At 27.3% G+C, this 137,172-nt stretch overlaps 1 protein-coding gene across 1 annotated transcript; it reads right to left on the minus strand.

The window, feature by feature from the left end:
- Positions 1 to 40,693: 40,693 nt before the first annotated feature.
- LOC142330733 (H(+)/Cl(-) exchange transporter 7-like) lies at positions 40,694 to 120,564 on the minus strand. Its single transcript, XM_075376179.1, has 19 exons — positions 120,553 to 120,564; positions 119,342 to 119,437; positions 118,017 to 118,215; positions 115,015 to 115,124; positions 111,257 to 111,400; positions 107,230 to 107,407; positions 102,882 to 103,013; positions 99,799 to 99,964; positions 92,322 to 92,460; positions 87,873 to 87,966; positions 82,004 to 82,173; positions 64,256 to 64,435; positions 62,292 to 62,504; positions 57,215 to 57,382; positions 54,010 to 54,030; positions 51,068 to 51,151; positions 49,376 to 49,456; positions 46,318 to 46,417; positions 40,694 to 40,842 (listed from the first exon to the last, which is right to left on the minus strand). Exons 1-18 carry the CDS (start codon positions 120,562 to 120,564, stop codon positions 46,322 to 46,324), a joined length of 2,283 nt encoding a protein of 760 aa, XP_075232294.1. The 3' UTR covers positions 40,694 to 40,842; positions 46,318 to 46,321.
- Between the last annotated feature and the right edge of the window lie 16,608 nt (positions 120,565 to 137,172).

Raw genomic sequence — 137,172 nt, forward strand, 5'->3', positions numbered from 1 at the left:
CATTACTTGAAATACTAATAATTATGATACATGATTTGTAAAACTTAATAATAAAAAGTGACAGCAAACTTTTAACTGTAATGGTAATAAATAACAATAATAATTTAATATATTTTACATAATGCTGTCTATAATCTTATAATTCAATAATAAGAATAATAAATTATTAATAATACTATCAATCTATATTATTTGTCTGAAAATATCAAATCAGCAATTGACAATTATAATAAACATGATTAATTAATTATAAAAATAATATATATATATAAAATAAGAGTAAATCAATTATATAATCTGAGCATGGTCATTATCGCTCTCATTTTAACAATTAATAATTATTATGTTTTTATAAAATTACTATTATTTTCAAAAATTATTATTTTCTGTTATACATAAATTAAAAAAAATATATATATTATTTATTATGATTAGAATTAATTTATATATTTATTTATTGATAACATTCTGTTTTATTGTGCTGATTAATTATAACTCATAATTATTATATTATTGTTACACTAAACATGATTTATTATGATTGTTAATTTTTTTCATTAATACAAAAAATAAATTATTCAAAAATTCTACTTTGATTAACTTCGCAATTCTACAATGATTTTAATTAAATTTTAAGTTATATTATCACATGTAATGGTAATAAATAATCATATAATCTATTAATTTTTTTAAAGGTAATGAAAAAATAAAGTTATAATCTAATTTTATATAAACTTGTAAATAGTAATGATAAAATTATGTCTACAGATTTCAATCCTGTTGAACTTCCAGTGAAATAGAATTCAATTAAGTGGTACAAACTTTCTCCAAAAAAAAAGCCAAAAACCTATAAATATTATGTTTTTTTTAAACAAGTAAGAAACTTAAGCGGGAAGGAAAAAACTACAGTTGGTAGGAAAAAATAAAATTTTTATTATTCTCTATAAAAATGAACTTGTTGGACTTAAAAACACCTTTAAGCTGATTTCTTTCTATTAAAATAACATAAAGATTGCTACCAATCTCCATAGCGAAGTGATAGCAACTCTGCCTTTCATCCATAAGATTCTGGGATTAAATTTAGTGCAGGCGTTTTATTTTTCATATAGTAAAGTAACATAAAAACTCACCCATCATTATAAAACTATAACTGGGTATCAGTCTGTTGTTTCTATAGAAAATAAATAAACAATAATTGATCTCCATGAAGAAGATTCTTGAGTTCAAGTCACAGTCAAACTTGGAATTTTTACAAATGCTACAAACTTTGTTTTTATATTTAAAAGAAAAATAATAATAATATATAAATACAAAATAAGTAATATAGTTGTAGTTGGGCATAAGCCTATAATTACCACAGAAATAATAAGTTAAAAATAAATAATCAACACTTATGGAATGTTCTAGAATAGCATTTTAGCATGTCTATTTGAATGCACTATAACCTGTTCAAGAGTAATTTATATAATTTCATAAAACATGTTATTAAGTAACAATGGAAAATTTGCCATTAAATAAATCAGATATGGTGTACACTTATTAGTTTATTTGGAAAACAAATGAATTATTAAGTAATTTCATACTATAAAGTACCGTAGTTCAATAATTTAACTATTTCTCTTTGTCAAAAGGAATAGTTAAATTCTGTTAGGTAACATTTTAAAAAAAACAAATTTTTATAACTACGTAAAGAAGATTTGTTCCGAAGTGGACATGTACTTGCAAAAATGGAGTAAAGCTTTTATACTTACATATATTGGGAAAAATTATTATTTATTTTTAATAATGTCTGTTTATATTTAATAAATAAAAAAAATGAAATGACAACATTGAATGGCATAAAAAAGGTACAGTATGTAACATAAGTAGTAATTACATACTAGTAGTAGTATACGTAAGAAGTAAATGCTTAATAACATCTTTCAAAAGTCAACTAGACCACTGGCTCAAGTTAGCCTTCAAGTTGGTAGCTCTTAATTCTTCCATATTTTTAATGTTTAAACTTTTAATGTTATGTTTGAATTATCATGATGACTTTTTAAATTATGACAGTTGATAAAAAATTCCTGAAAAACATAAGCAATAATATACACTGATATAATCAGAAGGATATTACTGCTTTACAAGAAATATTTTTGATACTTATAAAATTTTCATCGTACCTCTACATAAATTTTAATGAATAATGCAAGTATTTTTTTTTAAAACATTTTATTTTTATTAACATGGAAACATCAAAAGATGTACTTCACTATGAAAATCCACATCCTAGTCAGAAACATAACCCAGGTCTTTCAGCCTAGAAGTCAATCAATGAAGCTACTGAAAAACGACCAATGTTGCTCTGACTCTTTTCTTTTTCCTGTTTAGCCTCCAGTAATTACCTTTCAGATAATACTTCAGAGGATGAATGAGAATGATATGAATGAGTAGGAGTGTAAATGAAGTGTGTGGAATGAGATGTGTGGTTAATTGAAACCCAACCACCATACACCAGTATCCACGATCTAGCATTCAAATCCCTGTAAGAATAACTGACTCTACTAGGACTTGAACACTGGAACTCGCGACTTCCAAATCAGCTGATTTGGGAAGACACGTTCACCACTAAACGAACCCGGTGAGTGTTGCACTGACTCTGTTACTTTATCAAATAACTCTTTTTCTCAAAAGTAATTTAAATAATTTATAACTTTCAAAAACAGGATTTTTTGAAAGAAAATTTTGACAATTTAATGTATATATTAAATGTTTTGGAGTTAGGACCTACCATCACTGTCTACTTGTTTACCTTATCTGAATCAGTTTTTTACCTACATAAAACTTAGTAGCATTAGAAATATCAATGGTAACACAGAAATGATAATGTAATATGTTTTAGGCGATATCTTTACTTGTATAAGATTGTACAATGTCTGGAGAATAATAAGAGTACCTATCTAAGAAAAATAAGACATATTGAGAATTTAATGTTTTTATAAAAACAACTGGCAATAACCCCCACTGCATATCAGTGATAAATTAATCTATATGTAGAATACGTTCTATATTATTTTTTAGTTATTAGAAAGTTTCTTTACTGACAATTGTTTCTCTCATAAGCCTTTTGCTAAATTACCAACAAAATATTTCTTAACATTATGAAAAAACCAAATTTAAGAACTCAGACAAGTGCAATCAGATCTATGGAAACAGTGAAACAAATAAGTTCATAGCAGTTTTTAGTATCTGGTCAATTTAGTTTTAAATCTAAAATCAAAATCATTTAATAATAAAGTCCGTTATATTTATATTCATATTTATTTTGCAATAAATATCTGTATTATATCCTAATACCTAATAAATTTTAAAAAGAAATAACTTGATTAGTTAACTCAATCGGAAAAGCAACTAATTTTAAATTGCTGGGTTCAATTTCTAACTTCATTAGCAATCATTATCCACTCATATCAGCATGTTTTTTTACATTATATATTACTAAAAGAAAGGTAAAATATTTATGTAGGAAAGAATAAATTTTAAAAAAAGAATACAGATAATTAATTAAACAATGTTTTATAATTGACAAAATAATTTTGAGTTACTTCAAAAGATCCATTCATAAATGTGAAACCTAAGATAATAATGCAAAACTTTTAAAGTATTAGAAGTCCTCTTATTATGAAATAAATGCATAGAATGTTCATAAAGAAAACTGTTCATAAACTGAAATGAATACTAGTTATTTATTGCACAAAGAACAAATTACATTGATGTCTTCATAAGTCAAAAGTTTGAGAATCAAGAATTTTGTAAAAATCATTTCAAAAGATTTACTATGAAATGATTAACTTCATAATGAAAACATACCTTTTAATAGACAAATGTAATAATACAACCACGATAAAAACAGAATTCATATAATTACATAAAAAATTCAAGTTGTTTCTTCTTTTTTCTTTATTCAATATCTTACATATTCTATTTTAAAACAGATTCTTAATGTAATTATAGTTCAGTCAGTAGCATTTTCCAGTCTTAAAATGACTTTTTCTGACAGTTCAGGAAGTTAAATTCAATAATTTAAGTACATACAGCTATACAGGTTGTTTATCTAACAAAATATTAATTACATCTTTAATATAGTCATAATTATGTAGATTTGTGGTGCAACAACTAATATAAGTGCTGCAACAATTAAAAAAAAAAAAAAAGCATATTAACTTATTTTTTTTTTACTTGCTGATTTAATGTATCACAGAAACTTCGAAGCTTGTAATGGGAATAAAGAAAAATAAAAATGCCATGCCTGACAGATTCAAATCTGGGAACCCCGGGATGAAAGGTGAGATGATACCACTTCACCACAGAGATCATCAATGTTATCAATTTAACGACTGATATTAAATATCTTCATTACTTATATAAAAAAATTAAAACACTATTAATAATTGGAGGAGCAATTACATACAATAAAAAAATTACAAATTTATACATAAAAATAACATAAATTTTATATTACCAATTTATTAACAAAAAAAACTATACTACAATTAACAGTTCAAAATGTTATCAATAAATTCTATAGTCTATTTATTGTTTTAAATTAACAGAATAATTTAATACATAAAGAATTAGGAAAAAAATCCTTTTATCATAAATTTAATATATACACTAACACAAACTCAATCCTACACAATGCTACCATAGCTAGAAGCTTATCTACCTAATTTTATTTATCAATTAATCAATAATTAAGTATATTAAATTAATTTTATTAATATACATAAATTGAATTATACTTTGGCACAAATATTTGTAGAATGGTATGATAGGTCATTTCCTTGTAATTTAGTTAAACATTAAACGTGTATTATTAATTTATGCACACTATGCGCAAAATTATTTATTATTTTATTTTTAAATAAAAAGAGTTTTCAAACATTATTGTAGAATTTAATATTTAATCAAAACTAAATATAATTTTTCTTTCTTTTTATTTATTTTTTAAAATAATTAACACAAGTTAATATTTACTGTAAAATTATTTGTATTTTCTTTGTTCCAGTTTGTTATAAATACAAAATATAAATAATTTAACTAATATTTCACTGAAAATATAAATACTTTTTTTTTTTAATTGCATAAATAGCACCAGATATTTTTTAAATAAAAATAAATTATTTATAAATTTCTTTTAAAGTGAAGTTGATAAGTAATTTAAATATAATCAATGTAATTAAAAACAAAAATACAACTTAACCAATCACAGTAAAATAAGTAAAAAAAAAGAAATTTATTTTTCAATAATCAAAAATGTGTATATTTCACACAAAAAGTCATAAAATCTTGATGAAACAAGATAATGAATGAAATTTTTAAAGAAATAATTTACTAATAATCAGTTTTTCTGCTTCAAAAGTATTTAAACATGAAAACACTTCTTTTTTCAAAAACCAATTCAAATCAATTTTTAAATACATTTTATTTCTCTAAAGATTGATGTAATTCAGGTTCGGAGATTTTATCTTTATCAAACTGAAAATTTCAAACCATAGTAACACTAAATGATACATAAAAAAAGTAAGAAACACTTCAATTATACTTCAAATGAACAATAAGTTATAAAAAATAATCAACATGCAATAGCGGCATTGTATTTTGTGTTTTATGAAGGATTATGAGGCCTGATTGTGTCCAACAGGCACTTCAATCATTAGGCTTATTGTGCAGCCACCAGATAGGAAGCAAATCCTCTAGACTGTCCACAGGTAATTTCCCTTCAACTAGATAATGATAAAAATATACTATTGCTAATGTTCCCTAGCACTGTCAGTAATGATCCAGTAGAGAGACCTACACCACCAAATCAAAACTAGGAACGAATGAATAAAAAATAAGGAAACAAAGTGGTTGGTGAGAAAGGGTAATCTACTCCTAAAGGAAGTATAACATATAACACCTCATCCAAAAGAAGGCTCAAAGCCCTTTCTGTACAGCAGAAACACATCCCCTGAGTAAAGTTCCCTTTAATTTTTTTCACAGATGTGCACACAAAAATCAACTGTAGCAAAAAAAATTATTCAAAAATCAATTTGTACAAAATTTTTTATCATCATTATATACATATATCAATTATACAATACATTTATATATGTATATATATTTAAATGAAAACAATTATGAACCTGTATTATTTTAAGATTATATTTTTCTTAACTTTTTGTCTTCTGTCTTTCATAAAAATCCATTCGTTGTAAATTTCATTTGTATTTAGTTCTCGACCATTGACTAAATGTAATTCAATTCTCATATGGTCCCAAGTGTTCATTTTCAAATCTGTTTTGGTATATTGTTTTTATGGAATTCATAAAAGAAAATCCATATTTGCAATCTTAAAAAGTTCCCATAATGTTACATAGAAAGAAAAGGTTAGATAATTTAGGGTTAGTTTTAGCAAAGGTTAATGTATCACTAAAAACCTTGAACAATCCTAGTTTAGTTTTCTCTAGAATTGTAAATTTAAATTCTGAATATTCTGTACAAATTTAATTTATATCAATGTTTTTAGTTCCCATAAATTCTGAATATTTGTTTGGAAGGCCTGCTTTCCAAAATCAAATTTTTTTCCTGAATTTATAATAATTTCATTATCAAATGCTTGCCAATCTTTTAATTCTTCATCTGGAAATCTGCTTCTAAGTGAAAATAAATGTTCACTAAATCTAATTATAGCTGAATATCATTTTGTCATTCCGATAACATTTCTCTTACAGTGTCACCAAAAAGTTTATGTCCGTTATTAAGTTTTTAGTTTAATTTTTACATACCAATGAGTATTAACAATTATTAAATCACTTTTTTGTAGATATTTGCAGAAGGATGTAAGCTTGTCTAATACTATCCCTTAAGAAAGTCACATTGTACGTTACTCCATAGTCTGAACTACGAATATCATTGAGTATACCTTGCATATTTACAATAACTGATTGTAGATACGCAGGAAATAGTTTCCTCCATGCAATTTATTGCGCAGCTTAGCAGGAACTATGACCCTGAGAGCGTGGGGTAATTTTAGTCAAATGAGGAGCAACACATTAATGATCAAACAAATTTGATTTAACAGACTTAAATATACGATGCAACAAAGATTGTTTTTCTTTAAGAATAAAAGCTATCCAAGAACAGGTAAGGGGTTCATAAAGGAATAATGTCATTTATCCTAACAGTTGTATTACATTCTAAGTCTAGTTCCATCCTCTAAAGACTTGTGTTTGTTACGAATGTATAATTGATTGATATAATAATGATATATATATATATATATATATATATATATATATATATATATGATTTACAAGTTCAAAGTATAATAAAAATAATTTAAACCTAACGAAGTCCCTTTAGGAACTCGTCCTTCATAGTGAGCACGCCCACGTCCTTAACAATATGGACCCTCCGGCCACCTCTTCCCATCAAGAGCCGTAGCGGTACCCTCTACCTTTCCGGCGATATCCTGGCTCAATTGTTCAGCCACACCACTATCAGCTCGCACCCAGAGATATAGTAGGTCCTCCCCCTATCCCTTTCATGTGGAGAATACCCCGGCCTCACTGCTCCCTTGACGGATCAAAGGAGGTCAGCATAGGTCTTACCTTCTGCCCTAACCACCACCGTAGTTGTTAGCGGACTCATGGGTGGTCTCTTGCTCTTTAATGATGACATAGATGGTACTCGTGAAAGACACACATAATGTTTCTACTCCACCCGCCTACACATGTACTCCATGGAACACCATAGAATCTACCCAAGCCGACCCGAGGACCCACAAAAGCAAACTAATCGATCCTGTCTATTTTGCATCATTTGCGGTACAGACCTACAAATGACCAAGGCCACCTTGCAGTTCCCAACTGCCAAATCAACCACTAAAGCATAGTCAGTCCGGCCCACATCAATTTTACATCCACTGTCCCCTCCAGATAGATCACGTGCAGTGGACTGCTTCACAAGGACGTGGCCCGTCTCCAATTTGCTCACTCGGGCCAATTGCCGAATACATGAAGCCTTACGGAACACCGGTTCATGTTACGGGTATTCACTCCAACACCATGTCTATAATCCAAGCAGATTCAACATCCTCTGGCAACTAAGCGGTGTCCTCCATTAGAGTTGAAGATAAGATCTCCTGAGACCAGCCTCTAAAAGCTAACCGCTCAATGTCTGCTTCGCAACTCTGCAATCAATCGCTCGCCGAAGCTCGTCAATCGACGACCAAGTTGCAAACCTGTTTGTAAAATTATTACTGTGATATTATAACTTCATAAAAAAAATTGTACACACCTACCTGAGAAGAAAATAAAGGTTAATCAAAAGCAAAAAAAAATAATTGTTTCATCATATTAGTATACATTTATCAGAGTTTAATCGTTCATTAAAAACAAAAAGGCAAAAACCTCCTAAAAATTTCTAGAATAGAGGATCTCAAATAAGAATGGATCTTAAATAAAAACTCACTAAATATTACTTGAGAATTATTGTGAATTTTTAGAAGCCAATTATGTTGCTCCTTCACTGGTGAAGTTACCAGAGGGTAATTAATCAGACCAATCCTAGAAGTTAAGAAACCATTTTACATAGACAAAATATTTTATTCGTGATGGGTCTGTTTTATCAATATGTTATTTTTAATACTAATATTGACAAAAACAATATTAAATGAACAAACACAACACAAATCAAATATAAGAGTCAATTACTTATAAAAACAAAGTATTTATTAATCACTTTAAAATTACTAATAACAAAGTGATGAAGAAGATGCATAATTTCCTCTGAAAAGGTCTTCTTGAACAATATCCATATAATATGAAATGAATTGCGAATAATTTTTATATTTTGAAAACGGTTTTCTCCATAATTCATAAATAAGTTTTGTCATACTGATCAATTAAGTTAGTTAAAAATATAGACTATATAAGTTGTTATAGATTTGAGTTTGTTTTTGTTGTAATGCTTGGAGTTTTATTTTTTCCTATATATAAATCGAATCTGAGGTTCCAAGAAAGCTCTTATTCCGTTATTTTTACTTAGATTGATAGAAACATATTAAAATCTATAGAAAAAAGTTCTACATGTGAATCTACTTACATAAATACCACAAACTGTTTGAAAACTCATATATATATTTTTTTAAATTATTCAATTATTAAACATTTATTTTACTTTTTATTAAGACCCAAAAATTTAAATAATTATTTATAAAGTAGTTTTTTTTACAAGTTTATAAACAAAAGACGATGAAATTAATTAATTAATCAGTTGTTATTAATAAAATTATTTAATTATACACATAAAGTTACATTAAATTTAATTATAAACACAGCAAATCCTGAGTAAGAAACTGCATCTTCTTACAACATAACTGTACCATGAAATAAATCTATAACCTCAGGATTTAGCTGCGAAATAAGGATAAAATAAAAATTGATGTATTTTGTTTACTACCAGTTCCTGTAGATAGTTAACACAGCTAATCACTCCATTTAAATGACAGTATATATAATTTCCCCACTTTCTGTTGGCATTTATTAAAATTTATTAAGAAGAACTGATGTCACACATTATGATCGGTAATGATAAAAAAGAAAAATTAAGATTACTGGTTTATTTCATGTAGCCTACGATATATAGTAATTACATTCTTTAACCGATTAACTTTTATAGTAAGATTTCATGTGATTGTTGAATCTGTGTATGCTTGATTCACTAAATATTGTCATAAAATGCAGAATGATTGTATGAAATTTTATCTGATTGTAAAATATTTGTATGAGATTTTACACAAAAGGAAGTGTTCATTAAAATCATTTTGCATATTTTTATTTCAGAACAGATTAAAGTAATTGTGATTATCTGTAAAAATAATCTGTAGAAGTAATGAAAATTCTTCCAAACATTTTTAAATGACAGCCCTTCTGTCACTGGCCTAAGTCAGAGAAAACTTTCCAGGCAGCAACAATAATATGATTTTGTTTGCTGTCAGAAAAACCACAATGAAAAGTATTTTTGTTAATAACAATAACATTTTTTATGAAAGTAATAAGCTTACACTTCAGTGTAAATCTGATTTCATACATATATCACATTATTCTCTGGAGAGGTACGTTTTCCCTAAGAAAGCTCGAACCTCACCTAAAACGGCTTTTTATCATCTATAGAAGTAATTTGTTGCAATATACATTAAATACAGTCTACACAAGATCACTGACCAGTAATATGCTGTTCCCAACCTGATTAAAGAAATACGATGTCTGGGGAAATTGTGAGGATGGATTACACAGGATCTAGAGAGATTCTGTTGGTGGTTATCTTATTTCTCTTCTTATCTTTCCATAATCTTAGATTTTCTGATAGATAATGTCTTTTATGAACAAGATAAATATCCTGTTCATAAATATAGCCTGTACAATATAGGGTAATGCCTTAAAATGTGAAAAAAAATGTAATACATTGAATTTCTTATTTTTTTTAACTTTATCCAAGTCATTTCTAAATGAACAGTTCTTTTTTTAACTTCATAAATAATGGTTCTGGTACATTTTAAAATTCTTGGTTTCTCTTTCTAATGATAATCTACTAGAGAATATGCAAGTAGCAAACAATTTAATTGACTTTTACTATTATATCTTATGTCACTTTTAAATTCATATTGGTAAGTGAAATAATAATATGCTACAACTGATGACTATAGATTGTGGACAAACTGTACAAAATGAAAATAAAACCCCATAAGTTATGCCTTTCAGTACCATTTTATGAATTAATACTACTGTAATTTCATAGCCAAAAATTTAATTATTTAAAAATAATCAATATAAAAAGTAGCTACACTGAAAATGTTATTTTTTTAAAAATTAACATTAAATATTTGTAACCACAAAGTATTAAAAAATCTGATTATTTAAATGTACCTTATTTAATACAAAGTTTGATTACAAAAATGTTAAAAATCACAACTAGTCAGATAATTTATTTAAATTTACGGGTCTTTAAAATGTTTAAATATATTTAATTTAGCATAATAAATACAATAATTATGCAATATAATATAATAATATATAAATTTTAATTGACAAAAATGAGTATGTAACTGTATTAAAAATAATATTAATATAAAATATTTAAAAAATAAGTATAGTTTAATACAATTATAGAAATAATGAATAGCTTAGAAGTATCAATATATAAGCATCAAAATGCACAAAAATTAATTTACAAAGAGTTTTCTTTTGTATATATAGCTTCAATACAAATATGTTAATTAACTTTTTATAGCTAATTTCTTAAAAATAATATTATTAATTCACTCGGAAAGAAGTTACACAAAAAAAATAAATAGTTCGCTTTTTGGTTATTATTTTTTTTAATAAGTTTCTGAAATAAAAATTTAAAAAAATAAATATAAATAATTAATTCTATACAATCATTAACAACAAAAATCACATCTTTATATCACAAATTTACAATAGAACACTAATCATGTAAAAATTAATTATTAAAAAATCTAAGTAATCAGAACATCTTTTTGGAGTTCACTTTTTCTAAGTAAGTTTTTTTTTGCATAATGTTAATAAAGAGAAGTACTATCAAAATTCAATACCATACTAAAGAAAGTTAATAAATATGATAATTATTAAACTGTAAATGTCACACCTCATCCTTTCAAATTACTAATAAGAATAATTTGCAGAAGTATAACAAGAGGTGTTAATTTTAAGTGCAGACCAATTCAGTTTCAGAAACTGGATACGAAAAGTGAAAGAAAATTTAAACTTATTAAATTTTTGAAGAAGGTTAATGAAAAATAAAGTTATGTACTTAGCATTTTTAAAGCTTGATGAAGTAGACTGTAATTGGAGCTGGCTCACTGGTTAAAGCAAATAGTGTAATTTGAAAATATGTTATCCGTTTCAGGAAGCAAGGGTACTTAACAGGTCAGTTAAAATAATACCAAAAAAAGAAATTTGTGATAAGGAACAGCTGGTAATAAAATAGGAAGGATGATGTTTTGTTACCTTTTATCTAGCATCACATGAGATTGGATTCTTTATATTTTTTTAGAAAAAAAATAATAAATTTAACGAAACATGAACATGACAAAGGAATTCTTAAAAACAGAATATTTTTTATTTCCAATGCTTACATCTTAATTTCCAGATATCATTTACAATAAAAAAATAAATAAAAAAATACATTAACACAATCAGAATTCTACTGAATCACATAATGTTTTATGTAGAGTGAATAAATTTAAAAAAACTTGATTACTATTTAAATGAAAAAATATGAAAGAATTTTAAATTTCACTATTAACATAATTATAGTCAGTAAAAGTCAATGAGGCCTCTACATTTCCCCCCTAAATGTAATGAATATTTTTTTTTTTACAAAATGTAGATTATATTCTTTTAAATAATAAAAGATAAAAAAATATTACATATTTGATTATTATAAATAAATTTTATAATTAAAAATAAATATGTATGCAGCAAATATTAAAATATATAATTTTATATTTGTAATAAAAAACCCAATTCAATATTACAAAATGATAAAGAGAAATTCCATATTACTATAACCTCCAAAATAATATTCAGTACAACAGAATTATTGTTTTCAGATTTCTTTTAACTGAATAAGCTAAAATTGAAACCATATGCATTAATAAGGTTTTATATAAAAAGAAATTTACTACAGGCTTACAATTTTAAAGATATTTGACAATAAAAACTTAAAAAATGACTAATTTAGTTGTATAATTGTTATGTAAAAGATAAAGCAGCTTAACCTCTTTTTTCTTTTTCCTGTTTAGCCTCCGGTAACTACCGTTTAGATAATACTTCAGAGGATGAATGAGGATGATATGTATGAGTGTAAATGAAGTGTAGTCTTGTACATTCTCAGTTCGACCATTCCTGAGATGTGTGGTTAATTGAAACCCAACCACCAAAGAACACCGGTATCCACGACCTAGTATTCAAATCCATATAAAAATATCTGGCTTTACTAGGACTTGAACGCTGTAACTCTCGACTTCCAAATCAGCTGATTTGGGAAGACGCATTAACCACTAGACCAACCCGGTGGGGGTTGGTCTAGTGGCTAACGATCAGCTTAACCTAACCTGATCTAACTGAACCTAACCTGATCTAACTGAACATAACTAACAAAATCAATCTTCATTACTTTACATAATATTTCTAATTCTCACTCATAAATTTTTAATTAAAATACATTATTATGAAGTAAAAAGATTTGTAAAATTTTGAATAATTTCAACTCTTTATTTAAATTAAAAAATATTATAATTTTATGTTAAAAGTGTATAGTTTGAATGAAAATTACCTAATTTTATGAAGTTTATAGTATTATGTTCATGATAAAGGATTTCTTATTTTTTGTTTTTATTGTATTTTACAGTAACATAAATATTAATTTAAAATATTTATACTATGGTGCATTATTATTTATTTTGTTATTTTTAATATACTTATGAACTTTGATCAGAACAAATGATTAATTTATTATCCAATGAATTTCATCTTACAATTAAAATTAATTATTTATTATTAATTGTGAGTAAACAATATGGCAAATTAAGGTATAAGGACAATAGAAATAACCAAGAAAAAATTTTGCAAAATAAAAAAAGTTTTAAAAACAAGTTTGGAGCATAAATTATACAATTTGGAAAGTTGAGTTGTATGTATAATATGTGGGTTCAGATGTTCCTATGGAATTCATCTCTTCATTTTTAGTAATCTTCACTAGCAGAATCAAGTAATGCAATAAAAAGTAGTTCAACAATTCCGCAAAAGGGATACTGGATCCAGTGAACATACAAACAAAAGGGGAGGAAATTTAATTTTCAATTTATCCTCACAACCTGATGGTATTGTTTATATCTTCACAAAGTTAGGATCAAAAATTGAGAATTAAATAAGATTTATCTTGGAGGGCTTAAAGATGCAGATTTTTCACCATCTACAATGCTGGGGGGTCACAGCTAACATACGTGAATTAGTAATTAAAAATAACAAATGAAATAAAATACAACTGGATTTCCAGTTTTAAGTATTAGGGACGACTTCTTAATGAGAATTAGAGCTTGAAACAGTGGAAACTTTATTGTAAAGGAGATAAAACTGAAAAACCTTCTATATTATGAAGTTAGGCAAAAAGAAAAGTTTTCAGAGGTCAGAAGTAAAAGAGGGTTCAATTAAGCAATAGCCATATTAGTCTATGAATAATATTTTATATGTCATGAAATTAGAAATGGTTAAAGCGCTAAGAAAAATATTTAGTATCATATAATAGCATGATATTACATAATGAGTGTAATTACATTACAAGTGTAATACAATACTGACTGAACCTAAATGTTTTAAATCAAATCTGTAATATTTATGTAAAAATGATTCTACTATTTTTCATTCCCACCACTAGAGATATGAAGCCTTAGTAGAGCTTTAAGTAGGAAACAGAAAAAATAGGTGGTAAAAATAACAGAGGAAGATAACATAATTAAAATTTTAGTTGATAAGTAAAAAAAAAAGATTGAAAGTGAGATATTTGGTACGTAATAAAACAGGAAAAAAATTTTAAAAAATGTTTTAAATCAATCAAATAATTGCTAAAAACGTAAAATTTATATAACTATAAAAATTAAACTGACCCATCAGTGTTTTATTTTATTATAAAACCACCTTTAAAGAAATGTTAGGTCTTAATAATATATTTAATTACTCTTAAAAACAATATGATTATACATCATTCTAATTAATATGATAATAAAATACACGTGTAAAATCGATTATACATAAAATAAATATTAGTATTTCATTTGAAATCATTATTTTTATTTCACACCTATTAATGATCAACAAATCCATCTATATTCTATAGAAAAAAAGATATAATGTACACATTCCTACAAATAATAAAAATAAAGTATAATTTAAATAATGATATATAAATTAACTTAAATATAAATACATATTTTAAAAATCAAGTAATAGTAGCATATGAATTAATAAAGATAATATTAATTACATAAAGGAAAAAAGAGATAAATAAACGTATTATAAAATATATTACTACGAGCAATAACAATACATAAATATTTACAAAATAATTACAGTAATAAGTAAAAATACAATGAACACTTTTTTTTTATTATTTATTGATTAATAATTTAATTAATAATTTTACAATAAAGGGCAACAGAGATATATTAAAAATAAACAATAATAATATTTGTGCAAATCTATACGGTCTATAATAAATGTACATACATATTGATAATATGAGATAATGAACATACAAAATAAAGAAAGAATTAACAAAACTGATAAATCTTAAGAATAATAATGTAGAATTTAATATATATATATACATACAAAATAAAGAAAGAATTAACAAAACTGATAAATCTTAAGAATAATAATGTAGAATTTAATATATATATATATATATATATATATATTGTATTTTTTTTACCTTTTTTAATTATTATTTTATTTACTCATCTATAAAAAAGCATACTATTTTGTGCATAGTGGTGCAGTCATTATAAAAAGAATTAATACACAATAATAAATTTAAAAAAAGTTAAAATCAAAAAAGGAATACTATATATTCATTATTAAAAAGTGAAATGAATATCACAAGTCAGTGCAACAATTATATAGGCCTTTTGTTTTATTATTTATTTATTTTCATATCATTTTATTAATTAAATTTGTGGTACATCAAAATTACACTATTTAATTATGAATATACTAAAATAATAACAATAATAATTATTAAAATATTTGTTTAATCCATTATTATTAGATATACTGGAAAAGAATCTGAAGGTCATACAAATCGATTGTGGTCTCTACCAGTCTGATAAGTAATGTTGGACCCCCTCCCTTACAAAAATAACAATAATTATCAATATTGATGTTTGAATCAATTGACTTGATTCTTTACTCAGTTTGAACAAACGACTTAAATACAGATCCTTTTCCTCAGTAATATTAGGTTATAGATTTTAGGATTATGTTTAGATTCAATATTAAGTTTAAATTACGTTAGGTCCCTATTCATTAAGAGGGGGGTCAGGTTAGGTTAGGTTTACTAAGGAGTGGTGTAAAAAAAAATAAAGAATATGAGTGACATTATTCAGTATAATTCACCATCTACGTAGACATCTAATTGACTTTATTAAATTCTTCAAAATCACGACTGAATCTTTTTTGCTGTTGAAAGCATATTAAAAATATCTGTATAACAACATAGTCTAAAGCTAAAATTAAAACAAAAGAGCACTGTATGCAGAACTAAGTATAGAAACTCATAATAGCAGGAAAAATTAGATAAGATCAGTTCTACATAATGTTTAATCAGTACAATTATTGTGAGAGATAAGAGTATCATGATCTCACTGACTCAAACATACCGTAACGAGTTTGTTAAAGATTCATAAATGATGAAAAAGACTGACTGTATCACAGGAAAATTAGTTAAACATTTATTTTTTACTTTTCCTGAATGTTATACTTTCTTTTAACGATTTTATATATTACAGATACCGCCAATCTGACAAGTAGTGACTACTCCACTAAAAAATAACTTTTTTTTTTTAACCTCCAGGACCACTGTTACTTCAGTGTTACCACCATTATTGATGGTAAATCATTCATCTCATCCTTCAGAGGATGAGATGAATGATTTGTAACATGTGTGAAAATGCCATGGCCAATTGGGATTCAAACTGGGACCTCTGGATGAAAGGCCAAGACGCTACCATTCACACCATGGAGGCCAGCAATATTGATTCTTGAATCAAATCATTTGACTTGATTTTTTACTCAGTTTGTCCAAATGGTTCAATATATTACTTCTTACTATTCTTATCTGTGAATTATTATTAATAAATAATTGTTCTTGTTATAACCTCTTATTTTTTGTGAATAGTTTATTTTTTCTTTTTATTTTATTATTATTTGTGAATTGAGTTAAGAAAAAAAATTCATTTGCCAATTGTGTTTTAATTAGCATCGTTACATTACAGATATACCAAGTTTATTATTTTTTTTAATTATGCAATCAATTTATTTGTAAATATGTTAAATGCAATAAACAAAATGGTTGTGGGCAACCTTATGAATCATAAATCGCTTTCAAACATGACATAGCTAGCCTTAAGAATAACAAATATCCCACACTAGTGAAAAATGAAGCAGTATACCTTTGCCTCCTTTAATGAGCCAAACACCAAACATATGGTCACATAATAGTGTGCCGAGCCCACTGAAACATAGGTGGTACCTACAAGTGACATGTTTATTCTGTTCACAGCAAGGATTGGCTACATATATACATTACCATTTTCAGAGAAAGTAAATTTGTTTGGTATATTTATTTCTCAGATGCTTTTAATGCATCTTAGCTTTAAAATCGTCTGAAAAAGATTTCTTTATGGGACAATACATGGAGTCATAAAACTTAGACTGGAACAGTAAAGCAACAAATTAATGTACCTCTTTTTGTAGTGAAACAATGTGTAATACTTCACTTCAACTAAGCAGAGAAAACTGTTTATCAACTTTCTTTATTCCTTTTCCAAAGGAAAAATAAGTAGGTAAATAAGTAACAGATTCCATGCTCAAACAGGAAGAACTATAATAATAATTCTTTTTGTATTACTTTTATAGTTTCATCTTATGCAATATCTTCTAGCAATAATTAATTGGTAACTTTCTATAATTCCTTTCTCTAATACATTCGCCTACATTCATTTGATATTTTAGTTTCTACCACACATTTTCCAAACTGTATAAAACCAAACGAGCAAATTCAGTTAATCTTGTAATCTTTGTTTAATGATAAGCTAAACTTTAGTTATCCCTATAATTTTCTAGTTATTGTTCTTTTATTATAAAGCTTCTTTCTAAAAAAAATGAAGAGCTAATGGGACAAGAGCAACACTTTTTTTTAATTCAAAAGAAATTCCTTAATCCCTAATTTACAGAATTGGATTAGATTTTCTTTTTTTTATCTTGACTTTTAATTAGCGAATCCTCACTTGAAAAATAACTCTATTACTATCAAGTCTATATATTAAATAGCTACTCATGTGAAGCTAATATTTAATCCAACTTATTTCTTAAAACAGTAACATAAAATATTTTTTTAACAAGTTTTATAAGTGTGTTATTTAAAATTTATTTTCAAGGAGAAAGTAGAAAAGTTTAATATATATATATAAATTAATATAATTAAAATCAATCTTTTTAAGACTCATTATTCTTCTCTATTGTTATATTTTAATAAAATCCACTAATATAAACCAATTAGTACAGACATCTGAGATTAGATATTTTGTACCTTAATTTTATCATGGTAGTATTTTCACAGAATCGCACATGTGCAATTTAATAAAATGGATTCAATCATGACTGAAAATGCACGATCCCACAAAAGTACTCAAATTTCTGTACTAGGTGGTTATGTTAGCAGAATTTAATATATATGAAGGGATATATTTTTAATATAGCATTGAAGATATTTTCCAATGGTTGTAGAATTGAACAGAGAACAGTATATTATGTTAAATGCTATTAACCTTCACAGTTTCATAACAAACATTGATCTTATAGAAATATTCCATTTATATAAAATATAATGACTGATATGTTTATAGCTCATTTATTTGTGATTCAAATGTAATTTAGTACTATGAGGAGATGATAAAACTGGTTCATTCATACAGAAACATGATCCACTTACCAATGTTAAGATGGCTCTTTTCCTATCCTATAACTGTCTTTTCCCATTCATCCGCTAGAGATAATATAATTTTCTAATTTACACCAGATTTTTACTTCATAAAATGCCTTTGTTAATTGCTTATAAACTGCAGTTACATTTTATTTTTTAGAATTAAAAAAACACTTCTAAAAAGAATGATTATTATGTAATTATAAAAAATATAAACTTATAATCAGTAGGGGGGAGGGGGTGTTCTAAATAAAACTATATTACTTTCTATCGTAACATAAATATTATCAGAAGCAAAAATAAAATTGATTATAATTTTATTTGCTAAAAAATCTCATCTAGAAAATTGAAGCTACTAAACTCAAACTTTTCTTAAAAATTAAATTAATTTTATTAGAAAATTGAAGGGAAATGTAATGACAACAGGGAAGAAATGGCAAAAGTCAGACTTACGGGGACTGCAAACCGTAAATTGAACAAGCGTAAACTGAAATTTAAAACAAAAATAAGTTACAAATGAAAAATGGCTTTTAAATGTAATAATAATGAACCACAAATTTTGAGATTCAGAGTATTATGTTTATACATATAAAAAGAAAATTACCATTAAAGTACAGATAAATATAATGAGTAAATAAAGAAATATCTTATGTGTAAATACATAATAATACATCTCTGCACATAACTCTAGATAATTAATAAATAAAATACAAAAATGTACATTTCACATACAAAAAAAAAAAAAGTTACATCAACATCATTTAAAATATCTCTATATACTTTATTCATGAATAATACAATAACAAATTTACCTTATCACAAATTAATAAGAACACATGAGTACTTTTTTTTACTGGGTAATCATGGGGAAAGGGAACTGACATTCCATTTCACACAATTATTATATCGTGCGCATTATATTATTTTAATTAGTATATTATGCTTTTATAAATATACATAATTATTTAATGTATATATATAACTGCATACATTAACTTTATATTCGTATCAAACAAAATATCAGTCACACACATACACAGCACCATATAATACTAAACACCCGCACTACACATACAGTCATTTATACAAAGATAAATTAAATAAAATTATTATAAATCAATAAAAATTTTAAAAAAAACATATATATTAAGGTAATATACAGCATGCATTTCATTTTCTTATACTTTTATTTTAATAAATCTAAAAAAAATTAATTAGCCGAGTGCTGAATTTTTTATTTGTATTAGACTACCTTTAACTTGTTTATAATTTTCTAACATTACACCAATGTATTTTTTTACAACATACAACACAAACAGAAAACTTTCATAAATAAATAATAATTATTATGTTTATTATTATTATTAAAATTATTATTCTTATTATTATCTATTTTAATTAATTATTTTCTTTCACATCAAACATAAAAAATCCCATTCTTCTCAAAAATAAAATAACATATCTTTCTATTTTATTACTTACACAAAACTAGTAAATTTTATTATTAAAAAACATAATATATTAATATAAAATAAAAAAAATTATTAATTTCTTTAATTAATATTTAAATTAATGGAAGGGAAAAAATTATTTAATTTTATAAATATAAATACTTTCAGAAAGTTTAAAACTATAACTGGAACTAATGACAAATGTAATAATTTATCTACGCCATAGTACATAATATATATATGCTCTATTTTTTTTGGGGGGATGTTTACTCACACACAGAAAAAAAATATCCATATTGCTAAATTTTAATTGGACACAGAATTAAGTTAGATCCAGTTCTAATTAAAACCACTCCAAAAAAGTTTATTTGATTAATGAAAAATAAAAGTCAATCTAAATAAGAATTATATTTATAAATTATATATCAGAATATTTCATTTAGATTTACTAATAAAAGAAAATGAAATTTAAAATTGTAGTTTATAAAATAATTATTTATTATACATGAATTTATTCCCAAACTGATTTTTTTTACCTGTAATACATTATAGATTTATGAAGTTCTGACAAATGGTGCAGGGTTGGGTTATAAAAAGGATGTTAAAAAATTCTACAAATAAACAATAGCTTAATACTCTACAAGCTACGGAGATGAAACTGTGATGGTTACGACAAAGAAGAATTGTAGGAATAAGCCTACATTCCTACAAGAGGAATGTAATCTTACAGAAATAGAGTGCGTTAGGGATAAAATAAAGAAATAAAATAATGTGTTCGGGATTACAGAAATAAAGGAAGCATAGGGAAAGCCAGAATTAAATGCTTTTAGGCATTTTAAAGATAAAATAGAAAAAGTACAGTATTGAACCTGCTGAATTGAGAGGTAAATGGGAAAAGGCTAAGGAAAAATGTGAGGAAAAGATGGATAAATACAGTTAAGGAGAGATAAAGAAGTTGAAAGGATTTTGGAGGAAAAGTGAAGAAAAATAACTGAAGATGACAGTCTGTGATCCATTGAATAATCCAGGATACCAGATAGGATAAAGAAGAAGACATACAAATCATGAAAACAAACAATATTAACACTAGCATCTTATTTTGTTCAATGAGTGAAAACCATTTATCTAATTATACTCTCCTTGCCCAATTTGTTTCTTATTTTTATGATGAGGTTGATACGAGTTCAACAATACACAATTGCCAGCCTTAGTGGGATTTGAACTCCAGCATGAATTTAACAGATTTATCATTAAATTTATTTGCATAACGTCAACTCAAAATATTAAAAAACAAGCTAATTACAAACGACAAAGAAAACAGAAAATTATTTTGTCCACTACTCTAACTGAACATACCAGACATTTATATATATATATATATATATATATATATATATATATGTACATAAAGTTTTAAAACCGCAACAGCAGCTGATAATCTGAAATGGAGATATGTAACTCTCCTATACGTATGATTTGAGCATTATAAAGTTTAACAAGCACACCATGTCAGACATACTAAGGAAAGCAAGGTGTGAAAACAGTTTTTCTTTGCCTTCTTCACTAAGTTGATTACACTGCTGCATATCAGGATGGTAAGCTCAGAAATTAGAATAAGTATTATAAAGCAAGAAATTAATATATTTCTTCCTATCAGAAACAATTCATTATGCACACTATTTTCATTGAGAACAGAAAATATATATTTTAGTTAATGGCAAGAACTGATAATGTTTAACAGGTTAAAAAAAATTCAAGTAATGGATAGGATGGTGAGTAACATATATGTCTATCTGTTTTTAAAATTTTTATTTCATTTGGGTAATTTTTAACATTTTAATAAATTTATTTTGTTAAATAACAAAATTAACTAAATTTTTAAGTACATGTAATATTAGCATTATTTATTCATTTTTAGTATCCATTTATTTATTTTCTTTTTGTGTAAGCAATTAACTTACTCAATAATTTAATGAATTAAGCATTTAAGTACAAAACACTGCCAAAGCATCCTTATGAATATGTAATAAATTACATTTAAATATGTAAACTATTTTTCGCAAAAATTACTATTTTAAGCACCTACTTAGTTACTTAAATTCATAATTTATAAGCTCAATTAATTTTACCATATAACAATACGTGGTTTCCCTTTTATTAATTAAAAAAAAAAATTCTACTATACTAAAATTAAATAATAAGAATAGTGGTAAGTACAGGAATAAAATGAATGTGATTTTCAGGATGTAAATAGAGTTATATTTATTATAATTTTATGTAAGTAAAATATGAACTGGATTATATCTATATATATTTTTTATAAAATTTAAAGGAAAGAAATTTAAGTTAAGTAAAAGTAGTGGTTATTATAAATCTTAATGATATTAATTTATTTTATTATAATTATTATTATTACAGTTAATGATTAATTATTAAAACTGATGCAATAAAAAGGTCACTTACGGGTTCAGTATGAAAAGTTTATAGTTTCAGTTAATAATTTAAAAATTTAAAAGTGGAATGATAATTTTTATTATAGAGTTTAATTTTTTAATTTATTTTATTTAAATATGTGTATTTTTTTTTTATTGGAAAATATGTAGAATTGATAAATGAATAAATATAAATCATATCATTTTATAACATAATTTTAAATTTGATTTTTTTTAAACAACTTATAGTTTGATAAAATAATTAACATATTTGTAATTATGTAATTCGTGCAATATTAATATATTTTATGATTTGTTTATTTATATATTTTTATTAATTTAATGTACAGCAAGGCAAACAAAATTTAAAAAAAAAAACAGTGTAAGATTTTAAATGTATTCTTATATTTATGTACATAACAAATTAAAAAGGATTCATAAAAATAATAGTAGTAGCTTTTATAAAGATTAATAATAAGAAAAAAATATTTTTATTTATAAGTATATTAATTACTTAACAAAACATTAAAAAAAAATTGAAACCAACTTAAAATAACATAACCTAAATCGATCAGACTGTAACCTCACTGTACTGTATATTAAATTTTTTAAATAAAGGAAATATATATATTATTTATTTACTTTGTACTACAGAACCTACTACTTTATTTATTAATGTATTTATTTATTTAGAGACAATTTTAACTCATTGGTATTGTAAAAATTCAACATCTAATAAGACAATATAAAAAAAAAATAAATAAAAATTAAAAAGTAATAATAAATAAATAACAGCCTACACATAATGAAAGTGAACACACAATAATTGCAGATCATTGATAATTTTTTATATATGTGTATGTGTGTGTGTGTGTGTGTGTGTGTGTGTGTGTGTGTGTGTGTGTGTATGTGTGTGTGTGTGTGTGTGTGTGTGTGTATGTGTGTGTGTGTGTGTGTGTATGTGTGTATACATACACGCGTATATATAATACGTGTATATATAATATATACTCATATATGGTTTTTTTTGTCAATTTATAATCCAGTATTAATATCAGTTCTGTCATAAATGAATCTGTAATTAATTATAATAAAGTTATATCTTAATCTAAGTTGTTTTTATATATATGTGTGAGTGAGTGTGTGTGTGTGTGTGTGTGTGTGTGTGTGTGTGTGTGTGTGTGTGTGTGTGTGTGTGTGTGTGTGTGTACGTATAATAAATTGTATTTAAATATATTAATAATTTTCTAATTACTAAAAAAATCTGAATAAATAGATCATCTATAAACAATTATTCCAAGTATTATTTTTTTTTTATACTCATTCACAAATTCATCTACTTATTTAATCACTCATTTATTCATTCATTTGTTCATAAACATACATTCATTTTATTTATACTTTAATTTAATTAATTAATTCTAAGTTTAAACATTACATAACATGTAACATGTTAATTATTTAACTATTGCTCATGTAATATCAGTAAAAATTCTTAATTAATTTAAGGTAAAAGTTTTAAATTAAAATAAATTATAATAATTTTTTTAAATAAGTAAATATATACATATACATTTAAAAATAATTAAACAGGTGAAGCTTAGCAAAGTAAATTTTGAACTTAACTATGAAAAAGAAATAATTTTGAATAATTTTTTTTAAAAATAAACTATAATACATGTAAAGTAAAATTATAGTTTTTAATTTTTTTCTAATCTCCTGTACATTATTGCAAACTGCAAGATTTATTGGATACCATCAAAAAAAGACAAAAATGGTGGTTTCAGCACGATAAAATAATTATTTATACTTTAATATATAATTACATAAAAGAATTATATGCTTATTTTTAAGTTAACTTAAATAACTATAATATTTTTTATTGGTGAATATTATAAATTTATTAAAAATAAATATATTTAAATTAATAAAATGTAATAACATTAATATTCTTCTTAAATATTATATTATAATTTGTTCAGAGGCATATAAATGCAGCAGGCAACATTTCAATACACAGCCTGAAAGTGATGATCTATTTAACACTCATCAGAACTAATTAGAGGTGCTGTATAATCCCTTGTTTCATGACAAAAGAAGTCATTCTATCTTTTCCTTTCAGTATTTGTCCCTTCTTTCTTATGGCTGAAATAGCTGTAAAACACTTGAGGTGTATGAAAAAATAGTCAGCGTTACTTTCTATAAGAATAAACATTTTCACTATACAACTGGTCCCTATGATGAACAGGCCAATGATGTGGCTTATTGGGGTTGAATATCACCTGCATTCCAATAAGCTTGGTATATATTAACTGAGTAGTAATATATAGTTGGTACTAAGTAGAGCAACTTAGTGAAGTCAGTGGGAAACCACTTTTGTCTGTAGGTAGATACAAGATGTTATTGTTCTTCTGAGAATGGCTATACCTGTTTTTTTTTAAATTATATGCTTACTTTTTTAAGTTAACTTAATTAACTTTAATATTGTTTAAGGTTAATGAAAAGGTTATATGAAACCTTTTGGAAATAAAACATTTAAAATAGTAAACATCAGCATCACACCTGATCTGCACAAGCACAACTAAAGAAGAGTGTTGGTTGTAAATCTCAGCTGATTAAAATCAAATTTACCATACCCATCTGTAGATTATAAACTGCTGAGCCATCCTGGATATTTTGAAAAATTAACAAAATGACGGACATTTAAAAGACTCGTGCAGTTTATAAGAGGTAATAAGAGGTAAGTCCTTTATTTTGTACTTACAAAAATTAAAAATAATAAATAAATCATAAAAAAAATTCTTATAAATGTTCTCTGGCTTGTCATGAACAAATGGAATTATGCTTTTCTTATGACATTATTTTGGATATTTGAATTTGTAAGCCATTTTAATTGTTCCTTTCATTCTGGTCTGACAACAATAATGTACATATTTATACATTTGAATTCTCCTTATTTATTGGTTACCGTCAGCACCTTTATCAAGAAAATTAGAATAGTTAATCCCAGAAACATGTACTTCTTAAATTTTGTTCAGATTAAAATGCAAAGCTGAAATAATTTGATTAAAAAAAAATTCAAAACAACACTAATCCTCCCATAATCTACTGAACTAAAATTGTTTAAACAGAGATCGTTTTCAATTGCTGAGCTCCAAGGTAGTGTCTTGAACTTTAATCTGGAAGGTCCCAGATTCAAATCCTCTTCAGGCACAACATTTTTCTATGGTACAAAATTTTTTTCTACATTCCCAAGTACAAGCTTTGAGCTTATTGGTGAATTAATAATAAAAAACACACAATAACATGTGCACAGGCCAATCTACGTTAAAACTTCTAAATGCATTTTAAAAATAAATTAACAAATGCCTCAATTCTTTTGGAAAGAAATTTGTGTTAATAGAGAATTTTCATTAAAAAAAATTAAATTAAACTTCAGTTTAGGCCTTTATCTGTATATTTTCATAAAATGAAAATTTCTTCTATGTAGTCCAGTTTTGTTACTGTAAAAAGAATTATTTTTTCAGTCATTTTATTGTATATTCTGACTAAATGCTTAAATAATAAATTATTAGACTCAATATCACCTACCTCATAATGGCACTTAATGACATTCTATTTTAAAAAATATTTTTTTTGGATAATGAATTAAAAAAATATTTTTACCAAAAAAACTGGTCATAAAATGAATTGAAAAAATTCATTAAATTAACTGAAAGAATAAAAAATAAATTCCAAAATGTCGTTTAATAACAAAATTATTTACTTTTCAGTACTATTTAAAAATATATTTTGCAAAAGTGTTAAAAGATATTTTTTGATCTTAAAACATCTACCAGCTATATGAATGTAAAGCTTGGGTAAAACTATGTTATCTGTACATACAAAATACAACTTTATACATTCATAATAAGATTCTGCAAATTTATCATTTTAAATAAACATGCAAAATTTCTTTTCTATTTTTTTAATAAGATTTTAGTTTTAGGATGCAAATAATATAAAAGAAGGTCCAATATAAGATAGCAAATCAAGTTTTAATAAAAACTACATTCTCCCTTGGATAATCAATTTATAAAACATACAGACTACATAATAATACTCATATATACGAGATCTGTAAATAAAGTAATTAGACTAGTTTGTTTTTTTTTTGGCAGCCTAAGTGGCAACACTAAAGATACTAATAAATGTATGGTTATATGAACAGCTGATTTATATGAAGTATTAATATTTTCAATCTATTGTTGCCACACGAGATGTAAACAAACTTTTCGTGAAATGAGTTTTTGTTGTGGATTACAAAAATGTGTGATAGTAATTATGAGCAACATTGTGCAATCAAGTTTTTGTGTTAAACTTTGTGGGAATGCTACTGAAACTTTTTCAAAATTGAAAAGGGCGTATGGAGATGACGCTCTGTCATGAGTCCAAGTTTTTAGGTGGTAAAGCATTTTCAGATGGCTGGGAATCAGTTGCGGATGATCCACGCTTTGGAAGACCATTAACATCAAAAAGTGACAACAATTTGAGCGAATCACAGACTTGATACGGTATGACCGACAATTAGCTGTCAGAATGATTACAAAACAATTGAATTTGAACTGTACCATAGTCCATCAAATTTTGACAAATGAATTGGACATGAAAAAAGTTTGGGCAAAATTGGTCCCAAAAAAACTTACCGTTGAACAGATAAACAACAGGGTGAAAATGTGTTTCTAGGGTGAATTGAAACTGATCCTGATTTTCTAAAAAATGTTATTACTGGTGCTGAATCTTGGATATTTGAGTACAACCCAGAAACAAAACGCTAGGGCAAGGAGTGGCACACTTCAAACTCACCATGTCCCAAAAAAGCAAAAATGAGCAAATCAAAACTATGCTAATTTTTTTCTTCAATAGTAATGGGATTGTCCATAAGTTGTTTTTGCCTACAGAACGGACTGTAAATCAATTTATTTACTGAGAAATTCTTGAAAGACTGCAGAAAAGAGTTGCTCGCATGAGACCAGCCATCAAAGACAACTGGATGCTGCATCATGACAATGCACCTTGTCACACTGCACTCTCAATTAATGAGTTTTTAGCAAAGAAAAACATTCCTGTTTTTCCTCAACTACCTTATTCACGTGACTTGAGGCCCTGCGACTTTTTCCTATTCCTGACAATACAGAAGCGACTTAAATATGGAAGTGAGCGACATGAAATATGAACTCAAATGACATAAAATGTAATCATTTCAACACTTATTTATATACAATATACAATTTCATCAAAATGCAGGTGACATTTACCTTGTGTGTGACTCATTCTGTTTGCATTGTAGAGATTGGCAGTAAAGTGAAAATTATTATACTTTAAGAAAGTAACTTTGAGTAGTGTTTATATTGTCATATGCATTAAAAGATGGTATATGCATTTATATAATCCAAAAACTCATATGTATACCTTTACTAAGAAGGGGATGAAATTAAAAATATATAATTAAAAACTTTTTTTTATCAATTCATGTAAATAAATTTTACTGATGGAATAAGTAGATAAAAAAATAAATAAATAAAATACATATCTAATAGACCTTGCAGGATTTTATAAATCATTAAAAATAAAGTAATACTTAACAATTTAAACTTAAACAAAACATAATACAATTTAAATAACAGATATATTACATCTTAACAGTCATATTTTTTTTTTAATTTTTGTGTTTTTTTTTTTTAATTATATTATTATTACATTTTAACATTGAATAAATCAACAAAAAGTAAATTTTTATTAAAACAATTCTGTAAATAGTAATAATAATAGTAAAAATAACAATTTAAAATGAATTCCTACATTTATATAAACTATAATATTACACAAACAAAACTTAAAATATGATAAACAATTTTCTATATATATATATATATAAATAAAACACCAAACCTAACCAAATAAATATATATATATATATATTTCTAAACATCAATAATAATACAATCTTAAATTTAATACTTCTATACCTTGACATAAATTGTTTGCTATCACAGACTAACTTTAATTAAAAAATCAACAGCTGGACAGAACTAGACTTATACTATCTGGTTAGGTAGTAAGGTAATAATTATTATAATAACGTGATAATTAATAAATGTAAATAATTAATAAAATTTAATAATAATAATTATAATATTTTTTCTATAAATTTATAATTATTTTTTTTATATAAAAGTAATATAGAAAAAAATATTAATATGTTAAAAATACTTTTTATTCATATAATATAATGGTTTATTTATAATTATAATAAAATAATAATAACCAATTAAGATACTTAATAAAATAGAATGGATTTAAAAAATATGTTAACATTTTACTTAAACCAATAACAATTATATTACCATATTAACAAAATTATATGAGTAAAAAGGAAAATAAATAAAGTTTTTATTTACGAAAACAAGTAATTTAATTATTTAAGCAATCATAAACTAAGGTGGTTAACACTTTATTATTATAATTTTTTTTTTTATTTAAAAATAAGACAGGATAAAATTTTTCAATATTATACCCTGATATATGGGCTTTACATTTTTCAATTTGATATACAACTTTTCTTATTTTTCATAAACATCTGCTATATCAAAATAAATATATTCTTGTTTTATTGAATAAAATTACTTAAGAAAATCTAGAAAATTAAATAAATAAACATAAAACCATTATTTTATTTGAATACTTTTAGTTACCCTAATGATACACTTTCAATAGCTTACTATTTTTTAAATATGTAATGCAATATAAACTATTCTCTCAGGTCCAGCCTTCAAAGAAAACTATCTATCACAAGTTAGTTTATTTGGGTCAAAAGAATAAAATATCAATCATTATTTTATTTATTTAATATTTCAATATATTAATTAATTAATTAATAAAATAAATCGATAGATTAAGTTTATTAAGTATAATTTCCTTTTTTAAATACAATTAACATTATTCAATAAGTAACATGAGAATCATCTAATAATAATCTAATAACAAACTACAAGATTAGAAAAAGGTAGCTTTAATCAGAAACATTTTTTTTATCTTATTAACACCACCCAAAGTAACTGGAATAAATGTAATAATTTTATGATTTAAAGAAGAAAAAAGTAAATAAATTATATTCTGTCTGCAGTTTAAGTTTTTAGTTCAGATTGTATAAATAGATGTTAAATGTTATAAAACTGCTTATGATAACATTGATAATCATAAATAAATAAACAATATATATTTTAAATAACAACCATGTGGTATATTTGTAAACATATCGTATGTTTACATATATATTATAACATGATCATTTTGATAAACATTCTATAATTTATTAAAATTTAACAAAACTTGTTATATTAAACTTGTTATTATATTAAACGATTTAGAATCAAATAACTTTATTACTTTCCTTTCAATATAAAAGCACATTCAATAGCATTTAATTTAAAGTAAATACATTTAAAATCATAGAGTATTTTATAATATTCAAAGATATGTTAGTTTCATGTCACCACAGCCACTAACATTTATTGTATTGCTTCATAAAAGTACAGGATATTTTTAATGTTTTCATTCATAATGGTCAATAATGGAAAATTATTTAAAACCATAAATGTTTTAATAAACAATAAACCAAACTAAATTTAATCAAAATAATATTTCTAATTGCTATGAATCACATTATGACGTGAGTTTGAAAACAGTATTATTTATTAAATTTGTTGGTGTGTCATTTAAAAAGTTTTGGGTTTTAATACTAATCCCGTTACAAAGTGGCAGTTGATCTTGCTTGGATTCAAAGTTATCACTTTCATTAATTAAGCCAAACCAGACAAAATATTCCGATTTTATGGACAGTCAACAACACTCGCATAACGGTTGATCATAAATGGTACAACCATTAATCATAAGTAGTTAATGTAATAACAATAAATGTACTCTATTTTATTCTTACCTGTCATTAGTATAGTTAATCAAATACCAACAGATTTAGAATAATGAATCATATTATTTTAAATTCCCACATCTTTTATCTATAAAAATTATTTGGGTCAACTAAGAAAATGGTAATTAAAGGATGATGTAATAACAAGATATATTAAACAAAATTTCTATCATTAAGCAAAACAACCAAACCCTTCCCCAACAGCTATTTATAAAGAAAAAAGAAAAAACATAATGGAAAATTTTATATATTATTCCATATTCACAAGAGTAAATATTCTAAAATTTTTTTTGTAAATATGCAGTTTTGTGTAATTAAAAATTACTAACTTTTGGATTATACGGAATATATGGTAACTATTCTTCTAGAGAAGCTTACACAGCTCCTCTTTAGTAGTTATCATTGGCACTATTATTAATGGCATCTGTCTTAAAAGGGTTAGGAAACTTCTTTAAAACACAGTTGAATAATATATTGTATATATAACATGTCAAATGTATGATATATTTTTTATTTAATAAATTATTTTTGTCTAAATAATACATGTTTAATAAGGTATTTTAAATGAAAATGAAAATAAAAACAACTTATTAAATTAACGCATAACACAGACAGAATATGTTATTTATTATGTATTAAAAGACTTTCCTGACCTTTTTAAACAAAAGTGATTAACTACAATGTTAACGGTAACTCCACTGAAGAGAAGCTGCACTACAAGCTGTAAATGATACTCCGATAACAATTGCAATGTAATTTTAGTGAGTCATTTATCTGTTTTAATAATTTTAAATTGTTACACAGCTTATTATGATATTCAGTGTATATAAATACATAAATCAGAACAGATATCAGTGGTAAATTTTGATTTACTTTTAATATCTTTAAAAAGAAAAAATAATAAAGGGAATAAAAAAATGTAAGAAAGGGAACTAATAAAAGAGCGTAAATATGTAAATTCTTTAGTAAACAACAAGTAAAAAATAATTATTAAAATTCTTATGACTTCAGCAGCTGAAATTGTAGAAAAAATTATTATAACACGTTACTAGGTTTTTAAGAACTTTTTTTAATGAAATAATGACAAAAACAAAGTTTTAAACTATTTAAGATATGTTTTAATAATGTGATGGAGACACAAAAGATTCAAAATCATATTTCTAGAAGACATCAAAACAGGAAAAAATTAGTTCACAAAGGACATCCACTTAAAACCAGTCAGAAGACATACCACATTTTGCCAAATGACAAAAACATAGAATTGGTATTTAATTTAATTAAATCATAGTAATTTGTAAAATAATAAAACAAAAACTTCAAATAATTATTTAAATAATACAATTCGTAATAAAATGGAACAAATCTACCTTTTGTATGTGTTGTAATAATGGAAAAAATAAATTTGCTTATGTTTAAAGCTACCTTCTAGAGAATTCTTATAACAATATTATTATTTTTTTAAATATATAATAACAAAACTTGTAATAATCATAATAAATAATATTATTTTAAATATTAATTACATATTCATTAATCTAACAAGAAATATAATTTTATATATATATTTTTTTTAAAACGAGTTATATTTAAAACTATAAATAACTATAAGTATTCATTAATAAGTTAATAGAATATACAATTTAGTAACAAAAATATAATAACAATAAAAAAAAATAATAAATTTTTTAAAAGTAATTTAATAAAGGAAAAAATAAGTATTCTTATTTTAGATAGAAAATAAATAATACATAGATTTTTTCAAAAATATATATATGTATCTAGGTAGATAATTATTATTATTATTAGCTTTTTTAATCAATTTTATACTAACAAAAATAATATGTAGATGTAAAATATATTATGTTATTATTTTAATAAATTATTACAATGTACACTACTTTTGAAATGATTATTATCAAATTTATTACACATTAATTAATTACAGTGTAATGATTTTATTATGACCCATCATTAAAAGATGAATTATTAGAAATTTTGTTATATTATTGTTATTTTATGTATTTAATTAATTAACTTTAACTTGGCTGATTTTCCACGAACAAGTTTAATTTCTTTGTAATAAAATGCACTTTGTAATACACAGTGATATCCAAAAGTTCACTACAAAGTAGTAGCTAGTATTGTTTTATGTTATGTAAAAGTAATTACTTTTACATAAAGTAATTACTTTTAGTATAAAATACATCAAGTAATTGTTTAGAAATTATGACCTTTTTTTAGAAAATTATTTAAAAATTAATTATTAGTAGGATACATAACATTATGTGTGTATCACATTAAAGTACTCATGTAACATGATGTTATAATTAGAATACTAATTAATATTGTTATTCTTTTTGCCTTCAAGAATTTATAGGCCCTCATCTCATCCTTGGCTTTCTAATTCTATTTTTTCCAATATTCAAATAATTTTGAATATAAGTTATCTCTATCCTTCATGGGCAATAAATCCAGTTGAATAAGCTTAAAGTTTCATTCCTATCTAACAACTTATTCAAACCATCTCTCTTTGAAATTTCTTTGATTCTCCTTAGGAAACTGATTTCTGCTGTTTGTGTAGATCAGTTATCAACCAGGACTCGCTTCCATACAACAATGTAGAAGCTACAATTTTAAAACGGTTCTAACCCTTGATTAAATAATTGTATATTCATCCAGCACATATACTAGAATCCCTATTTTTTATTATCTTTGTTAATACTATGTAAAAGCAGTCTAGATATTTGAATTTAACTGATAGTTCTTAGAAACTAGAATTAATTACAATTTTGATTTCACAGGCTCTCTCTTCATAAATTTTCATAATCTTTTTCTTAAGTATGTAAACTTATTAGAACTTATAACTGAATTCTTCAACCATTTTTTGAAATTTAAACAACAGCATCTACATTTTACCATAAATAAATTGTACCAACTAACAAAGGTACATTAATTCATATTAATTATTTATTAATAAACTAAACTTTTTAATTATAAATAAAAATGTTAGTAACATTTAAATAATTAACATTAATTTAAAATAAAAGATGGAACCATAGCAGTACAGTCCACCAAGAAAAAATTCCATAATAAAACCAAGATAAGTTGATATACACAGTTGTCATACTTACTTTGTTTCATAGAGCCATAATTTTAACTTTGGAAAGGGTCCAGTTTTTAATTATGCTTATTAGTGAATAAGCATAATTAAAAACTGGACTAATGAATAAATAAGAAAACAAAACAAAACATCAAATAAAACATTAGCATTAAAAATGTTATTTTAGCGTAAAATCTTTAATTACCAGAAGATATCAGTGGAAGAAAACCTAGTCTCTATAAAAATGTAGATTACTGTCGATGAAAATAAAATTCAAGAAAATTTATAAACAATACTATGAAGAGACCACTAGAAGGCTGTCTCTACCATGGAATTAAACTAAAAACTCACTTGACTTTAGATTAAAAAATCTGGCGGTATGCTGATCAGTATCTGCTTTTTATTCATTTTATTTTTTTTAAATTTCCAACTAATCTGATTTATGAAGAGTAATAAAATGACAAAAATAGTAAAAACTTAAGAGTAATGATCACAATATTATTTGCTGAACTTAAAATATATATTTCAACAATTTGTAAACTGGTTTTTATTTCTGAAATCTAATTTTGTTTTTTTGAAGAAGTGTCAAAATAATATATTTCATTTCAGACAGGCTTCTATGCTGACAAAATAAATATTTGATAATGACAATGATGGAAATAAAACATTGAACTTGATTAACAGATAAATGATAAATCATAAAATTCTGTTAGATATATTTTTTGACAGAAAAAAACATTTTTTGGTATATAAAAAAATATATTTCAAAAAATATTAACTTCTAGCAAATCAAATGTAGAAAAAAAATAGTCTTATAAAGTACTTTACAGTAAAACGGGATTCTCACAGTAACTTCAAAGAAATATATTTCTCTAAAGTTCTCAAAATATTGAATTTGAAATTGTCTAGGCTTTTCAAAGGAATTAAAATCTTTTAAATCTTTTTAAAATCTTTTCAGTCAAAAAAATGAATATTAAAAATATTTCTTCTGGAAATCTTGGTTCATCTTCTGTTGAGTGCATTATGTACATGAAGAAAGCAATTCATGAAAAACCAACCATTCATGAGATAGTTAGCATTAATAATTAATTTCCCACAATCTTCATTTCAGCCAACATGAAAAGTTATTACACATATACCATTTGAAAAATAAAAACAGCATGCTTACAACTTGCTGTTTAAAAATGTTTAATTAAAAAAAAAAAATACTCTCTTTCCATATCAATGCATAATTTATACTACAAAACTTAATAAACTATTATTTAATAAGAAAATAGAAGAGATTGTTTCTTTTTTACTGCCATCACGTCACTTGTTACAAGAGTAACAATGAAATTCATCATAGTCAAGTTGACAGTCTCAATGTATTTATTTTACACTCAATTTATTTATTAGTAACAGTAGAGAATAGATAATTAATAATTTATTAAACAAATTGGTTGTTATTTCTTTTTTTTATTATTATTATTTCACTTTTATACTAAACAAACAAACCAATGAAAAAACAAATACACTTAAAATTTCATATTAGTAATTATAATTATTATTATTATTACATCATATCATTTTTTCTTATAAAAATACTTAAGTCTCATTTATTTTGAGCATGTGCACAGTACAACTAAAACATTTTGATTAATGTTTATATATGTCCTAATATCAAAATACTTTTTTTTTGTTTAAAAATTCATTTTTTGTTAAAAAGAAATTCTTAACTTTATAATTTGTTACTCTCTTGCAAATTAAATGATTTATACTTTATTAATAAATTAGGAAATTAAAATTCCTTGTTTGTAAGATGTAAGTTGCAAAAATCCAGTGCCTTAACCGCCAGTGCTCATGGTGTTAGAAGTGTATTTAAAAAATCTTATTTGTTAACATGAAAACAAATGATATCAATAAAAAGTAACAATTTGTTAATTAATAGTAAGTATAGATCTGCATGTTAGGTGCCATAACCATAACGGTTGTAACAGCAAAAGCATTATCAAGAATAAGAAGTTCGAATACCAGGCTTACCGAGGAAAGTGAGGAGTAATATGTTCTATACTTAACTAAATATAACACTGCATATCAATACTTTAAGCCCATTGAGAACTGCAAGCAATTGTCAGCCCTTCAAGTCAAAACTTTACACTGCTCGGTGAGCAGTGTAAAGTTATATTATTATTATATATATATATATATATATATATATGATAAAAAATTGAAAAATACTTCAGGATTATAATTTGATAATGGTACAGGAAAAAACCTGAATAATTAACTGACTTTACTTTTCACAAAAATATAAACTAACTTTAATTAATAAATATTTGTTAAAGATTTATTATGTAAAAAAAATTCTAGATGTTAAATGTCAATATAAAGATAACATTGCAGTGTATTGTTTGATGGATCACATATTGTTTGATGATCATATTTTATTACCTACATACCAAAGTAATACATTTAAAATAAATTTAAAAAAAATTCCTAGACATCATGTAACTTTCTTTATATTCTACAGTTCTCTGTAATAAACCATTCATTTTACACTTTCAGAAAAAATTTCCATTAAAGAAGAACTTTTCTTAAGTGAGATTCATAAAAAATAAATTATTTACAATATAATTTAAATCATATACAAGAAGTTAAAAAATAGGATAAAAGTTTAGAATGAACTATAAAAATAAAAGGAAGAGTTCTCTTTATATTCCCAATTCAACAGCTCCATAAAAATTACATAATAAAAAATATCAATTACAATAATATACACAGGATTAAAAAAAATATATAGTACACTTTTTTATAAAAAGTAGAATGCAATCCTTGATTTAATACTTTCCATAAAAAACTGAGCGAGAATATTTAAAAATAAATAATAATGTTCAGCTTTCTGTCTTATAAGACCAAATACCTGCATACATAGGGTCAATAAATTTGGAACATTTTATTTTGGAATATTTTTTGTCAATAATTTGGAATTATGGAATGAGTGCCAGTGATATATTTGCCTCATACATTTAACAACATAAGAAATAATACTAATAATTCTGACAACACAGATATGTATTCACTGGTTCTTTTTTTTTTATAGAAAAATTGTTTCAAATGATTACATATTAATCGCATTAAGAAGCACTACTGTATAAAAAAGTACTCATTACAGTTTGGAAGTAACAATTGTCAGACTCAAGACAATCATTCTTTAGCAGTGCTGTTAATAAAATCCCTGCGATCGAAGTTATGTTACTAATACATGGGCATTCAAATTTAAATAAAAGTGACATGAATTTTTTTAATTTTATTCGAATCTGGCTTCTGGAGCATTATAGGATAGTTGTAATGACAGCTAATCAGCAATTACATAAACCATGAACCCAGCAATGGGTTAATTTCATATTGGAAAAATATACTCATCTTTAATAATATATCTTAAAGTAATTACATTGCTGATTAAAATTTTTGGACGCATTAAAATAAAATATATATTTTTTTTAATATCAATAAAAAATATTTTATTGGTAACTTTCTATACTACTAGGAAAATGTCTGGATATTGAAATAATTACCAGAAGTTCTTAAAAGAAAAAACATTACTTAGTGAAACTCCTGACTTTTTTTATAATATATCTGAAAACTAGTACTTCTAAAAATTTACTTTCACATTTTGACGTCTGAGCATTAAACGGTAAACAAACACTTAATAGCAATTTTTATATGGAATAAAAGATATTTATAAGATATATACTTACATCTAACTAGGATGACATCAAAACTGGTTTTATTCTATTTTACAAAAAGAATATGTTAATAAAATAAAAACTCAATGCCGCCCTATAGATAAATATGATTACCACATTGGGTTTCATTAAAATTTTAATATAAATTATTCTTTTTATAGTTGATGAACACTCAGGAGAAAAAAAAATGCATTTAATTAAAGAACTTAGCATTAATAATTCTGTTTGATTTTATTTACCATGATTTTAAAAAACATACGTTCTTTACTTCATGATCACTGAATGTTAAAACAGTACTTGAAATAAAAAAAATTCATCCTTAGGCAAAAAATAATACATTCTAAAATTCTTTAATACATTTAATTTTTTTTTTTAAATTATTGATGAAATAATTTAGCATGTTTTGCATTTTATTTCAGAACAATAAATGTATTATTAATAATCACTAATCAAAATGTTTTATTACACATATATTGCTAACAATGATGTTTTATTTTTGTATTTAATTATTAATTAAATATCTTTATTTTTACACCTGCTTTTATTTATTACATTTGAACAATGTCCATATATTTATGTTACCAGCCATGCAATATTTTTAAGGTAACCAAATTAATAATATTTTTAACATTCATCACTGTACAGGATATTTATTATAATATTATATTTTTTATGTAATTAATACAAAAAAAAAAAGGTTTTAATAATTAATACAATGTAATATATAATATAATAGCACTGGCAGTGACTGTAATGATAACTTAAGTATTCTTCAAGCTAAAAATTAATATTCATTTATTTATTTATTTACCAATAAAGATAGCAGATATACTAATTAAAATTGTTTTCAAATGAAGTTTTACCCCAAATAAACAATTTATATCAATAAAAATGTATGTATCTGTATGTAATTATAATTACAGAATCTGTAATTATTATAGATTGTGTTTTATGTAAGTGTAATAAAAACTACTTAATTTTTAATTTTATTACTATTTTTAATTAAATTTACAAGTAGTTCATAACTGATAAATCAAATTTTTATCGATAAAAGAAAAATGGTTAAAATATATAAGATATGTTTTCTCAGAAAATAATTTTTTTCCTTTTTATCTTTATATGTAGGTCCATTTCACATATAACTCAGAATAAAAAACCATTTACAGTACACATTCTTAAAAATAGTTGACTGTTATGATTTTAATAATACCCGATCATTAACAAATACTGCCTTCCCATAACCATTCACCGTCAATGTTTATGCAGAAGTGCAAGTTAATATGTGTTATTACTACATGCTATTCTCCAGTCCAAGAATTTACAATCTGACATACACTAAACCACTTCTTTGATCCATGGAGAAACAGTAATGATCAGCTTTCTATACATTACGATACCCACCGCTCAAAATCTGCCAGTTAAAAACTTGTAGTCCTGTATGTGTTGCAGAATCTTAGTACTGGTTTCATTCAGGTTGAAGATGAATAGATGAATGGCAAGCTAACATTGAACAAGATGTACAAAATATCTTCATAAGAGTTAAAGCAAATGGTGGGCCTGAATTAGTTTGGATAATTCAGACAGTATTAGGTAGAATAAGAACAATCTACAGTAGATGCAAAGATTCAATATTTAGGTGAAATAAATTTTTAATCAAAAAAGTGATTATGGTACTTAACACAATGCTATCCTCACAAGCTACAAATGAAAGTAATCTGAGATCCTACGGAAGAAATTGGAATGACCTATACTTTTTTGCTATCAATAAATGAAACAAATGAGCAGATAAACAATTAAGTTTTAAACCATAGATAAAAATCTGTAATCAAACTCTTCCTTTATCTCTATTCTATTCTTATCTCCATTGTATTCTATTTTTATCTCCACCTCTAAGACCAATTAACTTTTTCCTGCATACTGTATACGGAATCTTTCAAAATACTTCTTCAATTTTTCTTTTCTTTCTGGTAAACATCACCAACTTTCAAAAATATTTAATAAACTATCATGAAATAATAACAAAAATAACAGGCATAAAGAAAATGAAAAAATAGTAATTAATGATGACTTTGACACTAAAAGATGAAAATGCTTTAAAATACTTGTACACAATCTTAAAGAAGATAAAAAAGAACTGTTTTCACATGCCTCAGATGTTCATTAGACCTTCACAGATAAATTTAATAGAAAATTTGAAAGTGATTATCCAGAACTAATTACTGTTAAGCAGATTTGTAGATAATTCAGTAAACCTCATTCACTTGTTTCCATGTGTGCCTACCAATTTATGATATTACACTCACAAAAAATTCTACACATGGATCAATCATCTCGTTGTCTGAATATGCCATATATATTAATGGATGGCCACAAAGTCTTCATGTAAAATAGAATTTCAAATTTCTTCTTTCCTTAAAAGAATTTGAAATTTTCCCTGATTGAAAAACATCACACCATAGAGATACGACAGGTAAAGACAGCTATCTTATTTCATGGTCACTTATAAGAGGATGATGTGGTCAGTCCAACTCTGATGACTTGAATTTCCCCCAATAATTTAGTTGGGGTACCAATATTCAACAAACTGGTTACATATTTTAATTGCTGTGAGCCAGATTCATATCGCTAAGTCTTGGATTAGAAAGCCAGTACCTACTCTGCCACTCAGCTACCTTTATTCTTTTCTAGAAATTAAGTGAATTTAGTGAAATTAAGTGTTATAAATATGAAATATTTACATTAGTATTAAAATAACATTTTTATTAAAACAGTAAATAAACAAATATATATGCATTACAGATCAAAATATTTTTATAATCTATCTTTATTGGTAAATTATACATAGCAAGCTGCTACACAAAAAATAAAATAGGAATTATTTTGCGCTGCTAATACGGCAGCTGTAACATTTAAGATCTACATATAATCAATTGGTGATGGTGTGACGGTGATTTCTTTCTGGTGATACATAATGGTGATGTTAAAAACGTTGATTTTTTTTTTTAGGCAATAGTAATATCAGATAATAAATTAATGACATAATGATGATGGTGCTGATAAAATGATGAAAATTGCCATAAGTAATTTTAATTCTTGTGGCTGCTTTATAGTGATAAGTGATCGTCATAACTACACGTAGTTATAATATGTTCGATAGTTGTTAGTAACGGTTATATTATTTTTATAATACATTTATGGTGCTAGACTTCTCTTACCTGGGAGTTCAATCGGATCAGAGCTATGTCTGATCGGGGACTCCGCTGTCACATGGAATCTGACAGCTCCTCGGCAGTATCTGTAGCATCCCCACCCCGATCTTTAGGGTTCTGATCTGACGGAGCCCCTAGGTGAAGCCCTATTAAAAAAAACAATAAATATATTAAACATTATGAATTATACAAGTTAAAAATACTGTAATAAATTAACAATGAATGCAGGAGTAAATTAGGCGATTTGGCAACATAGGATATAATTTACGATTAATGAGTGGGAAGTAGCTATCTAGAGCTTGATTACCAATCAGGATCATGAAGAAATCATGTAATGGTGTACATTCTGCTTTTGCTATTAAAGCTTATTTCTAAAACAATGTCAGTTACATAACTGTACAGTGAGTGTTTCAAAATCATTTTAAGATTCCTCCTCATAATGATCCGATGTATTCTACCCACACAATAAAACTATGGAATTTGGTAAGTGCATAACAAAAGTAAACTTTTTAAATACAATTTTTAATAGGATAAGAACCTTAAATAGGTGGATTCCTTAATAAGTAAATGTGATGGTGGATGGATAATTAAGTAAGTAATTGCTTGTACAGACAGCAAAACTAGTTTATATACATTGCATTAATGGATCTCTTAAATAACTAAATTGTTTGTATGAATATTCTAAATAAGTAAATCGCTATGATAGCAAAACTTGTTTAAATACATTGTATAGATGGACCTCCTAAATAGGTTAATTATGTGTATGGATGCCCTAAATATGTAAATTGCTTTGTTTGAGTAGATATCTGCAATGGATCAAGCGAAACCAGATAAGGATCTACTATGTTAAAACAGATACCTTGAGTATATATATATATATATATACAGAGAGGGAGAGAAAGAGAGATACAGAGAGCATGAGAAAAATTATCAATGAGCATGTGTTCAATTCCTTATAATTGATAATAAACATAGTTTGTGTATTGGTCTACAAAGTACTCCAATTGGTGTTTTTACATCTGCAACACGTACAAAATTATCTAATCCTGAAAATATTTTCATTATTAAACAATGTTTTCATTGCAGAGGAGAAGAATTTTCATCTGATATTATTACTAAGTCTCTTTCACAGATATTCCTCTTAGGAGTTTGCCATTTGTTTCGTTGTTGTAACTGATTCGAGTAATCTTTCGACCACTTATTCCAAGAAGATTGTGTAAATTTTTGCATTAGTTACTAACTGCCTGAACAATTAATAGAAATTTCAGTGAAATCACGGTCAGGAATTGATGTGAGAGCACATACAATGAGAAAATGTCTTTCAATGTTGAGAGAGGCGTTATGGTTGTGGATCCCTTGAATCTTAAGATACAGCATATAATGTGCATGAATTAAAACAAGCTTCAATTTGTATTAGTATGGCGAATAGTTCTTCAAAGCTAAGAATAGTTTGTTCTACGTCACAGAAAAAACAAAATTTAACCCTCTTTATGCTGCTTTCCCACAACCCACTGAAATGCATTGATGAAGGGATAAATGACCAATCTATTCCTTGTGAAGTGGAAAAGGACTGAACAATGTGTTTGAAGTTCTTTGATTTAAATATTGGAAACAATCCATGTAGAATATTGTTACTAGCGTTAGAGTTTGTTCCATTACACTGGTTAACATGATTTTTGTCTCAATTTTGTCATGATTTTTGTCTATAGGTGTACTTAATGCAGTTTTTTATCCTGTTTTCAAAGATGTATTCGGAATTTCTCCGAATCACCCACAGTTTTTTCTTATTTTAATTTTTTTAAATATTTTAAAACATTTCTTCGTCCATTTGTCCATAGTCAAGTAAATACTCCTACAGCATTGTAAATACAATGGAACCAAATGAGCTACTATTGTGCAGGTTCACACGTGTATAAACATGTACAAACATGATCATGTATGGCATTCATCAGAACAATGTCAGTTGTGAGATAGTAGTGAATCAGTAAACACGTCATTGTGAGTGCTTTGTGTGTCTGAATTATTGTGTATTACATATTTACTCTTTTAATTAGTCGTTAGTTACAAAATGCCTAGAGTTTGTTTAAATCATCCTAACAATGTTAGTTATGTATGTAGTGAAGTGATGCTCAAGTATCAAAGGCAAAACCTTACTACATTAGTAAAAAAGGGTTATGAACTTTATTTTGGGTGAAAAGTCAGGGACCAAACAAGGGCCTGGGACCCACATATCTGTTGTTTATCATGTTCCAGGCATTTCACTGCATGGAAAAATTTGCTATCCCATGATTATCCCATTTGCTATCCCCATGATTTGGAGGGAACCCAAGATCACTCGTCTGATTATTAACTCTTTGTAATTTTGTTTGTAACTCTTTGTAAGTTGCTGTCCTTAGGTGTTACCAGAATTTGCCTATACATCTTCTTTATGTCAATAGTAAGAATATAATATATGGTCTAAATCTGATAATTATCGAGAAAATATCCTGCTGAATAGGAAAAACTCTATTAATGTTCACCGAGAGATAAATTATTTAAAAATTAAGCAGAATCATCAAAAACAATTTGCAATTTAGCTGTTAAACTTAACTCTTTACATACAAGATGATGTAATAAATAAAAGATGTTTGATTCAGAGATAACAGATCGTGTGAAATAAACTCAAGACATTTGATCTAATTTTAAATACTCATACATGAAATCAATATAACTCAGTTCAAGATTATAATGTACTATGATAATGAATGTTAGGAAACTATAAAAAAGAAACATTTAAAAGGACCATTGTGGTGATTTTCATAATTCTAAAAAACTATTCAATGATTAAAATAATAAAAAGTAACTTCAGTAAGCAATATTCAAGATACTGTTATTACCTAGGTGCTAATGAACTTCAAAGAGATTTTATGATTTAAGTTCTATTGAGAGTTTAAAGTCACTGTTGAGTCTTTTTTCTGATCATCCCATTAGTGACATTACTTTATATCCCTAACAAAGACATAAGTTTAATACACATTGTTAAAAAGGTTCATCATGACATTAGCCACAACTCATAAATCATAATGTAAATCATACGATAAATTAAAAACGTATTGCCTGATAAATCATAAAATTATGAAAATACACAAATATTCATGACCATATGAATATAGTTTTGAAATATGAATTGGACAAGGTTTATTAATTAATTTTTTTTAAAAACTATCAAAATTACAGGGATGTATCAAATATCAACAAGACTTTATTTTTTTTAAAGTTTTATTTTGTTGTAATCAAATAACCATGCATTCATAATTTTTTAACATAATCTCCTACTTTGGAAATGCATTTTTCTCAGCAAATGGGAAGGTTTTTGATCCTGGCATCGTAAAATGAAGAGGGTTGTGTCAGGAGTCAATTGTGCACAAAGGCCTCCACCACCGCAGTCTTGGAATTTCTGTCCTCCTAGTGTTTCTTTAAGCGACCCAAAGAGATGAAAATCATAGGGAGATAGGTAAGGGTGTTAGGGAGGATAGTCAAGTGGAGTCCGTCTCATTTCCTCAAATTTTCTGCAAGTTAGAGCTGCATCGTCATGGAAGAGAATAACGTCTCAAATCAGTTGGTCACATCTTTTGGAACGATAAGCAACCTTTACCTCATTCATAAGCTCACAGTAATATGCAGCATTTAATGACTGTCAGACGCTAATGCAAGAAATCAATGTGCAAAATGCCTTGCCAGTCAAAAAATACAGTTGCAAGCACTTTGCCAGCCAACAGTTGACTTTTGACTTTCACAGGGGTTGCCTCTCACTTCCTTTGCCACGCCATGCTGGCTTGTACAGATTCGAGTGTATAATGATGGATCCATGTTTCATCGTAGGTGATGATATTCAAAAATGCATTCCCTTCTACAAACCATGCTGAAAGCTCCTGACACGTAAACGTCCCAACTTGTGTTCTGCTGTCAAAAGGCAAGCGACCCACCTGACACACACTTTACAGAACCCTAGCTCTTTTGTAATCGATTAAAGTCAGTTACTTTTATAAGAATCTGAATACTAGATTGTGGATACCGGTGTTCTTTGGTGGTTGAGTTTCAATTAACCACACATCTCAGAAATGGTCAACCTGAGACTGTACAAGACTACACTTCATTTACATTCATACATAACATCCTCATTCATCCTCTTAAGTATTATCTAAATGGTAGTTACCGGAGGCTAAACAGAAAAATTTGAAGAAAACAGATTCTGTTTAGAATCTGTTTAGAAACAGATTTGACATCTGTTTCTAAACAGATGTCATGATTTTGAAGTTTTCATAACTTATTCCAACCTGTGATGCAATTTCAGAAACTGTCAGATGTTGATCACCTTCAATAAGGTCGCGAATCGTGTCCATGTTCTCCTCCATAATGTTGGTCCAAGGACGGCAATCATGTTCCTCATTTTCAACCCGTTGATTTCCTTCCTTGAACTCTTTATGGCAGGCAAACACGTGAGCTCTTGACAATGTTTGATCCCTGAAATGCACAGTCAATCTTTGCAGAATCTCCACTGGTTTTACGCCTTCATGAGCAAGAAATTTAATGATAATGTATTGTGCAGTGGAAGGATGTGCACCTGTTGCTCTTACATTGCGAGTGCTACTGCCAAACTAGTCTAAGCCAGACACTGCCTGGTCTCTCCACTCCTGACATCCCCACCAATGCGCTCTAGAAGCAGCTGTCTGCTCCCTTCAAACTTATGTGCTCAAAATATATTTGATTCACCCTCATATAACATTTATTTATCATAAAGTTTTTCAAATATCTTAACACATCCTCAGCTACTGACAGTGTTGTTTCAATTGAATAGTTAATATTTCAGTTGAATACTTCCACATGTCACACAATTCAGGGGGAATAAATAAGGCATTTCTTCAGGAATCCTAAAATTGTTTTCAGGTGATGCTTTAATTTCTGATGGAAAATGACAATTTATTGTAGCATAACTTCAGGCTGTTTAATAAAAAATCATTCATAAGTGTTGCTCCCATCTTGAGATAAGATACATAAATCTCCTGTAGGTTTATGGACAGCATAAGACATCCTGCCTGAAGGAATACTAATCTCAGAATGAGATTTTGTCTTATGCTGCAGTCCTCTTTTGGGTAGATTCTCTCCCTCATTAATCATCTTTTCCATGTTCATGATCCTTCATTCCTGATTTAAATTATGTTGAGTCTTGGCCAAGTTTCTGTTAGGGAGCATAAATGAATAAATCTTTTATTTTAATCACTGCATAATATTTCAATATATGTGCATGACCTGATCTAGTGTATTTAGCCTGTCTGAGTACTTTTTCCTGTCCGCTTGTAAACAGCAAGCTTAATTGGCTATAACACTTATTAAGGAAACCCTTCCTGAATATTACAATTCATATGTCAAGGGCGTGTAACGATAACATCAAATGAGTTCAATTGTTAATATAAAAAATTCATACTTGATTAATTCTAAAAAAAATAACAATTACTTTAATAATTGGAAAATACGTTAAGTAAAAACATTATAGCTGATATTAATTGCTGAATAATGCATTTTTGACTAGATTCTGATTTATAATTTTAATCTGAAGGTAAATCATTTTATAACTGTCTTACCTTGTCATACTCTTACTCTTAATTCTTTGAGGCCCATAGTACCAGCATGTCTCCACGTACGATATCTAGCAAGGTCCTTTCTTGTCACCAAACCAACTACCTGAATTAAAAAAAAAACCCAAAATAAAGATAATTAACTATCATAATTTTAGTTTTAAAATTGGGATTTTATTTTTACAGGATAAGCATTTAATAAAGTAAAATGGAATATTTAAAATTAAAAATATGAGGTTAAAATATAAAAACAGATGGATATTTATAATTTGTACATGAATTACTAGCTGTAACAAAATAAAGACCAAGAAAGACGAAGTGCAGGAGTCAGATAAAAATTCAGACTACCTTTCTTCACACTACTACTATAATTTACATATCAAAGAGCAATAAATGAATTAACAGAAAAAAAATACTTGGAATAATAGATTTATATTAAGCGAAGAACAATGTCATGTTCATAGTATTTTTTCTATCATTCTTTGCATCTCACCAATGCATAGCCTAACTTCACTAAAGATATAGTTAGACATAGTTACACTACCCTAACTTCACTAAACCCACAAAGTTGGTCTAGTGGTGAACGCATCTTCCCAAATCAGCTGATTTGGAAGCAGAGAGTTCCAGTGTTCAAGTCCTAGTAAAGCAAGTTATTTTTACACGAATTTGAATACTAGATCGTGGATACGGTGTTCTTTGGTGGTTGGGTTTCAATTAACCACACATCTCAGGAATGGTCGAACTGAGAATGTACAAGACTACACTTCATTTACACTCATACATATCATCCTCATTCATCCTCTGAGGAATTATCTAAACGGTAGTTACCGGTGGTTAAACAGGAAAAAAGAAAGGAAAGCCTAACTTCACTAAGACATTTAAAATAGACATGCCTTCTAATTAACTACTCAGTAAGGCACTCTGAATTCCATCTTATAAAGATCAATTCCATTCTGCCAGGGATAGCTTAATAACACAAGTCAAAAGTTCTTTTCCTAAGGATTGTAATTCTCCGACATTTACATTCACTCTCATACAAAGAATTATGCTTACAGGCCATGGTAGCTCAAATTATAAAAGAACTTTTGTTGAACTGCCTCAATTGATGTCATTGTAATTATAAATTGCTGGGCAATATTCCAAAATTAATCAAATAATGACCTGGTACAACTCCCATAATTGTGTTGGAAGATTGGAAATGATAATTGACCAAAGAAGAAGAGAAGTAGGACTAAAATTCCTTTTTACGTTCAATGTTCATATAAATATGATCAGTGAACAGAAATTTGGTATCAAAGTTAACATCCAAATCATAATATATATATATAAATTCAGATTCTTTATTCCATTAAAATTCACATGCAAGTTATTATACATTATTCTATAACAACTAGTTTCATAAATAGAAATATTCAATATAATACTAAAAATCTACAATTTAAATTCAATAAACTTTAGTCAAGCAGATTTGGTGAAAAAAAGTGGCTAGGTACTTCATGAATTCAGAAAATTATGTTGAAGCACCTTCAGAACAATTCAAAGAGAAAGGTAGATGACAGCTAAAAAAAAAATACCAAAATAAATAAAAGTGTATAAAAACACAAAAATAAAAATAATAGTGAGTAATACTCCATAATTTATTGCAAAATTCAGTTCATGACCACCACATAATGTACCTCCTGAATTCCTATATTCAACTCAAGCCTGCCACAAGAAATTTTCAGTATCTTGATTATCAAATTGAAAAAGTCAAACTTTAAGCTCCTTCACGAATTCCTTCAAATTAGATAAACTTGTAATGAACAGGAGCAGTTTATTGAAAATGTTCAATGTGGCATATGTAAACAAATTTTTATAAGCCTCAAAATTTGCTTGCGATACACAACTTCCATATTCCTTGATCGCAACCTGGCCAAATATACAAGGGAATTTGTAATTGTCTGTCTTCCCCTAATGAAGAAAATATGCATAACGTGGATAATGAAAAGATGCATAAGTAGAAATAAACCCAGGTCTTTAAACAGGGGAAAAGTATGTTCAGATCTCCTCACTCTACAGATCTGCCTAAATGTAATTTTGCTAAGCTATAACAATTGGTTTTATTGTTGAAAAATAGGTACCACCCCACACACTTACCCATATTGAATCTACTATTTACCAAAGCGCAATATCTCAAAACAGAAAAGGGCAAATAATTTTTTAAAAATACATTTTACGCAAAACCTAGTTTAACACATCTTAACTAACCAAATTTATATGCTCTTCCCAAGTATAGTTCTCATAAACATAAACACCAGATATTTAATAGAAACCCTTTCTATACTTACACACTGAATACAAATTTCATCAACCACTCTCTAGAGACAACTTTTACACTTAAAATAAATACTGCAACATGGTTCCTGTTTGTTTCTAAAATTAAAATGAATAAATTTAGTTTCTGTACTCAGTCCCATCCTATTAGCCGTAAACCATAGTTTTAGACAATTTAAATCATTCTGCTTTCTAAATTTAAGTTCATATATATATTTAACTGAATAACAAAATGCTGTATCATCAGCAAAACATGATAAAGGTCTGAAAAGATTTCTTGAACAAAGATCATTTATACATATAAATATAACTGGGCCAAGCACTCAACCCTATAGTTCATCACAGGGTTATCCACTCATGGTGTATATTTCTATCAGCAATATGAGAATAGTTATTTAATAATGATGAGACTAATAATGTTTATTAAGAGTAGATTACACCCACTGTCTTGCACAAGTTGTACAGCAAACAATTTAAAATTGATCAAACATAAATTACACTTATGCTATTTTGCAGCTCAACAAAATCTTCTCTAAATCTAGTCATTCATTTTAGCACAAAGTTTTAAATCATCAGCCAATAGTAACTTTAAAATGGCTTTTCCAATACTATTCATGAAAAAAATTTAAAATAGTAAAATAACAATGATTATTTAAGAAAGTATTTTTAAATCATTTGTATGTATAATGTGCATAAAATTTATAGATAAGCTAAAAGAAAATAATAATATAACAAAAATGTTAATAATTACCTCATTAATATCATTCAGGACTACAACATGGCGTAATCCAAGGCCACGGAACAAGCGGAATATCCGCGGTAATGAAGCATCCTAGAAAAAAGTTTATTAATTAATAAAATTTTAAGGAAGACAGCATTGAAATACAGATAAAGATGAATTACTTATAAGTTTTACATGAATTAGGTAGTTACCTATAGTTAATAAAAATTAGGAAATGATAAAATATAACAGCACTCAGGCCACATGGTTCAATAAAAAAAAAAAATTTCTATACTGAAAGCAAAAAAGCAAGTTTTTTTAAAAATGCTGTCGATATTAAAACTAGCAACACAAAAGTGTTTAAAAATCCTCAAAAAACAATTTCTTTTGTAAAAGTAACATTTTTACATAAGTTAAATACGAGGGTAATACAATTATTATCGGCAATTTAATTATATTTTTGTTTATGTTGGTAGTACAGTCGTGTAGCGTGGATGACGCATGCGTGGTTTAATCGTTGTTTTGTCTGTGCAGGTTTGATGCTGCTAGGTTAGTTTATTATCGGTGCCCTCCTGGTAATCGTGGCTGCTGCGCTTTCTGTTTCAACCAAAGAAGAGCAACATTCAGTGATCCGTTTTTTGTGGTCGGAAGGTGTATCAGGGGCCGAAACTTATCGAAGACTTTCAGTACAGTACGGGAACAGTGTGTTGCCGCAACGGAGTGTCTACGAATGCATTGAAAAATTCAAAAATGGTCGCACAAGTGTTACGCACGATCGTTTACCGCCACAAATGAGGAAAACATTGAGCGTGCACCTGTCATAGTTTTCTTAGACAGACAAATAAGTTACTCGTCTGTCTATTGATGAAGTGGCATATCGTCTGCAAATTAGTCAGGATTCTGCCTACGAAATCATCCACAACAGACTTTGGTTTCATAAAGTCTGTGGAAGATAGTTCCCAAACAACTCGCACAGTTGCATAAACAAACGCACTTGGACATCTGCCAAAAACATTTGGATCGATGTGGTAACGAACGGGATTCTGTCTTCTTAGACAGAATCATCACTGGTGACGAAACATGGATCCGTCATTACTAGCTGCAATTCGAAGCAAACGCCGAGGTCTGCTGTCGAAAGGTGTTTTGTGTTGTTGCACGACAATGCCTGTCCACAAGCTGCTGCCCTTTCTTTTTTCTGTTTAGCCTCCGGTAACTACCGTTTAGATAATTATTCAGAGAGATATGTATGAGTGTAAATGAAGTCTTGTACATTCTCAGTTCGACCATTCCTGAGATGTGTGGTTAATTGAAACCCAACCACCAAAGAACACCGGTATCCACGATCTAGTATTCAAATCCGTGTAAAAATAACTGGCTTTACTCGTACTTGAACGCTGTAACTCTCGACTTCCAAATCAGCACATGCTGCTGCCCACACTGCCGAAACGCTCCAGTAACAACTTTGAAGTACTGCAAAAAAATTTATAACTACATTGCGGATAATAATTGACTTACCCTTGTACAAAATTAGTATATTTTTCTTTTCCTAATGTACGATATTTACTAAAACAATTTTTCATTCTGTCTTCTATTGCGCATAATTTTTCCTACTATATTCATATGAAATTTTAATACTATTATTACAGTAATATGTTATCATTTTTTTAAATATTGTCATTTGTTTAAAGTTATTACAAAAGGATGATTAAAAGATAAACTTACATATTTGACAGTATAAGGTGAAGGATTCATATAAGGTTTTAAATCAAGTACTTGTTCATAATCTGCTTCTGTTATTTTTACATTCTGAAAAAAATTAAAATATAAATTAATAATTAAAAATCATAAGTACAAAAAGGATGAAATACAACTCTTAAACTAAAGAAACATATTTAGTGATTTGCTATTAGTCTTTAATAAAGCAATTTTTTTTATATAATCATATAATAAAAAAAAAATACATTTAAACTTTAAATTATGTTATTAAATGTAAATATTATTTCTTATATGATTTTTGACCAGTCTCTGTGTACATAACTAAAGTGCCTTAAATCAAGCCTAAATATTTGAATATTACCATTCAACCTGTTCCTCTATTGGTAAGAATTTGCTGGTGGATTTTTTTTTTCTATTGACATTTTTTTAAATCTTTTCATTTTGAACTTAGTCAACCCACTTCATTTTCAACATCCTTCTATAACCCCAAATTTATTTTTTTGGTTTTCTTGCATCTCTACTGTCTATGTGTACCAATCGATTTAGCACTACGTTCAAATATTAAAACAATTTTTTTACAGAGTAATAGTTTACTTGGCTAGAGCAAATCTATTTTTCTTATATAATCCATTGTTTGTAATTTTAATATATAAATTTTTTTAATTTTTTACTTTGTGGTATATTATGTTAACCAACATTAATATTTAATACACCTATTTTCTATATTTCACATTATAGTATCATATCATATTACATTTGTTTTATTAAATAGAGATTCTTAAAACATAATCTGAAGTTCAAAAACTCAAAATATATCTCATATGCGAAACATAAATATATCTACAAGGTATTTTTTAACAGTAATTCCAAGAAATATATTGCTAAAATGTTATCCTTAGAGGAATATACAGAGTGTAACAAAAAAAAAGCGTACTTGGCTATTCATTTCCAGATTGTATGTATCAATGTGAAAAAGATTAATGAAAAAAAAATGGTATTTTCCACTTCATTTTGCTTCATGTGTCATTTTGTTTTTTTAAATTAAGACTGATATCTCAAGATCAGATTGAGTAAACATTGTAATATTTGGTAAACTTTTATATACATTTTTTCTAATAAATAAAAAATTCAATGTAGATTCATAAATTTCAAAGTGTCTTATCCACTTTTTAATCTTTAAAGATTAAGTAATTGTTAGTTTTATTAACTAAAATAATAAGCCGTTCATTGTAAACAAAATACCTTATTTTTGAAAAATAGTTGATAAAAACTGAGTTATTGTAAAAAATTGATGATCTACAGTAATTTTCATCTGAATTTCATCTTCAATATTAACAAGAAATACTAAACTACTTTATTAAATGTTAATAATTAAACATTATTTATTAATGATGAAATTTATTTATAAATGATGTTTGCGTATCCCATTGTGATTAATTTTTTTATTTTATGTTTTTTAGTCAAGTAACTGGAGGCAGGTGCAGCCAGTCATAGATACAGTAACAGTGGCTGTGTTGGTTGAGCTGCCATGCTGTATGCCATCAAACCCCTTAAAAAATCAGAATTCAAACAACCCAAAAATTGTTTTTAGATATTTATCTGCGAAGTATTTGCAAACCCAAATCTACTGAATATCTCGTTTAGTTTAGTCAGGATTGGGAAAATTTGCATTCATTGTTCAAAATTGTTTTTACCTTTCTTCACCCCTTTCCAAGATCAAATTTTAGAAATCGGTTAATTCACATGTAGATTACACTCACCAAAATTCAAATTGATATCTTCATTTGTTACTAAGTAATTAAAATTAGACAGGTTTAAAAAATCCATTTAACCCTTTAAACTTGGAATTTAAAAAATCTAGAAATTGGTTTTTAGATATTCACATGAAGATTACACACACCAAAAAATCAAGCTAATATTTTCATTTGTTTCCAAGAAATCCAAAAAATAGTAAATTTTATTGTTATTCCATTTTAACGCTTTTGTTTTAATTTTTTTATTCTATTAGGTTTTGTTTTTATATTTCATGTTTTGTTTTCCAGGCGTTTTTATTTAATTTTTAATTGTGGATTTTTAAAATTTAGTTTTTTAAAATACATACATCATGTTCGGGTGATGATAACACCGAAGCATTTTTCGCCCAGAAAAAAAAATTAGCTTTAAAAGGTCTTCAAAAGAACAAATTTCATTAACTGGAAAGTAGTTCATAATATTTTATAATTTTGAAATTTTGTCATGTCATTTAAGAAATTTATTTAATTTAAAATTATTTTCTTAATAATAATTTTTTTTTTAAATTTAGTTTTCCACAACCTTGTTTAGCATACATGCAAATAATATGTACTTAATTTTCATTATCACCATCTAAATCCTTTTCTTTTACACTGATTTTATTTACCCGGTATCTTCACATATTTGCATGTACTATTATTTCATATAATTATTATGGATTTCAACAAATATTTTTTTTTTTTTTTTTTTTTTTACTAATTGTGGTAGATGTCCTAATCAAGATTAGGAATACAGTTTCCCTTTATCTGTCCACCAAAGGCAAACCTGTATTTTTATTTTTGCCTACAGAGTAGTATAACTAGTTATTCCAGAATTGATCTATACACTGTATAATTTATATGATAATATAAATAGGATAATTGTTTATTTATAAAAATAGCATGGAATTGAGAAGGACACCTAGACTTAATCCTCTAAACAAAGAGGAAGACCGAGAAAAAGGTGGAAAGAAACTGGTGAGGTGGAACTGGCAAACAATTGTAATCTGAGAAAACAATGGTGATGAGAGGTTCTCAACACAATAAGGAGGAGAGAACTGGTGGAAGATCAATCCCTGGGGAACTTGTAACAAAAAAATGATAACTTGCATTGCAAAATATTTTCCAGAATGAATCTTAGAATTAATTTAAAGAAAAAAAGAATACAATTAAAATTACCTCTATCCATCCATTACGCAGCTTTAAAAAAAAATAAATAAAATGAATAAAAATAATAGAAATACATTTCCTATGCTTGTAAAAATGATAATGCAATTGACACATTGACTGCTATGCGGAGTTTACAGTTTTTGTAAGACTGATCAAGTGTTGTTTTTATAAACATTGTTGGTCTTTATTAAGTATTAAAAAATAAAAATGACAGAAATTTTGGTTAATTTTTTTCTGCCACTATGTTCTGTTTATCATATTATTATGCAAATCATCTGTCAGTTACTAAGTTATTTTTAAAAATATATTACTCACATAAATTCAAATAGCTTAGAAACTTCATTAAATCAGAGCTCTTGTGAAAGTGATATTTAGTCCCAAGAATGAGGACTGTTACCTCCCGTATAAATAACTATACACCTTTTGCCTTTTTGTCTCTTATCTCTATTACACAACATTAGTAAAATACAAAATAAGCAATAGTAATAAGTTTTTTAACTGATGAAAGAATTGTTACTTTATAAAAATAAAAAAAAATCATGAATTACTACAATTAACAGAAATATATATTTATCCTAAAGAAATATTACAGTTGTTTAAATTTTCTCATTGTAAATATATTGAATAATATTCAATATTTAAAAAACTATTTAGGTAAAAGTTTGTCAATAAACTCTATTAATCTATTACAAAGCTGTTTAATTCAACAAAGCCCAGACAGAATAGAATAAAATAGAGGATAATATGAGATAGTGTGGTATCAGTCACAAGTAACCAGTGAGTACTGATGATGTATTGATATTAGTAACTAAGGACTGTTGCAATCAGTGGTTGTTAACAGGTTTGTTATTACCAACATAGCAGCAAACGTGATACTTTCTATCAAAATAATAAAGATCACTCAAATCTCAATCAATGTTAACTGAATTATCGATCTGTTGATAAAAAAGAAATATCTTCTATCGGTAAATAGTTAATTAAATAACTAATTGTTGAAATAAGTTTATCAATAAATCAGAGTTTAAAATTCATGTTATAAAACATCCCATTTTATATTAATAATAAACACAATTCAGTCAGCAGCACTTAATTAAAACTTTCACTAAAATATTAATTTTATCATACTTACCGACCGTTCACAATTAAAAAATGGTGGCTCTAACCCATTCTTTTTTAATATAATACTTCGGCAATATCTTCTTTCCTGTTCATTTTACAGTAAAAAATTGTTACTAGAAATAGTACAGAACTTTAAACAAAAATGGTCCTGAGCATTTTTTGTTATACACTACATTTTATTGTAAAAATTTAGTAAACCTAAATGTTTTTTAAAGATTCTATTAAAATTAATCATATAGTTCCCTTGGTGTTCTATAACAGTACTAAACTATGATTGTACACATTCAATGTTTACTAAGTTGCACTATTCATCATAATGTTTTAAATTAATACTGTATCTCAAATGATTAAAAGTATTATACTTTTCCATTTTTAATATTTTTTATGATTCCTCCTCATAATTCATAAAAAACACATTTCATTATGAATTTTGTGTTACAGTTGTCACCGTAATGATTGAAGACAATACATATAATCCATTATTCTCCACAAAAAGATGAATATTAATTTGTTACTTTACCCTCTTAACACATGTCTACAATGGATGTACAGTGAAAGTGGCACTAAGATCAAAGTTGCTTTCTCTAAAAGAAGTTATGTTTATTACACAGCCAGTCCCTGACGTGAAAAAATTGAAGGTGTTACTTGTAAGGCTGAATATTATCTAAATTTAAGTAGGCTTGGCATATTGATATGCAGTAGTATATTCAGCTTAATAAGTGAAGAAGGTAACGACAGAAAAAACCTTATTCAATCTTCTTAATAATAAACCAGTATGGACTGATGTTATTCTTAAGAATGGCTTCTCCATTTTTAGGAGTGACTTTGTCCTATGCCAGACCATTTTTAACCATTACGGTTATGGTGCCTAGCATACTCTTAATATAAATTAAGTATAGGTAAACTCGGTTCTTTTATAATAATTTTTTTAAATTTATAATTAGAAAAGAAAGGGGACTCAACATTATTATATTCACTATGGGTATAAACATATACTAATATAATTTTAATAATCACAAATAACAAATATACTTTGCAACATTTTAATTATAATTACACATAAATTTATATTGTATTTATCTACAAGTATTAAATACCCATAATCAACATTCAGAGAAATTCTGAAGACACACTCTTTTGAAAGAAATATGAGCTAGTAAGAAATCTTTATACAGCACAGTTTGTTATTTGTCATTAATAGTTTATAGCATTACATTAATTCTTGAGTATGAAAAAAAAAATCAGCTGTTGCCACTTTCTGAATTAGGAACAAAAAAATTATATATATAATTACTGAATAATTTTGTTAAATAATAATGGAATTATTTGTGTGTGCGTGTGTGTATATATATATATATATATATATATATATATATATATATATATATCATTTTTTTTGTTTAATTTAGAAAACAGATTCACTCGTGAGGTAGGGATTTAGGATTTATAACTATGAACCAAGTATTAATTATAAAAAGAAACGATAGCAGTTTTTGTCAAAAAAATTAAATTATTCATAAAAAGAATTTATAAATATAATTGTTATTAAAAACAAAATCATGATATCTGTTAAATCAATACACAAGACAATTTAAGTTTATTAAAATTTCAAGTAACCTCCAACATTTATTTACTCATTCCATGAATAAATATAAAACATGGAAAAATAAATCTCTTCTGATGAAAACATAATTAAAAAATAAAAAGTAAAACAGTTTATATACTTAACAATTTAAGTACTGAAGTCAACTCGTATTTTTTCAACTTGGTATACCATAGACATCAGAATTCAAACATTATAAAAAATTATTTTAAAAAGACTTCCAAGAACAAAAAATGGATGAATTTAGAAACATTTTTATAGAAATTAAGTGAAACAAATGATTAAACCCCCAATTTCAGAAAATAACTCCATAGACAAATTTCTGAAAATAAAACCAATTAAGTTGATTTATAAGAATTAATAAAAATTGATTAGTAATAATAAAATATTTCAATATTTTACTACAGGTCATTATTTTGAACAATAAATTTTTCTGAGCTAAGCTGCTGACTGAAAGAATAGTTATAATCTATACAAACTAAAAATAAATACCTCTAATGTTTGATTTTTAGCATAAGCATCTCGGAACATTCTTAATTTTCTTCTTAAATCCTCACTAGAAGTTGGTGGCATCTCGTTGAATGATTTATTCTTTAATAGAACAATAAGTTGTGACCTTAATATTAGGCCACGTAAACGACCAACAGATTTTAATACTCCCTAAAAAAAATTATTTGTAGTACAATATTAATTACATACATGTTATATTCATACTTTCCTACTTTTTAACTAATAATTATAATATTGAGGAAAAAACACTTGCGTCTTATTTACCTTCTTAAATCATATGGTATAAGCAGCATTTATTTGGACACACACACAGCCTCACAGGCAAAGAGACATGCGTTAACTGATGCCAAATAAGTTTGTGTGGCATTTTCACCATTCCAGCATCTATCTCTATCCATTTTTATTTTTGAATAACGATACTTTAATTAATATGATATATATTGCCATATTGGCTTATCAAGGCAGTTCGTAGTCATTTGTGTTGTTTGACTATAATGGATTTCTCCATTAAAACTTTGGGTAAGGATCTTTTTATATTTTATTTCAATTATCCATATTAAAGAAAAATACTATAACAAATAATTATTCTTAAAAGAGGTAATTTAAAAGCACTTTATCAAATATGTGTTTGAGAAGAAGTGTTGATCCCTTCTTAAATGTATTAGATCTTTTTTCCCTTTTTCTTTCCTCATCCAGGGTTTATGGGTAGTAAAATCATCCTCCAAGCATTTCCTCTTCCAAGCTGGCTGTTGGCTTTTCCTCAGGATTTCTTCATTTGTTACCTTATTAGTCCAGGGTATTTCTAGGGCTCACTGCCAACATATTTCAAATCCTTTTCCAGTTTCACCATTGTCCAGATGTCTGAGCTATATGTTGAAACTCTCAAAACAAAGCTTTATATAAAGTGCTTTTTTGGTGAAAACACAGACTTGCATATTAATAGTTTTTTCTTAGGCTTTCCATTAGATAAAAACAAAGCTTATTACCTAAAATGCCTTATTTGGATCAAAATTTCTCTAGCAGCCAATATCAGGATTGGGAATGCATTTCCCAAATTGTTTTAATTTTATTTATCTTTGTATTATAACTTTTCCTCACAGGTTTGTGCCTCTTCTTTATAGTCTCAGATTTTTCTCACTTTTTCTTTATATATTTTTTTTTATTTTGCTTTTTAAGCAATTCAGTTAGAACAAGATAGACTGTATAATGTTTGATGACCTGATAATCTTTAAGAAATCTAATATTGTTACTGATAAGGTAACTGAAATTTTGAGAAAGAGTTTAAATTCGATCTAAAAAAAATCAGAGATGAAATTTTGTTCTATGGTGAATGTGAGAAGAATTCAAAATAGAACATGTTTTGATATTGATATCAGATTTTTTTTTGAAATGATAAAATGGAAGGGTCTAGTGTTTTGATATCTTAAGAACAGAATAAGATATCACATAACCTTTTGACACATTTACCCTGGCTTTTCAGGCAGTGCAAGATTTACAAATTCTCCTCTTGATTTTTGATATTATTTCATTGACACTGGACATTACTGTTAAATATAAAAAACCATTTTAAAAAACTTAGAAAATTATCTAATAAAATGGATGATAAAGTCCCTACATGAACTAAACAAGAATGTTATTTATATGTTATTTCATACTGTGCTCAACAAAAGCTGTACATGTAAAATTTTTAAGTCTTTTATATGTAATCAAAGTGTAATCTGTAATCTCCCTCTACAAATCATCAGACCTTGCTGATGGTGAGGGGGCTTGAGTGCTCAGTGATACAGAGTAGCTGAACCAAAGGTGCAACCATATCACTGTTGAGAGCCAGACTAAGGAATGATTCCTGAAAGAGGGCAGCAGTTCTTTCAGAAGTTGTTAAGGGCGTAGGTCAGAAGGACTTAAACGGCCATATTAATATCACTCAATCTTCTGAGTACTGCGCAGCTGAAAGCAATGGAAAACTACAGCTGCTTGTTTTGCCAAGAAATTGCAACTCTCAACCTTTATTCCAGACTACCGTTCGGACTCCGGGTGTGGACTACTAAGGAAGGGGTCACCAGAATATTAAAAATAACATTCTACAAGTTGCAGCATGGAATGTTAGAAGTCTAGAAAAGGTTGGTAGGTTAGAAAATTTGAAGAGAGAAATGGATAGGTTAAATGTAGATGTAGGAATTAGTGAATTTGGAGGGAAGAGGAAAACAACTTTTGGTCAGGTAATTTTAGAATAATTAGCTCAGCTTCAAATAAAGGATAGGCAAGAGTAGGTTTTGTAATGAACAAGAAGATAGGGAAAAGAGTAGAGTATTTCAAAATGCATTGTAATAGAATCACTGCAATAAGGGTAAAATCAAAACGTAAGCCAACAATTGTTAACATCTATATGCCTACAAGTGCCCATGATGACGATGAGGTAGTGTGTATACAAAGAAATTGACAAAGCAATTAAACTCATATAAGAGGTTGAAAATTTAATAATAGTTGAGATTGGAAAAGGCAAGGAAGGAAATATTATGGGTGAATATGGGCTGGGCAAAAGGAATGAAAGAGGGGACCAACTTATAGAGTTTTGCACAAAGTATAATTTAGTAATTGCCAACACCCAATTTAAAAATCATAATAGAAGAACATGCGCATGGAAAAAGCCAGGTGATGCTGCAAGGTATCAGATAGATTATATCATGGTTAAGCAAAGATTTAGAAATCAACTCGTCGACTGCAAAGCTTATCCTGGAGCTGAGATTGATATTGACCATAATTTAATGATAATGAAATGTGGATTGGGATTGAAAAACTCGAAGAAAGGTGTCTGATGAATCAGTAGAATTTAGAGAAGCTTGAGGAAGAGGAGATAAAGAAGCTTTTTGAGGAGGACATCACAAGAGATCTGAGGAAAAAAGATAGGGTATAAAATGTAGAAGAAGAATGGGGGAATATTAAAAAGGAAATTCTTAAATCAGCAGAAATGAACTTAAGCAGAACAAAGAGAACTGGTAGAAAACCTTGGATATCAGAGGATATATTGCAGCTAGTGGATGAACGTAGAAAATATAAGAATGCTAGTGATGAAGAAAGTAAAAGGAACTGTTGACAATTAAGAAATACTATAATCAGAAAGTGCAAACTAGTGAAAGAAAAGTGTTCAGAAGTGGAAAGAGAAATGATCATTGGTAAAATAGACGGAACATATAGGAAAATTTTGTGATACATAAATTAAAATCTAATAATGTATTAAACAAAGATGATACACCAATTTATAATATGAAAGGAAAGGTCAATAGGTGGGTAGAATATATTGCAGAGTATGGAGAAAATTAACTAGAAACTGGTGTTATAGAGGAAGAAAAGGAAGTCGAAGAGGATGAAAGGGGAGAAACAATACTGAGATCTGAATTTAAGAGAGCATTAAAAGATTTGAATGGCAGAAAGGCTCCTGGAATAGACCTGCAGAATTACTGTGCAGTGCAGGTGGGGAAGCAATAGATAGATTATACAAACTGGTGTGTAATATCTACAAAAAAAGGGAAAGTTCCATCAGACTTCAAAAAGAGTGTTATAGTTATGATACCAAAGAAAGCAAATAAATGTGAAGAATAGAGAACAATTAGCTTAACTACTCATGCATCAAAAATCTTAACTAGAAATTCCATACAGAACAATTGAGGAGAAATGGAAGAAGTGTTAGAAGAAGTTTGGTTTCAGGAAAAGTACAAGGACAAGGGAAGCAATTTCAGCGCTCAGATTAATAGTAGGCGAAAGATTAAAGAAAAACAAACCAACATACATGGCATTTATAGAACATATACATTCAATAATGTAGACTGAAATGAAATATTCAGAATTAAAAAAAAAAAATTAGGGTTAAGTACAGAGATAAAAGAACAATTGCTAACATTTACAGGAACGAAACAGCAACAGTAATAATCGAAGAGCATAAGAAAGAAGTCGTAATAAAAAAGGGAGTCCGACAAGGATGTTCGTTCCTTATCCCTGTTTATTTACATAAAACCAACTAGCAATTAATGATGTTAAAGAACAATTTAGATCTGGAGTAACAGTACAAGGTGAAAAGATAAAGATGTCACAATTTGCTGATGAAATAATAATTCTAGCTGAGAGTAAAAAATATTTAGAAGAAACAATGAACGACATGGATAAAGTCCTACACAAGAACTACCGCATGAAAATAAACAAGAACAAAACGAAAGTAATTAAATTGTAGTAGAAATGTAGATGGGCCACTGAATATAAAAGTAGGAAGAGAAAAGATTATGGAGGTAGAAGAATTTTGTTATTTGGGAAGTAGAATTACTAAAGAGGGATGAAGCAAGAGTGATATAAAATGCTGAATAGCACAGGTGAAATGTTCCTTCAGTCAGAAATATAATTTGTTTACATCAAAAATTAATTTAAATGTCTGGAAAACATTTTTTAAAGTATGTTTGGAGCGTAGCTTATATGGAAGTGAAATTTGGATGATGGTAGTACCTGAGAAGAAAAGATTAGAAGCTTTAGAAATGTGGTGCTACAGGAGAATGTTAAAAATCAGATGAGTGGATAATGTGACAAATGAAGAGGTGTTGCGGCAAATTGATGAAAAAAGAAGCATTAGGAAAAATATAGTAAAAGAAGAGACAGACTTATAGGCCAGATATAAAGGCATCCTGGAATAGTTGCTTTAATGACTGAAGACAAAAAAAAAATCCTTAATCATAGTTTAATATATTAAATAAAAATAAACAGATTCTATCATCATAAAACCTTTCAAAAATGTAAATATATATAATTTTTTACAAAAAAAGAGTTTGATAAATTTCTCTTTACTCGACAATTTTTTGTAAATAAAATTTAGAAAAAATTTTCTTAAGCCTTTGGTCTTTCTTGCTACTCACTTTACTGTAAACTACTAATTAGAAATAGGTTAAGATGTCTGTTATATAACATTTTTTAAATTAAATTTCCATTTATTCAATACTAGAAGCTAAATTTTGGTAATAAAATAATGCAACAGAAGTTTTTACTTTCATAACTGCATAAAATATAAAATGAACAGTACCTGAGTTGATGTGAACGATGTATCCACTATGGGAAATCCATTATGTGGCACATTTTCTAATGTATCAATAATACGGCCGACTCTTACTTTAGAAGGGAAGACAACAGCTGGTGAACTCATTAGATCTGTTGCTTTAATATTAGCAGATAAAGGTGGTGGTGCTGAAGGTAAAAGTGGAACACCTAAGAGGTAAATCTGCATCTCATATATTCCCTAAACAAAAAAAAAAACAAAAAATTAAGTAAATTATACATATCTCTTTTTGGGCGTGAATTAGCATTAAACAATAGTTCTCAAGACCTGCAAGAAAATAAATTATGTACCTTAAATTTCTATAAAATTTTCAGACATTTACTCAAAATAATCAATACTATTGCAACAAAGTCAAAAATAGACAAACTGTATTTATTTTCTAGACTTTCAACAGTTTGGGACACATTATTATAGTCTATCAGTACAGATTCTCCAGTTTTAGAATCACGTCTTAGAACTATAACTTAACTAGAATCAAACATGCTGCAATATTTGTTATATTCACTCGTTTAACCACAATACATACTTACTTTTTAAAATAATGAATAAAACCTTAAAGGACAGCTGTTACATTTTAATACAAATACCTATCTGAAAAGTAAAGAACATAGATATGAGCATAGCAATCACAAGACTTCCCATACAAAATCAGTTTCCTGTTTTATAAGTTCAGTTTGAGCCAGATTTCATGTCTTTTTATATTACATTTTATTTTCTTGAGCACTAGAATTAAAAAATAAAGTATAAACTAAGAAATTTAAAGAATAATCCATCTTTAATTTCAAGTAAAACAGGCAAGTAAGGAAAGTGTGCGTTAAGTTTATGAATAAATTAAGTGTGTCATTTTCAGTGTTCTATGAAAAAAGACTGAAGGTTTATAATGAGGATCATTTTGTTCTGGACGACCCATTCTTAAAATCTGAATGACTGAAAGAAAAAATCAACAATAAACTTAGAGATGTTTTACTAAAGATGCATCAAACAGCTCATTTTCAAACATTTCAATAAGATATATTTTTACAGTCTGAATTTCTTCGGACAGTAAAAAAATGCAAAAGAAATAAGAAAAGGAGAATGATGTTATGCTTTTCTTGGCTTGGTATTTCTCATTTGATATTCATGAGAAATTGATGAATTTTGCATCACATTGTTACATAGTTCTGTCATAAAACTATTGCAAGTAAACAACAATCAATTTTATAGCATCATTCAGGAACTCCTTTAAAAACTGAAGAGTTTGAAGAAACTAAAGCAAATTTTGACTGTACAGAAAGTAATAATAATTACTAGAACTGGAAAGACCTCTTATTGAATAATTTTACACACAGCCAACTACAATAAATTCATAAACAACTAATGGCAAATGCCAAATATATTTCTGGTTCATTTTTGCTACAAAAAACTCGTGTACTGTTTCAAAGATTTGTTTATGAAGTGTTTTAGCACCCATCATACAGTCCTGATCTGATTATTCCAGGAATTTTCATTTGTCTCCTAAACTACAAGAATTTTTAGGCAGTAATCATTTTACAAGTTACGGTGAGGTCAAAAAAGATGTCATTAAATGGCTTATAAAATTAGCGATTATTAAGAGAATGTAAAAATTAATATACTTCCAGGCAGTTACGAATTAGCAGAAGAGAGCATTAATAAAAATAACCTTCAGAAAGACCTATATTGAAAATCTGGGGTAAATATATCTAACGCAATGTTATCATAAACATCCCTTTCTATCATAAAGAAGTTCAAGATTTTTAGTTTGTAGATAACAAATTCAAAAAAGATTTTACCTCCTTCAACACTTCTCCAGAAGGTGTTCTCTAAATCAAAACTGCACCATAATTTCTTTGCTAGTAGTGTATTTTATGACACAGGTTTTTTTTAATCTTTAAATTACTTAATAAGACTATCTGTATTTAAATAACATTCACCTCAGTAAAAAGATCTCCAATCCATTTAGTAGTAATGAGTGTTAACATAAGAGGCAGGCCAAATGTAATATTGCCAGTAGCTTCTATCATCATAACAGTTAAACTGATAGAAATTCTACATATTCCACCCAAATGAGCTGCTGCACCAATTACAGCATATTTTGCAGGTTCTGCCCATTCCTGAAAATATATTAAAGTGTATTAGATTCTATTTAATTAAATACTAATAATGATACTTAACATAAAACTTAAAAACTTGAAAGTGATAGCTTTTTCTTACACACATAAAGTTAATTTTATAGTTAGAATAATACCTGCAACAAATATATTGAAGTTAATTATATAACTCCTACATGTATGAAAATAATTAAATTAATAATAATCTATTATTCATAAATAAAAATGTATATTTTACTTTATATATTTCAGGTTTTGAATTATATTTGTAAATGTTTTTTTTAAATCTGTGTAATATAAAAAATACTTATATTAAATTAACTGAAATAATAAAATGTGTTTTATCAGCATTTTTATATAATTGTAATTAAGTGGAGCTAACGTCTCAGCCTTTCCTCCGCAAGTCCCGGGTTCAAACCTTGTTCAGGCATGGCATTTTTCAAAAACTACAAAATTTACATTTCATATTCTGAAGGTATAAGCTTTAAGCTTAAGTGATGAATTAATCATCCAAAAAAGAAAAGAAAGTGAATTAATAAAATTAAACTACATAAACCCTCAACTGTGTGTGTGAGTGAGTGTTTGTGTAGGTGTGTGTGTGTATGTATGTGTATATGTTTTGTTACTTGATTATAAATGATAGTGTAATAAAAATTTTTTTAATCCAATTTTTATTAATATGATTTCATATCATATACTATGATCTAATCATTTTTATCTGTAAAATAATATAAATAGAACTAAATTAACTTTAATGTTCCTATCCATACGATAGAAAATATATTGTTTTGCATAGATATTAAGAAAAAATATCTATCGCAATAGAATAAATGCACATAATGAATGCATTATATCTTTTCATGCTTATAAAATCCATGCAATCATAAATGAATGAACTTTTTATTTATTTTCATTCATTTAACATTTGCAGTAGTAAATTAATTAATTTAAAAACTATCATTCAATTTTATAGGCACACAATTCCTATTCTATTAAAAGGTTTCACATTTTTTAAGGGCACTAAAGGTATATTTGAAAAGTGTAAGACTGTTAACACTGTACATCTATAGATTTATAACTGATTAAACTTTAAATTAATAACTAAATTTATGATAATGTAAAGTCATTACTGAATAACAATTAATAAACAAATTATATACAGATAATTTGTAATGTATGGATTACTAACCCAAGGACAAAATAACCTACTTTGGTTCTGAGTATGATGATAACTATGCTCTTTACAATTTCATAATCCACAAAACCTAAAATTTTTCAGTAAGTAGCATCCAGGAAATTAAGCCATTTAAAATAAGTGTTAAATACCAGCAACCAAAGTTATTTCACATAGATACTAAAAAGATATATGAAATATATAACTAAATTATTAATAACGATATAATAATATTCAGCAATTTTTGTAATGTACAAACAGAAGCAGCAACCTAACAAAATAAAACAACCAATTTTTAACAATTACAAAAAAATCATCTGATTTTATTGTTACGTCAATTTGTAACTCAAGCTCTGTCTTAATAGTTAGCAGAATTGTTAAATCTGCATTATCCCACATAGTAGTTTAAAACGAAAAATGTTGTTATTTTCAACAAGTTTAGCTAATAATACAACAATTGCAATAAAATTATGAGCAGCCTGATTATTGGACTGGACAGAATAAAGAACCTTTCAACTTTCCATCAGATTTAACTAATTTAAACTTCTTTTTTTTATAATGAACTTTTTGAAGAAATGTAAGTACTCTCATAATGTAAATACAGAAAGTGAGTTAAAGAGAATAATTGGAAAAAATATTTTCCAAATACTAAGGAATTTTTTCTCAGGATGGATGCAGCAAGTAATTTGCAAACTGTCATATTGATATATAGTTGTGGATGAACTTTTTGTTTCATGAAACATTAAAGTTTAAACACACTTAATGGAAGTCTGAAATCTTCTTTTTTCTAGAATTTTTTTTATATCTTTAGTAATACATACTTTATCACTATTTCTTTTTAAATAAACTTTCTGTTATTATGATTGCTTTAATGAAACATACAGAAATAAAAGAAAGGTCTTTAATGCTTTCTTCTACACACAAGAAGTAATTGTACGGCATATTAGAATGATAGTAAAACCTTCACAAATTTCCTATTTTAAAAATGAAACACCTAATGAATTGGAATTTCTCAGTTAAGTACTCATTTCAATATATAAGTTAAAGAGCTAATCAGAAGCTGAGCTGAGAAACTTTATTTAGCAGTGGATGTTATTGACAAGATACAGATTTGATCTCTAGTTTATAATTAAATTTTACAAATGAACAAAATACACAATTACATTGTTACTTTATTTGTCATTTAACGATTGCTTACCTCAGGCTCAATATATAAATATATATATAAAAACAGAGGACTTATAAAATTACAATATACATATAAGGAAATGAAAAGACCTAATGAACAAAGTCGTTAGCCCAGATTAAATGAAAATTGCTAATCCTCAGATCAGAAAATCTAGACATAACTTGATTTATATATAACAATATATCAATATAAATGAGGTAGGTGAATTGTACTGGTCACTAGAATCTAATGGGAGAAAAAAATGTCACACAAAACAACAGATGTTTCTGTCTTGTAGTATCATTCCCCTACTTTTAACATTTCCACACCCACTCATGCCCATCCATTGACCCAAGCCCAACCATTTTCTGTCAGTTGCTATTGTTACAGAATCAAAAAATCTGATGTGGACATCACATGACTTCCTTGTATGCCTATTAAATTACATGTACACATTGTTTTTAAAATGAAAAGTACATAAACATTTATTTCATTAATAACTTCTGATATTTTTTTTGTATTATTGAATTATTTATCATAATTTTTTTTACAATCAGAGGTAAATAATTAATAAATCAATATATTCAAATTAAAAAAAAAAGTTAAAAAAAGAGATGAAGTCTGATTCAAACCGATATAATATCAAAATATTTCATTAATTAAAATTTTATTTGACTATAACTCTAGAACCAATGAAAATAAGTACCACTTATGTTATATCATTGAAAATCTCTCAATGAGGGCTTATTACTACAGTTAAGAAAAAGTCCAAAATCTAATTTTTTTTTGGATTTTGGGCACTTTTGGTTCAGTCAACTGCAGTCAAAAGGGGAGGTGCACAAATAGATGTTACAATAGTGCTAAATCCAAAATTTCAACATTCTATAGCTAATCGTTTTTGATTTATGCAAGATATGTACATACAGACGTCACGCCGAAACTAGTCAAATGCATTCAGAGATGGTCAAAATGAATATTTCCATTGAAATCTGAAAACTGAAATTTTTCGTGATCACAATAACTCCTTTACTTCGTAAAAAGTAACCTGCTTTGTTAGTGCATCTAAAACAGCATGTAATGTTTGAATTTTTAAAAGCAAATCAACTGAATAGTAATGATATTCATCGTCAACTGAAAGCCATTTATGGTGATGAAACTGTTGACTTAAGTTCTGTAAGTACGCAGGCAATAAAATTTTATGCATCAGAAGCTAGTAAAGTGAATATTGAGGATGAACCTTGAATTAGAGTTCTAGGACTCCAAACAATTGTACATGCCTGACTAGCTGGAAGCTGAGTCGACTGAAATTTTTTTGTTGCACATAGGTACATTAGAACACCTTAAAAAACATGTGTGTCATGTTTCACATTTCAAAGAACCAATTATTCTGTAATACTATAAAGCTCAGCTTACACATTGTATTCAGCCACCAAGGCACTTGTGAAGTTGAAATTTGAATCTATTGCACACCCTCCATACTCACCAGATTTAGCACCCAGCGATTATTTCTTTCCCCAATTAAAAGAGGGATAATAATAGTACTCATTTCACCAAAGAAGATGAACTGAAGGACACAATGAGGTTATGGATCAAGAAAAGACCATTAACATTCTGTTTTGACAGAATGAGAAAATTGGTTCATTGTTGAGAGAAATGTTAATGGTAACTATGTTGAAAGATAAATGTAATTTTTTGTAGCAAATAATGTGTACTTTCATGCTATATTTGTTTCATTGAACTTTCTCTTTTCTTTTGCAAGTTATAAGCAACTGTTCATTACATTTCATTCACATAGTTTAATTTAAAAGTTATTTAAAATTTTAAAAGTTAATTTAAAATTTTACCCTCTGTAAGTTTATAAAATTTCATTTAGAATGAAATGATTAATGATGAACTTTGAAAACATTTTAAAAATTCTATAGACACAGTGCTACCAATCTTAAAACTTTAAAAATATTTATATATTTACAATTGAACTAAATAATATTTTACCTAAAGACCTAGTTGATATAAAAAGGGAAATCTATGATAAATTTCTACTCTCTATAAACTATAATACATAACACAGATAAATTCTTGCTATTCCTAAATATTATTTATGGAATTAATATGTCACAAAATAGATTAATGTTTCACTTTTTTATAGGACAAATACATATTCTATATAACATAAGAGGGATTTAAAAATTTTGTTTAACTTCTAATAGTCACCAAAAAAATTTTTCTATCAATTAGCACATAACAAAATAAAATTGTTTAACAAAAAGAAACAGAAATAAATATGATCAATATCGTTTGCAATTTCCTGCAAACTGAATGATGTTATTACTTTTATAGTGGTCGTTGATGTTTAAAAATCATAAATCATAATCAATTCATTAAAACTAATATCCGGCAATACTTTGTTTGTTGAATCATTATTATTCAGTACTTATTTTATAAAACAGAATATAAAAATGAGTATGTGTGTGTGTGTTTCAGAAATTGTGTATATAAATAATATATTTTAAATTATCCTAGATACGTAAAACATATATATATTTAAATATACAGTATCTATATTTATACATACATAAATCTTTAACCAACCTATTGTTAAATATATTATAGTCTGTAGTAAACAAAGTACTTTACTGTGTATTTTCTTTTAAAATCCTTTAAGTAAAAATAAACTTTTTAAATGAATAAAAAAGGAAAATTATTAATTTGAGGACTTTATTATAAATGCTGTTAAAGTTAACATCTATAATTATGTAATTGATTTGACAAAACTAATCAATTTTCACTCCTACTTACCCCAATACAAATAGACCTAAATTTCTTTATAAATATTGTTACCTAAACTATTTCATATATTTTGTATTCATTCTTTAAAATAATGGACAAGATATATTTTTTGAAGCCACTATAATACAGCTTTAATATGACTAATTTAATAGCTAGGATACATCCATCTTTTTCTAGTTCAATTTTTTAAGCATTTGAATTAATATCTAATGGTAATTTGATTCATTAGGTAAGCAATATATCATAGATTGATTAGGATAATAAAATATAATTAATAACTTTTAAAAATATTAAAAATTAACAACTCGCTTTCAAATTACATGAAAGTTCTTCCATAAATTTTTTTTTGCTTTAAAAAGCAGCTGCACAGTCAACTACTGAAAAGTCTTTTTAGAATTAATATCATGAAATTTGAAAATAAGTTATGAATAGTTTTTCTATTTAAAGTAAATAATATACATCAATTAAATGTATATTATTATTGTTTGATTATTAAATAAATAAGTAAAGAAAAAAATAGTTCATAGCATCTGATGTATAGTTAGAGGAATACTGTAATTTTGCATTGTTAAGAGTATTCCAAGACTAGAGGAAGACAACAATTTTCAAGATTTTCTTTAAACAATATAAGGGATAGGAATGGTGAAATAATTTATTTTCAAAATGCTAATTATGTGTTGAGCACCAATACAACTTAGCACGTTGAGTAGAACTATTTTAGCCGAGCCCAGGTCGGGTTGTTCCAGTGATCCAAAGGGGGCCCCGATGGGATGTCCAGGTGGACTGGAGCAAAGGTTAGCAGTCTATGCTGCTAACGGGTGCGACTGAGGCTACGTCTTCTAGGTAGTTATCAGTCACCCCTTGTTGTGTTTAAAAAAGGATAAAAAAAAAGTTTAGCCAAGCTCAATCTTAGCAATTTTAGAGCATACATTTATTATACTGAGCTTAGCATAAGAGTTATCATGTAGTAAACAAATTATTACTGTACAACAAAGTTTATTATAAATACTAGGGTTCTTTATCTAATGAATTTTTATAGTAAGCATCTTTATTTATCATGTAATTTAATCAATATAATAACATTCACATCAGACCCTGCTGTACCACAATAATTTATTTGAAATAGTTAGCTCTTAGACTGCTCACAATGTAGTAAAATGCGCATGACAATAGTATTTATTAATTTTTAAGATATATAAGTCTCGCAATTTTTTCATTAAAAAAAAATACTACTGCACACAACTATTTATTTATATAGATTCCTACGCCAAGAAATCTAATACTGAAAAATATATATAACACTATATGCCTCACCTGGCCAGACTTCTAATGAAATGTATACTAATTACAAATTAACATATAGGATATGTTATATTATTAATATACCATATTATATAATATGTTATTATATTAATTACGGATTGATATGCATATAGAACTAAGTAAAAGTAAGAAAAAAATTCATTATATAAAATCAATAATTTATACAGAAATCATTTGACCATAGATCAGTCACTTTTCTAAGTGACACACAGGCCTATAGGCCACGAAAGTATAAATAAACTAATATTTGTTTTTAAGGAAGTGTACATCAAAATGTGGGTTGATTACCTATGAAGAGTATTGTATAAGCAGTCTAAATGATAAACAGTGTTAAAATAATTCCAGACAGTAGATTTAATAAAAATTATGCAGAAAATTTTAAATCTTGCTATCAACTTATATATCCTACTTTTAAAAAAGGTATGTATGTATATATACTGTCTAGTCTGTTCCTAAATCTGTAACCACAGAACCATATCAATTGACAATGGCAAAGGATGATTTTTACCATCCTTAGTACATAAAAAAAAAACAGTCCAAAAATATTATCAGATGTAACAGTACAGAATCTTTGTATATAAAGAACTGTACGAAATAAATCCCAAAAATATAAAAATGGGTACTAAGAAAAACTCCATCACACTAAATTGCCTAGGATTTGCAGATGACATCGCTCTTTTAGCAAATAATATTCAAGAAGCGAAAACACAAATCATGAGCCTTCAAAACCTAGCACAAAAGATAGGGCTTCATATCTCTTTCGAAAAAACTGAACTAATGGCCATAGATCCTCTGGTAATAGAGCACATTACGGTAAACAATCAGAAAATTAAAATAGTAAAACAATTTAAATATCTAGGGGAAATAATAACTTATAATTTAAATGAAAAAGTGACATGGCAAAACAGGACAAATAAAATGATTAAATCCCAAAAATTAACTTGGTCAACATATAACAAAAAATGCCTTTCTGCTAAAACAAAACTTAAACATTATAAAACTGTAGTACAGCCAGAAGTCACCTACGGAAGCGAGACCCTTTTCAAAATCACTCAGAAAAACCGAATTGAAAAAATTCTGAAAATAGAGAGGAGAATTGTCAGAACATGTATCAATAAAAAACACCAAAAAGAAGGCCAATGGTGGATTGTGCCAAATGAGGTGGTGTATCGAGAAATAGAGCCTGTTACTGATACTATGCGGAAAAAAAGAATCTCTTTCTTCGGTCATCTCATAAGGACACCAGAAACAAGACTGTCAAGAAATATCATTGAAAAGCTCTGGTTCCAAAAGCTAGAAGTAGGATGGATCAAAGAAATTAGAGAAGATATGAAAGAATTGGGAATTTCCCTGACTGACCTACAGAATAAAACTGGAAAAATTACAAAGCTAAAAGATAAAAGCATTAGATTTAAACAAAAGACAGACAAACGACAAAATACAACGAAGAGGGTGTTTACGGATGAAGAAAAGAAAGCAAGATCTGAACGGATGAAGAAATACTGGGCAGCTCGAAAGAGTAAAATAACACGCTTTTCTCAGAAAAGATCCAACTAAAATTGACTTAGGTGGTCCCATGTTGGCCGTAAAAGCATAATAATAATAATAATAAAGAACTGTACAGAAAGATTAGAGTTGGATCTAAAGTGATTAAGATTTTGTTTTACTAGTTTAACAGTTTATATCTATCGTTAATTTAAAATGTTGCTACACAATTTTTTCTACTTTTTTTTTCAAGATATATCATTTACAATTAACAGAACGAATATGTTGGTTATGAACACAAAAGAAATGAACCCAGTTTGTCTACAACTAATATACCACAGCATAATACTTCTTTTCATCATCTAAAATAAGGAATTCTCAAGAAGAAAACAAATTTTAATAGTATTCAGAATAATTTCAGTTAAAATATTTTTTTCAAAAATATAATTAAGTATAGACAAATACATAGGATATCACTAGCCTACTTTGAAGCAATTTTTATTTCAGAACAATCGGTACAAGAATCAGAACTAATAGATTTCTTCTCAATCTCTGAAACCCTAGGATTGTAAAGCTTTTTTATATTTATATATAGACAACCCGCTGGGTTGTGGTTAACAACCCACAGTCATCACAAAATCACCTGATTTTTGGAGTCAAGAGTCCAAAGGTTCGAGTCCTTGTAAAGGCAGTTGCTTTTATATGGATTTGAATACTAAACTGTGAATACCAGTATTCTTTGGTGGTTGGGTTTCAATTAACCACATATCTCAGGAGTGGTTGACCTGTGTCTGTTCAGGACTATATGTTTATTGGTACATTTACACTTACATTTGCAGCTGCAGACCTGACAAGCCGGTAGCAGTAATTGCATTTTGCCTATATACATGCACCCAGATCTGGCAACAAGCTGGAAAAGCTGGTTGAGATACATATATTTGGTTGTGTTTATTTATATATACACAAAGAGGATTGCATAGAATATTTTTAGTAAACTTTCATACATCAAATTTTGATCTGTTCATTAATGAAAAATTTTCAACTGATTAAAGTCATTGGAAAAACAGATTCAGATAGATCATTTTTAAAAAACGTACATTACCAACTGAAAGTTAGAAGTATCATCCTGCTTTTCAAAATAATAGGGTCTCCACATGAGGGTCATAAACTCTCAAATTTCTGTTCTAAAAAACTGTTCCTGGTATGTAAGGTCATCCAAAATTCTTGGTCTGTCTATGTACTACATTTGGAGGAAAATACAATTTTTCACTTATAATACAGATTATGTTATCTGATTATGTTTTGCATACAGATTATGTTATCTGCAAGAAATATTATGGGAGGAAATTATTTAACATATTATTGTTCAAATCAATGATTAACAATGAATTTTACACTGAACAGAGTTAGGCTGATTATTATTTTTAGCTTATACTACTACTGACATTAATTTTTTAATAAAATATTAAATTAAAAATAAATTGAGTTAAAGTCTATCTCACACAAAATTACACATTGGAATGTAACTGAACAGTAGTCTCTTTATTCAACGTAGCTTTTTAGTCAGATAAGAGTAATTGCTTAATAAAAATATACAAATATTTTAACTATATATTTACTTTGCAAATAAAAATAAATAACTCAGACAATATATGAGATGAATAAATAATTTTTTTTTATGTTAATTAATTTTTTATACAAAATAACAGTTTGCATGTACAGTAATGTTCACTTTTTATGATGACAGTTGATAAAACCGACTCATATGCCATATGTATTTATTATGATTTGAAGTTGCTTCTTGACTTGACAATAAAGTTATCAATTGTAATAGAAAGGTTAGGCAAAAGATTAAATTTATGATAATAATCATTACTTGGGATCATGATTTTACAGTAATTAAGTTATTTATGAAAAACAAATAAATAAGCTTTCTACAGCTTTTTTCAATTCACATAGATCAGCGATTCTCATTCCGCTTTACTTGTAAAGTTCTTTTAAGAACCAATTTCTATGGCAGAATTCCTTAGCCCTACCCTATGTCTTTCCAAGTTAATGGTCTTTAGAAGTAGTATTATGGGGAGGGGATAGCTAGTAAAAGAGTGTAAAGTAAAGAGACATCTAAACAACTGCACAATGTTTATGCAATGTAATCATATTTCAGCACACGACTAAAAACTCACAAAAAGGTCAAATCCACAGAAAACTCATGGAAGAATAGGTATGAAATCACAATATTATTCCTATGAAAATTAACTGTGAAGTCTCTCCAAATCAATTAGCCAACTTCTATTTATATAGGGATAAGTTTCAAGAAGCTTTAAGCAGATTCCAGTTATTCTTGAAAGGTCCAAAAATGAGCGAGAAACTTTGGAAAAATTTTGAGAAAATGTGCAATTTCCAAGAAATCATTCTGGCATTCAGTTTCAAGAAGGGCCACTGAAACACAGTGCACACCAGTGTGTGTGACAAGTCAGCAACCCACTCAGCCTTCATTGTTTTGTCCGTCTTGTGCTAGGATAATTTTTGTAGCTAATAATGGTAGAATAACCAAGTGTCATCTGCTAGAGAAGGCGCAAAATTTTAAATTAACAAATTTCAGTTCAGAGTGGAATTTCTTGTTTTCTTATTTTGATTATTCTTTTTGTTTCTTATTCTTTAATTTAGTTCATTTTTTATTTATTTTATTTTCCTAGAGCCTTAGAGACATTAGGACTTTACAGGGTACAGATTGGGAAACACTGTCATGGATAATGATTAATGTATTGACCATTTATAAAAATTATAAAGATTTATTGATTTAAAGTGGAATATCAATTTTGACATTTCTAGTTCATTTTTTAACAAGGTACTTATATTTAATTATCTTACTTGTATTCGTATTATATATCCGTACCATATCATTATTGTTTATGATGATCCTTTACATACAATGATACATTCCATATCATTAATGGAAAAATGAATAAGAATGATGAAGAAAAAATGTTAAGTTTTATGCAACAGAAACATGATAAATAATGCGATACAAATAAATGAGTGGGCCTGTATTTTACGTAATGAAAATGTTAATTTCAGTAAATTGGATAGTATGTGGTCTTTTAACAGTACATACATAGTCTGTTAAAAGACCACATACCACAATTTATATATGTGTGTTTTTTAAGATTAAAAATGTGATATAAGCGTGTTGTGAAAGCCATTTTTATATATTTTAATAATAAATGTGCAAATTATTCAACTAATAAATGTGTTTTGTTATAAATTGTGAAAATAAAAATTTCAATATCATCTTAAAAAGAATTCTTTTAATTGAAAAAAATAATCAATACAAAACTAAAAATAATGTCAAACTGATATAATCACAATACCAATCCCACATTGTACAAGTTTTATAAGCACACAGCAGAGATTACTGTGCCTGATGGATGGCTCAATTAGCAAGTTTTAAACTTATAATTAATCAAATAAATACAATAATAATTTAATACAAATTTATAAATTTATGTAAAATTACTTCCATTCAGGTAATTTTTTCTTATACGTTTTTGTTCATTTTCTTTAATAAAATAAATGTTAAAAAACAATGTGACAATTTCTTCTTTCAAAAAAAAAGAAAACAACTAGCAGTAGTTTTAACATCTCTATCTATAAATAAATCTAAACATTTTTAATATGTACAGAAGAATAAAAAATTAAAAAATATTAAACAAAATACAATGTTACAAATGTACATTGATGATAAAAAAATACTCTATATAACAGTTAACAACTAGACTACAATATACAAACAACATATATTATAATCTCAATCTATATTAAAAAATAAAAAAACAAAAGAACACTTTATAAAATAAAACATTCATCCATGGAATGGATTCATGTATTTTATTTAGACAATAACATGAATTTCTATGTTTTATTTGAATCCTTAAAGCAATCATTTTACTACATATTTAAAGAAACTGCAACCAAAGTAATCAGGTTTCAAGCCAAACTTCAGAATTGGTTTTTAGAAAAATATATGGTGTGGAGTGAATGCAAGTATGATGCATACTGTAAGACTACTAAGGAAAAATACTTTCTCTTAACTTCCTCACTATTAAATTTAAACATTTAAACTCGAATACTCTTTATATTGAGACAGTTATAGTGGTGTGGTCATGTATGCTGATTGGATGGAGATAAAAGCTTGTAAGACTAAAATCATGGTCAGAACAAATCGTTTGAACTCTGAAGAGAGGATTGACATGAAAAGAGAAATGATTTTTTTAAGAAATATAGAAAAACAAATAAAAATGACTGAAAAATGTTTGCTGAAGAACCAATGCCATCAGCAAAAAGGGAAAAGAGAAAAAGAAATATATATGCTCACTGATTCAAAAGTGATAACTATAATCATAAAATATTAGACAATACATTTTCAAATTCATAGGCTTTTCTACTAAAATAGCTTCCCTTTCCAACATTTCAACTTAAAAATTCCAATACTACACATGATATATTTGTATAACAGGAATTTCTAATAAGAAAACACTTTTTAAAAGGAAGAAAGATAAATCAGAAAAATCTTTGATGTTTGACAGAAATAACTATTCAGATCCTCCAACTAATGTATAATGTATCTTTCAAGAGGGTATTTAATAGTTAATCAATGAATTTTTTTTAATTTATCACCACAATTATTAAAAAAAAAGAAGGAAAAATGGAAATGTTCTGTTAAATATCAACTATGATTTGCAGCAATTGTAGGACAAGCTGACACTAGATTTATATTACTCCAAAAAATTAGATAGCTGTTCTCAAGAATGAAAGGCTTACTATGAAAAGCAATAAATGAATTCTTCCATCATCTTCAGTCTAATCTTGATGAAGTGACTTCTTTACTCTCTTCACCTACACCTTAGGAGATATAATGAATAACAACAAACTTTTTTGTAGGTTTGTTTGAAGTAATAGGAAAAGAAGACTTTACCCAATAAGCAACTCAGCACCTGGTTAGGTGTTTTTAACAACTATCAAATAGAAAACGTAAATCCTTTCTAGATAGATCCAAATTTGTCCTCATTAAACACAAACACCAACAAGACAGTACTAAAATGAACCCCCACAAATAATAGACATCTGTCTAAAACCTTTCAGAACAGCCTGTGGATGGAAGGATCAAGAAAAGAAGTGAACGAACATACACACTAAAACTTTGCTTCAGGCTCCTCTAGGCAGCAAAAAATTCCAACCTATAATTCCTTGAAAGGTTAGGGTCTAATCAGGATGGACAGCAAATTACTAGTAGTTTAAAATACTATAATCACTGACTCAAATATATATATATATATATATATATATATAAAATAACAAACTGCTTTTTTCTTTCAGACACAAAAGAATCATCTCAGAACAACAAACTTCATTTACAAACGTCTCACCCATCCTCAGAACCATAAGGAAAATGAAATAAAAATAGTTCAGACAGATCCCTTTTCTTTACAGGAGAATTGCTATAGCCTTAAGAACAGGATGAATAATGAAAAAATACAGATTAATTTAGACCTTTCTTTTGTGAACCAATGAGATAATTACTTCAACCGAAATAGAAGAAAAAATGTTTAAAAGGAGTAATAGTGACTGGCCAATAATACCTTTCATAGTGTGATTTTTCCTTCTATCTGAATTTCTAATTTCTCCCATCCAAAAAAAATGGAAAGTATGATAGTAACAAAATTTTGCTTATCCACCACGTTATGGCTGCTGAAAATAATATGGTTGATGTATCATGTGAGAAACGGTAATCACTTAAAAAAATAATTGTAATTCTAAAACTGACCTTAACAGAACATTAAAACTTAAAAGCTTAGAACTTAAAAGAACATTTCCAGTACAAAAAATTCCTTAACATAAAATTTATTTTAAATATTTCAGATACTCAAGTATTAGAAGTTTTTTTATTATGAATGCGCCGTAACTTCCTGTAGGAACTTACAAATAAGCAAATAAGTAACTCTTATCAGAAAAAATGGGAACATGGGAAAACAGAAACTTAAAAGTTAAGTATTTCTTTAAAATTAAGCCTATTTGAAGATTCAAATAATTAAAATTTATAAATTAATAGATCATTAATTAGGTAATAAATGTTTAGAAAACAAGGTCAAAAAAAGAATATAAATGAAATTAAGTTTTAATGAATTTATATGTACTTAAATCAAAGTACGAATGGTAAAAAAATAATAAAATTCCACATAATTTAAATAATTTAAAATGTTTTAATATTTACTTCAATTAAACTAAAAACTACAATATGAAAATTTAATTTATCACTAAAAGAACGGGGAAAATATGAAAAATAATTATTAATTATAAAATTTAACAAAAGTATCATGCTTTTCAAATAAAAAAGGAAAAAATTATCATGATTTGACATTTTTATAGGTTTAGATGTAAAATGAAAATAAGCATTGTTAATTATAAAAAAAATACTAACTAATAGCCAATGAGAGAAAATACTAAGTAAAAGAATTTAGAAAAACGAAAGAACATTACTTCAGTTAAAGTATGAAAATGAAGAAATAGCAAAGCAAAAAATACTACTACCGCCAAAATTCTACACAAAAAAAAGAAAAAACAAGAATATATGGTATGATGTATCTATAACAAACTACACAAATGTCACCATTTCTTCTCAATGTTAATAATATAAAAAATTACAAAAAAAAAATAAATATATATATATATATTCTCATTCCAAAAAAAATCAAATCTAAATTTTCATTAATAAAATTTTAAAAAAGAAGTTAAGAAAAACATTAGAAGTTAAGAAATTATCACATTGCATGATTATTTTTTTTTCTTTTAATTTTATGTATACATAAAACTTGCAATACACATTGCAAAAGCTGCAAGAAATAATAATGTATCACTACTTATTCTATATAGCAAAAGAAGCGTGTTATAACTTTTTTTCTTTGTAATGTACAAAATTATAATTTACTGCAATTATAAATATGATAATAATAATATTTAACAGAATAATAGATATATCAATACAAAAATAAATAATAATTTATAGCAAGCTATTACAAAATTTCAACAAATTAATTCAACAAACAAAGTTCCTGCACGGAGCACTAGAATATTATATTAAAACAATATATTAATAATAATAATAATACAGAACAGTTAATTAGGTAATTAAAATACAACAGTATAGTGAAAAGAAGGAAGCCCAACATCTGTGCTGTACAATAGAAAGTGCCTACAGGAGATTCATTTTTTTAAATAAAAATATATCACACCTTCCCTTTAGTGTTACATCCAAAAGTTTCATCGCTTCATAAATCTTCACCTGTGAACATCATAGTCTACAAGAAACAATATTTTAAAAAATAATGAAATAATTACCAATTCTATTCAACCTTTAAAAAAATTACATACAATTAAATTAATATTAGCACTTTTCTTTTTTCTAACACACCATCTAATTCTAGTTTATTTTTTTTTACTTCTTTTGCTTGAATTTTTCCATCACAGTCAGCAATGAAAATACTTAAAATTGTAAATTCTCTAAACAAACCAAAACAAAGTAAATAACAACATTTTCAAAACTCCCATCATAATGTTTTTGACCACTCTTGAACCAATCTTCAGTGACCGGTCACTGGCTGCAAAAATGGCTGATAAAACTAAGATGACTGAGTTCTGAAAATGTTATATTTATTCAATCTGGTTTAGCTGGCCATTTAAAATGTTTATAATTTTAATTTTTTTAATATGTAGATAATTATTTTTTAATATTGTGTCTGATAATCATTTTTTAAACACTGTGCAAATTATTTTAAAATTGTACAATTATAATTTTATTTCAGATTTCTTCTTTTTTTCATTATCTTGTAATACTTTACAATGCATCATCATCAATTTACTACATTAAATACATTCTGTTCTCTTTAATATGATATAAACTATTAAAAGATGACACATAACGGTAAATTAAATTTTTTATAAACATTTGAAAAAGTATTATTGACGTAACAGTAAGGTATTTGATGTTAATCATGAATTTTGCATCCAATATTAATATGGTTATTTATTATACATTTAAAAATAAGTTTTTTCTTTATCATTTATTTATTACCTTTTGTCAGTATCATTACTGTTACATCATTTATAATCATTCCAATCAATACATCCAAGATCTACTTTGTTATATTCTGTACTTTTTTCTTATAATATTTAAAAATTTAATCTACCACGTTAGAAGTTTAGTTTACGGTGTCTTTCTGAAAGCAACAAACTGTAAAAATGATTGAATGTTGTTTGAACTGTAGTCAGACTTTTGAATATTTTGTGAAATTTTTACAAAAATTTGGATGACAGACCTTCTTTCACTTTTTAAACTTTCAATATATTTATTTTAAATACTTTTTTAAATGTGCATTTCTTTTCTTTAATTATTATATATATCATAGATTTTTCACAACTTTTTTGGTTTGTTTTGGTGAGATCACTTAACAACTGCTTAACTTTGTTTCCTTTCTACTTTTGTACATCAATAGCTTGCCTTTTTTAACACTTCAACAAAAAATTAACAGCCTGTTTAATTAAATTCTGTATATGATCTTTCTTTTATGTTTGGGTGATAAAATAATAAGAATCTTTTAGGTTTTTTATCCATGAAAAATGTATTCAAGATAATGATAACCTAAAAAGATAAACTGTTTGAAGACTGCAACCTTTATATGGTTATGTTGATTTTAGCATTTGTTTTGTTTTTTGGATCAGAGTTTAAAGAATTCAAGCAAAAGATAGCTTTTAAACACAATGAGTAAACTGCAATTTATCATCAGAACTAGTTCAATTGACCTTTGAACAAATATATAAATAATTTAAAAAATTTAGTAAAAGTTTTTTAACAATTTATTTGTTCCTTAAAATTTTAAAGCTTCTATGAAATAATTAAAATGTACGGTATCATCCTCATAACATTTAGACAAAAATGTAACAGAAAAATAATTAACAAATAATCATTTCATCTTTCAGAAAGTTTAATCTTATTATTAAACATTTTTTAATTATATAATTTAAACAAATTATATTACCCAACTATATTTTGGAAAATACATTATAAAACACAAATAGGTACAACTTAATTCCATAATGTTGAACTGAAAACTTAAATTTTAATCTAATAAGAAATACTTCCTTTTTTGCACAGTTTTTTTTTTTTATGAATATACATTTTTCACTGTGGTGTTTATTATTTCTCAATACTATTAGTAAAGAATCAATAAGTGCAACAATATTTAGCGGTTTATTTTTATCAGAGACAATTTTCTTCAATATTTTAGGATAATTTTATAATATGTAAACTGAGAAAATTGTCTACACTAATAATAGTTTTTAATAACATAATCCCATATTTCATCTTCATATATTTTATAGCAGAGCATGTATACATTACCAAAAATAAAATGTTTTACAGTAACCGACTGGATATCAATATATCTATTAATTTAAATAAAAACATGTGTTTTTGACAATGGTAACAAATTTAAAAATACTTTAAATAGAGTAAATTCTTTTATAAAAACAATTTTTTAATAATAAATATAATAAATAAAAAAATTTTCAATTAACTTACAGAATCTGGAAAGAAATATTGTATGCCAATTCCAATTAGTCTTCCCCATGATGCTCCAGCTAACAGAGATGGTACAAAAACCCCAGCTGAAACACTGAGACCTGTAGTTGCAATTGACATCATATAATATAACATAAAGAAGACAACTAGTGGAACAACAGTGTACGATCCTAAAAAAACAAAAGTAAATTGAATATAAGAACTTTAAACCTGATAAGGGCAGGTTATCTTTTGACATAATCTCCATACATTGGAATTATTCTGAAGAATAATTCTTCTGAAGAAATCATTTGTTTCCTAAAGAAGGTGGTTCACGATGTGTTGTAAAGTGAGTGGAATGCTAATATTAGCAATAAACTTCCAATTAAAGACTCTATAAGGGTCCAGTTAAAGACTAAAGACACTGTGTCACCCTCGAACTCCTCATGCAGAAATAACCATCGAAAAGAGGTTATTATTTGTTGTTTGCAGATAAGCCACACTAGGCTCACTCATGGACATCTGATGACACAAACAGATGACCTCTTTGTATTCGTTGTGACTGCCAACTAACAGTGCACCACATCCTTGTGATTGTATATGTTATACATTATCAGAATGCAAATTTAAACTAGGGACTAACATGTGAACTATTCTAGGAGATAATGAAATGGAGTTATGTTATATTTTACGATTTCTTAGGGCCTTCTGTTTATATTCAGATACTTGAATTACTGTAGTGTGCTTCAGCTACTTATGCCATTTGCTGTAAAGCAGGTAATAATTTTATTATCTTCATTGAGATATACAGTGTGATATATCTTTGTATTTTTTTCAATTTTAACATACACTACAAGTTTTTTCATTTTAAGATGTATTTTTACGTTGCTAGGTTTAAGTTTTTAATTAATTTTTTACAACAAATCTATCATTTCCAGGCGATGATAACACGAAAGCGTTTTTCACCCTGGACAAAAATGGAATTATTCTAAAATTTTAATAATATACTTGAGTTTATTACATGTGTAATATACAAAATACATATGTTTTGATTCTGGAACAAATCAGTGACGGGAAAAGATAGCCAGAGATTAAATCTACAACTAAAATAAATAAATACTTTAATCTGATCATAATAAAACATAACATAGATAATGTCAGGAATGGGTAGGTGTGCTACAGATAAAAAAAGGAACTTTCCCAGCATTTGCTTGAATGAACCAAGAGAAACCATGGTAAAACCTTGATTAAAGCAGTATCACAGAATATACAAATAATTATAATAAAAATGGTTAAACTTTATAAATAAATAAAAATCATCAATAAGTTAGAATTTTTAATTTACTAAATATCAATCGACATATTTATAATTATGAAAACGAAACAAAGAGACACAAGACAACAAAGACAATGATTACATAGCAGATTTGAGCAAAAAAAATTCCTGAACTAAGAAGTGTACAAGTAACTTTACAATGCAAAGTTGATATTGAAGCAGTGTCAAGACTGAATAATTCTGAATGAAATAAAAATTTGTTTGAAGATATTGTATAAGTTATAAAACATCATATGGAATACTGAAATGCACTGCCAAAAGAAAATTTTTCAGCTAAAAATAACATTCTCACTTTCATCCAATGTTATATCAGAATCCAACAGTAAACTCAGACAGCAAAGAATCAGCTGAATGTTTTAAAAACATTTTTTAAGATGAAAACATGATATTAATAATAAATATGATGTTAAAAATAACGATATAAAACACAGAATAAATTTACCTTTTCAAATTTCTACAAGTGATCTCTAAACCTATTTGGTTCATACGTTTTAGCTGCTGCAACTTTTAAAAATATAATTATTTGACAACTGCGAGTACCTTATTTATGGTTTCACATAATGGGGGTCAGGATGTAATTAAGTTAAACATTTATATTAAACATCTGTGTACAGATTAACTATTTTATGAATGAGGTGTGATCAAAAAGTATCCTTGGCTTATAAAAAGAAAAATACACAACCTATTTAGTCAAGCGACGTTTCTATAGTTAGAAGCATTTTTCAAAATAATTTTTAGTGAGCAACATAAAGTCTCTTGTCACATTTATTTTTATCTCTTCTCTATCTTCAAATCTCTTTCCTTTTAAGCGGAATTGTAAGCTATGAAAAGAGCCAAAAATAACAACGCATCATGTCTGATGAGTACGAAACCTGCTGAAGTTCTTCGATAGTGTTTTGCCAAGAATCGCTGGATAAGTTGTGATACTCCAACTGGAACATTTACGTGATGAAATTTCATGATAGCATGTAGATTACGCTGACATTCTTTTTTATTATCAAGGCATGGTTCATCACGAGTATGCTCCTCAAGGACAAACTGTCAATAAAGAAACTATACAAAACTGTTTCACCTAAGAGATTCTGTTCGACACAAGAAATCACAGCTTTGGGAAAATGACAATTGGAAAATTTATGACAACACTCCAGCCCATGCATCACAAATTATCCATATATTCTTGGTGAAACACATGATCAAACAACTTCAGCAGGCTCCCTATTCTCCAGACCTAACTCTCTGTGATTTTTGGCTTTATCCAAAGCTTATATAATTCTGCTTTGAGGAAAGAGATTTGAAGACAGAGAAGAGCTCAAAAGAAATTCAACCAGAGGAGTTATAGCACTCACTTAAAATGAAAAAATGCTTCAACAATGGAAACATCATTGGGATAAGAGTGTTACATCAGAAGGGGTACTAGGATGGGGCAAGTCATTGACCACCAGCCACCAGGTTGGTCTAGTGGTGAACTCGTCATCGCAAATCAGCTGATTTCAAAGTCAGGAGTTCTCAGGTTCAAATCCTAGTAAAGGCAGTTACTTTTATACGGATCTGAATAATGTATCGTGGATACCGGTGTTCTTTGGTGATTGGGTTTCAATTAACCACACATCGCAGGAACGATTGACCTGAGACTGTACAAGACTACACTTCATTTACATTCCTACATATCATCCTCATTTATCCTCTGAAGTAATACCTTATGGTGGTTCCAGAGGCTAAACAAAAAAAAAGAGATGTGTTGAAAAACTTGTTAATTAAATTTATAAGAAGTACAACAATAGCATCTATGACTTGCACCATCACTGAAAATAAATTAAAAATATTAAGAAATATGTTACCACCAAGATAGCAAGGTTATACAGTCACATCATTATTGGCAAGGTTATACAGTCACTTGATCATTGTATAATGAATTTCATAGAAATTCCCTCAGACTAAGAGAAGGGCTTCTACTTAGTTAATTTGCATATATTATTAGCGAAGAGTGTGGCTTGTGAATCAAGTGCTAACTGGGCAAATGATATAATAACACATGAAGTAAAAGTGGAACAAATTTTCTGGCATTTAGATAATATTGTTGATCTAGATGCCATAGTTATTAATCCAAATAAAAAATAAGATTCTGATTTGGAAGGAATAGAAAGAACACCAATGCAACTGATTAAAATATTTATGTAAGTGTATCTAATAATTTAATAACAAGTTTATAGAATTATACAATATTATTTTGTAATGTACAATATTTATCACTTAATATTAAATTAATACTGATATTAAAAATAAATTATTACTAAACAATAATTTTTAATAATTTTAATTTTTCAATAAATGAGATAAAAACTTTTGCATGTACTTAGTAGACACTTGTCTAGTTTGTTGACATCCATAGTAACCTTACACTGAATTGGGTATAGATCAGACTTTGCAAGTTTGTATTATAGTTACGAAAAAATTTATTTAACTAAAACATTCTTCTTGGTGGACAGTTTGACTGAAGAGGTTAATATACCAATATACTGTCAAAATTGATAAAGGTTTTTAAAAATTAAATTGTTACTGTTCGTGAAGAGAGTATTATTTGTTTTAAAATAGTTAATTAGAAATTTTATACATATCATTCTCATTCATCCTATAAAGTAATACCTTACAGTTGTTCTGGAGGCTAAACAGAAGAAAAGGGAAGTCATTGAACTAAATAGGTTAAGTATTTTTGTTTTTATGAGCCAAAATCAGATACTATTTGATCACACTTTATATTCTTGAGGGAAGAATACAAATGTAAAAAGAACTCTTTCTTTAAACTACTTTTATTTAATATATTTAAGATTACATGAACATTTTCTACAAACAAATAAAATACAACAAAATTTAAAACCTCTTAATTTAGGCTACAAGGTATGCCAGTTAATTATAAAAGAAATAATCAAATAAATGAAGCATTTAAATATGAAAATATATTTTAACATAAATGATTTGTTGGTTAAGTATAGACTAGTAAGTGGGACCAAAGCTAACTGATTACTTATATCCCAGCCACCCAATAATGATTTGTCAGAGATATAAAAACACTTTTTTTTGTCAGTTTTATGTTTCAACTAATGTGAGCAACAACTCATTCCTTAAAATTAAATAGCCATTTTCAAATACAGAGTACCATCTTAGGGATACTTGTATGCCTGACACATACAAAAGTACATCAGACAAACTTGAAAGTGAGCATCAGGCATCCTTGTCAGAGAGTGATTGGAAAGTAAAAGAATTTCTCTGTTCCTCCTACAGTGAGCTTGATATTCAACTGACAAGCCCAGGAAATGAACACAAGATTCAGCTCTATAAGCGATTCATACAGTTCACCAAAGAAACTATCTATGTAGTAAGAAATAATAAATAAGTAAAAATACACTGTAAGTTACTAACATTTTTTTTTTCATAAATTTCTTTAATAAAAGTTAATAATTTGCTAAACATTTTTATGTAACCCAAAATTTGTTTTATGAGTAGTTTTAGATATATAAACTTATTAGTTCAAATAGCAGAATACTTTTCTCATCTTAATATTAATAATAATGTAAGATTTTTTTTAGATTTATTAAAGAAGGCAATAGTTTACCAACAGTATGTAGAACGAAAATATTAATTGTTAAAGCCCATTTAATGAACTGTTTCCAGTAGCGTTAATATTAATTTTATGGGATCTGAAGTTTTGTTCTCGATGGGTAGCAAATAAATAAATTATTTATTTTAAATAACAGTTCATTATTCAACCGTTAGTGTTTTCATTCTCCCTTTATATAATTTTATTTTCTGAGGTGCTCCTCTCTAAGACAGTCAACATGCAGTAGAACACATTAGGCTCTGCTAGTTTAGGTTAGGTTATAAAGAGATGCAGTTTAACTTCTTATTTAAGACCTTAACTCTTAGTCCTTCAGATTGAATAAATCCATTAGTATTACACATAAGATCTAATTTTTGATAAGTATTTCAGAGTAGAATGAATTAATATTGGTTACTATAAAACAGGCAGTCACCTAGGATGACCCTCAGGATCTTCAATTGTGGCTCACTGGGCTTGGTATCTTAGCGTTTCTTATTTTTTATGATTACTCAGACAGAAGGCTATAAAATTACTAAAATAGTATGTTTAATAACCTATCTAAGCAACGTCCAAGAGTTAAATCCATATAAAAACAAGAAGTACTTGAGAAATAAACTTGAGTTAAAATTTAACTCAACAAATCTAAAAACAATATGTTTGTTGTAGTTATATATCAATACAATACATGTGATAACCAAACATTGTCACACAAACAAAAATACTATTTCCATAAATCATGATCAGTAGTTTAACTTAAAAAAATTAAATTTCAATTAAATACCAGTCTCAATTAAACAATCCATTCCAAATTAATTCTCTCTTCCATTACTTCCCTTCTTTTCTAATCACTTTTCCTAGAACTAGAGTCAATAATATTATATTTTACTTAAATTAAAGATCATAGTTATTATATTCTGAAACATCTAAGCATTAAAAAATTTTAATTGAACATAAAGTACCTTTAGGATCATGAAATAATGATCGCAATGTGTCTTCGGCTCTTTGAAACCAAAATGAACTCAGCTCATTGTAATGAGATTCTTTACAGAACATCTGAGAACAAAAATACAAATCTCTTTAGAAGTATTTCGTTTCCAAAAGACCAATTCTTCAAAAACCCACTATAGTAATTTTTTATGTAATCACAATAATTCTATTAATTATATTTACCTTATGTCTTTTGATTTCCTTACTGGTCATTATTGACATGTCCAGCATGTCAATAATGACATGATGTTGAGATCCAACATCCCTTCTAACCACTCTCTTGCTGTACACTTTATACACTTTGTTCTCAAGTTGACCAATAGAATCTTTCTACATTTATTATTTTTACACTAACTCAGAATTATATATTTTTGTACAATCATGCTATTTATTTCCTATTCTTCATACCTCATTTCTGTTTATTTGACTGCATTTATTTATTCAGTTTCTACACCATGTTTCAATTTTGTCTTTTACACAATGGCGTAATTATTGTTCCAATTCATAAATCTATACTTAACTGATAAGTAATGATTAAGACTCTTGTTTGTGTATAACTAAATGAGAGGAACTATGTTGAAAAATGACACACCCAAGCTGAGATCATCTCAGGACTTTCAGTAAAAAACAGTCAGTTACTTTACCACCTAAACTACAGCAGCTATACAATTGTTTTGTATGTAAAATATGAAAAAAGATTAGTTTTATTTTCATTGAAAAAATTCTGCTGGTTCTTCCAAATACCATATCAAAATCTAGATTTTTACTTCTCTTACAAAATAAACTGAATTCTTAAACAGAACAAAACAAAATCATATTTAGTTTAGTTATTATTTTGATTGACTCTGGGGTTAAGGTGAACAGTTTCAGAAAATTCTGTTATTATGATAGGACTTAAATCTTCACTAAACAAATTGTTTTCCCTAACTTCCATCTATCTCTGACAGTAGTATAATAAAATTGATAAAAAGATGTTATCAATTGTTAAAGAAAAGATCAATGTTCATAAAATAATAATAATTACATTAACAAATTTTTCATTTTTAAATAAATAATAGTGAAAAAATTTGCTAAATAGTTTCGCATACTAGCCACTTAGATGAGGGTCACTCTAAAATTCTCAGCCAGACAAGGAAAACATAAGATTTTTCAGAAAACTTTTCCTTATTTTTTTGCTTAATCAGCTTGCAATTTGATATATTAAGACTTTCCAATTTTCTCATACCTTCAGTATTATGTGATTTGTTCAATATGCAAAATAAGTGGTTATCTCAGCTTTGACCTATCATTTGAAGTGAATCTTCATCCAGAGAACCATTTTTTCAAGCTTTGTAAGAGTAAGTGATTACTGGCAGCCAAATTCATTGAATAAGACACATTTGGAAGCACTCTGAAGGGTAGGTCATGGAGTTTTGCAGCAAAACCCGACAAGTACGTGCAGGCACATTATTGTGTTGAAAAACCACTTTCTTTTTGGCCAGATATGGGTGTTCAGCTTGAATAATACCCTTTAATTTGGGTCCAATAGTGAAAAATAATACTATCCCATGATGGTCCTGTGTTTTTTCAGACAGTCTTTGAGCACCACACTGCAAGAATACCAAAAAACCTAACCATGACTTTTCTTGTAGATGATGACTGTTCGCTATATTTGGCACACTTTCATCAACTCCCAATCACTGTTTGGTTTCTGATGTGTACTGATGAATTCATATTTTATCTACTATTATAAAACGTTGAAGAAACCCAGTGGAATTGCGTTTAAATAAGTTTAAAATACACTCAGGAAGTGTTCAGTCAAATGTGTTTTGGTTGCCTATTAACAAACGCACATTAGACAAAAAGCTTTTTCATATCCGAAACATTGTAGAAATATAATGGACACACTTGAGATGTTTGTAATGTCAGCAAGCTCACATCCCTTCAGTTGGTAATCATTTAATATGGGATTGTAAATTTTTATGACAATTTCATCAGTCGTAGGGTTTATTGGATGTCCTGAATGATCATCATCTTGAATGGTGTATGACCACATTTAAATTCAGCTGTCCACTTTCTTAACTCAAAAATGAAGGGGAAAAATCCTTTAAAGTTGAATCTATTTCTTTTTGTATGTCTGTAGGTTTTAAACATTTTAAAACAAAGTACTTTATAATAACTTGAACATCAATTATATCTATTTTTCAGATATCAAAACATGTTTGCTTTACTTGACCACCACAAACAAGCAAATATATGGACGTGTCTGAAACTAAGCAGCATGCCATCTAATGGAACACAGTTGAATAATATCATAGTCATTTAGGCTCACATGCACCATCTCTGGGTCAGGTCAAGAACTTTCCAAAAGATCCTGGTATGTTTTTAAATAGGACATGATTGATTGTTGTTTTTTAAATGGAAAACCCTTTCTTTTAATTGAATGACCAATTTCTTCTGCAAATTGAGTCATTTGATTAAAAGTATATATTTATAACATAAGGAAAGTAGTTAATAACATTCATTTGCAAATACAAAGTATTGATCAATTTTTCTCAGAAACCCCAAAATAAGAGTAAAAAGTAAATACACATTTAATTTTAATCTACAACTAAGAATAATAAATCCTCATAAATATATTAGTAAGAGTATATTAAAATTTATTTATGAATTATTTTGATTCTAAGGTGTAATATGTATTCTTTATTTAAAGAAATTAAAAACAGCTCTCTTTATAACTGTGTAGAATTGTGCTTCCAGAAGATCTTTTCAGAGTTATTTATTATTCATCTCCTTCATCAGTAATAGTGTAGGCGATCTTGATGTTAATTGAGTGCCTGTCTTAAAATTATTATGAAAGCACTTTAGGCAATAATTGACAATGCATTTGATACACGTTTGTGTTTGTTGATTTGGTATATTGTTCTCAACAGACTTAGTTAATATATACTTAATTTTAAAAATAACACAAAGACAGAGTCCCAACATAAACACAATAAAATATATTAAACAAATAAATGTAATATAGATCAAAACAATATACTATTTGATAGATATTAAAGAGAATGACAAGTTGTGGAAAGCTTCCTGAGTATCTGGCTGTTCAGAGTTGTTCTGAGGGTGTGTAAGGAGCAATAGTACTTAATTAGCTAGAGCCTCCTCTGGAAGTTTACATGGTCAGCGATAAGCATATTGACGCCAAATATGTTTATAAGTTAAAATAATGCAGGTTCTATGATGATGTTGATGATGGGAAGGTGAAGACATTAACCGTGCTCTCAATCTAGACCAGACTGCACTCCATTTATAAATAGTATTCGATAATTAGTTTAAGTACTCTGTGATATAGGCATTGATCTTGCTCCTGAAAATGGATTGGAGCTGAGGTTAGTTATAGTTAATAGTTTTACAGAAAAAAAAAATTAATTAAGCATTAGAGTTAGAATGATGGACAGTTATAGAAAGGAGTTCTCATTCTAGTTGTAACAATTAGTGGTAGTGTAGTACAGTAGACTCAGTAGGATTGGAGCGAGCTTAAATCCATCACTGTTTCAATGAACAGTTTGTACAGTATGAGTTTGTAAAACAGATTAGATTATTAGAATAGAAATGACTAGATTATTAGACTTCATACTTAATATAATTTTAAATCGTAGGCCAAAGATTCAAAAAAAATCTTAGGTGTGGGATTCATGCTTCTACAAATGGTTAATGGTTGTAAGAACAATGAAACAGGGCAGAAGAACAATGATAAGCCTATGCAAAGGCAAAAGCTGAGATTGCATTAACGATGGAAATTTCTACCAAGGCATTTACATTGGTAGCATTCTGATTGAGACCTACCTGATGACTGCAGTAAGTAACTGTTGTCTGAGAGTAAAATATATTGAAATAATAATACTAAAGGCTTCAATGAATGATAAATTTATTTCTTATAAATGCATATCATGTACAATGCAACTAGCTTATAACAACAAAAATAAAAAAAAACATAAGAGTTGATCTGAAGCCAAATAAACAATCATATATAATCAAGAAATGCTACCTACTGGTTAATATTTTAATTAAACAAAGAGCATGATCTTTCATATTTTAAAACAAGATGATCTCTGGTAAATCCCATCAGGGCTAGGAATAAACGGGGGTGATGTGGCAACCAGAATAGATGCCTTCTCCTAAGGGGTCAGAATGATATCCAATATATCACTGTCTAAAGAAGTGGTTATCTTGATGTCATGCAGGACAAATTGACAGGATTGTTTTGAAACAGAAATAAAAAATCATATATTGTGTATTTAAAAAAAAACAAATTAGTGAATAAAAAATGTCTGCTCAGAATTATTTAAATAATGATCAGTTACTCTAACTTTGATCATTTTATTTAATAATAAACCTTGACCATTAATAATAATAAATCTGCATATATATATCGTATAACATACCTTAACAGCATATTTTGGACTTGTGTCAGTGACTGGATGACAATAATCAAGAGCATATATTGAGACAATTCCGGCAGTGGCAGTGAGAAAAGCAACAATCAATGCTTCTAATAACTTACACCATTTGTTCTTAATAAACCTATAAAAGAAAATCAGTTAATTATTCAGATACAAAAGAAATAAAATATTAATGCGCATAACAGAATAAATAAATGGGAAAAAATTTGTGTTAATAGTAGATTAAATCCTCTACTGACTAGAGGCAATATTTAAATATAATACATAGTTTTTCATAAAAAAGAATAGGGACGGTAACAAAATCAGAACCTCCCAAAAGAATACATTGACTTATTACTTTATACTATCATTCTATGCACTTTTTAATGGATGTACAGAATTTTAACTACATAAGACATTAATCAAAGTTAGTTTCTCTGAAAGTAATGATGTACGCTATTAACCCAGTCCCTGTGTTGAACAAAACACAAATATAATGATGACAAGTAATGCTTTCCTACATTCTGGTGGCCTCAGGATTTCAATATGTAACAGTATATTAGGCTAAGAGAAGAAGAAACAACCACTTCACTCTTCTTTTTTCTTAGAAAACCTTTATAAGATGCTTGTGGTCTACAGAATAGCTATGCCAGTTTCAGGAGTGACTTGTATCAAATTTTAGATTGTCTATATCTTTCTGAATTTGGCATCTAACATTCTGCACAAGTTACTCAAATTAATTTAAGGCTGTTAAACCTAGAAACCCGAGGAGCTTATCTGCAAACATACACTGAGAGTTGCTATGAGCCCCCAGGATCAACTTTGTATTCAACTATTTAATTTTTTTAACACTTTTAAGCCATTTTTTAAAGTTACTCAAAACATCCTGTTACTTCTCAGTTCTTTCATTAATATAATCATTTATTCTGAGATTTTTTTTTTTTTGTTAATGAAATATTTGAACCACAAAGTGACCAAAATATTCTATATTATTATTCAACATATAAATATATTATTCATAATTAGTTATATTTGAAAAGAGATGATTTTTTCTATTGTAATTTTATTATTGATGATACATCAGTAATTAAATTACTAATTTTTATTATTATAGTGAGTATAACTGACTGATAGTGATCACAAATATTGTATATCAGGAACTGACAACTTTAATTTTTTAAATTAAAATATAAGAATGTAATTATGGTATAATAAAGCGTTTCTCAACCTGTGGGGCGCGCACCCCTAGGGAGACGTGATAACATAAGTGGGGGATGCAAGCATATCATAAAGAAAATATTATTAGAAAAATTTATTAATTTACTGAAAGGAAAGCAAGACAAAATATATTCTGCCATAATAAATAATAAAATACACATTTACAATGATATACAATGATTTACACTTATAAATAGGATTGTATCAGTACTGCACAATATATATTTAATAATTTACTTATCAATACTAAATTAAAAACAAGTTTAATAATTATTACTGACTTCCTTGGGCCTGTCTTGCAGAGCAAAGTTTTTCGAAGGAAAGTTTAATATTAGAAACAGATACTCTTGAGTTCTTTTTCTATATTTAGCTGAGATCTATATTTTGTCTTCAAAGCAAACACTGCAGAAAATCCAGTTTCACAAAGGTAGGATATCAAAAATGGTAATAGTATACAAAATTCAAAGACTGATTTCTTACCAAATTGTATTTGATTTCGCCACTTGCCATGAAGTCTATGGATTTCTTCTTCGGCAGTTGAGTATTTTGGAAAGAGGAGTATTTTGAAATGGGTCCGTAACCAGTTCATAACTTGCTACCAAGTTGTCAGCAAGAAAATACTTTTTAAAATTATTTGCCAGCACGGCTAAATGATTTTCAATGGTTACTAAAACAACTTTCACATTCACATGTTGTAAGTTTCATCACATTCATCCACATTTGCAAACATTTCTAGCTTTATTGATTTAAATTTCTGCTCCACAATTCCAATTTTCTACAAAAAGCATTAACTTATCACTCCTATCCAAATATGTGTATTTGCTCCTTGGAGTTGAAGTTCCAAGGTTTTTAATTTCTTGAATATGTCGACCAAGTAGCTCAATTCCATCACAAGTAAACCATTTTAAAACTTCTCAGCTTCCAGTTGGCTTTTCTCTTCTACAAAAATGACGATTTCATTTCTTAATTCATAAACACATTGAAAAAATTTCCCATGTGATAACCATCTTGCCTTGCAATCAAATAGTAATGCTGAATGTACTGCACCCATGTCTTCACAAAGTGTAGAAAAGATTCTTGATTTTAGGGTTTCATTTTTATATCATTTACTATTGTTACAACAATCTTTAGCACAATAATCAGACCAGGACTCATTTCTTTGGAAACCAGAACTTCTCTGTGGATCATGCAATGTGTCCAGACATACTGTGGAAAGTTTTGTTTCACAAGTGCTTGTAAATTAAGGGATCTTCTAGACATTGAACAATCACCATTGGTGCATATTCAATACAATTTTACCACTCTATGTTTGGCTCATTTATAAAATCATTTAATATAGAAAATAATGCGAGTGCTGTTGCTTTGAGTTCCGTTAGTTGGTAGAAAAGTAGTTCTTCTACTGCTGATGTACCATCACAAAATCGAACAAAGGCAATGAAATGAGTATCTTTATTGCTATCTGTTGCTTCAACAAGATGAATTGAAAACAATTTTTCAACAACTTTCCAAAAAGCTGATGATGTACATCTTCAGCTATATCACTGGTTCAACGGTCAACAGCATCATTTGATAGAGGTATAGACTGCAATTGTTTGGGAAAATTATCTCAAAACGTAGTTTCTACAATCTCAAAAGCTGGTAGAATAAGTTCTTCACCAATAGTGTGAGGCTTTTTAAAACTGGCTATTTTATATAAAACTTTGTAAGAGGCAAGTAAAAAAGCTTTTACGTTCACAAAGTTTTTTTTTTTAAATTATGTTTGCTTTTCATATGATTTTAATTTTAATTCTAAGAATTCTCAGTATCTGTTAACATACTCATTATGAAGCATTTCCAAATGTCCTTTAAGTTTATTAGGTTTCATGCTGTCTGCTACCAAAATTTTTGAGCAAATGACACACCGGGGTATTTCTTCTTAATTTACTTCAGAACTGGTAAACACAGAATTTAAGTATTCTTGAGAATATTTTCTTGATTTTATTTTCAGAACCACACTCATCTGTGCACTTGTTGATGCTTCACAATCATCTAATGTTCACTTACGCCCACTTCAAAATTTATCTAAGATTCTATACAAATCTACTTCCGTGAATTGCAATTAACATGCTTATTACAACATACACATTCACGATGGATTCAATAGCCATAGGATTGACTCAACTGAGGCTGGCTGGAATTGAACAAGGTGCAACATTTATACACATTTGCGCAGACATTCCAAAATGTTCAAGACAAATCGAAATGTCTTGTGAACCTGCGAGTATCTTCAATATGGTGGATGTAAGACAGAGAACAACAGAGAGGCGTTGATTGTGGTTTTGTCAACGCAGCAGGTCAGTGTTGCCAAATACCAATAAATTTACTTATTCTTGGTAATTTGTAAGGTTTGTAATTAAGATCATAGTGTAGCTCTGGCATCAACATATACAAAATACATTGTTATTTTATGAGAGGGGGGTGTGATGAAAATGATGATTAAAAATTGGGTCACAAATACTGAAAAGTTGAGAAATTGCTGGTGTAATGAATAAGAATTAACACACACACATATATATATATATATATATATATATATATATATATATATATATATATATATATATATATACACAAACAAATAAAAATTTCTCAATGTTTAGTTTTCACTCCTAACTTATTTGTTCTTAATTAAAGTAACAAGTTCATTTGGTCTTTGTTATGATTCTAATAAATATATCATCAAAAAATATGTCAGAGTACTGCCATTCTGCTCTGTGGCATGTTTTTTTGTTATTTTTTACTTTTTGCTTTGTACATTTTAGTAAAAAAAATTTTTTAAAATGCTTGAAACACATTTTGATAATTTACAGTTTTTTTAGGTTATTCATATTCTGCTTGATGACAGATGATAGAATATGACCTAACAACACTTATTGCCATCATAATTATATTAATACTCTACAGAAAAAATAAATAAAATATTTATGAAGTAAAAAAAAAAAAAAAAAAAAATAGAAAACGAATAAAATCTATATAATTAATAAACTATATAACCCAAAGAATATTAATTTAAAAAATAATATGGCAATGTATCACATAACTTAACCAGCACAGCTGTGAAAATTTTGGCCAGCTATGCTGGTCAAGTTACGCAATAAGTTCATTTTTATGCTGGAAAGTTTTCTCAATCATTTTAAGCTCTATTTGTAGCTTTATGATAAGATAATTTCTTTTAATTTATAAATAATAACCGAAATTATGAATTCTTTTTTTTCAGATTTTTATGTAAAAATATTTATTTTTAATTTTATGATACATAGTTAAACAAAATAAATACCAAAACTGATTATTTCTATACTTGTGGAGGACTTAAATGAAAGTTGAATGGTGAGACTATTATTATATGTTCTTGTTCTTTTCCAAACATATAAAATAACTATAGCAAATAAATACAGAATCACTTCTGTTGATATGTCAAACAGCTGTTCTGTATACTTAACATCTATTTATATCAACTCTTGCTGTAAATCATCTAAGGATTTTTCCAGATTTGTCATTTCTTCAAATTTATTTTCTCTTCATTCATGTTATTATTATTTTTTTGTTTGTTTTGAGGGCTGCCAAATTCCAGGGAAGTATTCAGGTAAAATTAATTTTTAAGAAAATAATCCTAAGTGGTGATAATAAATTTAAAAAAATAGCCTTTTTTAAACTGTTTTAAAGATACAGCCATAATTCTAAATAAAAATACTTGTAATTTTCTAGGAAGGGGGTGATTAAAAGTTTTGGTTAATTTTTTTTTTTTAAATAATTATTAATGAGAAAAGGCAATCAAAAAATTAATATACTTACATTTTAAATACAATGGGTAACTTTGAGATGATTAAAAATAAATAATTTTTTTTTTAATTAGATATTTTTTGTTACCACAGATCATTGGAGTGGAATGTGCAAAACATTTTTATATTGGTTTGGAGGCCTATTGATAAGAAAATACAGATGCAAAACAACTCCCATTTACCTCATTTCTGAAGCAAGATGTAACTAAAAAAAGAAAGGTTTTGTGGGGAGGGGAATGAATATTGAATAAATGTTTTTGAAATTGGTGATCTTGATAAAATAAAACCTCAACTTTTGTAAAAAAAAAGTTGCCAAGTGCCCCAGTAAAATTTGAAATTTTATTTCAGCAAAAACATCTCCCTCCTCTTATTCCAATCTTTGTAAAAATTTAATACATTTTTTCCCGCTAAAGGTACCTGTCTACCAAGATTGAAAAAATTAATCACTGGGATCCAGAATTATAAGAGCAAACATAGACAGTATACATAGATACAAACATCTGACTGACTAAAATATATATATTATTTGAACTTGGGAGCATTGGAGTAAAAAAAAATTTTGCAAATTATTTACATTTATTTTTTTTTTGTTAACATTTTTTTAAAAATATTTTCTTAAGATACCAAACTTAGAGTATACCTTTTGTTTTTTACTAATCTATATACTTTCCCGTTTTAGCTATATCTATTATAGCAGCATATATTGCAACAGCCACGAAAGTAAAAAATTTAAAGTTACTACAATTAAAATATTGCCTTTGAAATATATAAAAATTAAATCTACTGTTGTTTTCAGTGAATTCACCTTCATGAGAGACATAATTTTAAATAACATTCAAAATATACAAGATGTTTCCTTTTGGCCATATTATTCTGCCCTTACATCTTTTCAGTTAGGCAAAATACATTATTTTTAGTAACTTTAGAAAGTTCTATTTCTCATTACACTTTAACTGACATAAAGAAAAAGTAAGCATTTTTATCAACTTAACTTTATTTTAATAAAAAAATGTCAGAATAAAATTTCTATATGATAAAATAAACTATTTAGTTTTTTTTCTTTTATTTTCCTGGCTGTAAACTCATAGTTTTGTTGTATAGCTGTATAATATATTATATAAGGAAAAGAAGCTTTCGATCACATTTTACATGTAAGAATTTTGCAGAACTCCACATTTCATGAGCCTCTCTAAGCAAAAAAAAAAAACAATTATAGCATAGAAAAATTCTAGAGGGATATATGTATAAATGAATATGAATGTGTATGTGTGTGTGTCTGTGTGTGTGTGTGTGTGTGTGTGTGTGTGTGTGTGTGTGTGTGTGTTGTGTGTGCGTGTGCGTGTGCGTGTGCGTGCGTGCATGCATGTGTGTATGTGTTATAATAATTGACCAGGGGAGCAAGGTAATATGGACCTGATGAATGCTGTATCTGAAAACTTTACTCAAAGAGCAGAATAATTTCTTTACTTGCATACTTACATAAATTAACATTCCACTTAATTTTCTTTCTAAATGTAGTTGTTGAGGATGAAGCCCTCAGTAGCCAGAGCAACTCTTTGCCAGTTCTTCTTTTAAACAAAACATTGTAAATACTCTAAGCATTCTTACAGCACATTTCCTCCATATTGCTAGCACTATAAAGATTATATAAGTTCTCAAACAATGCTCCTAGCCTTTTATTTATTATTATCAGTTAGTATATGGCAATTTATGGTTTACACTACTTTTCAGTCAGTGTGGATATAAATTCATCAGAAAAAATATTTGAATAAATTCATAGAAAATATTTTGTGGAAATAACCTGCTACACACATTGTATAAAATTTGATCAATTCAAACTGAAAACTGTATAAGATACTGAATTTTTCTTTTTTTTTTTAGGTAGACTAATTATTATTATTTATTTATACAGTAACAACATCCTGATTACATAAGTTTTTAAGCTTGTAGATGAGAATAGGTAGTGAAAGTTTTGTGACATATGAAAAGATCCCAACCAGGATTCAAACCTGAGATCTTCTGGATGAAAGGCTTTAATAATTTCTTTAATGAAATAATTTTTTATTTAATTTCTGATTTACATTAAAATTAAGAAATAATTTGGTGAATGATTAGTTCATTTCAAAAACTGAATTCTGATTAAATTCATGTTATGAATACATATCAATCATACTTTTGATTGAAAAGGAACTAGTAAGGATTCAATTACTTGTACTATATTACACCTTTCCAGTATTGCCTTGCTTTTGTGTAAGATTGTATGATAAATCACTTTTTTTAAATAGCTACTGAATAAAAACAAATGAAGTTCAGAAATAGCAGGGAATAAACCCAGAAATAAATTTAAAAAACACTTACTATTAACTTTTGACATACTGGAACTGAACTGAACTATAGTTACAAAATATCAGTCATAAAAATAACACTATATTTATAAAATTTACCGCATTCTGAAAACAGCTAGTCGCATATTTATTGCAACAAATAGTGATCCTAAGAGACCACCAATTGCACCCATACCGACAAATATTGGTAATTCAAATAACTCATAATTTGTTATTGAGTCATTTAATTTTCCAAAGAACAAAAGACCAGGATGTGTCAATTCTCCTAAAAACAAAACAAACAAAAAGAAAACACATATTAAAACCATTTGTTATAATAACCGTAATTTATTTCAAGGAGAAAAAATTATAATTACAAATTTAGTAAGTTTTATATTACTGACTGTTAACTCAAGAATGTAAAAAGTTTTTTTTTTTTTTAGCTAAAGAGTAACAGATTCTTCTATTATTTTTTATTCTACCAGAAGTACATTTCAAAATTATGTACATACAGTATTTAAAAAAAGATCACTGTACAAACAAAGTAAATTTAAAAGGCTTTTGGTAGAAGAATTACAGATAATAAACTCCAAACATCAATAAAGATTGTATTCATGTACAAGTGTGCTTTGATGTACCTATTGCTACATCAAAAAAATGTGCCTGTTGGTTATATGCATAATAATTTGTTTTTGCATACAAAAAAAAAATGTTTCAATGATGACCAGAATCCATTATTGATAATTAGTATAAGCAGTTAATTGAATTTACTGTTCTTAATTTTTAAATTCTTAAAAATGTTGAAACAAAAACAAAGCGGTTATAATAATTAATTCAACTTGTGCTTATACCATGATTGTTCTAGTCTATGTAGCTATTTAGATTTATTTAATCTCTTTTGCATACTATATATTTTTTAAATAGAAAAATAAATAAAAGACTGATAGCACCAAAGAAAAATTGATGAATTCCAATATCATAAAAACAGCTACTTTAATAGAAAAACAAAGTTAAAATTTTCAGTTGATATATGTCACTTTATCATAATTTAATCTACATCTTAAAGTTAGTCGGAGAAATAATATGAAATGTTTTTATATCGGCTTAAGTTATTTCACCTAACAGAATAATGACACCTAGACAAAGTGATAATAAGAGATCTTTATAATTCCATTTCTTGTATCAAATTCCTTTAGTTTAGGTAACATGATTAGTTTGTTAACAAACATAATTAAACTCTAAAAACTTTTTATATTACATAGTAAGAATATGCAGATGTCCCATTAGGTGTTGGCCAAACTTAAGGCATTGATTCAGTACATTAAAAATAAAAACATTCATATGGCAAAATAAATGCCATATCTAACTTTACTTTTCCTCTATCTGCTACTTCATGTGTTTTTAATAAAAATGTATATCTTAGCGTGGATTGAGATATCTTAAATATTCTAATGAAAATTGGTGTAGACATAGCCAATAATCTCAATATTCTGTACTAAGTGGACTATATTATAGAATTCAAAATAAATAAATAAATAAATAAATATATATATATATTCTGAATTCTATATATATATGTATTTGAATTCTATATATATATATATATATATATATAGGAAGATACATGTATATCTTCAGAAAAATTTTCACTGCTTTTCAAAAATATATGTCTATCAATCTGTGAAGTAAATAATATATTTTGATGGAATCAGAAGTATTAGAGAGATTATAAGCATATAAACTCATTTTTTCATTTATTTATAGATTTTTTTTGACATGATTTATAGTTTTAGTTTTTGTTTTTTTATGTATGATTACTCACAGCTCCTAAATCAGGCAGTGATGAATTATAATGAATTTATCTATAATCTAAATTCTAATTCATCCAAAGCCTAGTTTATTTATCTCTTAATATAATTCATATGAACACCATTTATAGCCCTGCAGATGTCATGCCAATAACCAATCTCATTCCACATCATGGCAAGCATGTCTGCAGGAATTGCATCATCCATGGCTGCTGTTATTCTTGGTACAGGTGGTTGAGTGACTAGATCTTTTCTTAGTATACAGTGTCTTTTACATAGCCCCAAAAGAATAAATCCATCAGCGTCAAATCATTGTCGGGAGATTGCAGTGACCAAGTAATGGAAGCTTCTCTGTCTATCCAGCCTTCTGGGGATCTGTTGTTGAGCATAGTCCCCACAACTCTGCATGATATGGAGGGGCTCCATCCTGTTAGAAAATTAGGCCCTCTATATCTTCACTCTAAAGACATAAAGTAGAGAAACACAATGTACTGTAACATTTCCCAGAGCACTATGCCCATAATAGTCTGCTCATAAAAAAAGGTGACCAAACATTTGATTATGCATGATACTTGACCAGACATTCACTTTCAGACAGTTCTGGAGAAATACCACCAATTTTTGTGGATTTCCTGAGCCCCAAACTCGAAAATTATGCCAATTCACAACTCCATGAACATGAAATGATGTGCTGCAGGTAGTTTTCATCAGCAGAAGTGAAGTTTAACATTGCTGTTAAAAACTGAACTCTTTATAGCTTATCGTTAGGTTTAATCTGACAGTAGCTGCAGTTTATAAGCATAAAGTTTAAACTGCTTGCAGCTTAAATTACTTCCTTAAAGAATGGAAATGCTTTAAGGAACGTTTAGTTGACAACTAACACTACAAACAGAATGTTTTGGATTCTGTTGGGAAGGCAAATTCTTTCTTTGTATTTGGCACTGGTTTACAGGCTTACCTAGCGAGTACCCTTTCAAAACACTTCTGGTTTCCAAAAACTGTTCACACCACTCATGTTTGCTTTTGACACTGGTAATTTCTATGACAGACTAGCATGTAATTTCTTTATATCTCAGTCACTCACTGATTTTTGTTTCTGCAAATAAGTACAGGCACTGAGCTATCTTTTGTGACGACACCACGGTACTGAAGCCCATAACAACTTGCAACAGTCTAACAGCTGCTAACTGATGGGGAATATGGTAACTAAAACTTGATTGTTACTTCAAGATTATGCGTAAAACACTACTGTGTGCTGCAAAATAAGAAGTATATTCATTCTTGAAATTCTGGAGTTCTTTGTACTGGGAGACACCTAGTAAATAAAAAAATTGCTATTGTTTATTAAAAGAATATTTTATAGAATTTATAACAAAAATATATAAGTATATTTACCAGGATGACCTTCATAAGCACTTAATGATAAATTAAGAGTAAATGTTGCTACCATTGAAGAAAGAAATATTTTCCAGATTAAAGATAAACTCCAGAAACTAGTTCCCTCTTCAAGACTTAATAGTACACCACCTGTAACAATAAACATCATGTTTATGATAAATGCTTTGATTTAATAGTTGTAGGTGATGACATGAATAACAAGCAATTTCTGAAAATTATTCAATCATTCTCGAGAAAACCAAGCATTTCATGACAGCCATACTATGGAAACTGAGGAGTAATTTTTTTTCAATTGCCTTCTTCACTGAGCCAAAGAAAATGTTGGATATTAGTATGCTAAACCAACCAGTATAAAAAAGTAATAATATCCAACCCTGCAAATGGAACATTCACTCTGTTACTCTGTTTATCACAGGAATTATCTATACACTGAACATGAATATGTTAAATAACATAAAAATAGCATACATTTAAGTTTTATGAATCAACTTGTCAAATACAAGATAAAGTCTAATGATTGCATTGCATTGCACAGTGAAGTCAATCAATCATTTACATTTAAACTTTCTATAGTGATACATCAGACCAAAAAGCATTGTGAAATGTTTTTAAAGCGAAGCTTCTTAACGCAGGCTTTGGAATGGAGAATCAAAAGAAAAAAACGAGCGAATAAAATGTAACATTGTTAACTATAATACACATCATTTTTTTTTTTTGCCTTCAGTCATTTGACTGGTTTGATGCAGCTCTCCAAGATTTCCTATCTAGTGCTAGTCATTTCATTTCAGTATACCCTCTACATCCTACATCCCTAACAATTTGTTTTACATATTCCAAACGTGGCCTGCCTACACAATTTTTTCCTTCTACCTGTCCTTCCAATATTAAAGCGACTATTCCAGGATGCCTTAGTATGTGGCCCATAAGTCTGTCTCTTCTTTTAACTATATTTTTCCAAATGCTTCTTTCTTCATCTATTTGCCGCAATACCTCTTCATTTGTCACTTTATCCACCCATCTGATTTTTAACATTCTCCTATAGCACCACATTTCAAAAGCTTCTAATCTTTTCTTCTCAGATACTCCGATTGTCCAAGTTTCACTTCCATATAAAGCGACACTCCAAACATACACTTTCAAAAATCTTTTCCTGACATTTAAATTAATTTTTGATGTGAACAAATTATATTTCTTACTGAAGGCTCGTTTAGCGTGTGATATTCGGCATTTTATATCGCTCCTGCTTCGTCCATCTTTAGTAATTCTACTTCCCAAATAACAAAATTCTTCTACCTCCATAATCTTTTCTCCTCCTATTTTCACATTCAGTGGTCCATCTTTGTTATTTCTACTACATTTCATTACTTTTGTTTTGTACTTGTTTATTTTCATGCGATAGTTCTTGCGTAGGACTTCATCTATGCTGTTCATTGTTTCTTCTAAATCCTTTTTACTCTCGGCTAGAATTACTATATCGTCAGCAAATCGTAGCATCTTTATCTTTTCACCTTGTACTGTTACTCCAAATCTAAATTGTTCTTTAACATCATTAACTGCTAGTTCCATGTAAAGATTAAAAAGTAACGGAGATAGGGAACATCCTTGTCGGACTCCATTTCTTATTACGGCTTCTTTCTTATGTTCTTCAATTATTACTGTTGCTGTTTGGTTCCTGTACATGTTAGCAATTGTTCTTCTATCTCTGTATTTGAACCCTAATTTTTTTTAAATGCTGAACATTTTATTCCAGTCTACGTTATCGAATGCCTTTACACATCATTATTAAAATGTAAATATTTTGTTATTGTTACCAATAATTAATAAATAAAATTAATTTAAATGTTGTTGTTAATATTTTTCAATTCATTATACAATTATTTAAATATATGTTTAATAAAATTAGCACAAGGTAGAAATAGTAATATAATTATAAATCACTAATCGGTATTCATTATTTGAAGTTTTCACTTCTGTCGGCTAGTCCCGCGACTGCCTTTTTTTTTCTTATTAATAAAATATTTTATGATTTGTGTATATACTTGGTTCAGCCAATGTACGAGCTTGTGATGTCGCGAGCAGACTGCATATTACTACTCGGCCTGAAAACATCAACTCCGCGTATCAAATCTAAGTATTACTAATTATCATATTTTACACAGTAATAACTTTCATATTTAGATTTACTAATTATAAACAATATGTAATTAATTATGACAAGACTACACTCATACATATCATCCTCTGAAGTATTATCTGAACGGTAATTACCGGAGGCTAAACAGGAAAAAGAAAGAAAGAAATACAGGTTAGGATTTTGGTCAAAAGATTGTTATTTTGAATTAAATCTATTCATTTATTATATTACTGTTATGTGGTTTTTGTTGTATGTTATATATATAAAAACATTTCATGTTTAAGCGTGTTGAGATGTGATTCATGTTTTTGTAAATGTAGAACAACAAAGTATCTGGAGATAGTAGTCATTATTCTATTTATACTAATAGAATAGTGGTTGGTATTCTACAACAGGAAAGTTCCTGGATACAATGTTAAAGAGCTATTAGCAATAAAATATAACTACCTGATTCAGCTGTCTTAACCTATCAACTAAAAACTATCAACCTTCATAGGAGCCTAACCATCTATATTACACCAGCATAACAGTTGCTCTAATACATAGTTGCTGCACAACAGTACAGTAAGCACTGACGACTGAAACCTCTTCGATCTCATAGAAAAAAAGAAAAATCTTGCATTACAAATTGACGAGTTAAAAAATCAGCCAACTTTTCCTAAAATAATATTATAAACAAAACCAATTATTTCAATTAAATGTTGGAGAAGACTACCTGATATTCATAAGTTATTTTTTATTTCATTTTTTTATTTAAAACATGATTTTGTGTAAAAATTCATTTTAATTTTCAAATCCTTGAGCATGCACTAATGCCTTATGTGTTCTCATATAAAGAAATCTGAAGGATTCAAATCGGGGCTCTGGCTGGCCATGCTTGTGGTTTTCCTCTGACAATCCTTCTGTCTGGAGATGTTTCATTGAGATGCTGAGTTATCTGACAATCAAAATGAGTTCATACCATCTTGCTGGAAGTACATGCATTCTCATTATCAAATGGACATCCTTTAAAAACTGAGGAAATTCATTTCGATGAATATTTAGATAGGTATCCGCTGAGAGTTGATGATTAAGGGCATGAAGTTTGATAGCAGCATACTATTTATTATATCATACTGAATATTTACTGAAAAACTACAGTGGAACTTTAATTCAGAGGTTGGTTGAGGATTACTGTGTTTCCAAACATGATTATTTCTTGAAATGTAATTATCATTACATATAATTATTGCTTTGTCAGTGAAAATTATGTGCAAAAGGAATGTATTGCATTCCAACAGCCGCTGGTGTAATTAATTTTCTAATCATAACCATGATATTCCACATATTGTGGAATTTACAAGGGCATGATAAAAACATTTTATTAACGACAGATGAAGTTCATGCTTTCATTATATGTTTCCACTCACTTCTGATTATATTGAGATTCATGACCAGCTCATTGAAATGTCTACCAATAAAACATTACAACTACAATTCACATCTGAAGATATAGATACATTTTGACTTGCTTGTCGAAGTGAATATGGAAATTTAGTCACAGAAGCATTGAAAATATTAATCCCTTTTGTCATGTCTTACCTCTGTGACAGGAGCTTTTGTCTATGGTTGTGCTAAAAACTAAATATAAGAATCGTCGTTTATAACTTGAAAACAATTTACTTTACTGTGTTTTTAATATAGATCCTTGTATGGAGAAACTTTTAAGTGAAAAACAAATACAACCATTTCATTAATTTATTCTGTTTACATATGCACTTATAAGTAAGAATAAAATGTTAACAAATGACTTTTTCTTATAAAATTATTTACATATTCAGTTTTAGGCTAATTTTGCAAGCGCCCTTTCATATCACCACGACCCTAGGTTGAGAAACTGCTCTAAATACTAAATAATTTTTAAGGTAAAAACATCATTTGATCAAGGAAGTTAAATTGGATCCATATTCTTTTGTTACTGAACATTTTAATTTTTTTCACAACTATATTCTAAATATTGCAAAATTAAATCATTAATATTTAAATGCCTATGATATATTTGAAAAATAAATTTGTACAGACAAAGCCAGAAATGTTACACACCCCTCTGCCAGCCTTTTTTATCTTTATACAGTAACAGACAGTGATTACAAATAGTAAACACATTAATAGTGAAATGTTACTATATACAAACCTACGCAAACTTTATATTATATAACAAATTAAACTAACCAACAGGTGCACCAAAAGCAGCTGCAACACCAGCTGCTGAACCTCCAGCAACAAAATCTCGTTTCTCATGATCTTCTCTGAAGTAATGAAACACAGAATCTGTACAATCACATCCTGGTAACTGAAACGTTGCTAAACATCCTCCAACTATAGCACCAGAGTGGATCATTGGTCCTTCCTAAAAGAAAATTTTATAAAGTATAAATAGATACTAAAATTTTCTTTAATAAAATTTTAATACGAATATATTATATAAAAAAAAAAAAATCTGATGTGTACACCACATAACTCTCTTGTATGCCTATATTACATCATTACTTTTAAAGTAAATAACAAATACAAGTAATTACAAGATGGCAAAAATTAACAAGTAATTTTTGCCATCTGTCCCACATGTGATTTTTGGGCCCCAAAAAAGAGACATTTTCAAAATCGTATGATTTGGCAGCCATTTTTTTTAATGAAGAACACTCGGTAACAGTCCAATTTTTTTTTATAAGTACTACTAGTACCTAAAAGTTAAAAGGTAAAAAACAGGCCTGTTACCCTAAGCCCTTCATTATTTATTTTGGGCCAAAGTTTGAAAAAACAATTTGTAAACGTAACTCCAGTAAATATTATGAGATTTGGTTATGTAACTGTTTTTACCTGTTGGCAAGTTAAAAAATAGTCTATTACTCAAGAAAAATACTCAAAAATAGTGATGCACTGATCATTTGTAGAATTAAAATGGTATATTCCTTCAACTGAGAGGGGAAAACTGAATTATCCAACAAGCTGAGTTGTTATAGATACTAGTGATTTTTGTTATAAAACACAATTCATCTTTACTAATGGCCCTGCAATTCATAAGAATAACAAATATCCAAAACCAGGCTTATCAAGAAAAATAAGGAGTGAAGTGGTTTCCTACTACCAAATATAATGTTGCACATCAGCATGTACAGCCATGTGAAAAGCAGCAGATACTCAGCCCTACAACTGACTTCATACTTTTCAACAGAGGAAGTGGTTAAAATATCATTACTCTCAGACAAAGTAATTCTGATTAGTACTTCTTATGCAATAAAATCTCACTGACTTGAACTACATTTACATGTGTATTATTTGTTACGTACCATTAATGGATTGGTTCTAAGCAACCTCATATCAGTCATAATCCATATGAACTGAGAAAACTGATACCAGTATCGTAAAACAACAAATTTTTAAATAAAATTTTAGTATATATATATATATATATATATATATAATACCTTTTATAAAAGTTTGTATTATATAAACTTGTCTTTTTAAGAACTGTGTCTTATGAACTACTCAATAGAAAAATATTGAATTTCACACTATACTAATTTTTTTCTTTTTATTATTGTTATCAATACTTTTGTTTTCCTTTTTAGAAAACAGTTACAGCAAGTTACACATAAAATCTATGGTTTTCATGATTTCAAAATTCCACAACTTCATTAAGAGATTACATTAAAAAATTATTGTTTAATATATTTAAAAATTGAGATGAGAATAAGGAAATCAGGTACTTAAAACAGATTACAATCTCTGTAGAGTAAACATTAACAAATTACATATGAGCAACACTCAAAAAATAACTTTGTCAAGTTGTTCAATACTATAGGTATTGAAACATAAATTCAAATTAAATAAAATATTAAAATAGTTTTTGTTTGTGTAAAAAACCCAAAAAGAAAAAGAAACATTAAAATTAACTAACAATATGAATGAGAAAAAATTCAAAAAGTTTTATCGTATTTCATATTTTTATATCAGATAGAAAATTTTTCATTATAAAATGACACTTAGTGTCTATTAATAAAGAGAATTTACATATACTTTTTGTAAGTACCACCCTAGCGATTCATTACTGAATAGAGAAGTTAAATTTAAATTTAATTGTAAACCTACAACTATCTGACTTATGACAAAAGATGGGAAGGAATTCTTAAAAGAAGTAAAAAGATTTTTCAACTACAAATTGCCTTAGTCTTACAGGTATTAACAACATACGTTAATTTCTCAATAAACATGTCCCTAGATCAGGTGTCTTACATATAAATAATTGTCAGTACATATAATTGTATAATACATATAATTGTATTGTCAGTACACTTCAACAAAACTACTTATTCCATTTCTGAGTAATGTCTAAATTTATTTTAAAATTTGGATAGAACTAAATTACAGCTTTTTAGACAAATAAGTAATGAAAGAATTATCATTAATTATAGATCTTCAAAAAGTATTATACTTCCTTATTCTGACAATATATATCTAATCTATCTTTTATAACCTAAAAAATTTCTAAATTTTGATTAGATGATCCTCAAAACTGAATCTAGATACTGATATAAGAAATTATCAATCAATCCACAATAATTGTTTTCAATTTATTATCATTAAGCCTAGATATTAATTTTATAGCACAAATATTGGGGCTCATTTTTTGCAAATTTTAATATATTTGGTCATTCCAAGAGAAGTTATGATTAATCAATACACCTAACAATTTCAGTAGTGGTGGGGGTTCTTTAATACAAAGCATTCAGAAAGTCACTGTGCAGTATGCTTTAGAATTATGAGGTGCATTCTGTTCTTTTAGCGTTAGGTCGGTTGCCCTGTGGGTTCGTTGGGCATTGCTCAATAATAAACCAAGACATCAGTTGCTGAGTTGAGAGTGAATATACTTTCTTTTGTTTCATTTATAGGAATCAATAATTGCAAGAAAGGTAATGGTTCTTTCAGTAGAGGAATGCATTTTTTTCATTGAACACATCTTTTGTGAAGATCACAAGAATATTGAGTTAGTAAAGTACAAGTTTTCTAAAAAGTTTCCAAATACTCTTGTTCCATACATTCTTGACTGAATCCTAGTGTCAGGCTTAGCATTTTTCCATTTGAAACAAAATTCATTTTTAATCATAAAAAAGCCAGTTAGCTATAATTTGGCATAAGGCTGTAGAAAATACCAGAGAAAATAAATAATATTGATAAAATAATCTCTGTTTCTGATCACATCATCTGATGGTTCTGGATTGAAATCCTGGTCATTATTATCATTATTTGGTGTTCTGCCTTGCAACAGGTTCTTTATGCATTTACTATCTCCATCCACGTCCATCCCTAAACTTTTCTTTACCCCCATACAGTTTCCAGTCTTTACCTCATCTATTAATTTCACCCTTCTTTTATTGACCCTTCTAATGCTGTTTTCAAGATTACAGGTTTTCTAACCATATGTCATAATCAGTATCCTTTTCTTTTGTGTACTTCATGCATGAGTGTTCTTTCTTCTTTAATCCTATTTATTACTTCCTCATTCCTCATTTAATTTGGCCATCCTTTTTCATATCATATCACAAAAGCCTCAATTCAGACATTCTCCCTCTTCCTCAATTTAAATGTTTTGTTGCTTCACAACAAGGCTCTCCATAAATAGCATTTGACTAACCTCTTCCTTAACTCAAGAATCTTTTGGTTAGGCTTGACAATTTTGATACACTACAAAGTATTACTTGATCCCTTTTAATTATTGGTAGTAGTTCATGATATACATTTAAAAATTATCAAATAAAACATCACCACTCCATAAGTTTTGTATAAGTAAAAATATTCATATAATCAAAAACTTTATTTACATCTTAAAAAATTCATATAGCCTTCTCTCCTGAGACCATCACATTAATCATCTCTTCTAAATATATTACTAATGAATGCGCTTTTGTGGATTTCCCTTTTCTGAATCTACGAGTATGTAGTTCTGTTATTAATATATTATTTTCAATCAGATAAAATTCCCTCTACTGAACACCAGCCTTTTAGATGTGTTTTTAAATAATTTATTATTTTTTTATCTATAACCTATTTTATTAATTAAATTAACAACATGATTAGTAATGCTGCACTAATGAATAATAAATAAAAATACTTAATCCATCTATTTTTTTTTAAATGTAAAAAATTGTTAACTAAAAAAAAAGTGTATAAAAGAGATATAATAAATAACTTTTCTTACTTTTCCACCAGCCAGTGCAGCTACAACAGTCGCAATTGTACTAAATACACGAACAACAAGGACCTTGAATTCTACCACATGTGGCATCTTGACGCCATTTAGGTATGCTATAACAGCAGGCACTCCACTTCCTGAAGCTGCTGGCTAAGACAAAATAAAAAAATCAGAATGAATTAATAAAACATTTATTAACCAAATAATTTTATTCCAATTTAAATTTACTAAGTTTTTCTAAAAGATGAGGAATGACTTTAGATATGATTATATTTTACCTTAACAACATTAGGGATAGTACTACAGTTATCCCTTACACATACACAGAATAAAAATTGAAATACTTGATACTTCAGTTAAGCCACATAATGAAATCAGATACAATTTCCTGAAAATATCCCCATCATAGTTATTTGTCCTAAGGCTCCCTTATCATGTCCAGTATTCATTCTCCTTAATTAACAGTTAAATGTTTGACTTCCTGATAGCTTCCATTTCTTTTTAGATTGTATATAATCATTACTCTTTTTCAGTCTCTCTTCTTCGTGCCTTCTACAGAACCTTTTAATAGAACATCAACATTCTCCAATTTTTGTATGAGTAAAAATATTTGTATTATCAAATCTTTATTTACATCTAAAAAAAATATACAGCCTTCTCTCCTGAATCCATCACATCAATCATCTCTTCTAAATAAATTACTAATGAATACACTTTTGTGGATTTCCCTTTTCTGAATCTACGAGTATGTTGTTTTCCTGTCATGATAAGTTCAAAACAGTTAGCTTTTACATTCTGAATTGTTATTAAGTTTCTATTCTCATTTATTCACCTACTTACATATTTTCCCTACAATTTCATTTTCTTTGTCCATTTAATTTTCTCCAGTCACCTCTAAGTCTTTATTTTAAATGTCTTTAACTTTTCTTTTTACGTCTATTCTTAGCATACATGTTTTACATCCATAGAGAAATATACATTAAGCATAACATTTCACAAGATGCTTCCAATCTAACTCCACCATACTACATAATGATTGTTGTTTCAACAAATTGTTTCCTTAGTCATTGCTATTGTCTTTATTTTATTTTTTTGTTTGCTATCTTATGTCTGCATGGTACCTAACTACCTCTATTCATTTAATGTATAATGTGTTTTAGTTGTTCAGTTCTTCCTTTTTTTTGGCTAATCGTTCTTTAGCTTATTGTCTCCTATCCCTTGTTACTTGAAATACAAACATAATTTTACTTCAATATTTATTTTACTTAATCAGAGAAATGTATGTTCAATATTCTCATTATTTTAAGGAACCTACAAGTATTTTATGATTAAGTGCTATTTTATGTTTTATTTAAACATTGCACACATCGTTTCATTTATAACCATTCTGATAATGTTACCCTAGTTTTACATAATAAAACTATTCCTTACCATAGTGCTATAAATACTTTGGTGTGAAAATGTTATAATGATAAAAGGGAATGAAACTTTTATTTTTAAACAGTAAAGGATATTATATTTAAAACATTAATTATATATGATGATACGGAAACTTTAATTAAACAAATCTTTACTAATGGCATTATATTAAAATACTTATAAGCATTTTACAATATCATGACAAGTTTTGAGATATTAAGTAAATTAATTACCCAATAAAAAAAAAAGAAAAAGTAAATAACTAAATAACTGTAGGGATAGATACCCTTCACCACTGAAGGATCCACATATAGCTCTGAAAAGATCTTATGAACACAATTCCATACAACTGAAAACTGAACCATTTTTAATTTAATTTAAGAAAATCATTTATCATATTTCACCATGCCTTAATTTTATCAAACTAATCTGTAACAGATAACTAAAATAAAGCAGTAACAATGTAAAACAAAAACAAAATTGGAAATAAAACATAAAAAAAAAAAATTTTAAGAAAACTTTACAAAATATATTTATTGATAAACAATTTCAATAGAGGAAATCCTTTGGATTTACATATTATATCAAGAACCAAAAAAACTAAAAAAAAGTAAACCATTGTAATTAAATCATCAAAAAACAGCATTAAAAAATTATCCATATTACACGAGATGTAAATTACAGATGAATAATTTGAAATATCCATGTAAACAGGTTGTCTAAAAAGCATTGAGCCTTTGGAAGCCAAAATTGAGAATACATTTATTGTTATTGGTTAATAATATTATGAGACCACATTTGCACCATTTTTTACAATGACCTTCTGCCATTTTTCTTGCAACACCATAATCCCATTGCTATAAAACTTCTGGTTTCTGGTCAAAAAGTTGTGACACATGGTTTGCATAGGTTCTTTTGAAACTAACTTAACACCATTCAGGGAGTTCTGCAGAGACTGAAACAAATGATAGTCAGTGCTACATCCAGGCTATACGGTGGACATATTAAAACCTCTCAGTCAAATTCTCTCAATTTCTGATGGGTCATTAAAGACATATGTAGTTTAGCATTGTCAGCATGGTATATGACACCCTTTCTGTAGACCAGATCACACCATTTCTTTTGAATTGCTAGGTGCAATCGTGCTAATTGTCAACAGTACAGGTCTGAGTCTATCGTTCTGCCTGATGGCAGTAGCTTGTGATGCACGATGCCCTTCTAATTCCACCAAATTCACAGCATAACCTTCCTGGGTGTCAGTGTGGGCTTGGCCACAGACTGCGAAGCTTCTACTTGCTTCAATCTTGATCTTTTTCACACATTGTTGTATGTTATCCATTTTCATCACTCGTAATCAACCGCTTCAGAAATGGAGCTCAATTTCATTACATTTAGTAGAGATTCGCAGATAGAAATTTAATCAAATAAACTTTTCTGAGTCAGATTATGTGGCACCCAAACGTCGACCTTCTTTTTGTAGCCAGGTTTCTCCAATTGGTTTAACACTGTTTACTGATGGACGTCTAGGTCACTGGTGATGTCATGACAGCTTACATGCTAGTCCTCCTCGACTTTTGCCAGAATATCATTCACTTTTTCTGTGACTGGTCGCTGATTGCAAGAAGCATCTTGGACATCAAAATTTCAAGAATGAAAGCGACTAAACCACCTTTTGACTGTTGCTTTTGATAACGTATCTTGTCCATAAACAGCACAAATTTCTTCATAGAAGAAACCATTTTTTCCTATGCAGCATTTGCGCCTTTATCAAAATAAAATTATAAAATGTAGTGCAGCTATCTGAGTATAAGAATTCCAACACTTTTTGTACATCTACTAGCTTCAGCTGCCAGCTGTCAATGACGCTGGCCTCACCCATTGGGAGTCATATACCCTGAAATTTGCGACGCTAATGCTATCTTATGTGCAAAAGGCTCACTACTTTTTAGACTGCCCATTAATACATTATATAATATAATTACATAATTATGTACTTATATAATCTTAAAATTATTTAAGATGTCTCATGTAACGTAGCTTCTCTACTTTTCTACTGATTTATGGAACATTGTTTAAAACACATTTAAACAATTTTCATTTTAAATTTAAGTAGTTATCCGATTTTTTATAAAATTAGGTTACTTGTAATATTTTTAGATAGAAACATATTTAGCTATTTTCAATAAAACTTGTCACAACATATAATTTTGAAACCAAGCCTCAATCAACAATTCTCTGTTTTATTTAAAGTAGAAAGAACCATTTCATTAAGAAGTTTTAATTTTTTAAGAATAATCCTTAACAAGGATTCTAAGTAATTGTAATTATTATAATAAATTACATACCTCGATATATACTACGAGTATAGATGCAACTAATACTGGAAATATAACAAAAAACAACCATAATAAATAAGTTATATAGAAACACTTTTCTTGTACACACATGTCCATATCTGAAAAAATAGGTTAAGGTAATAATAATAATAATAAACTTAGCAAAAGTTTTCTTAATTTTGTTTAATATTTTACATAATTTTACCATATGTGTTATTTTAACAACAAAACCATCAATCGTACAATAAAATGGTTGTTTAATTTTATTAAATTATAATGTATTAATTATGTGTCTGAAGTGGAATATATGCTTTCACATATTTAAATTTACCTAGTACTTACAGGTTATTTAATCTTAATGAAAGTATCTGGTGTGATTCAAGAATGATGAATACATTAAAAGAATTGTGAGTAGGAACAAATCATGAATCGAGATTAAAACATAGAGATAAAAAAAAGAGTCTAAATAGTGGGTCAACTCTTGTCCAGTTTATAAACTGAAAGAGTTTAAATAGAAACTGAAAATGACGGCTTCTGTGTTCCAAAACCGCAAGAGAATTTGGTTGGTAAAATTCATGGAACCTGGGACACAATAATCAAAGGTTTACAATGAAATTCTAAAGAAGGTATATTATTCAATCCAAAATAACAATGTAAAATGTTTACAGTATTATATTGCCAGTACCACAACAATCACATGTTTACAACAAATTAAAATTATTGAGAACAACTCATGTTTACTTATTTATTACATGTTTAGTTATTTATTGACATTAGCAACACCAGAGCGATAAAAAATTACATTCAGCATTTTGTTATGACGAGAAGAATTTCTTAGAAATACAAAATGCTGAGAATGACTGGGATTCAAATCCATAATTTTCCAGATGAAATGCAGAGACATTAGCATTGATGTTAATGTTTATTAACAAAAACATGTTAATAAAGATTAACGTTATTGTTAATATTGAGATTAACATTTATCATGGGTTCAGGAGAGTTGTGACCTCAATACAAAATGTTTTGAAGCTAAACTGCTAATAAAGCAACTGCCTGGAGTGTACAAGACCAAAAAATCCCACAACCTTTAGCAACTTAAGCATTACAATTTTTTCTATAGCCTTCCCTTAAAAAAAGCAGGTAATTTCATTGTCTCCTTTTTTTAGAAGATGAGTATTTTGACCAAATGTGACAGGGGCAAGACATGGAACAAGTTCATGAACGTTCATGAAACATCGCTTAAAAATAAAATAAATAATAACATGCGATATTACTAATAGATATCTTTCTCACAGCTGTAACACAAAACATGTTAAGTATTTGAGACATCATATAATTTAATATGGTACCACAATAATATACCTACAAATTATAACAGAAAGCATACTGGATGACTTTTATGCTTAAGGTATTAGCATTAAATTGTTATTTCCTTCAAACTGATTAACATTAAAAAAATATGTAATCTAGAATACTTACACGAATTCAATGGATAAGAATTGTATATGACTGAAAGTGATTAAAGAATGTAGTATAATAGTTTATTTTTGTGAAGTAAAAAGATTTAGCAACTTACAGAACCCCATTTTCTGCTGCTATTACTATAATAGACTGTAATCACCAATCAACCTTGTGAAAATTATTTAATTACAATTATATTCTTTTTAGTCTCTATAAGCAGGTGAAAGAGTTCCTACCTGTAGAAAGATTAAATTCATGAAAATTAAATTCATCTTACAGTTAATATCAAGTGAATGGTATAGTTCAGATAAAATGTTCTACTGTTAAAGTTTAATTAATATCTTGAGTTGATAAAGCGAGAAAAATAATTTTATTCATTTATAACTCTTACCTTAATGAAAGGATATTTTCAGCACAACAAAATACTAAAAACTAGAATAATCAATTATCAGGGAATAATCTTAGATGCATTTTGCTACTGTTACTGAAAACCTTCACAAGAGATCAATCCTTATTGCTGAGAAAGTACAAAAAAAGTTTCTGTGAGAGAATTCCCATGCAATACAGTAAGATTCTTGAAATTTTCCCTATTCATTACAGTAAAAAAAATGTATATTAAAGGTAGAATAAAACTATTAATTAGCTGTTTTATATATATGCTTTTTAAATGTACGTTTAATATCTACAAAAGAGAGAAAAGTTTTTAATTAGGAATGAAGGTGACTAATAACAAAAATTAATTTTGACTGGAGTTTTTGAAAGGTTAAAAAAAAATTCTTCTGATTTTGCGATTAACTAATAACTATCTATATAAGTACTGAAAATTCATAGAAGAATATTTAACTAGTATAAAAAAATTTCTCAAAGCATTTAAAATTTCTACAGAATTGTTTGATACAGATAAATTTCTTCTGATGAAGAGATAACTGATGAAAAAATGTGTAGTTTGATGTCAAGTAAAAGCTACTGTAAAAAAAACCTCTTTTAATAACTAAGCTAGAAGAAAATAAATTTAAAAAAAAATGCTTGATGAATATTATTAATATAAATTAAATTAAATTTATTTAAATTCTCATTTAAATCCAAGAAGTAGAAATAGAAAATTATAGAAAAAAAAATCCCAAACTACATAGAAAAATGAAAAACTACATTTAATTACATCTAAGCAAAAATATTGAGAACTTTATTAAAACAAGATCCACATGAGTAGAAACTGTATTCTGAAGAGTTAAGAGGGGCTTCTATCATTTCAGTCTACATTTCTTATAAGATAATCTCAAGCAACGTGAGAAAACTTATGTATTTTTATTATTTATGCATTCTCATAAATAAAATAATTACAATGTGCTTGAAATGTAAAATAAAATGAAAAGAAATGTATAAAATCCTATTTATTCTGCAACCAAATAATACCTGCCTATGACAAACAATAATAAAAAATACATGTAACTAAAACATATTAACAAAAATTTCTTACAAATTTTAACTGAATGAACATTTTTAGGAACTACCATAAATTTAACTTAAAATAAAATTTTAAAAAAGAATACATCCTTTGAGCACACTGTATTTTAAATCTGCCAGCTGAGATATTGCGATATCGAGAATGACTCCAATGCCAGCAGATATGAATCCAATAAGGAAGAAAATAAACCACCTCGCAACATCTGTTTGAATTATATAGGGATACCCTCGTGTATTTTCCTCATCAACGAGCAATTTGTTCTCACACGTGTCATAGTCCAAGCTCTAAATAAAAGAAAAATAAACAACTAAAACTTGTAACATAGAAAGAATAAATGTTAGAAGAAATAATTTACATAATTTTTTTTTTTTTTATCATTTGACTGGTTTGATGCAGCTCTCCAAGATTCCCTATCTAGTGCCAGTTGTTTCCTTTCAGTATAACCCCCTACATCCTTCATCCCTAACAATTTGTTTTATATATTCCAAAAATTGCCTGACTGTACAATTAAAGAAATATAATAATAAAACATATTTTTAAAATGTGTAGTGTTAAAATATGTATGATTGTCACTCAGTAATTTCAATAAGAATTTAAAATTTTAAATAAGCTTATTGATCAAGATAATTGATCTACTCAAATCACTTATATCATTATTTATATCAAATTTTGAAATAAGCCATTTACTTCATATGTCTTCAAAATAAATTACCCATCTAATAGATGAAATTTTGATTTCTACCATGCTTCTTTATTCATTCTATAACCAAAGGAAATAATGGAAACAAGTTCTCAAAATATTTAATCAAGGAAAAATCATCTTATTTTTCAGAAATGGATAAAGATTAATGTCGATGAAATCCAAGAAAAAATCTCAAATCATTTAATTGTATTATAAGATATTTTCATTTTGATCCATACTCTAAGAAAATGTCAAATCTCAATCTTCTTTTAAAAATAATTTTAATTGAATCTGATAATATTAATAAATACTAGTAATAATATAATATTATACTAATATAATAACTTAGTAATATGATAATACTAGTTACTAATATGATAATATTAGTAATAATCATATATTCTCACCCAGTGGAATTATGCCTAAGAGTTTGATTGTGATAGTAGGTTTCTTTAAATAACTAATTTTTCACACCTTCACTCCAATAGCTTTCAAAATAAACTTTAGAGAATCTTGTGGGTGCTAGTGGGTCTAAATTATCTGATTATAATAATTTAATTAAGCCTTAATTAATTAATTTAAAGAAATAAAATAAAAATCACAATATTTAGAAAAAATCCAAGAAATAATGCACCTATAAAGAAGTTTAATAAAAGTATTAAAATACTATCTGACACCATAATTATAACAGGATCAGTAAGAAAAAACTAGTTATTTTAGATACTTACCTCGTACTTGGAAGAAATAAAACTAAGCGAGCTAGATTTGGCTCTCACAGTACGCAAGCGAGTGGAAGATGACGTGCTCGCAGATGACGAGGGATTCTGTAAAAATTTTGAAAAATTGTAATTTATAAAAAAAATATTATTATTAAATAAAATATACATATTATAAAATTTTCATAAATTAAATTGAAAGTCATTTCATACTTTTCTAAACACTGTTATATTTATTATTCAATCAAAGAAAGGTTAAAAGAAAGGTTATTCAATTAAAGAAAGGTTACACTGAATGATTATTGAAATAAAATAGATGAGAGGTATTTCAAATGCTGTATACAAAAAAATAAAAATCTATAATTAGATGCATATTTTGATGTTTAAACAATAATCATACATAATTATAAAAGATTTATTTTTGTTTGAGCATAGTTTCTCCACATAATGCTTGTGAATAAGAAATTACATATAAATAAAAAATGTATAGTTTTAGTTAATTAAAATTGAAATACAAATTTAATAAAAAAAGAATAACAAAACAAAATTGAATGAACAGAAATAATTCTGCTTACATGTTTAAAACAAAACTTAGCTGTGGGTGGTTCAGACCAAAAGAAAAAAGTTAGCTGATAATAGTCTATATGATGATTTTAACTTTCCACTTGGCTGGGCCAAGTCACAATTATTTTTCATTACTGTTTTATTACATTTAATTTTTCTGATTTTTTTTTTGGTTACATAAATACAGGTAGAATTTTTAATTTTTTTAAAATGTTTAATAATTAATTTCTAATTGGTTTCCTATTCCTACGATGCTCCTTCATTTTTAAATTGTGTTGTTTCTTTCTCTCTTTTGATCATTTTTTATCATTTTAGTCCCTATTTTCTTTCTGGATTCTTCAAAGTTTTGTAACTTCTTTCTGAATATGTTTCTGTTCTCTATCTGTATACGTTTTATACCTGCAATTCTGAAATGAACCATCTGAGCTTAGTTTTATCTTATTATATTTGTCATAAAATCCTCTCAATTAGTCTGTTAGATCTCTGTAAAAGACTAGTCTTCATTTTCATATGATGTTTGCGAGTCTGTTTTAAGATAGAGTTCATTGTTCTTCAGCACTTTCCAACTCTCATCCATTTTTCTCGATCCAAATATCCTTCTTAGTTCCTTCTCTCATTGATTTATATTTTGTTTACTTCTTCCCGATTTAGTGATGTACATTCTGCACCATATAGAACTTCAGGTCAGATTACTGTGGTGTAGTATGTCTAATCTTACCCATCCTAGATATTTGTTTTTTGTTGAATTGCTCTTTGTCAAGGTGTAGACTTTCTGCATTTTGCTGATTCTTACTTTATTTGCTTCTTTATCTAATCCATTAGGTAAAATTATTTCACCTAGTACTTTATGTTCTCTGATTTCTTTTTATTTACATTTTAACATTAATTTTGGTTTCTTCCTATTACTTTTTGGTTTTGTATTTATACTTATTTTTATAAATTTTGAATATCTCTTTTTGTTGTTTTATTAAAATTATACTATTTCCAATGTTATTATTTATTAACAAACACAAATGGATCTCTACAATTATAATTAAAATATGCATTTGTCTAATAAATTCATGAATACACTGTTTCAAAAACTAGTAGCTGTAATTATCTAACTGTAGTTATCAAACTAGTATGCTGTAATTATGTCCAACTAAAAAAAATAAATGATTTTATGGCGTTTTCCAACTCAGGTTTGCATTTAAAAGAAATTCAAAAAATAGCGTAATAAATGTTTATAACTGCAACAATTTTTATCCAAACCTTTTTATGAAATTTTGAATAGGGGTATTGCATAATTATTGTGTTTCCTTTTTAATTTGACTATACCAGGATGAGGGAAATGTTTAGTGCTATAATTGTTAACGTGTACCTTTATGACTTCCAAGTGGATGAACTGAATTTCATAAAGTATATATCAAACAGTTCTTTTAAATTACATAAGCAATACTGGATATTTAAAAATCCAAATAAAATACGAGGTACTAGACCATTTTTTCCAATCTGAAAAACCAAAACTGAAACTCAATAAGTAAGGTATTATTAAAAGAATTTAAAAAAATTATGTTTTGTAACAATATTACATACAAATGAAAAAAAAAAACATAAAAAGATTTTAAAAATAATGTATAATGATACAAAAAATAATGCAAATTTATATAAATATAATTTAAAAATATGAAAATTTAAAAAAATTAATAAAATGAAGAGTTAATTTAAAATGAATTATTGGAAATTGTTCAGAGAAGAGGTATAAATTTATATTGAAAAAAATATATATAAACAAATTTTTTAAAGAATGATTCTATGTAAAATTAATTTTTTTCTGATATCAAAGTAGATCTCAGGTGACTATCATTGCTAGAAATAATGAAAAGGTCTTTGATATGTAATAAAATTATTTGTCTATTCATTTTCTTAGGATGATGTTGATGATCCAAATATGTACATGAATCATTTAATTATAAACAGCCTGTATTTAGACCAACATCTTGATGGGTGAGAATTAATTAAAAAAATCAAATGATTATTTCATTCCCTCCTTTCATAGTAAAGTTATTTATTTACCCTTTTGATAAATATGTAGACATGATGTATAATCATCATTATCTATTAAAAGAATTACAAATGGCTATCTGCACTGAAGTAGGTGGTTCCTCGCACAATGTTTGTCTCAATTCTCCTCTATTCCCAGCCAAACTTTAAAGATCCCATTAGCTCTCATTTCCTTTTAAATTATCTATAAATCTTATTTTTTCCTGTCTCTATTATTGCACCTTTTATTTATCCTTCTATCACTATTTTAATCAAAACTTTTTCAATCATATGTACTAGCTTGTAAAAAGCTTCTATTTCATTTATTCTCATTATTGGTTCTTAATTTTTCACTTTGCCTCTTCATTTAATCTCCTCCTTGTCCATATTTTAAATGCCTCCAGTGTTTATGTTTCTTTTTCTTAATGTCCATGTTTCATACTGATACAGAAGTACACTCCAAACATAATATTTCACTTCTTGAAATCAAACTCCATCTTATTACAGATAATGTTTCTTTCTGTTACATGGATCCTTAGCTATTGATATTCTTGTTTTTATATTTGCAATCTTCAATCAACATGATACTTAATTATCTTCACTGTTTTATTTATTCAATTTTTTTGTGTAAACATTCGTTAGAAAAATTTATCTTAATGTTAGTGTTGCCTTAAATGTAACACTTTTTTGTTCACATATTTACTAATACATACTAAATAATTTTTAAAATGAAACCAACAAAAGTGGAAAAAATTTATTTTTGCCCAAAAAATAGCTAAAAATTTATAATTGAAGTAAAACTAACTTTCTGAATAGTTCAAAATAAAATAAAAACTCTAAATTTCTTTATCTCAAATATATTTTATTTATTTATTTTCATTAAGAAATAACATTTTTGTTATATTTTTTCAGTACATACCACAATAATTAAATTACATAGGAATAATTCTGACAACTGAACTTTACATTAAAAAAATAACATAATCCAATAAAATTTAAAAAAATTAATTTATAATAACAATCATTAATCTAAGGATTATTATTATTATTATTATTAAAATTTACATTACATAATTATGCAAGATTCATGTAAAACAGTTACAATACTTAGGTACAATAAATTACCTAAAACAAATAAATACATAAATTACATTAATATGTAAATAATAAGCGATTAATGCTTTATAAGTGTTATTCATAATTATTAGTCTTATAACCGAGTAAAAAAAAAAGTTAATCATTAAATAATTAAATGACTTGTTTCAGAACAATGGCATATCTTCGTTTCAGAGTTATTTAGTAACATCTTCTTCAATGGAGTTGCTAATATTGCTGTTGTTAATGGTCCTTATCTTAAAAAAGGTAGGAACCCTTTAAGTATGTATTCTGCCTATGTTATGTTCGCTTATTCAGTACATTATTCTCATTAAATTTTATTCATTCACAAACTTTTGTATTGTTGAAAATATACTAGGTCTTGATTTTAATGTGCTGTTTGTAAAATTTTAATGTTGTGGTAAATGTATTTCCATATGTTTTCAAAATTTGATTCAATTGTAGCTTTTAATATCTGTATGTACCCCTTGTATCAATGAGTATTTGTGCATTCATTCTGTCCAGTATAGTACTTCATGAAATCTCTGCAGTTTAATTTATATAGTGAATCATTTAAAAATTTAATATTTTTAAAGTGTTACCACATTTCATTATGATATTCAATGAATAAAAATATTTATTAAGAATTTTTTATAATCAAGTAAACACCAATATCTTAATCATCTTAAATTATTTAGTAGCTTATTACATAATTTAATTCTCAAGAGATATAGAATTTTTCTATTATTTTTAAATCATTACTTATTTTACGGTAATCAACATCTTTTGTTATAATTACATAACTTTTGTTCTGACAATCATAAGACTTGTACTTATTGCCTTTAAACAAATGTAGACAGAAGAAGGCTAACAATTTATTGTTCTCTGCAAGAATTACAAAACCCTCATTTAAAAATAATTCAAATAGGTTTTCTTGAACCAAGATAATATTTTTTTTGACACCAGTCACACTGAATAGTTAATTTCTGGCTAGTTTTTTAGCTCCAATACTCCATTCTTTTACTGAAACTCCTTCTTTCTTCAGACCACTATAGATTAGCACATTCTTTTTTCTCCTTCTGGGTCTCTCTTAATTTTTTCCTAAGTACCGTTATCTCTTTTAATCCATCACATTATATTTGGAAAGTTGAACCACTCAACATTCATCTTACAACCATAACACTTGTCAAAAGTTCTTTTTGTAAGTCTGTTTGAATCCATTCTTATCAGATGTCTGTAGAATGCCAGTCTTTGCTTACATATTGCTTCTGTGATTCTAACTCCCAGTAAAGTTCTTCATTTTTCCCTAATTTCCAATCATCATGCAGTTACATTTTCTGGATCCTAGGATTTTCCTTAGTATCCATCTTTCAGCAAGTTCTAGTTTATCAATTCCCCATAGTTCAGAGCTACACGTTCTACCAAACATAAAACTTTTGGTCATATTACCGACCATGTTTCATACCAACACAGAAATATACTCCAAACATAATATTTCACTTCTTGAAATCTAATTCCATCTTATTACAAACAAGAGATAAATATTAAAAATTAAAACACCCGACTGCCAAAGAAAAACACTGCTGACAAACATTGCTCTTTTGGTTCCGGTTTGGTTCCATAGTGATTTTGTATTAACTAGCACATATCGGACAATTGTTTGCAGAGATATTATAAGAGCACCTCCCACCTCTGCACTTCCACTGCACCTCCAAAACAGTGTATATATATATATATATATATAGGCTATATAGAGTGTCATAGGCTATATATATATATATAGCCTATGACACTCCTGGAAACATAAAGATTCCAACACAGGGTCATTCATCTAAGTTGGTCCAGCTGTTGAGCTGCTACAGTGGAACACACATACATGCACCCTAAAAATATTACACTTCTTTTTGAGCAGTCGTCTAAATTATTAATTTTATTTTTTTTATTCTATTAATAAAAGAAAGGGATTATTAGATAATATTTAGTAATAAAATTGTTGCCCAGGGCGGACCATTGCTAGTGCGCTGGGTGGCTGCATACGGTTCCCTCCATGACTCTCCCCCCTAGAAGCACTCCGTTGTCAATTAATTTATAGATTATTTTATTTAATTTCTAAACGTAGTTTATTTTTAATTATATTTTATATTTATTACTTATTATTATTTATTAATTTTATTTATTTAATTTTATGAATAAAAGAAGGGGATTATTAGTTAAAGTTCAGCAATAAAGAACATGCTTACATGATCACGATACTGCCCGTCAAAAAATCATAATACTTATTTTTTCTTAAATGTTTATAAACAATAAGTAAGAAGAATCAACACCAACAAATAAGAGCAAGAATAACATCCTTACATTATTGAACATACTACTCAATTAAACATACATATATACATATTTAACGTAAGGTAAATAAGTAATGTAAGGTAACGTAAGGATTCCAACGCGAGATCATATACAACTTAATTGGTTCGGCTATTGAGCTGCTGTGGTGGACCAAAGGTACATACCTACACCTAAAAACATTACTCTTCTTTTTGGGCGGTCATGTAATAATAACTGTTTTTTTCTGTTAAATGCATCCTTAGCTATTGCTATTCTTGTTAGCTTCCATATCAATTTCATTTGATTAAATAATATTACTACTACTGCTGGTAAAATATCTGGCTGCTGCATAACCTTGAACTCTCAGTACCATATAATAAATATGAATAAAAAAAAGCCTGCAATGAACTGCAATTAATTTTTTTCAATTTAATCATTTTAAGCTTTATGATAAAATAATTCCTTTGAAAATTTGGGGGCTCATGAATCAGGTAACATTGTTAAAATATTTACTAAAATTGTTTTTAAATAAATTAAAATTGCAATTAAAAAGAAATTAATTTTCTTTAATTTAGTAGGAGAAAGGTTGATTATGGTGACCTATTATAGTGACTTTTATTGTTTAACAAAATAAATACGTTTTCAGCATTAAAAATCTGAAATTGAAAAAAAAAGTTTTTTCATTTTGGGGGCTCCCACATTCAAGGCGAAAAGCATTCAGGTAAAAATATTTTTTTAAGAAATAATCCCTAAGTGTGATAAACTTAAAAAAGAAACTTTTAAATATTGTTAAAAAAATATTAACATACAGCCATAATTCTAAATAAACAAAGTTATAATTTTCTAGGAAGGGATGAAAAATTTTAGCTGATTTTTTAAACTTTTTTTTCAAGAAATACTAAAGAGTAGGACCATAAAAAAATTAAAATTTTAAGTAAAATGGTCAATTTATAAGATGGATTTAAATTTAAAATACATTTTTAAAAAATTAAAAAAATAGTTATTTTTTTTTTACTGCAGATCATTGGTTACGACGGTGAAAACGTTTTATACTGGTTTGAAGGCCTATCAATGTAGAAAATACAAACACAAAAAACTCCCACTATCTTCTTTTCTGAGGCAAGATATAGCTAAAAAAGTAAAAATTAATAAAGTCATTTTTTTGGGGATCGGGTGAATATTAAATAAAACGTTTTGTTAATTTCTGATCTTGAAAAAATAATTTCAACTTTTGAAAGAAAACGTTTTTGCTAAAATGCCCCAGTAAAGATTGAAATTTTATTTCAATCAGTACTAAAACACCCCACTTTTTCCAATTTTTGCAAAAATTTAATATAATCTTTCTCCTTGAATAGTACCTGTCTATCAATTTTTAAGAAAATAGATCAACGGATTCCAGAGTTTTGGTCAAAGACCAAATACAGCCCAAAATATTACATGTACAAACACTAAATGTCCATCTGAAAAAAGTAGATTTTTTTGACTTGGGAGCAGTGCAACAAATTTTTTTTCACAGATTATTTACAATCTATTTAATTTTTTTTGTTAAAAAAATTGTTTAATGTCTCCCTAAAGCACAAAAAAACCAATTTTTTAGATTTTTTTTACCAATCTATACACTTTCTGTTATTACTAGAGCAGTATATATCACTACAGCCAGGAAAGTAAAAACCGCACTTTTAAAGAACATATTATAAAGATAAAAATAGTTTTAAAAAAATGAGGATGAAACACAATTATTTTATTGGGCGATCTTTTAGGTTCAATTGATGTAGGAAGTTTGATTCTCATTTATATATGGTCAGTAATTTCATCATATAATAAATATATTATTAAAGAGATTAATCCTATCATAGCTTATACAGAATTAGAAGATTCCATACCCAGGAAAAGAATATTTTCATAACTTATTTATTCACAAAGTTTAGAGAAAAGGATCTGAGCAACATAATTTTAAAAGTAAAATTGTCAAAATACCTGCTCTGAAATATGTGTAAAAAATGTATTAATTAACTGGAAAATGAGTTATTAAAAAAAAAAACTATAATTAATAAACTTTAATCAAATGTAAATTAAAAAATATATTTATTATAATAAATGAATAAGTAAAAAAAAGAGATGTCATTCAAAACTAATAGAAGACTGTAAACAGAAGTTGACCTACATACAAGTTACACAAGTTCCAATAAGGTAAAAGCTATTAATACATGAATGAATTTGTAGGGATCTGTATGTACTACATACAAATACATATATAAAGCCTACCACTGGACACATAGGAATACCTAGGAGGAAATATTTTGGGAGTATGAGATGTACAAAATCAATATCATATATTATACAATGTAATGTAAATGTTCAGAATTGTGACGGAAAGGCAGAAACTGGCCTTTTGCCCTCACACCAGAATCATATAACCCGATGAGTGGATATGTTTGAAAGGAGAATTTTTGTTGTTTTCATTTATCAAAAACAAGCTGATCAATACTACTACAACTGTATACAAAGTTACTTTATTGGTAAATTAAATTTTGAAAAGTTACATATTAATAAAATTAGTATGATAAAAAAGTAATAAGTTTTTCTTTTTATTAAATGATTATAAAAATAAATTGGTTCAATAGTGACAATTTTTAAAAGATAGAGCTCCTTAATATCAGAGGGGGTTTTCATTAAAGATAGAATAATGGAAAACTGTTGTAAGCAAGATAAAAATAATAAACGGTCCGTTGACAAAACTCAAGCAAACTCCATCATATAAAAAGGATAACAAACACTGAACAGAGAAGAATAGAGTACACTAGACTCGCAAGAAACTATTTCTAAAACACAGTTTATCGTAACTTCGATTACAAATTTATTTAACTCTTAAAATTACTGAACCTACTTTTTTTTATCAACAGTTTATTAATATTTTCCAATCATAAAATTAAATTTAATCTCTTAACAAAAGATTTTATGTTTGTGATAATATCTTGGATGAGGCAGATAAAGAAAGCTCTACATTTAACAGCCAACGATAGATAATTAGATGATGATGATAATGATATCATGCCTGACTGCAGCCTTCAATATAGTTGAATAATGAAGATAAGTTATCCATTACAGTTGAATGTTTCTGGTAACTAATATCATTAAATAAATCATTATCTTTCATTTTTTCAATTACATCACTATTTTTATTGTTATTATTATCTCTTGTATAATTGAAAATAATTACAAAAATAATCAATTCATTAAGCTAATAATATTATATGAATCAGCTTATATAATCTACTTAATGACAGAAATTTAAAATTAAAATTTTCATAATTTTATAACAAATTATAAAACACTTGATATAATTTACTTGTTAGAAATAAATGGAGTATTAAAATCATTGCAATATTAAATGTTGAAATCTTACAATCTTAAACTCTTTTAAGATAACTTTTTGCCCGTGATATTCAAATAAAAATGTTTAAAACTACAAACTCTTTAAAAAATCACAAACCAAACGGACCAAAACGAATTAAATAATATTACATTTTCAAAACTTACATTTATTTTAATTTCTCTCAAGTAACTGCAGATTCAATAACACCTATCCTAATTTTTTTTAGTGATAATTAATGAATTTTTTACCAATTGACAAAAATCTGATGTGGATACCATATGACTTCCTTGTACACCTATTAAATTATATATACCCATTTTTAAAAGTATATAATATTTTATTTCACTAATAACTTCTGATTTTTTTCACATTTTTTTTATTATTATTATTATTATTATTGAATTATTGTTTATTGTATTTCTTTTTACAATCAGAGTTTACCTCTGATTATACTTAAATAAAAAAAATATATTTATAAGAAGTCGAACCGATGTGCCTTCCCCTTGTAAGATACAAATATTTCATTAATTAAAGTTTTATTTGGCTATAACTCTGGAACCAATGAAAATAAGTGCCACTTATGATATATCGTTGAAAAGCTCTCATTGAGGGCGTATTACTGCAGTTAAGAAAAAGTCCAAGATTCAATTTTTTGGATTTTGGGCTTTTTTGGTCAAGTCAATTGCAATCAAAAGGGGAGACACACAACTAGAAGTTATAACAGTCCTAAATCCAAAATTTCAACATTCTACAGCTAATCTGTTTGAGTTATGCGAGATACATATGTACGCACCAAAACTAGTCAAAATGGATTCAGGGATGGTCAAACATTTGAGGAAGGAAAATATAAACAGTTTTTATGGAGATGAAAAACAGCATATTCAAAAAATAATTTAAACATTTAAAAACTTTATGACAGACTACTGAGACATTTGAAATGTTGGCATGGAGAAGAAAATTAAGTGAACAACAGGATGAAAAAATAAGATATAATAAGGATAATGAATGAGCAAAAAATCTTAGTCAGAACAATCAGAAAACCAAATCCAGTAGGATGGAACAAATCATAAGAGTAGAAAGACTATTTAAAAAACAATGCTAGAGATATAAATAGAAGATGCAAAGAAGAAAGGATGGAAAGAATAAAAATTACTGAAGAGAGATATAAGCTGTTAGAAGCTTAAAAATTCAGCTGGAACTAAAAGAGAGAGTAATTCAACTTCATTATATATAGCCATATTATGAAAACAAAACTTCTTCAGTTTTTAGGATTAGTTACATAATCTAATGAAAGGAGAGTATTGCATGCATGTTCACTAATAATAATTACCTGCAATAAATGCAAACTACACTCAAAAACACCAAGTACAGCATAATACTATTTAATTCTTTAAATTGTACAAGCTACAGTCAAATTAAAAAACAAATAACTATCAACAAATTACAAACGTTTAAACTGGTGTAAACCAGAAATAAAAATTAAAAGAAGAACTGAATATTATTTGTTTACTTTTTAGTTTGTTTTTTGAAGTCAATTAAGTTTATTTTATTTGAAAAAATAAAATCACTTCACGATTTGAATTTTTTTGAGAAAAAATCTGTTCAGAAGTGCAAAAGATAAGATGCTAGTGTCTTTATAAAAATAAGAAAAGAAATTAAAAAAGACATTAAATGAATTAAAAAAAAACTAATAAATGTGGGTTAAGGCTGTCTAGAATGTGAGAATATGTATTATTATTTTACCTCAAGTTTTACAATTAATTTTTGTTTAAATATAATGAGAAAATACTTTCAATATCAAAATGACTTTAGGAAGTATATCATTATATTATAACAATCTGATATTAAAATAATAATGATGAGAAACAAATTAAAAATATCTTTGTGACCATGTACTTTTGGTTTAAATAACACTCTATTTATGTTATACAAAAGAAACTTTCAATGATGTTAGATGAAGAATTTCCTCCAAAATAAAAACAGGATCATCTAAGTCAGCACATTTATTTATAAGTCTTGAAAATACACAAAAATATATTATACACATACACTGAATCAGGAAATTTATCCCTCTTTGAAATAAACTAAACAAAAAACACTTGCAGAAAATATTAAATTAATTGTGAACTATAAATTAATTAGGAATTAAACATGTTAAAATAATATTAAAATTATTAGGAATAAATATTTAATTAAGTGTTTAAGAAATAACGCTATTTTATGAAAATAATTTTATAATTTTTCAGACTAAAATCAATAGTAAATATGGCAAAAAAATCTTAATTTAATTTCAGTGTTTATAATCATACTTAAATTATAAATTTACAAACTTAAAATTATTTTTAAAAAAACACTTAGTGCTACAACAGTAACTGTTTTGCTATGAGTAATTTGTGGATTTCATCTAGCCTTTGATGTTAACAGTTTGACAACTAATGCACACCCCATAATGAAGTAATTTAATGGACAGAAATGGAAATCACGTATCTATACACAATGTTGTTTAGATTAAACATGAATAATATCAATACAAATTTATTTATCATATATTTTGTTCAGTTTTATTTACCTTACTTTAAACTAGTGATAAAATTCTCATGAATTGATACATAATCTATTAAAATCAATCCAAGCAGTATAACAAATATTGATAGATAAATTAAGTTGGATAAGTCAATTATCCTATCAGTATCTTATTTTATTATTATTTTTTAATCGCGGAAGTATTTTTTTAATGAAGGTTATTTCATCAGCAAATTATACGTTTCTTTTTTAATTAAAAATATGCATTTATTTATTTGTAATCATATGTTAATAAAAGTATGTTTGCTTTCTCCATTCCTTTAATCATACAATTTTTAATAATTCTTTAATTTTAAAAATAAATGTGTAAATTCATAACAAAGTAGTGAACATTACACAAAAATTCTTCAATGAAATAAAACCTAATAAAACATTACTAGGATAAATGGCTTGAATTTACTTATTGATATTTTTATGAAATATTAATAAACACTTTACTTAGACTTGTTATAATTATACACTATATATAAATCATATCAGTAAAGGGATGTGGCAAAACTGCTGACAGTTAACAAAGACAAGCTCCAGCATTTGTATTAATAGATCATGAAAAACCATGGAAAAAGCTTGTTGAGAGAAGCACCACAAAATACAAAATTAGTAAATAGAGAAGTGATTGTAGTAATAATTCATATGTGTATTAATATGTAAATGTGTAAGTGGATTAGTACGTAAAAAAACATAATTGTGTTAAACAACAGCGATTCAACTATTTGAATATAGTAAATATATAAATAAATTTTCAACTTTACACTTAAAGACAGTCAGTAGTACAGTAGAGAATACCCACAGGCTGATCCTAGATGACTAGATCCAGAAATGACTAGATCACAAGCACTGGGGATCAGGGTACAAGTTAACCCAGTTCCTTACCAATCATGGGTGCTTCAAAGCACACCTGTGAACACAGACATTGGGACCCTCTGTAGAATACAACTATTGTGAGAGGACACTGCAGAATACATGGTGTTCATATGAAATTGATTCCTGTAGCACAGGGAAGCATGGTGCAGGATAGGGAATTTGACATACTTTCCCCATATCACATCATGGGGAGTATGCAGATTGAACAGATGTGGCACAAATCTGCGATGTTGGTGAAGATCATCCATGAGATGATGGCAGGGGTGAGTAATTCTCCCTTCAGGCTGTGTTCATATCAAAACAGGTCCAATCCTAAGGAGGAGGTAACAAAAGGTGTACTGCAGAGAATATTTAAATCTGAAACTACCATGAAGAATGTAATTCAATTTTATTAATACTTCTATCCTTTTATTAGCAACTGAGAAATGTAAATGTATATCTTGTCATAAAACCACCTAAATAATCTTTAAATTGGACTCGGAAATATTAATTTTAAAATTAACATCTCAAAAATCAGCAACATTATTTTATAAGAATTACAAAGGTATGTAAGAATTATTAAACAATTTAATCATCACAGCAATGGATTAATTTTAAAAATAATTTTAATTCATAACATAATCTGTGAAAAACGCTTTGAAAAAATATTCCTCATAACAACTAATATTCTATTTTAATCCACTATTCATTATTTGATACCCCTTTCATACATGGTACGAATGTATCTATATCAAACACAAGATAATTGTTATTTAACAGGATTAAAAAATTCTTCATTAGTAGTTTTAACATTTTATTAGAAAATATTTCTAGGTTGGATTGTAAACATTTACTTTAAATATAAACAAATTCATTGCATTATTCTTCTTAAATAGCTATACAATTTATACCATGTGAATGTATTTCCATAAATGATAATAATAGTATTTCTGTTGCTGTATCAGTAAAATTTTATTCCAAATCTTATTAGATGATAAATTTTTATGGAATTATCAAACTGATTTCATTTTTAAAAAGATCAAATGGTATTGTTCTGTTTTTAAAAGAATGCTAAAAATTCAGTTATCTTCTTATTATTTGTTTATTTATATATATATATATATATAAATATTTCCATAAAAAATAATTCAATATTATAATTTACCAGTTTGGATCAATACTTCAAAAAAATTTAGAATGAGTTTCCAGGATATAAATATGGGATGTGAGGTCTTTGGTGTCGGTAAGTATGATTCATGTAGATTTTCAATAAATTAAAAATTTTAAACATTTTCATGCATTTACATTACTGAAAATGCATTTAAATATCAGATGAATATCAATTTCTTAAAAAAAAAAAAATAATAACAATCATCACTTCTATCAAATTAAATGCGAAGCTATTTTTCAGATAAGTATTATTATATCAAAAATAACAAAAAAATAGACCAATGTATTCATTGGTGGTCTTATGAAAAAGACCATGCTGTGCTACAGTTTTAATTTTCTACATGTTATGTAACAATCTAAAATTAATTTATTTTATATTTAAATCAAAAGATTTACTTTTATGGAAATTTTATTATCTTACAATAAGTTTTGAAATTGGATGTAACAAAAAATACAAGGAGCCAGGTCTGGTGAGTAGGGAGACTGAGGGAGAACAGTCATTTGAATTTTGGAACAAAAACTGACAAAGCTCAAGTCTGTGGGCTCACTGTTGTGGTAAAGAAACCATGAGTTGTCTCGACACAACTCTGGTCTCATTTTGTGAATTTTTTCATGTAACCGATGTAAAACACCTTGACAGTACACTGATCACTGTTTCACCTTGAGGCAAGAATTGAAAATGAACAATTCCATTAAAATTGAAAAAACAGAGAGCATCACTTTGACACTGGATCGAGATTGACGTGCTTTTTTGGGGCGTGGAGATCCTTTGCTGATCCATTGTGATGATTGAACTTTTATCTCAATGTCGTAGCCGTAAACCCAGCTTTTGTCTCCAGTTATGATCCTTTACATGAATATTTCATTGTCATCGGCTTATTCAAAAAGTTGTTGACAAATGTCCAATCTATGTTCTTTCTGCCATTTGGTCATCAAACGAGGAACAAACTTTACTGCAACTCGATGCATGTTTAATTTTTTAGTCAAAATGTCATGGGATGATCTAATCGTGATGCTAACCTCTTCTGCAAGTTCTCTGACAGTCAATCAGCGATTTGCATGCACAAGATCACTGATTATTGTTTAAAAAGTTTACAATTTTAAATAATACAATACATCAAAAGATGTAAATGCTCCAAATAGTTCTAAAATTAGAATAATTAAATCGGTATGGATTTAAGTCCCTAAGGTCTATAATTTTTCTGCTGCACTGGAATACTGTAAATAACACATTGTGTTACTGCAGAAAACAGTATATTAATTGTTGCATTACACTAACTGTACCAGTCTTATGGTTAAGATGTGTGTAAAGCAATTGAGGTATAAGAAGCACCAATCAGAGTTGAAATTCTCTGACAGTTATGTTTTTCATTAAACTGCTAGTCCTTGAAGTAAACAGAAGGAAAGTATGTGTCATTTATAGACCTGAATATAATTTTTATGTGATGGACATGGCATACTGATATGCAGCTGTATTTGGCTAGGTAAAGAAAAGGACAGGAAACAACTACACTCCTCATTTATCCTAGTAAGCATACCATAGGATACTTATTATTCTTCAAAATGGCTGTCATTTTTTTAAAGAAACTTGTTGCTTGTACCAGGTCATCTAGAACTGTTATAATTACGATATTTAACCCACAATACAAAATGTTTTTATAAATGTTAGTTCATAATTTAAAATATATGTGCATAAAATTAGGGTGTTTTTTAAGCTAAAAAAATTCACAAGTATTTATGAATATATAATCACATTAATACTTATAGCTCAGTAAATAGAAAGGTACAGTAAAAATAAATAATTACTCGTACAAAGATCTGTAATTTTTTAAGCTGAATAATTCAAAAATATTTATAAATATATAATGAAATATAGTAATCACATTACTACTTAGAACTCAGTAAGTAGAAAGATACATTAAAAATAGATAATTATAAAAAAGTGTAATTTTTATTGTAATTTCTTTTCAATTTTAACTTAAAAAGAAATAATTAATTACAATTATGTTCATAAAAGGTTACTTTGGAATACATATTCTTTTACAAAAATGACAACAATTTTCTGTACGCTTTTGTTAAAAGCTCATAGATTGAATTAAAGAGTTGACATTATTACACCAGTATACTGCAAATTAGATTAGTACATTACATTACCACAGTATGTACAACATAGTCTACTCATAAATGGTCGCTTTATATCCATACTGAGGGGAAAAAGAATATGAAACATATAATATTAAATTATAAAAATAATTTAATGCATTTAAATTAAACTAATAATACTATCAATAGAAAAAAATATAAAAACTACATCCAAGTTTAAAAAAGAAATTATAATTATAAAAAATACTCTAAAATTAATGAAAAAATAATGTTTTGATTAGTCTCTCTGTTAAAAGCACTTCACCATATACCTTAGAGAAATCATGTCAGACCAACACTAGTCATCACTGATGGCTTTTTTTACTAATGATGGCACACTAACTTATTCTCTAATTGAACATAAAAACTGGAAGATTAACTTCTATAGTTTCATTCAATGCAAAGTACTTTTTACTTCCTTGCACAAAGTAAAGGAAGTATTGTAATCGCGAAAAATTTCGGTTTTCAGATTTCAACGAAAATATCCATTTTGACCATCCCCGAATCCATTTTGACTAGTTTCGGCGTGACATCTGTATCACACATAACACAAAAACGATTAGCTGTAGAATGCTGAAATTTTGGCTTTAGGACTGTTGTAATATCTAGTTGTGCTTTTTTGACTGCAATTGATTGGACCAAAAGTGTCCAAAAAAATTCCAAAATCCAAAAAATCTGAATTTTGGACTTTTCTTAACTTCAGTAATATGGAGAGGTTTCAACGATATTTCATAAGTGGTACTTATTTTCATTGATTCCAGAGTTACAGCCAAATAAAATTTTAATTAATGAAATATTTGGATCTTACGGTTAGACACATCGGTTCCAATCGGACTTTATCTCTTTTTTTTAACTTTTTTTTAATTTAAATATATTGATTTATTAATAATTAATTATTAACCTCTCATTGTAAATAGCTTTTATGATGAATAATAATTCAATAATAAAATAATGTTTTGAAAAAATATCATAAGTTATTAATGAAGTAAAATTTTATGTACCTTTCATTTAAAAAAAAATGTGTATATGTAATTTAATAGGTGTACAAGCAAGTCATGTGGTGTCCACATCAGATTTTTTCAATAGACTACTTAAAACTATTACTGTTTTTTTTTTTTTTTTTTATGAGAAGTAAATCAAATTTACACCTAAAAAATGTTCCTTGCTTGTTTTCATGCTGTTATGTTGAAATGCTTTCAATTTTTCTCAGTAAATAGCACAGTCTTTTTTTTAAACTATTGTTCTCGTTGATGCTAATATTTGTGGTAGTTTTTTCTAAATGCTCAAAAAAAAGTATATGCATAAAATGTAAAGAAGAAATATAAACACACATATTTGTAAAATATTTTTCCATGTTAACTGGTGGTGAAAATTATTTGAAACTATAAATTTAAAATAAAAAACAGATTTAACATAATTTAATACAAAAAACTACACAAAATTTATATCATAACATTTTCAGTTGATATTGCATAGTTACTTTCAGGGAATATAGCCATTGTTCTCATCCTGGTATCAGTTGATGTTATTCTCACTCATTCTCAACTCAAACCACCTAATAACATGTAAACTATCTATTTTAGAAGTATGACCCACAAATTACTCAGTACACCCATGTTACCTTAACACTAGGTAAAAAATCTGGACATAATAAAATTACACATACATATAACAGCTCAATCATTGACACAATTCTATACAACATGTTCATAAATAAAAATAA

The sequence above is a fragment of the Lycorma delicatula genome, chromosome 9 (genome assembly GCF_047948215.1).
Source record: "Lycorma delicatula isolate Av1 chromosome 9, ASM4794821v1, whole genome shotgun sequence".
Classification (NCBI taxonomy): domain Eukaryota; kingdom Metazoa; phylum Arthropoda; class Insecta; order Hemiptera; family Fulgoridae; genus Lycorma; species Lycorma delicatula.

Coding starts and splice junctions, on each gene's coding strand:
- LOC142330733 (XM_075376179.1), bottom strand. Junction 92,461..99,798: donor CTAGCTGTTTTCAGAATGCG/GTAAATTTTATA, acceptor TTTCTTTTATAG/GTTTATTAAGAACAAATGGT. Junction 49,457..51,067: donor CACCTTATACTGTCAAATAT/GTAAGTTTATCT, acceptor ACTTTTTTCTAG/GATGCTTCATTACCGCGGAT.